This window comes from Dasypus novemcinctus, chromosome 12 (genome assembly GCF_030445035.2).
Source record: "Dasypus novemcinctus isolate mDasNov1 chromosome 12, mDasNov1.1.hap2, whole genome shotgun sequence".
NCBI classification, from domain to species: Eukaryota; Metazoa; Chordata; class Mammalia; order Cingulata; family Dasypodidae; genus Dasypus; species Dasypus novemcinctus.
Genome location: NC_080684.1, coordinates 92,394,956 through 92,538,823, shown reverse-complemented (window position 1 = coordinate 92,538,823; position 143,868 = coordinate 92,394,956). Strand labels below are relative to the sequence as shown.

At 42.9% G+C, this 143,868-nt stretch overlaps 4 protein-coding genes and 1 long non-coding RNA gene across 8 annotated transcripts in view; 3 read left to right on the top strand and 2 right to left on the bottom strand.

The window, feature by feature from the left end:
- Positions 1 to 32,311, top strand: part of SYN3 (synapsin III) — a 540,064-nt gene extending 507,753 nt beyond the window's left edge. For all 3 annotated transcript variants that reach the window (XM_058308679.1, XM_058308680.1, XM_058308681.1), the window contains 7 exons: positions 4,281 to 4,423; positions 8,965 to 9,039; positions 13,993 to 14,095; positions 18,276 to 18,410; positions 19,211 to 19,298; positions 23,963 to 24,254; positions 25,318 to 32,311. In XM_058308679.1, coding sequence (XP_058164662.1) covers positions 4,281 to 4,423; positions 8,965 to 9,039; positions 13,993 to 14,095; positions 18,276 to 18,410; positions 19,211 to 19,298; positions 23,963 to 24,254; positions 25,318 to 25,450 — 969 coding nt within the window. In that variant the 3' untranslated portion in view covers positions 25,451 to 32,311. The remainder of the gene's footprint in view (positions 1 to 4,280; positions 4,424 to 8,964; positions 9,040 to 13,992; positions 14,096 to 18,275; positions 18,411 to 19,210; positions 19,299 to 23,962; positions 24,255 to 25,317) is intronic.
- LOC111761221 (uncharacterized) lies at positions 4,967 to 14,072 on the bottom strand. Its single transcript, XR_009188345.2, has 2 exons — positions 13,970 to 14,072; positions 4,967 to 5,936 (listed from the first exon to the last, which is right to left on the bottom strand). It is a non-coding gene; the product is annotated as an uncharacterized lncRNA (long non-coding RNA).
- On the bottom strand, positions 28,686 to 59,193 carry FBXO7 (F-box protein 7). Of its 2 annotated transcripts, none has more exons than XM_058308682.1 (9): positions 58,750 to 59,193; positions 54,194 to 54,488; positions 47,493 to 47,717; positions 46,023 to 46,164; positions 42,557 to 42,640; positions 41,111 to 41,206; positions 38,299 to 38,475; positions 34,555 to 34,592; positions 28,686 to 33,574 (listed from the first exon to the last, which is right to left on the bottom strand). In XM_058308682.1, the coding sequence occupies exons 1-9, from the start codon at positions 58,869 to 58,871 to the stop codon at positions 33,200 to 33,202; spliced, it is 1,554 nt and encodes a 517-aa protein (XP_058164665.1). In that variant the 5' UTR covers positions 58,872 to 59,193; the 3' UTR covers positions 28,686 to 33,199. The 2 variants fall into 2 exon arrangements, with proteins under 2 accessions (XP_058164665.1, XP_058164666.1); XM_058308683.2 differs by lacking the exon at positions 58,750 to 59,193 and adding an exon at positions 58,341 to 58,680 and having other exon boundaries at positions 54,194 to 54,336.
- An 11,119-nt stretch (positions 59,194 to 70,312) lies between these two features.
- Positions 70,313 to 113,927, top strand: BPIFC (BPI fold containing family C). Its single transcript, XM_004480810.4, has 16 exons — positions 70,313 to 70,487; positions 76,613 to 76,736; positions 79,801 to 79,921; positions 83,968 to 84,096; positions 85,128 to 85,283; positions 85,401 to 85,464; positions 87,584 to 87,644; positions 90,814 to 90,905; positions 91,911 to 92,087; positions 93,168 to 93,221; positions 94,780 to 94,950; positions 95,618 to 95,685; positions 106,985 to 107,027; positions 110,297 to 110,360; positions 111,079 to 111,155; positions 112,064 to 113,927. The coding sequence occupies exons 2-16, from the start codon at positions 76,613 to 76,615 to the stop codon at positions 112,184 to 112,186; spliced, it is 1,524 nt and encodes a 507-aa protein (XP_004480867.1). The 5' UTR covers positions 70,313 to 70,487; the 3' UTR covers positions 112,187 to 113,927.
- A 20-nt stretch (positions 113,928 to 113,947) lies between these two features.
- Positions 113,948 to 137,257, top strand: RTCB (RNA 2',3'-cyclic phosphate and 5'-OH ligase). Its single transcript, XM_058308678.1, has 12 exons — positions 113,948 to 114,156; positions 116,948 to 117,026; positions 118,155 to 118,222; positions 119,736 to 119,835; positions 123,631 to 123,787; positions 126,568 to 126,724; positions 128,364 to 128,523; positions 129,905 to 130,080; positions 131,497 to 131,685; positions 132,285 to 132,395; positions 133,810 to 133,929; positions 134,953 to 137,257. Exons 1-12 carry the CDS (start codon positions 114,064 to 114,066, stop codon positions 135,058 to 135,060), a joined length of 1,518 nt encoding a protein of 505 aa, XP_058164661.1. The 5' UTR covers positions 113,948 to 114,063; the 3' UTR covers positions 135,061 to 137,257.
- Positions 137,258 to 143,868: the final 6,611 nt, after the last annotated feature.

Below are 143,868 nucleotides of genomic sequence, written 5' to 3'. Positions count from 1 at the left end.
GGCAATCTTGAATCACAGCTCCTTTAGGGCTTCCTGTTTTCAGCCTTCTTGGTGAACCCTCTGAGGGGTGTCCAGCCAATAAATAAAGCCGAGTGCCAAGACGCCCGCCCCGCAGCACGTTACCCTCCCCGCGGCCGTCCTCAGCGCCCTCTCACCCCGCCTGCCCTTCCTGGCGGGGACCAGCCCGGCGCACCCTCCCGCCCCCTGCTCTGACTTCATCGTGGTGTCCAGGGCCCGTAGGAGAAGCTGGTCATCTCTGAGAGTGGAGAAAACAGCCCAACTGTTGGGGTTTTTTAAAATCACTTGGTAAAAGAAGGCCCCCGAAGCACATTTTCTTTGCCCTTTTCTGAGATCCCTTCTTTTCTCCTCTATTTTCCTGCCCCCTCCCAGGTTACCAGCTGGCCTTTTGTCCAACCTTCTTAAATGCAATCCAACACATACATTTTGTGCATTTACAAAATGCCAGGCGCAGGTGCTACCGTTGTGAACGAGACTCGTTTTCTGTCCCCAAGAAGCTCGCCTTCTAATGCGGAGACAGACAGGGGCGCATGCAGGCGAGTTTTAGAACAGGGAGGCCCTCGGTAAGAAAAAAAATAGAAAATTCCCAGGAGCGGCTGGCCAGGGCCTCTCCCAGAGCCTCGGAAGGACCATGAAAGAGTTACATGTCCACACCTGGAGAGGACAGGATGCGTGATGCCACCCCACCCCACCCCCAAAAGCACCTGGACTAAGCTAGGAGAGGAGGGTTCACAAGAGAGGGCGGGCTGACCGGAATGCAGTAAGTAACTAAACCACTACATCTGCACTTTCTCTCTCTGCTCCCTTTTGTCCACCCCGTGAATGAATCAAATGAACGCATGCAAGTGTGCAGTCAGCAAGTACTGAGTGATAGGGCCAAGTGTGGCCTCCGTCAGGAGGCGCTAAGGTGACGTCAGCAAGGACTGCCTCTCTCACACACGAGACCATGGGGCGTAAGCAGCCCAGGGCTGGGGTGGGGCCTCCTCAGTTTCAAGGACCAGGTTCCTTCCCTCTTGCTGACCCCCCATGCCTGAGATGTTGCCCTCAGCCGCAGAGAGTGCACTGCCACAGCCGCGCCAGCCAGCAGGAGGAGGAGGGCGGAAGACGGAGGTCCCCCCTCCCTTTAAGGGCACATCCTGCTGCTCACACCCCATTGGCCAAAACGTGGTCACATGGCCACACACGGCTGCGGGGAGATGGAGAAGTGTAACAGGTTTCCCGGGTGGCCAGGTGCCACCAGTGTCTGGTGTTTCATGGCTATAGAAGAGGAGAATGGGCTTTAGTGGACACTAGCCATCTCTGAGGTAGCCTGCTATCTAGGAAACCAAGGCACAGAAGTTCTAGACCTTTCCAGAGCCACCCGGTGAAAACCTGAATTAGACAAGCTGTCTCTGCAGGCTCTCCCCCTTTCAGGACCTCCAGTGCCCTCCACGTCCTCCTGCACACTGGCTGAGGAGGAAACCCCAGGACACGACGGCCATTGAAGGCAGTGTAGCCTGAGAAGAAGTTCCCAGAACACTGGGAGGAGAACCAGAGAAGAGTGGTGTGGAAACCAAGTGTCAGCAAGTTCACCAAAGCTACAGAGCACAGAAGACCTCTGTTGCCAAGTTGGTTTCAGTGGTGTGGTGAGGAGGGAAATTAGGAGAGTGGCTTCAGGACTGAGTCGAAACGAGGATGCAGACACATCCAGCAGAGACAGAGAGAATGCTGAGTAAGTTAGAGATTGGAGAGCAGGAAAACTTTGAGATTGGTGATCGTGTTGATCCAGAGGATAAATCATCAATGAGGAGAAAGGGACAGAAATATAGTTTGACTGCTGTTAACAAAAACCAAAATAATAACAGTGGTTTAAATAAGATTAAAGTGTATTTGACAAGTAGATGTGACTCGAGCGGTTGAGTGCCCGCCTCTCACATGGGAGGTCCCAGGTTAAGCTCCTGGTGCCTCATAAAGAAAAAAAAATGAGCAGAGAACACAAACAACGAGCAAATAGATGAGAGAGTCATCTCAGGGTGGGAGGAGGAATTATTTGTCTCTCTTGTAAAGAGTTTGAGCACACACAACGAAAGGTGGCTATGGGGCTCCGTGATGCTGGGGACCCAGGTTCCTTCCTCTCATTCCTCGGCCACCTTCCAGGTGCAGCTGCCATCCTGGGGTCCAGTGCGGCTGCTCCCGCTCATACCACCACGTCCACATCCCAGCCAGTGGAAAGAAGGGAAAGGGAAAGGAATCTTCCATCTTAAGGGCAACACCCAGAAGTTGCCCTCACCACATTCACTCCAGTTTTCCTCTAGATCTAGAGCAATGGAGAGGCTTAGCCTGGGGCAGCAGGAGGCACACAGAGGCCCACGCAGCTGGGAGGAAGAAGTGGGAAGGCTGATGACTTTGGAAACGGAAGGAAAAGAGGGAACTCTTGCCTGGTCACCTTTATTTTCTCAGCGAAGCGAAATGCAGTCGTTGCTGCAAGGGAGGCTGGGGCGCTCGGAATGGAGGAGAGAGAAAAGCTGCCGCCCCTAAGTCTGTGGGCTTCTCTCCTCGTCGCTGATTACTGCTCCCCGTAGGGTGGAAAGGCGGTGCCCTGAGATGGTTAAAGCGAAAGGCGAGCCACACCCAGGGTTCCATCCCCAGCTCCGTGCCCTACAGGCTTGGACAAGTCAAGGAACCTCAGGTCCCCCATTTGTACAGCGGCTGTAGAATGTCCGCCCGCCTGCCCCTTCGGATTGTTTTGGGTTCCCTGGGAGCTGTGAAAGTGCTTTGTAAACTGTGAAGTGGGTGTAGGCGGGGGTGGGCATCGTCATGGGCTTCCTCTCAGGGAGGGTCAGCGGGTGCCCCTGAGGACGTGAGCGCCAACCCCCCTTCCCACCCCGGACGGGTCCTCCCCCACAAGCTGCCCAGCACCCCAAGGGGATCTGGGCTCTGCTCTCCCTGGCCCATCTCCCCGGGGAGCATGACGGGGCGGGGGAGCCCCTGCTGGAAAAGCTGCCCCCCCCCATGGGACGGCACGGCCGGGCGGCTGTCCACAGCGCTCTGAGTTGCTTCTGTTAGCTCCTGAGATTGCCCTTGTGCAGCGTCGGCCCTGCTTCCCTGCGCTTGGCCTTGAAGCCCTGCGGGGACCTCGCTCCGACCCCCGCACAGCCCCATGTTCCTGGTCTCAGCCTCGTGAACAGCGCGAGTTTCTCCCTCGGGCCTTTGGCCCAGCACGTTCACACACACACACCCCACTTCCCACACCATATACACACATAAACTGCACACACCCCACAAACACATCACACGCATGCAAATACACCACACAGGCACATACGCCACACAACGTATGCACACATGGAAACACCACGCATTACACATGCACACCATGCTGCACACAGCACACACACGTAAACTACATGCACAACACACATACACCACTAACACATCACACACAAACACACCATACATGCACATGGATCACACTCCACACACACCACATGAACACTCAGAAAACATACCACACGTGTGTAAACAGTAGGTGCTATATAACACAGCACACCTGTTACCACAAACTACGCACACCTCACACACACGCACATCTCCCGCATATCCCCTACATACCCCGTCCACATGCACAACACACACACACATCCATCTTTCTAACTGGTCAAGCTATCTCCCATGCCACACCCTTGCATTCCGCCCTCTGCACAACTTCCTGAGTGATTTTCTAAAATGCAGGCCACTTTACTTCAGCTCCTCTTCCCTGCTTCCCCCTGTCCCATGGCTTTCCAGAGCCTTCTGACTAAAAGTCTAGCTCCCTCCCAAGGCATTTGAGGCCCTCTGTGATCTGCTTCCCACTGACACACTTCAGCCACACTCCACCTTCCTGGCCCACCAGCAGATGTGAACCACTTGCCCTTCCCCACTGCACCAGGCGGTGCCTCACGCCTGCACCGCTGTACATTCCTGCTCCTGTCCAGAGAGGCCAAGCGTCCTCTTGGTCCATCTGAAAAACACACACACCAAGCCCTGTTCAGACCTCACCTGTTCCATAAAGATTTCCTTGACCCCACCAAATGGACCAGCTCCCTCCCTCCTCTGCTCCTTGTGCAAGTCCCTATGGGACGATGGGTTGACTGAGTCCATCTCCCCTGCTGGAAGGGTGGTCTCCTCAAGGCGAGAAGCCATGCCCTCTTCGTCCCTAGCTGTGGAGCCCTGGGTCCGGGCATTGGGCAGGTGGTCAGGGAATGCTGGCCGGTGGCACTCAGTGCCCTCGTCCTGTCACACAGATCAAAGTGGAAAACCAGCATGACTATCAGGACATCACCAGCGTGGTCGCCATGGCCAAAACCTACGCCACCACCGAGGCCTTCATCGACTCCAAGTACGATATCCGCATTCAGAAAATCGGATCCAACTACAAAGCTTACATGTGAGTCCCTGGGACAGAGGTTGGGGGGACTGGGAGGGAGCGTGGGAGGAGTGGAATGAGAGATACGTGTCCAGCCAGCTTGGCTCCTCCGTCCAAGGGCTGTGACCTCCCTCAGCACGTCATTATTCTCCCTTTGTGTCTCCTCTACTGCCCTTCTCCAATCGGCGTGGCTGACTCTTCTGTTACAGCTTGTTCCAGGGTAGAAATCTGTCTACCCAAGCCAGCGATGTTTTTCCCAGAGGAAGAAAGATGCTTGGCATGTCTGGAGTAATTGCAAGTATGTAGGGGATGTATATCATAGAAGACAAGACTGAGAGAGAAATTTGGGGCCAAATCAAGGAGATCATCGAATGTCATGCTGATGGGTTAGGATTTCCTCTGTGCTCTTCGGAGAGCCATGATCTGGCCTGTATTTTCAAAATGGTGGCTTTGGGGCTGTGGTCTGCAAAGGGTTTCCCTAGAAGCAGAAAGATCAGTTAGGAGGTTACTTCAGATTCTCTGACTGTAAGCAACAGAAACCAAATCTAATATAAGCTTTGTCTGTTTGGGTTTTTAAAGAAATTTATTAAGACTTTGATCAGAAACTTAAAAGCAAAAAGCAGCAGCAGCCAAGCTATTATAAGAGCAATCTCAGAAAGATTAGGGTCTAGAGAAGTCCCAGGAGTCTGGATGGCCAAAACAGGCAATCTTGTGCTCTTCCACTGGGAAGTGAATCCCCCCAAATCATTTTCAGTGCTTGACTCATTCTGCTCACGATTCTGACTCCATTGAGATGACACTGATTGGTTCAACTTCCATCACGTGATGTATGGAAAGTCCCACCAACGTGGCAGGCAATGTGGGCAGGGTCCATTGCCCAGCGGAATTGAAGGCGCTGTGACTGAAGAAAAGGGAATGGATGTCAGGCAGAAAAGTAAACACATATTCACCCCCAGAGATGGCTGGGGTGACGGTTCAGGCAAAGACTGACTTAAACTTGAACTGTAGTTGTAAGGCTGGGAGGGAGTTCTTGAATAGGTAGGAAGCTTCACTCCTTGGAGAGGTCTTGTCTGCTCTGAGACCTTTCTGTCTCTCGTTTTGAAATGTGGTTGTTGGTTCCACATGAAATGAGAAGACCCTAGAGAGCCAACCATTGGCTGGTTCCCATGTATTTATGGCGTAGCAACTGTCCGTGATTCCACATTGGAGGACTTCGGTGGCTGGCTCAGGGCATTTGGGAAGTCTGTGGTGAGCTTCCATGCAAGATCGCTTGTGCTCTAGGCCAGGGGTCAGCAAGCTCTAGTCCACAGGCCAAATCCAGGCACTGCCTGTGTCTGTCGATAAAGTATTATTGAACACAGCCAGACACGGTTATGTGTTGTCTATGACTGCTTTGGCACTACCTGGATTGCCTAGATCAGGAGGGAGCAAACGTATTCTCTAAGTATTTTAGGCTGCGTGGGCCATACAGTTCAATCACAGCTACTCAATTCTGCCATTGCCTGGGCAACTGGAGGAGATGCAAGCAGTTGACCTACAAGGAAATAATGCAAGAAAAAAGGAGCCAGGTCAAGGAACATGCCTGACTTATCTTGTCGATCATAAGCCAGGGCAGAGCGGTCACTGCGCTCAGGTGCCCCCCCGGGTGATAACATCAGCTGCCTCCCTTCCCTCTGAGTTGCACATTCCAGTACAGCAGTCTCAGCGCACATCCGAAGTCCCCACCGTCCATCATGATATCATTTCCTTCTCCCCTCGTTGTGAGAGTTTCCACTGACATTGACAGCACCTTGCCCCAGTTTCTCTCATGAGGATTACCTCATGCCGCATTCCTTATGCTGAGCCTCTCCCTTCTGACAGCTCCAATTCAGTCATTAGTTACAGCATTTCCTGGACCCTGGGTTGGCCCACACCCAGAGGGGCTCAAGGCAGTCCTCAGAATAGATTGTCCTCTCTGCTCATGCCTGCCCCGTGCGTATGCCTTTCTGCTTGTTGTTGTGGCATGTCGTTGTCTCCAGGGCAGACAGAGCCGCAAGGTATAGCCTAACCCACGTACACACACCCATCTACAAGTGTTCCTATGTACATCCATCTACAAGTATCTTAAGCGAAAAAGAAATTCATATTGATGTCTCCAATTTTCACCCATTCTCATGTGATTCCTTTTAGCTCTTTCCCCTTGCTTATTCATAATCTCCCACTCCCAAAGGGGAAAAACCCAGCTGCCACTTCCCACCATCTGTTTACTTCTTTGTTTGATCCCAGGACACTAAAACTACTTCAGTTCAGTATCACTGAACAGAACGGTTTACCTGTAACCTCTGGGAAACAACTTTACCAACCACAGCACAGTTCTTATGTACAGTTCTTTTTGTCTTTAGTCTTATTTCCAAAGGCACTTAGGCCAGCGCCTTTGCCCCATGTTCTTCAATGAGGTTATGTCATACATTTGTAGTATAGGTCAGTTCTTATGTCACAGTCTACACACCATCCCACATTCCGGCACCTATATCACACTCAGGATGACCCACCTATTTCCCGAAACCTGCAATGGGCTCTGCCATGGTTAAGATCATGGAGTTTTTAAGATATGGTTTGTGTCCTGCTTCTGCCATTTATGAATTGTTGCTTTGAACAAGTGATTAAAATTTTCTGGGCCTTGGTTTTCTTATCTACCAAGTGGAGACAATACTTACAATAATAATGCGCATCTTGTTAGGTTTTGTGCAACTACAAGGAGTCAGTGCTTTTAAAGCCCTTGGACCTATGTCTCAGACATAAAAAGCACTCCTTAAATCTCAGCTCCCACTACAGCTCCCCTCTTGCAAGGAACACAATCTGGCTTGTATTCCTGTCATTTCTGTCCCTTGGATCATCTTTTTTTTCTCAACTTCACTTACTGAAAAAAAAATAATAATAGCACCCATTATCCTAAGATATTTTGGGGAATATTTACTTTAACCCACACAATGTCTTGTCAGGAAGATACTATAGTTATTCTTATTTTACCAATGCGGAAATACTCAGAGGAGAGGATACTTGCCCAAAGTTGTACAGCTAGTAAACACTGGAACCAAGATCTAAACCCACATCTCCTGCCTCAAGGCACTCTCTCACCTTCTCTTACACCATGAGATCTCACCATACCAAATCCCACCTGTCTAAACATCTCAGTGGCCACATTCTTGGTCCCATTAAGTTACTGCAGCTACTCCTTTGCTTCCCCAAAACTATTTGTGTATGTTGCTAACCTGACAATGTCTTTACTCTAGTTGTCGGCTCTTCTGCCCTTCTAAGTAGTGAGCAGCCTGAGGATGCAGTCATCTCTACACACTAAAACTAGCCCTGTGCCCAGGACATAGGGTGGCCCAGGGAACATTGACCAAACTGAGTTGAGTTGAGTTGAGCAGAAGTACCCTGAGCTGACATAGAGTTTATCAATGTCACTGCATCCCTTGGCTACTACTGGTTGCCATGTATTCTCAGCAGCAATTCTCAGATTCATTTTATTTTCTCTTTTCGGAGGGCAAGTTTTCATGGCAGTTCCTCTCCCTTGGTTCACCTTCTAATTTCAACCACATGCCTTCCCTTAGCCATAAATCAAATAGCATTGCCTCTGCCTCATTGGTTAAACTCGTTCGGGCTTTGTTGAGTCCAGGTGTGCCCCTGGGCCATAGTTTGTCCAACTTCTATGCCAGCACACACAGTCCATCACCCAGTAGATAATCGCTGGGCACTTACTACATGCTGGGCTGCACAGGTACAGGTTTGTCAAACACATCCCCTGCCCTCAGGGGCTTCCACTCCATCTTTGAACTTGGGACACTAAAGCAGTTACTACAAGTGAGATGAGTGTTGCTAATCCTTAGTGCAGGATTTAGTATAACGCAGCCTCCTCTTCTGGGGAAGGAAGGCAGTCAGGAAGCCACGTTTCAGAGGAAACCAGAAGAACAGTGGGACTCAGGGAGGCAAAGATGGATACAAAGACTGCACTGGGCCAAGAGAAGATTGCATGCGGAGGCCTCAACACAGAAAAGAGCCCGGGGCAGGAGGGTCACTGTGGCTGGAGAGGAAAGAGCGGGGAGCAGGGAAGGGCGGTGAGGCAGGCACTGTCAGAAGGCCTCGGCTCTTCACTGTGGAAAAGTAATCAGTTTACTTCTCTCGATGGATCATTTTTCCTATATTTTGGGATCCTCAACAAATTCAGAATCATTCTTCTCAACAACAGGAAGCCAATGTTTGGGGAATTTCACCTGATGGTGTAGGTATTGTGTGTGTGTGTGTGTGTGTGTGTGTGTGTGTGTGTGATGGTTTGGTTTTAAATTTTCAAAGGTGGCTTAGAAAAAGATACATAAGATAAAAGTGAATAAATAAACCAATCAGCATGAAGGGAAATAAAAGCAGGAAAATAAAGGTGATGACAAAGTGTGTACCTAGGAACACATGCCATTATACGAGCCAGATAGTTGAATCTGAGCCTCCTAACAGCCAAAACAAAGAAGGAAAGCAGATCAATGGCAGGCATCCCTAATGCCTTGGTTGTATTCTTTGTTCTGATACAGGAGAACCTCCATCTCTGGGAACTGGAAGGCTAACACAGGCTCAGCCATGCTAGAGCAGGTGGCCATGACGGAGAGGTAAGAGACAAAGGAAGTATGCGAAGAGGAATCAGCCAGGGAGATGCTGGGTGAGGAATGCAATAAGGAGCCCTGTAAGGACTCTCTGTCCAATGTCTCACCACCCACTTTCCTAGAAACAATCTCCTTCACTTCCCACAGCTCTGCAGGGTCAATATTATAATAACCCCATTTACAGAAGAAAGTTGGGAGAGGGCAAGTAACTTGCCCAGGGTCACAGAGCTGATCAACGACAGAATTGAGAGTAGAACTCTGATGTCTTGAATACAAGACCAGGAGTCTTTCCAGCCATGCAACCTGCTTCAGCAAGTAGCCAGAGCCCTCATAGTCGCTCCTGTGCTCCGAAAGCTGCAGGAAAGCATCCCTACTGGAGCACCAAGGTACAGGAGAGCCCTCTCCTCTCTCGCTGTGCATATGGAGAGGCCGGTGGCCATGCATGTGGCTGGCTCAGTCCCTGGGACTGAGGCCTGCCTCCCTCAGCTCTTTCCGCCTTTAAACTCTGCGGTGCGCCATCCTCTCCTTAGAAAGGGTAAGTCCTCTGCACTTGGGCCAGAAACACAGTGACTTCTGTTGCAAACAAGGAATGGTGGTGAACAGAGAATGGGCTTCAGGGTCAGAAAACTATTTTCAGGAAACATTTGTTGAGTGCCTGCTGCATGCAGGTCATGAAATGCTGAGCACTAAAGCGGCCAAGGTGGAAGGATCCAATCCTTCCCTCTGAGAACTCTGTATCAGTTGCAACTGTCAGAAACACAAAGCAAGTTGGTTTGAGCACAAAGGGGATCTGGTGGCTCATGTCACTGAAAGCTCAGAGGCACAGCTTCAGGTAAGTCTTTAGGCCTCACCCTCTAGCCACCTCTGGGTTCAGCTTTCTTGTTGCCTCACTCTGGCAGGCTCTCTCACACTGGTGGCCCATAGGGTCAAGTCCAGCAGAAAGCAAGCTTCTCTTCCCCAACCATTTCAACCAAAGCCTAGGTTTGAGTCTCGTTCCCTCTGGTTGTCCTGACCTAGGTTATATGCCCAGCCCTGAGCCAATCACTATGGCCCAGAAAGATGCCATGCTGTGATTGGACAGGCCTATGCCATGTCTCCACCCCTGAAGGTCAGAATGGGACCTTCCCACTAAAATAACAATGACTGAAAGATATAATGGTGAGAAGCATGGAGAAGCCTTAAGTGGAAGGGAGAAGGGATGCCATGCAGACTAAAATAACAGGCATTCACTCCAGACTCTGACCAATGAAGCAGATATAGAGACCACTATGGTGCCTACGGTGCAATGCAGCAAAGTTTGGATGAAAGTGAACCCTGGGCATGTCAATGAGAGCTCAGATAAAGAGCACCCAATGAGGACTAGAGAGGGGCGAAGTCAGGGAAGGTTTCGTGAAGGGAGGCTCCACCAGATGCAAATCATGAAGAACTAGTAGGAGACCCTGGCATTCACCCATTCCCTCATTCATTTGTCAACAATGTGTTGAGCACCAACTGGAAGCCACTTATTGAGGGAGGCCCTGGGGATACAGTGTCAGACAAGATGGAAATAGTCCCGGCCCTCATGGAACTTCCAGTTGAGGGGTTCTAAGCTGAGGAAGGAGCATGAAGCAATGTTGGTGGCTCTGCTACTTCCTAGCTGTGTGACTTTGAGTAAGTTAACTAACTTACCTGAGCTTCTTCAGCTGTAAAATGGAGACAGTAATACCCAAGTCAGAGTGTTATTGTGAGGGTCAATGAGAGAAGGATGTGCAGAGGTTAAGCTAGTTCTGGCTCATGGCAGAGAGGCCATAAATGTTGCCATCTCTCCCCTCCCATTAACCCCAGGTGGCAATTCCATCTGCAACCTGGGAGCTCACCTGTGCCATCTGGTCTCATGAGTGTTTGCTCATTACCTGGCACAACTGAATCATCTGGTGTGACAGTTTGAATTTGGTATATCCAAGAACAAGAGATTATGTTTTGAACTAATCCATTCCTGTGGGTGTGAGAACCTTTGATTTTATTAGATTTGGTTAAGGAGACTTGATTAGATCACTTTTGATTGGATCACATCAGTGAGGGGTGATGTAGGTTGGGTCTCTGCCCTTTTGCTGGGTGTTATATAAACGGAGAACACACAGAGAAAAGGAAGCCACGTTCTGACCCTGCCATGTGAAGAGGACTTAAGGATTGCTAGCAACTGACGCTGAGGCACAAAGCCCCCAAGAGGCTGGGCCCACAGAGCAGCTCAAGGCCTCGTGACGAGCTATATCCCTGCTTGCCCTCAGCTGGGCTTAGGGAGAAAGTGGAGCAGCCAAGGATGAGAAAGGAAGTCTGGAAAGAGACAAGCCATATGCCTGAATACCCACAGCTAAATTCCTGGAGAGGGTGAGCCTTGGGGGGAAGTCAGGAACCTCAGCAGAGATCAGCTGCCATCTTGCCTTACCATGTGGCAAGACCATAGCTGACTTGTGTGAGAGTATCTCTGATGGTACCTTGATCTGGATGTTTCCACAGGCTTGGAACTGTAAGCTTTTACCCTAATACATTTCCCGTTATAAAAGTCAACCCATTTCTGGTATTTTGCAAGGACAGCCGTTAGCCAATTAAGACATCTGGTCTGGAGCAGTCGTGTCCCTGCCCAGAAGGAGTTCACGGGACAGTCATGGCCCTTTCCTCCAGGGCGTTTCCTGAGTGTGAGCCCTACCCTTCCCCAGCACCTCACGAGCCAGTCACGGACGTGCCCACCAGGCCACCATATCTCCCAGACGAGCTCAGTCCCAGACGCCTGAGGTGTCCCTGCGGAGCCTGCCGTGGGAATAGGACTGCCCGTGCCTGAACGTCACCTTCCCGTCGGCAATGTGTCCCCAGGGCCTCCCTCAACAGAGCTTCCAGCTGGTGCTCAACAAATTACTGACAAAACAATGAAGGAGTGGGTGAATGCCAGCACCGCCTACTTGTTCTGTAAGACTTGAATCTGGTGGGCAGCACTCCAGGGCCCGGACAGAGTGTCCCAGTACCATCCCCAGAGGGTCGCAATTCCTGGGGTCTGTAGGCAGGCCCTGAGCCTGACCTTTTCCTCTACCTGGCTCACCTGCTTACCAGGTAGTCCGACCCCAGGGCAAAACCAGTGAAGTGACCTGGTTGGCTCTCTTCCCACCCGGCTGGAGAGGGCGTGACCCCCGTTCTCCAGCCTCCCCACTCTGCTCCAACCTTAAAGTCCCTTCCTTGCCCTGGGTTGTCTGTGCTCCAATGGGTTGCAACCAGAAGGTGCCGCAGAAGCTTGTGGGTTGAAAACAACCCCTGGAAACTAGTTGCCTCTGGACCTAGTTCCAGGCTTCTGTCTTCCATTGAGAAGAAACCCATTTATGAGTGTGTCTCAGGGCACGGTACTCCCTGAGCTGGGGCACCCCACAAGTCAACCATTGGTGACCATGAAAAGCCCAGGGTCCCCTTAGAGCTCCAGGGACCTGGAGACTTCCCCAAATGTGGCTGCATCACAGAATCGCGTGGGAAGCTTTTAAAAATTATGGATTAATCTAACAGAGAGTGGGGGCCCACATCTGGCTGCTTATTCTTGTGTTTGTTGACTTAACTGTCCAGGTGATCCTGGGGCACACCCAGATTCAGATCTAGGTCTCCCCCTTTTACAGATAAGGAAAATGAGGCTGCAAGAGGGAAGGCTCACTCAAAGTTTTTCAGGAAATCAGATTAGAAAGAACCTAGGTCCCTGGTCCCCTGGGCCACGAAGCTTTCAGAATGAGAGGAAGGCGGCTTTCTCGGACTCTGGAATCCAACATGATCTGGGTTTGGAAGTTAGTACAGTCACTTACTAACCGTTCTGAGGCTGTTTCCTCAACAGTAAAATGAGTTAAAACCTTCCCAATAGAGTCGCAGAGATTAGAGGAAATGAGCAGTAAAACCCGGTGCAGAGTGCCTGGCACATAGTAGGAGCACGAGGGGCCTGAGTTTCCTGCCTCTTCACTTCCATTATCTCACGTGCTCCTGGACTTGGACAGCGCTGCTGCGTGATCCTGGCTCTAGTACCGTCTTGCTGCGTGATTCGGGCAAGCCGCTCTCCCTCTCTGGGCCTCCAGTGGACATCAGTGGCTAAGACAATTGGTTCTAAGGCCACTTCCAGCCTTGAACTCTCCTAAGACCTCAGGGCCGGCGTGCCCCACGTGACCCTGGAGAGCGACTAGAGAAGCAGGAACGTTGACACCAAGTCTCGCGACTCCCCAGCCCAGGCAGCCCCAGGGAAGCCCAGTGCCAGCGGGGAAGATTTCTCAGAGACAGCCGCCCCCTTGTCGCAGGGTCGGGGCCCAGCGTCGAGATCGTTCCCCTGCAAAGCAAACTGGCCTTGCAGGCCTCAAGTGGCCAGAAAGCGAACAAAAGCAGCCGGGTCCTGCCAGGCCGCCCTGCCCCGGGCCTGAGGGAGAATGCCCCCTTTGTCCCCCGCTGGCTCTTGTCTGGCCCGGGTTCTGGGGCTGGAGGGGGGCCTGCGAGGGCCTGCTGGAGCCTGCAAGCAGCTTTCCCAAGGGAAAAGGGCTGCAGGGGTCTGGGATGGTCCCCTTGGGGGAGGGCAGGCGCCCTCTCCTGGGAACTGCGCGAGGGGGGGTGGGGGTCGGGGCTTCCCCCACCTCTCCTTCCCTCTCCCCTCCTCCTTCCCTCTCCCCTCCCTCCTGGGCCCCTCGCTGGCTCCCCTTCTGTTCTCTCTCCCCCTCTGTCTCCCCCATGCCGTGTCTCTACCTCCTTTTCGCCCTACTCCACCCCCATCTCTCTCGCCTCTGACTCTCTCTCACCGTATCTCTGTCTCTTGCTGCCTTTTGTCTCTCACCGTCTTGCTGACTCTCCGAGGGGTGTGCGCCACCGTCTCCGCCTCTCTTGTAGTGGGCCTCTGTGTCTGCCTCCCCCTCCCTCTCCTTCCCCTTCCCTGCCTGCCCCACTCCGGGCTCACCGTCCGTCTGTCCGTCCCTCCAGGTACAGGCTGTGGGTGGACAGCTGCTCGGAAATGTTCGGCGGCCTGGACATCTGCGCAGTCAAGGCCGTCCACAGCAAGGACGGCCGAGATTACATCATTGAGGTGAGGAGGGAGCGGCAGGTCCTCCCGGCCCCGCCTTGCAGTGCGCCTTTCCACTCTTTCCTTCTGGGACTTTCACCTCAAACCACAGCCAAGGGACAGTGCTGACAGCAGGCCAAGACAAGTGAGGAGAGCTCTGCGGCTGCCCTCTCCCCCGGGCGTGGGCGGCTAATGGGAAGCACATGGCTGGGGTGACCGCAGAGCCAGCCCGCTCCGGGCCCTCGTGTTTGCCCCGCTCCCTGGGGAACCACGCCGTGGCGGGACCCGGGGACACCACGGGTGGGCGGCCCTGCCCTTCTACCCCAGCCGTGCCAGGAAGGCGCTTGTGCCCGGGGAGGGGCCGCCCCGCAGGAACGGGGCCGGGGTTCCCAGGATGTTCAGTCTCTTGAACGCTCCCCAGAAAGGCCACGGAACTCCCTGGGGATGAGGCGCATCTGTATTTGCAGATCCAGTCCTCCCTCGGGAAACCGCTCTCCCCTCAGGCCCAGGCATCGCCTCCCCTCTGGCTGCCCCCGTATCTGAAAACCCCCATTCCCCCCTGTCTCAGGAGCCACAGGGAAGGGCCGGGAACAGAGCAACTGGCCTCGCACACCTGCTCCGGGGCCAGGTCCAGCTGCTCCCTGGAGGGGCCAGTCCCCGCCCCCCTGAGAGGAACCCCGGGAATTTCAGAGCACGGGTGAGCCCAGGGCCACCCTGCCTGGGTCCCGGGTCTCCTGAGACCCCCGCCTGGCCCGCCCTTCTCTGCACCTCCTCACGGAGACCACCAGGCACGAACCCCACTTCCGTACAGACTCACTCACTCGCTCATTCACTATTGAGCCCCAGCTCTAGGCCCCAGACCTCGAGCTGGGTGGTGAGGGAACAGCAGTGGGCACTACAGCAGGGACCCTGCCTCCTGGAACTTCTACTCCAGAAAGTTGACAGGCCACCAGCAGCTCAAGGGAGGGGCTCTCCCCAGTGCCCGTCTCCTGTGCGTTAGCCTGCTCTCTCCCTGCGAGCTCAGAGGCCTCTGTGTCACCAGGGCCCGGGCCAGGGCCAGGAGGCTGGTATGTGGAGGGTCGGGACATTCGTATAGACATGCATTAGCTCAAGGATCTACTTCTCCTTTTTTATTTTTTATGCAGTGAAACAATACCAAGCACCGTGTTTACCTTCTAGAAAGCTTTAGGCCTTTTGAGGCCATGCAGGGCCTCCAAGACCTAATTCACCTGGCACCAGCGGGCCAGTTAAAGAGTGACCCCAGCAACGAGGTTCGAGGCACTGAGCCTTCACTCTCCGAAGACAAGCGTTGTAGGAGCGTGGACTCCAGAGCGAGAAAAGGCTGGGCCTGAGCCCTAGTGCTGCCATCGGGTGACTTCGGTTTTTTCGTCTCTAAAATGGCCCACGTAGCTCGTAGGACTAAATGAGATCATGCAGCCAAAGTGCCCAGCCGACAGGAAGAGCCCCATAACATCAGGGACCATTGACTTAGTGAGTGCTCACTGGGTGTCAGGCCCAGCACTTGCCCCAACAGAGAATGACTTGGGTTTAGTCACACACGCTAGGATTTGAATCCAGGCCCGTCAGACCCCAAATCTCCTGGATGCTGGGGTAGAGAGCCTCTCTCTAGTCATTCTGACTCTCTGTTCAGTGCTCCCCCTAGCAAAAGAGCTCGCCTCTCTGAGTTTCCTCAACTGCGGCTCTTAGGAAGAAGAAATCCACTCCCGGGGCCCAGGCTCCCTGCCTCCACACACTCAGAAGGTCGGGGATGAATGCCCTCTCACATTCAAGGAAAAAAAAAGAGTAAAGTTAGTGGGTTTGGACTTTGAAAAACAAGAAAACAACTTCTCAGAAATGTTCCAGGAAGAAAATAAAAAGATGGCTTTTCAGATTTTTTTTTTTTTTTTTTTGCCCTCAGGAACATTTCAGGGTTGTTTCTCCCGCTTTGGGGTTTAGGTTGGGACAGGGGGAGATGGGGAGCTTGTTACCAGGAATATAAAAGGTGTTTTCCCGTAGTAAGGAAAAAAAAAAAAAGCAGAGAAGAGCCAAACGCACTGCTTTCTTCAGCCCCGTCTGTGGTGATGGTGGAAAATGTGTGTGAAATGTTTCGTGAAGATCTTTATGGTGAAATGCTCAGGGGAAGGACCCCTGAATTTGTCCCCTCTGACCTGTGAGAGGAATGACATTGCTCACTGGAAAAATGTTTCCCTGGGGAGGCCGGAGCGTCCACTTCCTTTGGCTGTGTCCACCGTGGGGATTCCAGAATTCTCTGACCTCAGTTCCTCGCGGTGGCTGTTTTCCGCTGCAGAAAGTAGGAAACAGAAACCCACACAGAAGGGGGCGGGGCCCGGGCAGAGAGGGCAGGTGGGGTGTAGAAAGCTCTGTCCCTTTGGGACAGACCCTACAGTTACAACCACCCGGCCAACGTTGCCCAAGGGCCTGCGCCAGGCCCTGGGGTCACAGGATGACTTCGACCCGGGCCTGGCTTTGACCCAGGCCCAGCTCACAAGGAGCTCAACTTGAGACAGTTCTCAGGATCTTGCTAGAATCACCATTCGTATCTTTGAGTTAGCCTCCCAGCGTCCCATCCACAGAGGGTCTTATAGACTCACAGACCCCTGCAAACCCCAGCTGGAAACCCTTAGCAGTTGCCCGAACCCCTCAATTTACAGTGGACATTTTTTTTAAAAGCACCCTAAAGGAAAAGTGCCTTGCCCAGATCCCACAAGTCTGTCACAGAACCCAGGCTTCCTGGTCCCAGTTTTTACCACAGAGAGCTGTTTCAGCTGTTGGTGAGAATTAGCCTGATGAAATGGGAAGAAAGCCGTGGCTTGTGAGCAGCGTGTCCTTGCACTGGCCACTTGTATGACCCTCGGTTTCCTCATTGTTACAATGACAGCAATAGCATCTGCCTCAAAGACCTATTCCGAGGCTTGGGTGGGATCAGCCACATCGGGGCTTAGAACGCAGTAAGTGCTGCGTAAAATGTGGCCCTTACCGGCCTCCTCGTGAGCAGGGCTTATTGCAAGCACCGTTCATTCCTCCATTCAGCAGGTGTTTATCGAGGGCTTACCTGTCCAGCAGGACTCAGGGCCCAGCCCTGGCCTCAGAGGGTCACAGCCTGACTGGGGGGACAGAGGAGTAAAGAGGAGGTGACAGCGGTGAGGGGGAGGACCACCAGAGGGACAGCCAAAGGGAGGACCACGGGAACAGAGAGGGAGGCAGCTCGGCTGAGCTTGCACAGTCGGGAGGCTTCAGAGAAAGGGCTCGCTCGGTGTTCCCTGGTGGCTGAGGAGGAACTGGCCACACAAAGAGCAGGCAGAGAGAGCACCACACACAAGGTCCCGCGTGAGAGGGAGGCCTAGGGCTTGGAAAAGAGGAGAGAGTGGGCTTGGGGGGCGGGCCGGGTGAACACGGGCAGCTGGGGCCCCTCGGGGACAGGGAGAGGGTGAGAGAGACGCCCGGCGATTTCCCAGGCCTGCCGAGGCCTCGCTCCCCTCAAGGCCTGCGTGATGTTGGCAAGTCTCCTCCCTCCTCCAGGTCTCAGTTTCCTCGTCTGTTAAAAACAAACAAACCAGGAGAGGCCCCTAGGATGTGCCAGGCCGGCTCCCCAGCCAGGAGCTTGGCTTCCTGTGAGAAACAGCCCAGCTCCCTGTGCAGTGGGTTTTGCCCCGGGCTTGTGTTGTGCCAGGGCCCTAGAGAACAGGCGCTTCCTCTTTCCTCTTCTCTCTGAATCCCGGGTCAACTCCAGGCCGTGTCATTTTTTGGTCATAATTGAGCCCCCACCTTCACTGTTTCCGGCTTTGTGGAAAGCCTTGACCTTGGGCCAAAGGAGAGGAGGTCAGCTCTGACCCTGGGCGCGGGCCAGGCTGGGAAAGGAGGGGGTGGAGACCAGCTCCCCCAAGAAAGTGCAGGAAAGGTCAGCAGAGGCTCCCTGGCCATCGGTTGCGCTGCGGCAGTTCAGCGACTGTAGGCTGAGGCGAGCTTGATCCAATGGAGCTGCTTTCGCCTGAACGAAGGGAGCTGGAGGGCTCTGGGGGGGCCCATCCCTACTGGAGGTGCTGGGCTGGGTGGCTTGCCGTGGAGAACATCGCCATCTAGTGGTCGCCTCAGGCTGAGCCCAGAGCCAGCCCTCCTGGGATGCGCTGCCCCCTGCCAGGCTCCCCTGTGTGTGGGTCCTTCAGCCCTCCTCTCCTCACCGCAGGTGATGGACAGCTCGATGCCCCTGATTGGAGAGCACGTGGAAGAGGACAAACAGCTGATGGCCGACCTGGTGGTCTCCAAAATGAGCCAACTCCTGATGCCAGGGGGCTCAGGGCCCTCACCCCTGAGGCCGTGGGTAAGGTCCCTGGGAGCAAAGGAGACTTTGGAGCCCTGAGAAATGCTGGACCCACGGGAGATACCCCCAGGCAGGAGCCACCTTGGGGAGAAGGGGGCAGGGCGTGGGCGGAGGCTGGGCAGAGGGGAGCAGTCGGCACCCATGCCTGCAGGTCCCCCTGGGGGCCTCGGCAGGGGCCACGCCTCCCTCCACCTAGGGAGGAAAACCTTCTATCCGCTGGACTTTGCTCTGTGGGCAGGTGTTATTAAATAAGAAGTCAGTTGTGCCTTCTGTGCCCTCCGTCCGGGGCCCGAGCTGGAGTGTGCTGTGTGTGTGTGTGTGTGTGTGTGTGTACACATGCCCTTTGTGTGCTCCCAGGGCACCAGTCAATAGACTCTTGCAGCTCCCATTTTCCCATCCCCCAGACTCAACGAGCGCCTGCCTAGCTCCTCCCCTCCGCCATCCAGATAGTTCTCCACGTAATTTGCTGGCGCCCTCAGCCTTTAGGAAAAGCAAGCCTTCAAAAGCCTGCTCCTCACTTCCCACAGAAACGAGTTACCCTTGAGAGGTGGCTGCCACGGAGGGGTCAGGGGCAGCCTCCTGGGGCACTGGGAATGGGCTTTGTCTTGATCTGGGAGGTGGCTGTACAAATGTATATGTATGTAAAAAGTCATTGGCCTGTACACTTGAGTTGTGCACTTTTAATGTAAGTTTTACCCAAATAAAAACACAACAGAAGAGCTTCAATTCCCCCCTAACACCCCAGAGAGTACCTGGCTGTGGTGATCCCAGTGGGTTTCTTTCCTCTTTTCCTGCTCTAGGCACCACCAACTAAGTCAGCAAAATCCTCGGGGCAAGCACAGCTGGGGTCGCAGCTTGGCCAGCCCCAGCCACGCCCACCCCCCCAAGGTACGACCTGCGACTACACGCCACAGTGAGGGCATTGAATGCATGGTGGGAGCCACTGTCATTTCTGGAAGGCAGTCTGGGAAATCCACCTGAAAATACTTTACCCACAGAATATGTGCCCCGTCTCCATGTGCAGAATGGAGGGAGCGATGAGGTTTGTCATCCCCTTAAAGTCGGGAAAGGAGGCAGGGAAGACAGAATGTATTAAGTGCCTAATAGGTGCCAGGGACTGGGCTAGGTATGTCTTCATCTGTTTTCTCATTTTATGCCCCCAACCATTCTGCAACGAAAACATCAGTATTTCCTTTTTACAGAGGTGGAAGTTGAGGCTTGGAAAGTTGTTTGATCAAGGAGACACAAGAAATGGCAAGTTTACAAGTCTGGCCTTTCGGTCCTTCTAGAAAGTGTTTAAGTTTCCTAGCCACTAGTGGTGCCTGATTGTAGATTTGTGAGCCAACCAGCTAGAAAGCAAGGGGAAGGAAAAAAAAAACAAAACAGGCCATTATATACAACCTTTCCAATTGACAACCTTCCTCAAAAAAACATGCCAGCATTACTAGGTAAATGTCACCATTTATTAGAGAAAGAATAAATGATTGATAACAAGATGAAAAGAAATAGTGGCGATCACGTAAGTAACTTTCTTGCTGAAGGTCAGCTGCCTGGGTGTTCTCACAGGCCACCGGAGAAAACCCACCCTGCCTCCTCTCGGGGAATCAAAGCCTTCCGGGCACAGGCACGAGGTTGCAGAGCAGCTTCATCAGAAACCATAGCAGTAGGCTCTTCAGATAATTTTGACTTAATACTTTGATGCTGCGTATGTTTTTATACTCGTGGCCTCAGTATATCCAATCATGTTACATGTTTTAAGTGTATATGGCCTTCATTTCATGAAAGAAAAAAAAAAGGAGAGAGAGAGAGAGAGAGAGAAAGGAAAGAAAGAAAGAAAGAAAGAAAGAAAGAAAGAAAGAAAGAAAGAAAGAAAGAAAGAAAGAAAGAAAGAAAGAAAGAAAGAAAGAAAGAAAGAAAGAAAGAAAGAAAGAAAAGAAAGAAAGAAAGAAAGAAAGAAGAAAGACAGAGGAAAAAAAACCCATAGTGCGTAATTTCACTGCAATCTTGTAGGTATCTACTTTTGGAAAAAATAACAAAGAACCTACCAGAAAGAGGGTATTACTACCTTGCCGTGGCATTTCCAAAGGCTTTTCTTAAAGCAACAGATTTGTTCCCTCCTGGGAAAACTGGCCCTTGACCCTTAATGGCTTTCTCTTCCCTGGGTCTTAGATAAATGCTCTACCCATCTTTCTCCTCTATGCTTCTCACTCTGGAAAAGCAGAAAGTATTTAAGAGAAGGAACTTTGCCTACTTGCCTAAAACTGTAGATAAACGATCATTACTCCTCTTCATGTGTGTGTTTGAATCCAGTCCCGTGTCTCACTGCCTTGGCGCTCTTAGTCAAAGGCCCATTGTTTCTCTGAGCCTCAGTTTCCACAGTGATAAATGAGAAAAAGAGCAGTTGTTACCTTTAGTCATCAGAAGGGGTCCATGCAATAATGCACGGGATGCCTGGGTCAGAGGTAGAACTCCATAGTAATCTTACTATGGAGGCGTGCGTTACTGACACTTAGAATGTGTGTGCTGTTTTTGATAATTATTAAAACCGATGCAGCCCATTGCCTTCCAACCTGGCAATAATTCTATAGTTACTAATTTTTCAAAACCTGTTCATTCATTGCCATTCCTGGCCCCTCCTTGCCCACCCTGCCCCAGGACTTACTTTTTAAAACATATTTGAACAGAGCTCTTCTAAAACAGAGATCTACTGTGTTCTGTTTTCCTCCTCTGGCCCAGAATAGAGGCATGCTTGATCAAGAGATAGTATTTTAAGGGACGTGGGGATAAACATACTTTTAGGGAGTTGAAAAACAATTTAAAACCAATTAAGGAAAAAATAATAATAATAAAACCAATTAAGGTAATTAGAGAAAATGCCTGCTGAATTAACATTCAGATTAAAAATAACAAGGCTGATTAAGGCAATGCTTTCATTGAATTCCCCAAATAACAAGAACACATCACTAACTTGCTTTCGAACTCAGTGTTCATTTTCAACTCAGTAAAAATGACGTTTTCTTTCAATGAACTTCGTCATTTTTTAGCACCAATCCTGTGCCTAAGCAAATATTTTCTATATGTAAGTTGATATTTTTTTTGTATATATTCAACTAAAGACTACTAAATTGCTTGCTTTGCCTAGTAGCTGGAAGAAATAACTAGGGTGTCTCTTGATGAATCCCAGGTGTATAATAGGGACTCAAGAAACAGTTAATAAATGAATGAATGAGTATTCAGATTTTGCAAGATACTATAGGCTAATGATGGGTAAAACTTAAGGTGTAAGTGGAAAACAGATGTTCTCTTTTATCTGTAGTGGGTTTAAAACAAAGAAACAAAAAAAAAAAAAGTAAGTGAACATTTAAAACAAGAGCTTTTGCTTAAACATCTAGATATTCCCTGATTCTCTTGATGAAGTAAAGGTCTAGAATCAATGGGCCTGCATTCCTGCAAGGCAGCTGTCCCTGCGGCGCAGTAACGCTGGCCCTTGGATAGGTGTGGACTCTCCATTTGCCTCAGGCCCTATTTATCCCATTGTACTCCTAGAGCCAATTGCCATTTTCTTCATGTTTAAACCTCTTTAGAGAAATAGGATTCTGATTCATATTTTTATCTCAAGTGAATAAATTTTTAAAAGCCAACTGATTTTTCCTACACACACCTGTTTTGTTTATGTACCTACCTGGCCCAATAGGTGTTTAAGTTGGAGATCAATGGATCCTCCAATTTACTGGGACCTACAATCAGGAAACAGGTAAAGAATGAGGCAAAGCCATGTGCATTCAGTTGCTAAACTGGTGCTGCAATTTAATCCAATTTAGAAAGTGTTCCCCAGGCTCACAGAAAGTTCAAACTGGATAGGATGTTTGACATGTAGCCCAACCCTCCTTATGTTACAAACTAGCCCAGAGAGAAGTGACTTAGCATGTCACTTAGCACGTTGATGGCAATGCTTGAGACAGGACCTAGAGCTTCTGGCGCCAGTGTGATGTCGGAACCACCAGGCCTGCAGGTCATGCTCTCCACCAATGTCGAGGTGACAACAGAGTGGGGAGGTTGAGGCTGAAATCTCATCCTCGCTCCGCTTGCCAAACCAAGCACCTGACTCAGAGCTGCCTGCACTGGAAGAAGGGCATTTTTTCTTAATTCGTTACTTGTTCTTTAAGTTTTTTCACTCACTAGCCTATAGTACCTTGCAAAATCTGAATTCTTGTTCATTCGTTTATTAACTAGTCCCTGTTTTACCCCGGGACTCATCAATAGGAAGGGCACCTTTCCTTACTTTGCACAGAGATCTGGGTTTGAATGTTGGCTCTTTCCCGTATGAGAAGTGACTTCTTGAACAAATCACAGAATATCCAGGACTCACTGTCCTTGTGGAACCCAGGATGCTCCCAACGCTTAACGCTCAAAGCTGTTGTGAGGCTGCCCAGCCCAAGGCTGGAAGGTAGCATTGCTCAAGAGAACCCTGCTGAGCTCAAAGGAGCTAAAGCCATACCTCGAAAGGGTCTCAGAGGTAGGCCCCTGCACATTTCACCTCTCGGTCTCCGGACCTGTGTGCAGGGTCTGCCAGCAGCCAGCTCCCAAAAGAGCAGGGCTAGATAACCACGGAGCATCCCTCTCTCCCAGGGCAGGCGGGAAGAGACCCAGCAGACAGGCAGTCTGCATTGCAGGGTCAGGAGGGTGCACCTTGCTTGCTCAAGGCCTTGGAATTCTATTCAAAGCCATATCTGGGTGCTAAAAGATCCCTAGCCCTGCGGGGGAAAGTATGTGAGCGCTGCGCAGTGACAGTGAGAAGCCAAGATCCTCTTGTTTTCAGAGGCTACACCTCGCGGCCATGAAACCCCGTGGGATGAAAAGAACGGAACCTTCCCCACCCCCCAGCTTCTCCTCGAGAGTTCTGAAAGTTCTTAGAAAAGTTTACACAGCTACCCAAAAGCAAGGGAATTCTTTTCATTGTTTCAAATGAAAGCATCTTCAGGGTGGCAAGCACCAGTGAGCATAAAAAGGGCATTGCAATCACTCATAATCCGTCCCTTTTATACCCATTGTTTAAGGCCTTGCTACCCAAAGTCAAGTGTGTGTGAATCCACAGAACTGGGGGCCCTGCCCAAGAATCAGAATCTTTAAGGCGTTCCCCTGGCCACTCGTGCAAGTTGAAGTCCAAGCCCTGCTGGCCTTAGTGTATCCTTCCAGACTTTCTTTTTCACAGAGCTTTATACTTATATGCCAAAAAGGAATCAAACTGTGCATGTTGTTTTGTAGCTGCCCTTTTCATGTGGCTGTATATATTTAGCATGGCTTAACAACAATATTCCATGCCATTTAATATTATTCTACCACCGCATACATGATGACCACAGCATGTTCCACTGCGTGGAGGTATCGCTAATGTTTTGAATAAGTTCTCAGTTCCCCGAGAGTTAGGCATTTACAGTTTTCAGTTCCACGCTGTGATAAAAAAAGACTGTCGTGAACAGCCTTGAAGTGACACTGTTTGTGTACAGCCGTCGTCATCCCAAGGAAAATGAGTGATATTTTTCTCCCCGTAGGGGGCCCTCGCCAAGCTCAGTCTCCTCAGCCCCCGAGGTCTGGAAGCCCCTCCCAGCAGAGGCTCTCCCCACAAGGCCAGCAGCCCCTGAGCCCCCAGTCCGGATCCCCGCAGCAGCAGAGGTCACCAGGCTCCCCGCAGCTGTCCCGGGCAGCCAGCGGCAGCTCAGCAAACCAGGCCTCCAAACCAGGCGCCAGCCTCGCCTCACAGCCCCGGCCGGCCGTGCAGGGCCGCAGCGCCTCCCAACAGGGCGAGGAGGCCACGAAGCCATCGCCACCCCACCCCCACCTCAAGTAAGTGCCCTGGGAATGCAAGTAAGTGCCCTGGGAATGCAGAGGGATGTAGAGTGGAGAATGTGGGCTGAGCTGGACTCTCAGGACCAGGGATGCAGAGACAAAGGAAGAGCCAGTGAGGCCTCAGCTAGACTCGAAATAGACACAGGCTTGAGGACGGAACTTGGGCTAGGGGGGCCCAGCAAGGTGGGGGTATAGATTAGGCCCCACCGTGACCCTCTCTACGGACATACATCAGTTATCCCTTGCTGCACAACAAAGCACCTGGAAATTTAGTGCCTTAAGAAAACAACCATTTGTTCAGTTTTGTGAGTCAGTAATTTGTTCTGAGCTTGGCTCAGCTGGAAGGTTCTTTTGCTGACCTCTTCTTTAGGATTACCAGGTAAAATACAGGATGCCCAGTTAAGTTTGAATTTCAGGTAAACAGTAGAGGACTTTGAGTGTAAGTATGTCCCAAATATTGTGTGAGATACACTAAAAAAAAAAGCTTGTGGTTTTTTATCTGAAATTCAAATGCACTGGCTGCCCTGTATTTGTATTTGCTAAATCTGTTCCACCCTACTCTCTAGGACCACCCACGTGGCTGTAGTCACCTGACAGCTCAACCCGGGCTAGATGGTCAAAGAGGACCTGAGGGAGAGCTGGGCTTCCCTCGCATGGGGCCTCCTCTCCATCAGGCAGGCTAGGGCCAAGGTTCCTCAAGGGGAAGATTTAGACTGCATTCCAAAAGGTTGAAAGTAGAAGCATCAGGGCCTCTGGAGGCCCAGCCTTGGAAGTCACACAATAGCATCCCATTCCATGCTTTGGGCCAAGTCAGTGGCCCACCGCAGACTCAAGACCTGGGGAAATAGACTACCTTTCAATGGGAGGAGCAGCAAAGGCAACTTGCAAGGTTACTGTGATAGTTTAATGGGCACGTGAGTGTTTGAATGCTTGGCTGCAAGTCCAAATATCGGTATTTTAAGTGGGCTCACCCGTCGGGCTTTCAGGCAAACCTCCAAGACTCACTTCCCTTGGGAGCCTCGGCCCCGTCTTCCCCAACCCCCTTGCCTTTCTGTTTCAGCAAATCCCAGTCCCTGACTAACAGCCTCAGCACCTCCGACGCCTCCCAGCGCGGGACCCCAAGCGAAGACGAGGCCAAGGCCGAAACCATCCGCAACCTGAGGAAGTCCTTCGCCAGCCTGTTCTCTGACTAGCCTGTCCAGGCTGGGAGTGACAATCTCGCCTTCCTGCCTCATCTCCTTGCTCAGCCTGGGTTCCCGATGGGAACAGAATGGAGGGTCTGAGAAGATACTTTCTAAATGCCTTTGATACAGGAACTCTGTATATGTGTTCTCATTTTTCTTTCCCATGACGTTCCAACATCGGCCAGCTGAGTGGTGGGCCTTTACAAGCCTCCAGGTTCCTCAGAAGGAGGGCTTAAAAGTAGGCACCACACCCTCCGTCCACCCAGATGCTTGCTTCCCTGCCACCAGTAACCACGTGAGATGTTGATTTGTGGCTAGTTTTCATGTTTCTTGTTAGTGTTTTGCTTGCCTGTGGGTGGAGGCCCCTTCTAGGTCCTGCCCCCATTCAACAAATGCAGACACCATAGGCAGACCTCAGTAATATAGGAGGCAATAATCTTTTGACAGTGTTTTGTCAAGAAAAGGAGAAAAGCCCAGGAAACTACTACCCACCCTTGCAAGTTCCATCCACCCTCAAGAGACCTCCCCTCAGGCCACGCAGGCAAAGAGGCCTCATCACGCCTGGTCCCCAGTGGGATCCTAGGGACAAGTGAAGAAACCAGAGCCTCTGTGATAAGTGGGGTCTGTCAGAAAACAACAAACAGAAAGGAAACCCGTGTAATAATGTAGCTCACATCCAGAGAGGTCTCCCGCATTGGACAGCCAAGAACCAACCACAGGCTCTTTCAGGAATCTTTACTAGTTCCCAGGGAGGAAAGATGGCCCTGAACTTCCCGAGGAAGGAGATCAGTTAGAGCTCCTCCATGCATGGTTACACCACTGTCTGGTCTTTGTGGCTTCCCACCAGAAACATTTCCTCCTCAAGGATATATGAAGAATCAGGGAGAATCAGTGGATCAATGGCACAGAACCAGAGCTCAATGATAGCAGCTTCTAGTTTGGCATTTCACAAACCGTGTGCAGCAAAGGTTTAGTAGGTTACTCCATTACAAAAGGGTTCCATGGTCAAATGTTTAGGAAATAGTTTGTTGGTTTTTTGGAGATTTGTAGTACACATTATCTATCAAAGGCTCTTGGAACTCCTACAGTAAAGAAACCAGCTTTAACTTAGTTTAACCCAAACTTATCTGACTAAACAAATTAACTACAGAGCTGGAAAGAGTAGTCTTGACTCCCTTTCCAGTGCCCTTTCCTCTATACTAGACTGCCTCCACTAATAAATAGGGTTCAAGGGTGTCCAAATCACCAACCACCCGGTGCTAGAAATATTGTAGGTGCCAGAAATGGCCATCTGGTCCCCAAGAGCCCAGGGTATTAAAACATAGCCATATTACCCCTTTATAACTTACTCTGAGACTTGAGATATGCTTTCCTTTCATTATTCAGAGAAGGAAGGAATGGGGTAAAGGGAGAGAAGGAGGTAAAAATGCAAGTGTCCTTGGCCTGGAGAAGATTCTAGTCATGCCCAAGAAATGCAGATTGCTTAGTAATCAGCAGAGACCTACCCATGTTACTAGGAGCATAAGTGCAGTCACCAACTTCTTGGTCCTCCATGGCCAGACTGGTATGGTGGGGACAAAGCCAGAGACCCTCTCCTTCTGGGTGTGTTGGGTCACCTGGAACTCTTGTTCCTCAGCAGATCCTGCCTTCCAGTTGACTTTCCAACAAACTATTGGCTGAAGGCAGCTAGTACCAAAAGAGATGGCTTTGCACCCAGCTATCAGAGCTCCGCTTGACCTTTCAGGTTGTCCTCTTCTCCTGGCCCTCTTCCCACCCTCGTGATCTGAGTAATATTAAGAAAAAAGGCTAGTTCCAAAGTCCTCTTGGTCTTGGATTCAATAATATCAGTCCAGGCAAAAGAGAAATCAAATTGATCCAGTTGCCAATAATCTTTGGGAGTCATAATTTGGCAGCTGGGAATGTTGGTGGGCTTGGGCCTAATTGGCATTTGCTGGATCAACAGCCAAACAAACTATGCATTGTGTAAGCTGAGGCATTAACCTGTGAGGACCTGGTATTCTTTACCATACATAACAAAAACAAAATAAAAAAACACCACTCTATTCTATCTCCATGCACTCTTGAGCTCAGTGTCTATGGGACAGTCCTTGCTGGCCTGGTTTGGAGCTCACACTACCCAGCCACCCATTCTCTCTCCTTTTCATTCGACCCATGCACTGTGGTAGAACTGGGATGGCCAGGAGCCCCCAACAATGCTTCTCTGACCTGGTGGGCAGACAGATAGAACTGCTGCTGAGCAGATATCACTCTCAACACCTTCTGGTTCCTGGCTACTCCTTCTCTCTCATGACAATGACAGCAGAGTTTGCCTCAGACTAGGGCTTTGGGCTCTATCCTCATTTGTCAATTATAAGAGTAAAACACAGAGAAATATAGGATTGATGTTGGTTTCCTCTGCCTTAAAAAAAAATCTTCCTCACATTACCTAGGGGTAGATCTTTCAAAGAAATAATGCTGTGTGACATTCAGAATAAAAGGGTGAGAGACAACTGGTAGGGCTTGCTGTAACATGATGAAGCCTACGTTTCAGGCAAATTACAAACAGAGGAAACACCTCAGGCAATTGTCACCTTGACATGTGGAAGATTAAGATGGGTAGGGGAAGTTAAGCACTGTCCCCAATGTCAGATAGTAATGACATACAGCACAAAACTCACAACTCAATGACAAACTTTCTAAGTATGGACCATAGGTCATGTGCAGAACTAGCAGCAAAGGCAGGTGAAGTCTCATTTTGGATCAAAGGAATCAGGATTTCTGCTCCCAAGGCCTCAGAACCTTCATCTTTGACAATCTTCTCAGGTGTTTTAAACATGTATTGAAATTAGACCCGCAGCCCTGAGCTGCAAGCTATATGGGAAAGCATCTAAGGGAGAAATAGTATTGGTGTAGATATGTTAGTGTCACCAAAACAGTAGGGACCCAATCCTTTGGTGAGGAAAACTAGTGGCTCCAAAAATAGAAGCCATATGGCCTAAATATCCCAGTTTCCTGTATTCTATCCCTTATTCCTAGAAACATCTCAGCACTCAAACCAGCTATGCCAAGCCAGTGTAGCACAAACCCCTTTAATCAGACGAGGCATCCTGATTTTCGTAACTCTGCATGGATCTATTCAGCTCCATGATGCAACACTATCTTGTAAATAACCAATTTAAATAATTTTTCCCTTTGGTCTGCGTATGTGTGGTTTTGTGGACATTGACTGTTCTCTCACACAGGGTGGCACATGCTGCCTTAAAAATTTTATTTTAATAACTGACATTTTGAAACAGGAGAGGGTAAAAAGAGAGGCAAAGCAAGTCACTATATATAGATTCTGAAAAGCTGTGTTTGGTTTTTGCTTTTATAAAGGGCTAGCATTTTCTCCCAGGCTGACTTGTTGAAAGTGAAACATGACAACAACCCATTTGGTCTGTGCTAACCTGAAGCAGCGAGCCTCAGTGGATACCCCAACCAGTCAGAGAAATCATCTTCCCATTCATCCTCCCATCAGCATGATAAAATTCTAGTGTATCTTCAATATAAAATTAGCTTTCCAGGAAGCCTGGAATACAAGCATCCTTTCTCTTCCATGAATCCTCCAGTTCTCATCACTGCCACATTCTCCCCTAACCTTCTGTCCCTGCTGGCATAGCACTTAGTTCTACCTTTCCAAAGTAAAGCCTTTTTGGGAATGACGGGCTTTCACTCACATGCTAATAAAGACAGCCACAAACCCCATGAGCATAATATCATCTACCTCCCGGAAGTACTCATCTGAATTTCCTGTGAAAGGAAGTCAAGGGGAAAGCAAAGTGGTGCAGGTATTGAGCTGTGCAGGTAAAGCAGGAGCACCTGCTGGGCACCAAATAGGCGTTGAGGGCATGTTTGATGTTGGCCCTCCTAGGAAACTATGAAATTAATAAAACATAAGAAAAATATTAAAATAAGATGGGGAAAAAAGGGGCTCTTTTTCTAGGATTGTCAATATAAGGAAATCATTTGCCCAGGAACAGAATTAAATCAACGGAGAGATTAGTAAAATTCAGAAAAGCTGAAGAAAATCTATGGCATTTTTTTACCTTAAAAATAAAGGAAAACAAATGGAATCTGAAAAGGAACGGGAGAACAAGCAGAATCATGGGAGAATGCGGCCCCCTCCTTGGTGAGCATGCTCCGGCAATCCTCTTACGTGGGCCTTTTGGGGATGTTAACTGCAGGGCTGCCATACCTAGGAGGCAAAGGGGCACGCTGTTATTGTCAGCATCAGTCATACAAGGTGCAGACCAGGACAATAGCAAAGCTTTTAAAGCAAAGGCCCAGAACCAAAAAAAAGAAGTAGCATTCTACTTCAGCCACACTGACTCCCACCCAACAGAATACAGCAGCGCTTTCCAGAGAACAGGGCGCCTCAGCGTGAGCCAGGCCTCAGGCACACATAATGTCCTTTCAGAACCCTTCCCCTCTCGGTACTGGAGAGCAGACTGACCCCTTGTGCTTTATTCAACTTCATAAAACAGGCCGGTGGTTCATTTTGATTTACCCATTTAGAATTGGTAAAAGGATGCAGGTTAGAATCATGGTTTAAGCAAGTTGTCGGTCTTGCAGATGCAAGTGGTTGACAGTTCTACTGGAGGAATACCTCATTGCCTACGGGCACTTTCACCTGCATTACCTACATTTTTCTTTTTCCTATAGGTAAGTTGGCTGGTCACTATCTAAATTGGCCCGTGTCAAAGGCCGTTCACTGATGAAATTAAGGGTTTCAGTCTAATATTTAGACTCTAACAGAAAGTAGCAAGTTTAGTTTGGCTGGAGACAAAATGGAAGGTTGCACAAGTAAGCCAATTCAGTTCACTTACCAAACACATGCATAAAAGGCACAGAGGCGCCCTTGTGTTTCCATAGCACAAAACATGCAGCCGAAATCGAGGAGACATGGACACTCAGACTTTGTACTCAGACATCTCTCCATTGGCAGGTCAATAGGAAAGAAAGAAAACTACTGGGGAATGTTTTTTGGAATTAGTGAGGCATTCTTTAAGGGAAGAATTATCTAAAACTAGACATTACAGAGTGGTTTTTAAAAAATCCTTTACAATCACTAAACACTTTTTTTATTCTGATGGATCCAAGCTTTAATTTCTATATTTTCATATTTTAAGTGTCTGCTCCTAATGCGCTTTCAGAGACTAGAGCAGAAGCAAGTTAACACTTCCTAGACAAGGCAATATTTTACCCATTTTGATGTGGAACAGTATACACTTAAGAGCTATAACCTATTGGGGAATCCTAGGATAAACATTTAAGTGTCTGTGTGATTCAGTACTTCCCAATAATCTATGAAGACTATCCAAAAGACAGAATAACTACGGTTATGGCTCAGCAGAGAACTGGGACCTGCCCAACTTTTTCTGGGTTCTGACTCTAGGGGAGCCAAGAGAGGAGTGGCCAGCTCCTTCAGAGTAAGAACAAACTACAGAGATATTAAGCTAAGTTAAGTGATCTTGGCATAGGAGAGAGCCAAGCAAGAGTGAAAGGAGAGAATGCAGCACTGGTTTTACATAGGGAATCACAAAGCCTTGTTGGAAAGGAAGGAGACCTCCCATGATTTGATTACCAGCCATGTCAAAACCAATAACTTTCACCTATAGACAGGGAAGGGGGGAGAAAAAGTTCCTATTAAGAAAAATGCCTAAAGGGGAAAATAAGAGGCCACAGAAAGGTCTTAAGGCTACAAGCCAATGATATAGAACTTAGGGAAATGTTTGCCATGGTACTCTGAACTATCTTGTTTGCATTAGAATATATCAAGGTGATGACAGAAAATCATGCAGTGAATGGGCTATTGCCAAATCATGATTGCATTCTCATTATACACCAGCAATACATAAAGGTCAGCAGTCTCAGTCTAATGAAAAGAATGTAGGAGCTGATGAGCTTCTAACTACAAATTTAGCTATTCAAGAGGAAAGACTGAGTTTTTATGAATTTACAATAAATTTTGAGAGGACTACAAATTTAGGTTTAGGGCGCACTGTCAGTATCCTAAACTAAGAGAGATTTGAGATGTCTGCCAGTAAGGGTGAGATGAGGTTGGAAAAGTAGCACCTGTATGCAAGGGACACCACCAGCACCATTCATGGACCTCTCAAGGACCACGTGACAATGACTGAATTTGGAAAACTCATTGTTTTACAGTATTTGGTGCTTCTGGTCATCACTATGTCCTCCCACCCCCATCCCACACACACACACACACACACACACACACACAGTACAACTGAACATTACAATGCCACAAAGAAATGTACTAGAGAACTAGAATCTATTTGGACCTAGCAAAGCCTTAGGGTGACTCTTTAAAACCCAGACCCAATTAAAGCCACATGGCATTGTGGACACATTTTTTTTTTAAAGCTGTTCTGTAGCTCAGACAGTATAAAATATCACAGAAAGAAATGTCAAAAGCCCCAATCCTTTACCTATACATTAAGCTACTAAAGTGACAGGGCCTCTGCAAACCATAATAGTTTTCTTCACTGCAATGGGGAAAAAACCACAATATATATATGTGTGTGTGTGTGTAGCAAATAAAATTTTTTTCAGTTATAAATAGGCCTCAAAATATTCCTGCAGCATACAACATCCCAAGCCATTTCCTTATATGCAAAACAGATTTTTTTAAAAAGCAGGAAGACATTGGCAATATTCCTAAATATTTCCTGCAGGTACTAATAGTATTTTATTCCTGTGTTGTGATTCAGATTTTGTCACTACAGCATGTTTCTATACAGACGTCTGTGTGATGAATCATTTGTGTTTGGCTTTCTTGTAGTAGGAAAAATAAATCTTGAATTTTGTGTATTTCAAGTTGTAAAAGCAAAATTTTCTTCACATTTTATCAGGCTAGCTTTGAAAAACAAGTATCTGACTGGCACTCAAAGGCATAAAACGTTGTTCAAAAGGTCATCAAATTAGATTACAAATGAGGCACCGAGTGTTCAAAACACAAGCAAATGCAATCATTCATAACAACCCCACCCCAGAAGGAGCCAGAAATAAGAGTCTGTCTAATCCAGGGGTTTTCACACAGTGCTGCTTCCCAGGGCTCAGGAAGTGTGACTCAAGAGCCTCAGAAATAGCTGCAGTGAGAGGAGGTGGGCTGCACTCGTCAGTGTCAGAACACTAACCCCAAGTCCCAGTTCAACCAGACTAGCTCTACTTTCATTCATTTTGTAAACTGGCCTTCTGCAAATGATTTCATTTGAAGAAAAGGTGCCATTTGGGGGAAAAAAAGGAAATAGCCTGAGTAACCAATATTCTGGGTGACACTGAATAGGTTCTCTGATCATTTTAAAATGTCCTAAGTCATTTTGTGAAACTGTTCTCTTTATTACATATCTTTCTGTAATAAAAGGCAAGACTGGCATGGTATTTATACTTTTTTTTTTTTTAATCTGATGCAAAACATTATCAGTAAGCAACCTTCAATTGAGAGGAATGCAAAAGGGAAATCAGGAGCCACCTACCCAAGGCCAAGCTTACCATGCAGTAATAACCCTTGGGCCTGGGCACACCATCCCTAAAGCGTTAAATACATCTACTGAAGAGCTTCTGTGAGTGTATTTCTTACCACCACAGTCAGAAAATAACACTAGAGATCGGTATCCCAGAGAGATGACAGCTGGTTTTAAAAAACAAAGCAAAGCAAGCTTGAAAAATGAGATTACAAATCAATCATATGAATGATAATCACTTGTCCATTGGTCGACCCCTGCTGGGCCTGAAGGGAAATCTGTCATTGGAGCCACCTTGCCCTGGCAAGATAGGGTTAGGTCCCGGAAGTGGGCCAATGGGATCAAAACGTGGTCTGAGTGGAGGGAACTGACCAGGTATCTCCCCATGCCCAGGGAGGAGTGAAGTGATTGGGTCCCCAACATAAGGAAGTATTGGTCTTACATCATATTCCCCACCAACAATTCCTGGAGGATAGAGGGGGCTGGCAGGAAAAGGCCTGGGACAGGAGGGGTTGGGAAAGTATGGAAGGGGGTAGGGGACAGAAGGCAGGAACATCACGTGCTGCCCTCTCTGAGCATCTTTTCTTTGCTTGTGCCTCTTCTTATACAGCTGTATTAGGAAAAAGAATAAAATACGGCAAATGATTTGGATGTTTTCCCAAAATTCTAATTTGCTTTCATTGTATAAATCTAGCTATGCTTTTCCCACACTATCCAGGCAGACAAACAAAGAGCAACACTGCCTAGAAGAGAACATTTATCAGTTTCTAACTGCATGAATAAGGTACCAGCTCCAAATAATACAGTGCCAGATGAACTCTGTTCTTTAAACTACACTGCAAATGAGCTAACGAGTGCTAATTTGAAGTAACAAATCCAAAGGAGGGATAAGGGAATGACTGTAATTACTTCAAGACTGCAATAAAGAGCACCTAAACTCAGTGATTTTTTTTGGAAAGTGGCAAATTTAAGTATGTGTTAAAAATGTAATGCCACAAAATATAAAGATAAGGTACTAGGGAAGAGGCAGCACTTAAATTTCACTTTTTCACCTAAATTATGTCCCTAATGGATTTCGATCTTTTAAAAATGCCCATTTTAGAGGATGGGACATATTACTAGAGACTAGCACTCTGTATTTTGCTCTTATTTGAGAACTTTTGTTGAATTTTACTCTTCTATTCCTTCATTCTAAAGAGCTTTCTCAGTCCTATCAATGTCTTTTATTGTAGTCATATGCAACTAAAATTTATTCTTTTCATAATGTCCTATTCTAACTCATTGAAAAGCTAAAGACTACTGTAGCACAAAGATGATTAACTTAAGCTTTTTCTGGCAACAAGGATAAGTGAGAATATTTTACATCAATTGAAGGTGAAAAACAATCACTAAGATCTTTTCTCGTGTAATTATAGGAAAATATGGACTAAACTGAAGATAAAATTTGAGAACATTTTCATATAATGAAATTCAGCAATACATTTAATGAAAAAATTCCATAACATCATAATAAAAGTAAAAATATATCCTTAATCTATTCATTTACTATTTCTGATATAAACATTAGCCTTGATATTTAAAAATACCTACTTCTTTCCAATCAGTATTCCGAGCTCTGGTGGTATTATCTATAAAGGAGAAACAAAAAATAAGTATTTAAAAATTCATCATCCAGCATTAACAGTGGATTTGTCTTTTTCCTAAGAAAACTGAAACTTACTCATTAAACACAAAAAGAAACATGAATCATCTGTACAACATACATTTTATCATTTGTATTCTGGTCTTAATTCAGACCCTTTCTTGATGACAAAGGGAGATCACCACTGCTCTGTGCAATACGGTAATTCCACATAGCAATTGGCTTGGGAACTACTGAGGGATATATGGATGCTCTCTCCATGCACTAACCAGTCCCAACCCATGCCTTTGCCCTGAATTTCATCTGAGTGTATGAGCTTCTTCTAACCCCATGTCTCAAACCCCATGTCTCATGGGGGACAACCTCTGAGCATCTGTCTTACAGCCCACATTCATTACTGGAGGTAAAGCTGACTTCAGGCTTTTGTTCATATTTGAGTTAAATTGTACTCTCCCAATCATGTCTGAATGATTCAACTATCAGAAGTATGTCCATAACTAAAATGTTTTTTTAACAAATGTATTTGAAATATGTGAAATGGGGGAAAAGGAACCCTTCAACTTTGTTAAGTCTAATGAAGGGTTTAGATAAAAGTGATGTCTTCACTACAAATTGTGACATCAACATGGAAAGAAGACTTTTTAAACCTCTAGTCCCATCACATTATGTTTATAGGAAAATTCATTATAAAATCTAAAGACTCAACTAAGAAATGAGTTTGTGGACCATGATCTGAAAATGATACAGAAATTGATTATAATTTAAGCCCGGAGTTACATATACAAGTGAAAGGGCATTTGTTCCTTCCTTGAGTATTTATATGATACTGGCTTTTTCACTGCCAGTTCTTTGATATGCACTGGTCATTTTGTCTTTTCATTTTGACTGTAATTTTTGTTTTCAAAATAACATTTAAACTTTAGACTCAGGAGCATAATTAAAGTGGAAAGAGGACCTTAGGAATCAGGAAGGAAAAAAGGAACAAAGCAGGTCATTCATACTTCTTACATTCTAAAGTTTTAAAAGAGAAAAAAAAAATTTTTTTTTAACTATTCAAATAACTCTACAAGATATGCTACTTAAAAAAATAAAAGGGAGGGGGATCTACCCAACAGATTTTTACAGTTGCTAAGGTGGTATTTTAACAATGTATACAGCACTATGAAAGTTTTTGGATGTGAACCATATAACAAATATTTTACATTGCAAAGAATTATAGAGCTATATATAAAACAGAAGTTTACTCCTATTTTATAAAATGTATGTTGATCTTCCTATTTTTTTTTGATAAATGGTTTATTAAATTGATTTCCTGACCTACCCCAGGGTCCAAACAGTTTGAAAACACCAATACATAGTAACATGATGGTGGCAGAAAAGAAGTTCCACAGTGGCATTTTTAGCCCTGTGTCTGGAACTCTTGGAACACATCTTTGACATGCTAGATAAAATCAACCCTTCCGCGAGTCTCACTGTCATGTCTGCTGCAATGATCACCACGTCACTGTAATGTGAGCTACTCTAGCACAGGCCACAGAGGAGGAATCTCTTGTCTACTGGTCACAACTTATTAAACCCACTCCAAAAATGTTTCTCCTCCACTGAGGAAAAAAAAGGGGGGAGCAAAAATCTCTACTCTCTGCTCCTAGAAGAACTAATGGAAGGGTTAGGAGCCAGCGTAGCCCCAGTATATCATCATCCCTATCTGTAAGGAGGATGAGGATACCTCTTGTTTTGTTTTCTCCAACAATTCCCGTAGGAAAAGTTAAACTCAAGTCTATTTGTAAAGTCACATATTAGGCCAACATCCTATGAATACTTAGCAGGTAAACAAAATGTATTATCAGCACATTCCAGTCAGAATTCAAATACTTCAAATTTCATTATCCCTATAAATTTCCCAGATCCTTGGTCTACTTTTGTTCTTCAGAAACCTTCCTGAGAGTCTTTTTAAAAGAAATGACAATTTCTATGAAAAATAAGTATGCAGAGATAAGCTATAAACGATGACCCTAGTGGCAAGCACTCAGTTCTTCCACATCCAGCTGTACAAGGTATGGGTAATGGCTTAGAAGACTTGCATCTTTCTTTTTAGGATCAACCTTGAAACCAACTTTTCAATCTGACCAAACTGGGGAGAATATAAGTTGTCAACAGGTCATTTCTGGGAAATATACAGAGTATACACTGGGAGAGTTACAAGAGCAATGCTAATCCACAGTCATCAGGGCTAAAGAAGTGTCTTTTTTAGATTGTAGTGGGAAAAAAAATTTTTCTCAGTGGACTTTAGGTCCTGACTACAGTCATAATAAAAAAACATAATTTTTTTGTGATGTATGTATCTTCAAAAAAATATAATTTATAAAAATGATGGGGGTGGGTTATATGAGAACCTTTTATGTTTTTTAATGTAACATTCTGTGTTATTAACTTTAATTTTTAAAATATGTAAAAAAACCAAAACATAATGACTAACACATGTAAAAAATGAAAGAATATGAAACAGATATTCAAGCAAAAGAATACCCTTTGACTTACATATTCAAATCTAATTATAATTATAGTCAATTACTATGTTATTTTTGGAGGTAGCCTCCAAGATGATGTGTAATCTAGATTTGCAGATGTGAATCAATCTTCTAATGGAAACAAAAATTTAATTAACATTTAACCCACAATGTGACTTAAAACACAGCACCAGAAGTACACAGTGAAATCAGTCTCAGGCAGGCATTTCAGAGAGCCAGAGGGCCACTGGAAACAGGAAGAAAAAAAGGAAACACTCCTTCCTAGTCACAGAGTCAGCTTTGGGCAAAGTATTTTATTGGAGGAAAACTGTTTGGGGCCTGCGTTTGCCTCCCTGTCTACTCTGCCATCTCTCCTTCCTTCTGTTCTTAGTACCTGTACCACAGCCCTAAACCCCCTACGTTAGCATTTTCACTATACTCTTTGCACCAAAATTATTTTCTCTCTTTCCCAATCACAACTCCCATTCCTTCAGGGCAGTTCAGCTTAGTTAGACAGCAGAATAAAAGCAATCTGATTACACTAATTCATATCAAAATGGGAACTCCCTGACAGCCTCTTAATCCTCTCAAAAGATTCTTGCCCAAAAAAGACACTTGTTTATTCACATGAATAATTAGGAGATTGTCAAGCTTTAAAAAATGTAAGGGAAACACTTCAGAGTGTGTGAGGGAATGAACTTTCCAGTGCAGACACTCCAATAAATTGGTCCTGCCCAAAGATCTGCCTCTGGAGGCAGGGACTCTTTCAGCCCTCTATTTCAGAAGCTGGAGAGATTCTACCAGCATCCACACAGCGGCCATTACAGAGACAGTGGGGTGGGGCAGCGGGAGGGCAGTAGGAATCAAGTACTTTAGAAATGCCCACTCACTTCTAAGTCAGATATTCAGGATGGTCTGTACAGAGAGAATAAACTTTGACTTCCATTCTTCTACCCTGAAATAATCTACTTATTCTAATAAGCCATTTGGGTTGTGGCGAACACAAAGATGAATGGGGAGGTTTCAGGACACAGGGAGAGGTATATATAGGAAGCTTAGAATCTCTCTAGTCTGAGGCTATTAGTTATGATCACTTACCAAAAAAAAGGACTTTCAGCAAGCTGAGAAAATAAGAACTTCCCTAGGAAAGAGCCCTTTTCTTGTTAACAGAATTACAGAAATCACCTCGAAAATCACGCAGATACAAACACCTCCACAGGAGTTGGTCATTTGAAGCAATAAAGAGATCACGACAAACTGCAGACAAAGAGAGGACGGAACGAATATCCAAAAGTCGAAAGATCCGCAGTTTCAGCTCCAATGGGAGCACTACTAACCCAAATACATCTGGTAAGTTTAGTGCTGAAAAATAAAAAGAAATAACAGTTATAACTGAGTACAGAGCATCCAGCTTTCACCACATATTCAACAAAATTGCCAACCTATATCTTTCTGTAAAGAGGTGACAAATTAGATGGTAGTCTCAATTACCTAACTGTACACTATCTACAAATTTTTAACCACCAATTGACTATATTACCACCAACTCACAATTCTAAACCCTTTATCCCCTCCATAATTTTGTAGGATACAAACACTTTTTAACACAGGTCAAACTTCATTACAAATCACTGATAATTTCTAAACACTAGTCAATGGCCTCTTTTATATCAAGCAATATTCAATATGATACAACTTCTCTAATCCACCTACAGAGAATGGATAACTCATTGGTCTTTATGACTGATTCCTGACCCTGTAATTTATTAGCTGAGTGACTCTGGACAGTGATTTAACCTCTAACTCAATTTTCTCACATGTAAAATGGGTTAATAATATTTACTTGGGAAGCGGACTTGACCCAATGGATAGGGCATCTGCCTACCACATGGGAGGTCTGCAGTTCAAACCCCGGGCCTCCTTGACCCGTGTGGTGCTGGCCCATGCGCAGTGCTGATGCGCGCAAGGAGTGCCGTGCCACACAGGGGTGTCCCCCCAACAAGGGAGCCCCAAGCACAAGGAGCGCTCCCCATAAGGAGAGCTGCCCAGCGCAAAAGCAGCCTGTGGTGCTGCACACACAGAGCTGACACAACAAGATGACAACAAAAAGAAACACAGATTCCCGGTGCCACAGATAAGGACAGAAGCGGTCACAGAAGAATACAAAGCGAATGGACACAGAGAGCAGACAACTTGGGAGGGGGAGAGAGAAGGGGAGAGAATAAATAAAATAAATCTTTAAAATAATAATAATATTTACTTCACAGAGTAGTCATGAGAATTAAACATGTTAATACGTATAAAGCATTTAACAATGTACGGCATGTAGTAAGCAATCCAGTATTAGCAATTACTATTATTTGATGTCTAACAGGCTGGGAAAAAAAGGAGAGGTAGGTAAATTAAGAAGCAAAGCCAAAGAAGGAAAGGAAAAGAAGAAAAAAATGGATTAAAAGCAAATGTAAATGATTTTTTGCTTATTAGCAAAGATAATAAAAAATCCAACAAAAAGAGCGGCAGACTTGGCCCAGTGGTTAGGGTGTCAGTCTACCACATGGGAGGTCCATGGTTCAAACCCTGGGCCTCCCTGACCCGTGTGGAGCTGGCCCATGTGCAGCGCTGATGCACGCAAGCAGTGCCCTGCCACGCAGGGGTGTCCCCACGTAGGTGAGCCCCACACACAAGGAGTGCACCCCATAAGGAGAGCCACCCAGCGCCAAAGAAAGTGCTGCCTGCCTAAGAATGGCGCCGCACACACAGAGAGACGACACAACAAGATGACACAGCAAAAAGAAACACGGATTCCCGTGCCACTGACAATAACAGAAGCGGACAAAGAAAACGCAGCAAATAGACACAGAGAACAGACAACCGGGTGGAGGGGAAGGGGAGAGAAATAAAGAAAGAAAGAAATCTTAAAAAAAAAAAAAAAAATCCAACGAAAGTATTTAAATTCACATTATTCCTCTTCTCCCAACAAAGGAAGAAAATTATGGGAATAAAAATCACCATGCAACCTGAGACCTAAAATACCATTCATTTCTCTGCACAGATGGAAATAAAAGCCACATACATATTTGTATATTTATATAAGTCTGAAACTAGTTAGTAGCTAAAGAACTGTAATATATTATATTATAACCCACAATTAATCATTTCCAAGTGTATAATTCTACTTCCTCATCCCACTACTATCACCATTTTTTACTCTTTTAATCCAATGAAACATGAGAAGAAGTAACATATATCACTTCTGAGCAGAAGCTTTCAGAATCAACACGTGGTTGGCCTCTACCCTCTGCCCACTCTGTCCCAGCAACAGCATGCCCTTCAGCCAAAACTAACCCACATACAACATGTGTGTGAATGGGAATTAAATGCTCGCTCTAAGGTCCTGAAATTTTTTCAGTGTTTCTAAAACAGCACAAATTAGAGAGAGCTTATACATTGATCTCTAGTGAATTCTAAACCTTACTGAATTCCAGTTTCATCTATAAAATGAATATTTAAAAATCTACTTCAAAGTTATTAGCATTACATGAGAATGCATGTGAAACATCCAACAAAGTACCTGGCATTAACAAAGTACCACATGATCAAAAAAAAAGTGGATTAAAAAATAAAGGACCCAATTTACAGAGTATGCATTATTTATGTATTTACTTAACACCTTTTATAGGCCAGACCCTGTACTAGAACATGAGACTATAAGACTCATGGCTTGCTTTCAAAGCACTTCACAACCTTAGGTGGAAAGAAATCCTAACAATTATTCTACCTTGGGAAAGGGGCTACTATAAAGGTATATACAAAAGCTATGGAAATACAAAAGAGGAAGCAAGTAGTATTTAAGGAATTAACATTTAAGCTTAGTCTTAAAAAAGAGTAGAACTTCACTAGGAGAAGAGGGAACTTAGATGTCATGGAGTCACCAGGCACACTAAATAAACTTATTATTCCTTCTAGCCATTCACCCTGTGATAATTTATCATCTCACCTTGTCGGGTAAAAGCCAGAAGAGGATACACCAGATAGTCTTTGAAGAGACGGGACAGCTTCTGAAGATCTCTGTACATCTCGGCTACATTTTCCACTAGAAAATATATTTTTAAATGAAAAAACCAGAACACAAAATCAAGTGGAAAAACTTGAAATGGTATCCTCTACTAATTGATTTTTACCAAATCAAATTGGTAAATCAATATTCACCAATAGGAATTCCTATATAAACATAAACCAAAGTCCCTAGGAGAAGGGAAGATCAAGTTACAACTCTGATAAATGGAATCTTAGACAAAGTTAAAATCCCACAATATCAAATAAACAGAGTTGTAGCTAACCTATAGAGCTCAGAGGCTGCAAGTATAGTAGAAAAAATTGTCTAAAAAGGCTACTTAGAGGGCCAATAAAGATTTAAATAAAAAATTGACAAACACTGGTCTAGTCTGGCATTCATAATGTTCATTTCAGCTAAAGCCCAAGTTTTTATTTTTATGTCCAACCAGAGATCATTACAAACATGTATTCTGATGTCTCCTTTTCCTACCAGTTTCAGTTAGTATGCATCAAAGTCTCTCAGGGCTTAATCTCCCCTAGGAACTAGTAAAATTAAGTCTCTTGGCCTTCAAAGCCAAGGTCTAGATCCAGCCAGTGTTCGATTAAAAGACACTGTTGTAAATGCCATCTCCCTACCACATAGCACCACTCTCCATTTGGACTTTAAAACCTTCCTCCTAAGTTTACTCTGAGGAATAAGTGAAATAACATATGTAAAGGCACATGCTCAACACATAATAAGACTCTTAAAGATGTTACTTCCCTCTCCACCCACCTCTTCTTCTTTGACCACCTACCTGCCTCTCACAGCTTCGGTTTCATTGAAAAACAGTAGATAGGAAAACCTGTTTTCTTTGCATCTATTAATACTTTTATAAAATATAAGCAAAATCATGCCAAGAGTATAAAACTTCTGGTAATGTTGTAAACTGCATCAAATAGCAAGAACTTTCTATGTACTTAAACATTCTGAATACAGTTTTACCTCCAATAATTGCAACTAAAGAAGTTGCATTGTACTATTACCACAATACACAGAATATCCCCATACTGGTTAAATTCAAAGCTAGAAAGAACCTCAAAGATTAATTCAAAAGCTATGGAGCATCATCCAGAGAGAGATGAATTATATACCTGTGTCATTTAATAAGGACAGTATAAATATAAAATAAATCAGCACTCTAAGACCCAAAGAAAAACAGGAAGGAAACAGAAACTCCCCAAATTATAATCAAAACCTTTGCACTCTTAAAGGGAAAAAGACAACATTGCCTTAATCTCATTTAGAAATTTTCTGTCCTTTGAACATTATCTCTTGGTGTTTTTTTAAAGGGAAAAACTCTCAAAGCCTCAACCCAAGAGTGAAAGCAAACATGGATTATATTACCTGGTTCCTCTTTGCAAATAAAAGATTCTGGCAGCAGCTGCAATTTTCTCACACTTCTGATCTCATTGTTGATTTTTAGTGTAACTGTAAATAAGTGAAAGAAAGATGAAAAAAATGTCACATCAACTGCCTTCATATTTTAGCATAGACTTGCATTTCTTTGGCCCCAATTTACTAAAGAGACTTTACACAAAACAAACTGCTCTTTGCCTGTTTCCTTCCCTCACAGCAAGGTCAAAAGTGTAAACCTGCCATCACTTGAAGTAAAATCCCTCTAAAACACCTCCTTTCAAAACTACAGTAAGCATCTTTATATCAAATCCACTAAGTGTTACCAATGGCAGCTTATTAGTAATTGAAGGACATGCAACAAGGTTACCAGGAGTCAGCTAAACACAATAAAATCATTATTTCTAACAAGGTCACTAAAAACTCCATTTGTTTTTTATTTAACCCTTGGCAATGAATCTTGCCTTATTCATTAAAAGAATCCTGCTAGTTTTCACAGCCTCATCTCTCTCCCTAGACCCAAATGACTGATATTCTTGACATCACCGGAGGGTTCAATTTTAATCATATACACAAAGGCGCACTTCATCTCATTCCATGAAAGAGCCAGTGATGTGCCTATGCACATGTGCACTGAGCAGGATGCCTTGGGTGAAGGAAAAAGACTCAACAACACACTGCTTCTTTTCAAAGAATCAAGTCTGGAATGGCTGTCTGCCACGCAAGTCTGAAAGCAGCTGATTTACCAAGAATAGTAAAGGAACAAAATATCAGAAGCTAAGAAACCAAGACATTTAGCAGCTATTCTCCTTATATTAATTTTCCTGAAACTAATAGAGATTATTATACAAGTGTGTGGTTAAAGTGTTTTTATAATAAGAAATTGAAAAAAATAATAAGAAATTGATGTAAAAATGACAACTTCATGTTTACTATTTGCAAGTTATGGCATGATACAGAATGGTTAGATGAAGGCAGGAAGTGCTGATGCTCTGTGTACAACACTACTACTAATTGCGTAAGAATACTGCTAATTGTGACAAACTGCTGAGGAGACATTGTCATCAGACAGTCATGTCCTGACAAATGTGGAGTACCACCAAAGCTGTTAAAGTTCAAACTTTGAGACTTTTAAATAAGATTTCTAAGAATTTAGTAATTTTTTAAAAATAGCAGAAATTACATGACCGGAGACATAGGATGATCTTTCATTTCAAAAATCAAGACAGCTCAAATTAGTAGCTTCCAAAATTAACTGCAACACAAAAAAATCATTTGTTTAAACAAAATCTTACATGGGGCCTCAAAAACTGAAAGGGAAATATGCTGCTGTTCAAAGTGTAAGTAGTAATAGCGATCCCAGTTCAGCAGAAACTGACTGACTGCAGAACATGTTGAAAGTTGCTAACCCAAGGTATATCAGACTGCTTTTGCTATTTAAAAAAAAAAAAGGTGAGCTATATAGAAAACAAAGCAAAACAAAAATACAGTCATTCTACTCTTACCATACTATCTTGTCTAGCTAAGACGATGAATCTCAAAAAGCAAACAAAACTGAAAGGCACTGGTCAAACGCTCAAATGGATATTCAGAATGGGTGATTACCAGACTACTCCATAGACCACTGGTAGGTGGTTCAGGCCTCTTAGGTAAAACAAAAAACAAAAAACAAAAAAAACCTAGAGTTGGAATATACTGCTATCCAGGTGAAATTTCTTAATATGTAAAAAGGAGAGAAAAAGGACCTCTTCTGTGCAGGGTTCTGGACAAAGAAACAAAGCATACACTAAGGTCTCAGAATCCTTAGCAGTGTTTATTGATTTCTGTTTACAGAGATGCCAAAGCTGGATAAAAAAGTGAGCCCCAGGTTCCTCAAAAAGTTAACTAAACATAAAATTACCATATGACCCAGCAATTCCACTCCTAGGTTTATTACTCAAGAAAAGTGAAAACATATGTCCACACAAAAACTTGTACATGAATGTTTACAGCATTATTCATCATAGCCAAAATGTAGAAACAACCCAAATGTCCATCAAGAGATGAAAGGATAAACAAATTGGGTATATACAGTATATTCAGATATAAAATAGAATGAAGTACTGACACATGCTACATCTTGGATGAACCTCAAAAACATTATGCTAAGTGAAAGAAGCCAGAAACAAAAGTTCATGTATTATATGATTCCTTTCATATGAAATATCCAGAATATGCAAATCCATAGAGACAGAAAGAGGTGAGTGGTTGCCATACGATGGATGGGGGAAGTGGGGAGTGATTACATAACAGGTACAGTGTTCTTCGGGGATGAGGGAAAATTTTGAACCTAGAGAGGTAGTGGTTGCACACATTGGAAATGTACTTAATGCCACCGAATCATATACTTTAAAATGGGTAACTGTATATCATATGAACTAAAAAAAAAGCAATCCCCAACTCAATCTCACCATTTCTCAGCTCAAAAATCTAGATTTAAAAACCAAAAAAAAAGCCACCTACAAGCATAAACACATATTCTTCAAAGAGTTCATGACTTGTCTCCCATCTATTATCACAACTTTATTCCCAATTGAGAGCTTCTATCTATGGTTTGTATCCATAACAACTTTCCCCTGGGCAGAAAAAAATTACAAGGTTAAAATATCCAAAAAATATGGCTGCCCCACGAATGAATGCAACTGGTGCAAACATCAATCTTTCAGATACTGTGTTACCAGTGGTCTACAGATTAAGTAAATAAAGTTGAGAAAGACTCACAACTACATAATGATAGCCAATCACTGAAGTGGCAATAAAACATTAGGAAAGGGAAGTGGATGTAGCTCAAGCAGCTAGGTGCCCTCCTCCACATACCACATGGGAGGTCCTGGGTTCAGGTCCCACTGCCTCCTAAAGCTAAACAAGACAGCAAGTTGACATGAAAGGCTTGCATGGCAAGCTGACGCAACAAGGTGATGCAGCAAGATGACCCAACAAAGAGACAAGTGAGGAAACACAATGAGACACAGAACAAGCAGGGAGCAGAGAAGGCTCAAGTGATTGGGTGTCTCCCTCCCACATGGGAGGTCAGAGCTTCAGTTCCCAGAGCCTCCTAAAAAAGATGAACAGGGAGCAGGCAGCAAGCACAAACAACAAGGGGGTGGGGGGAAAAGAGGAGAAATAATTTTTTTTTTTAATTAGGAGAGAGGAACAGGTGTGGCTGAAGCAGTTGAGCACCCCCTACCACACGGGAGATCCCCAGTTTGGTTCCTGGTGCCTCCTAAAGAAGACAAACAACAAGCAGACACCAAACAAACAAAATCAATGAGCAGACAAGTAAAAACAATGAGCAAAAAAAGAACAAGCAGACAACAAGCAAAAAAAAAAAACAGACGAGAGAGCTATGGTCAGGTGGGGTGTGAACATTAGGAGAGAAACATTTAAAACTAAGGACCATGACTCTGCGTTCCAATACCATTTATGACCATCAGGGTTCCCAAAGGCACACAGGTGAGAGCAGCAAAGCTGCCGTCACAGAGAGGATGCATGTACTGCAGCTTGTACACACCACCCGCTTTCCACTTCTCTGGCATGGACACTGCTTTGGCTTCAGTCCCCTGGGGAATGAAATGAAAGGGAAACAAATAATGAAGAAAGTGTTACTCTTAAAAAGATTAAAAACTCCAGAGGTCCCTAACTTATTTAGAAATAGCATTCCGTACAGTTCCCGTTAAAAAATCATTAATATTGCTATCAATGGAGGATAAGATATTAATTATATATAAATATATTAACTAACATTTTTCTATCAAAATTTTTATTCAAATAGGTAAAAGAAAATCACAGAAATAGGGATTAATTTCTCTCTTCAATGACTCACTTCCCTACCTAGCAAAGCCACATTCATTATTCAAGACCCCAGCTCAAGTATCACTTCCTCTGTGGAGGCTTTTTCAAACCTCCAGTTTATGACTGCCTCTCTTTTATCTCCTAACATTCTGTTCTTATTTCTGTTGTTACACACTTCTATCATGTTATATAACACATTATAATCTTTTTCTTATCTGTCTCCCACTATCGACTCCTTGAGGCCAAGGATTGTCCTAATATCTTTACACCCTGATTCTGAACTCAGTGTGTGCCAAGCTGCAGGTGTTGGATGGTCACTGAATGAATTACTCTCTTTGCTACTCATAGTATGACCCACAGAGTATGATCCAAGCTAAGGAGTTTGGATATCACGTGGAAGCATGGAGAATTGCAGACTCCACCCCAGACTTATACTACTATATCAGAATCTGCATTTTAATAAGATCCCTAGGTATGCAAAGTTTCAGAAATTCTACTCTAGATGCTCTCCTCTGTGTAGCACTACCATCTATCTATCCTAGAACTTAACCAATATAGTAATGGTTTGTAAAATTATCTCTCCCAACCCCAGTCTATGAACAAATTGAGGGCAGATCTCTCCTCGTTCCCCAATCTATGAGCAACCTGAGGGCAGAGACAAAGCACTGTACCTGATGTTGGCAGATCCTACCAGATGGATATTCAATGAATAAAAGAATAAGTGAATGACTGAAGGTAAACAACTACAGCGAAGAACAAGGTCCCTCTCCCTAACTGAATTTTATTAAGTTACTAGTATTTCATAAAGCCATTAACAGATGCAAAAAAAAAAAAAAATCCTAGAAGGCCAGCTATCTAGTCATGCCCAATCTATACCCATTAACCACTTGACCTACACATAATCTTTTGTCTTTCTTACCATAGTTGTCATCACCATACCATACTAACTAAAAAGTGGCAAGGGAAATGAAGGAGAAATACCTCATTTACTCAAGAAACCTAGAACACAAGACCTAATGATATTCACTGATACACCCCCTTTCACAATGGGAGACTTACACCCTACCAAGACATATGTTTCCTCTTGAGTACTTACCTGAGGTATATAACCTGACTCCAACATGAGAAGATGGACCAACACTATCAAGGCATCGTTGGCGTTAGCACAGTCAGCTGAATGATACAGGATCTCTAACGAATGGGGCACTTGCCCTTCCACCGCTTCACTGCAAAGCATTGGTTCCGAAGGACAGAAACCTGTGCCCTCTTCCAAATCCACATCTTGAAATGACTCGGCTTCAAAATCTTGGCTAGGCCCTGACTGAAAAAGATATGAAAAACAATGAATTCATTAAGACTTTAATTTTTATACAATATATTTAGTATCCTAAAATCAATATCATAGGGTTCAGAAACAGAAGACATTTTAAATGAGACAACATAAATAAATGAATTTGCAACCTGCTCCTCCATCCTGAATTCCTTATCTCCTAATTCTACCTAACCAATTTTGACAAAAACCTGGAAATCATCCTACTCTCTACCTTAGTAAACCCCTCCCCAATTTGATCAATTTTCAATTACACTGTATCTATCTTCTAAATATCTCTAAAATCTGTCCCTTCCTTTCCATTGGCACTGACTTGCTTCAGACTCATCATTTATCTCCTGACTTATAGCAATAGCCTCCCTACAAGTTTTCCTGCCTCCACTTTTTTGTCTTACAATAACTCCACCCCACTGCAGTTTTTTGACAATTAGGAATTCAGGGAAACGGACTTTGGCCCAGTGGTTAGGGCGTCCGTCTACCACATGGGAGGTCCGCGGTTCAAGCCCCGGGCCTCCTTGACCTGTGTGGAGCTGGCCCATGCACAGTGCTGATGCGCGCAAGGAGTGCCGTGCTACACAGGGGTGTCCCCCGCGTAGGGGAGCCCCACGCGCAAGGAGTGCACCCATAAGGAGAGCCGCCCAGCGCGAAGGAGGGAGCAGCCTGCCAAGGAATGGCACCGCCCACACTTCCCGTGCCGCTGACGACAACAGAAGCAGACAAAGAAACAAGATGCAGCAAAAAGACACAGAGAACAGACAACCGGGGGAGGGGAGGGGAATTAAATAAATAAAAATAAATCTTTAAAAAAAAAAAAAAAGAATTCAATCTCGGGAAATGGACTTGGCCCAGTGGTTAGGGCGTTCGTTTACCACATGGGAGGCCCGCGGTTCAAACCCCGGGCCTCCTTGACCCGTGTGGAGCTGGCCCATGTGCAGTGCTGATGCGCGCAAGGAGTGCCCTGCCACGCAGGGATGTCCCCCGCGTAGGGGAGCCCCACGCGCAAGGAGTGCGCCCGTAAGGAGAGCCGCCCAGAGCGAAAGAAAGTGCAGCCTGCCCAGGAATGGCGCCACACACACTTCTGTGGGGCTGAAGACAACAGAAGCAGACAAAGAAACAAGACGCAGCAAACAGACACAGAGAACAGACAACCGGGGGAGGGGAGGGAAATTAAAAAAAAAAAAAAGAATTCAATCTCATCCTGTGTCCTTAACACCCACCCATATTTCCCCAATGCAGACTTCAGTATTTTCCTAAATTTTGCCTTGCAATGTGGCCCTAGGTGTTCTTAAGAAAGGAGGAATCCACAGTCAAACGAGTTTGGAAAATGCTACATACAATAGCCATCTGACCTTACTTTCTATATTCACAAAATCTGTTAGCATTATAAAAGACTGTGAAAAGTCCAATAATTTTTTTAAGTGTGCATAACACTTTACCAAGAACTATTTCCTTCCTTCTCAACACTTGGCATTTCTTTAAGATGTTACCTCTTGAAACAAAATTTGCGTAGAAGATACTTTGAGAAATGCAGGCCCACAAAATAAAGCTCAAGCTCCTAAACTTGTTTGCCTCAAGGCCCATCATCATCTGATTCCTGTATCAAGTTCACTTTCTGCCAGTCCCTTCTTCCCCTCTCTAGTATCCAGTATCCCCACCTCTTCAGTAAAGGTAATAGAGACTACCACTTTGCCTTGCAAAAGCCTTTCTTAACTGCACTTTACCACACTATCTTGCAATTTTCTGATTACACATCTACGTTCCACCCTGACTGCAGGATTAGAAAGGACAGCACTACGCCTTATTCATTTTTGTAAACTGAGTACGTGGCACGTAGTAGGTACTCAGTAAATGCTTATTCAACAAGTATTATCTTATAATTTTGTAATGTTTTCCTTTTCAAAGTGTTTTCTTATTTGATCCTTACAAAAATCCTAAAATCAGCCAGGTAGGTAATATTGCCTTTTTAAGAATGATATAATTGTGATTCTGGAAAATTAAATAACTCATTCAAGCTTACCAGCTAATAATAAATATTTTAAATGAACCCAGGTCTCCATCTCCAGACTTGCAGTTCAGGGCTCTTTTAGACACAATATATTGCTTCAGTAAGACTAAATTACCTATATTGATTTTGCTCAGAAAGTTTGTTTCCTAGGCATGTGCTCAATTCTTAATGCAAAGCATGGGCTACTTCTTTTAAAGTTCATATTTTCCATTAAAGAAGGGGCAGAGGAAATGAAAAATCATAATATAAATAAAGGATTGGAGGAATGGAAAGGACCCAGAAGTGACAGCCATTCTTCCAAAATTCCTGAGGATCTAAATTCTGATGGCTAACGGGAAGATCCAAATTCACTTTTATTTAAAATCTACAGGCCCATGACAATACACAGTACCTAAAAAGGAGGTATGGCACAAAATCTGAGAAAATAAAAACCAATACATTAAAAACCAATTACCAGTTAGCTAAATTATGACTATATAGGCTCTTTGCTTCTTTGCCTATTATGCCAAACTTTAGGTCATTTACTACTTATCAACAGTTGTTTGGAAAAGAATATATATGGACAAAATTAAAAAGGATTAACCTAAACTGATACTGATATGGGAGGGAAACATCAGAATCCCCTGGTGAGCTTGTCAAATCTCATTCCTATTCCATGAGAGCCTCTGACATTCTCTGATATGGTCACATTCCTTACATGTGTGGGAATGGAAAAAAAAAACAAGGCTGAGCAGCACCTCTCTAAACAGATCATTTTGCCATATGTCATTTGCAAAAGACTGAAACAAGTGACTAAAATGCAGTTAGAGCAAGCATTAGGGCCTGGTAAGAAGTTATTCTTATTTCTCATTAAAGACTCAACAAGTACTGGATGAATTCCCAAATACATTGAACTAAGATTAATTTACAATTACAAGAATAAAATTTTTCTCCTAATGTTTTAAGTTTTACCCTATTTTCCTTTTCTAATGTTCTGATTATTAACAAATCATATTGTCTCAAGTGTTAAAGCATTATTTATGAGATTTCACAACAAAAGAGAGATTATTTATGAGATTTCACAACAAAAAAAGAGAGACGAAGGGGAGAGTAAAGGTGAAATGCAACAGAGACCAGGAACTGAGGTGGTGCAAATGACAGGGAACTCTCTTCACATCAAAGGTCCCCAGGATGAATCCCAGTGAATCCTAGAGGAGAAAGATGAGAAGACAAAGAGAAATAGAAAACAGAAGACCACAGTGAATGGACAGTTACCAAAAACAGCAGGGTTGGGCAAGGGAAGGAAAAACAAACAAAAACAGATAAAGGTGCTTATAAAGCAGTAAAGTCATCAATATAAGAAATTAAAGAAAATTACTGGGCTGGAGTTGACAAGAACCTTGGAAGATAGGTAGAAATACAGATAGGAAGAGGAGGAAAGGTAGTGAGTTGCAGGCTGGTGAAGACAAAAGCAAAGGCATGGAGCAGTCACTAAGCTGTGTGTGTGCGCAGTACACGCGAGCCTGTGCATGTGTTTGCTGGTGGATGGAAAATGACAAGGAGTCTGGTCTGACAGCAGAAGATAGTTTATAGGAAAAAGAAACAGAAAATAGCCATGGAGAGGTTGAGTAGGGCAAATTTTTACAAAGCCTGGAAAACCAGATAGAAGGTGATGGGGAACATTTTCCTCCTCTGAAAGGGTTGAACTAGAGATATTTGGTTTTTTTCAGTTTCCTCCTCTGAAAGGGTTGAACTAGAGATATTTGGTCTTTTTCAGTTCAAAAGTTACGAGTACAGGTATGTCTGTAGATATACCTGTTACTAAAGAGCAAGGAAACAACAATCAAAAACATATGCAAGAAAGCTAAACCTAGAAGGTAGAATGTAAAACAGACACTGGAAGCCTGGAATGGAAAGAAAAACTTGACAGGGCTTCTTAATATGCTGGATATAACAAAAGAGTTAAAAGTCACTCCAAAGTTTTGGGTTCAGGAAAACAGGAGTGCCACTGACAGAAAAGGTAACTAGTTTAGGAAATTGGTCATATTTCCAAATATACATTGGGCACATAGAGACTGAGGCACATAGAAAAAAAAATCCAGCGTAAACATCCCATAATCATTTGGACACAGAGGGAATACAGAGAGGCATCAACAGAAGCCAAAGGATAACTTATATGAAGGAGTGTGAGAACAAAACAAATGGGTAAAATCTGTGTATTTAGGAATGCCACTCTGATATTGGTCCAAACTTAGCAGGGGGAAAGAATGTTCTGTAAGAATATATTATCTGTAATCTATGAAGACAATTATCCTGACTGATACAGAATTCAACTGAGGTGTGCAATATGATTTATCAACTACTCTATTTTGTACCGTCTTTTTTTTTTTTTTTCCCACTTCCGGAAATTTTATTAGAACTACTGAAAAGATGAACTCTCTGTCTACTGGTCCATGTCTGCCAGCAGCAATTTGCCACCATGAGAAAAGACTCTGCCAGTGAATTAAGTTGATTCAGACAGAAGCAGAGATGGAAATAGGCAGATTCCCAATACTGTAATTTGAGCCCCTGTATCCAGATGTGCCTGAGGCTAACTCTATTTATCGATCAGTCACACAAGCCAATATATATTTTTTGCAATTGAAATCAGTTTAAATTAGGTTTCTTTCATCTATAACCCAAAGAGCTCCAATTAACATATAAAAGAGAAAGAAAAAAAAGAAAAAGAGGAGACTGGGTTCCTTTGAAATCTGCTGATAGGTCCCCTACTCCAGGGTCTAACACAAAAATAGAACTGGTGGGTAACCTCTCCTGCTAGGTAGGAAAGGCCATGCATGCCAGGGAAAACACGTGGGGAAATATTTTGGAGAAAGCCCTCCTTAGACCTCTGAAAATCACTCTATCCACCTCTACACTTAGAAACGACATAACTTTGGGTAAATCTCTTTCCTTCTCTGAGACTCAGCAATAATTTTGACCATAAAATGAGGACTTTGTCTAAATTTTTAAGGCCTTCTATCTCTGACACCCATAGATGCCTCAATTGATTCACCTGCAGCTCCTGCCCAGTCTTAGTCCAAACACTCTGAAGCCCACTGTTTTCACATCTTCAATAACCAATCATCTTGATTTCTCTGGGGCTGAGATTCCTAGGACAATGGACTTTTCAATACCAAGATGGGGAAAGTCCTGGGCAAACTGGAACAAGTTTTTCACCCTAGAATGAAATCTTCTCCTTGGCTGTATCAACTCAAGGGTAAGGCGCCCTATGGCAGGTCATATATTAAAAAGCCTGAAATGACCATGATCTGTCTCCAAACATCCCACAGCTTGGCAACAGTGAATGCCTTTTTACTTTTAAAAATATCATAATGAAAAATGGCAAATATATTCTTTGTATAAAACTAGATCAATCGATAGATACTGAGATAGACACACAGATACAGAAATTCATAGATAGCAGGGGTCAAATATCTCAGCATCTCTTGACAGTCCAACAAGGATTCTTAGGATGAATACCATTTCTCATTGAGCAGAGGATAAGGGGCTTAGCCTATGAGAACCCAAAAAATGATTTGATGTAGTCCATTTGTAGTCTCAGAAACTTGCCCTTTTCTGCATTTACAGAGAAAGTGTATTCAGGGTAAACCTACTCAGAAAGATATAGAATATGATGTGCCAGACAAGACTTAGGGAGAATAAACTGGGATTTTCCTCTCCCCAAAAAATTTTAACACTCTATGACCTTATCATAAATAATAATCATGACTATTTATTGACCACTCATGTATGCTAAGAAGTTTGGATGTTTTGACAGTCACCTCAGTGTCTCCCAATGTGAGGTTCCCCTTTTTTGCTCATTGCAAAGGAACCCTGAGTTGTAGCTGCATTTGTAGCCTCCCATAAAAAAGTCTTCATGTTCCAGTCTTATCTACATCTGGAAGGAAGACTGGAGTATTAGAATTTATTATTAACTTCCAACCAATAGACTATGAGGAGAAGTGTCACATGTAACTTAAGAATTGTGTCCTTAAAGTTGTGTCCTCTTAGGTTGCCTTCACCCATTCTGCTTCTGGGATTTTGGATGTGCTACCAAGTCATCTTGGCCAATGCAGAAGGAACAGCAGCCTAGGGAGAGCAAAGCAAGAAGGAAGAAGGATGCTGGATCCTTGAATGACCTCATGGAGCAAAGATGCCATCTGCATCCTGGATCACTTGTCTTGGGTCTTATATTCTTTGTTTTTTATTTTGTCTTTTTTTTTAAGATACATAGATCACAAAAAAATGTTACATTAAAAAACATAAGAGGTTCCCATATATCCATACCCCACACCCCCATTCCTCCCACATCAACAACCTCTTTCATCATTGTGGCACATTCATTGCATTTGGTGAATACATTTTGGAGCACTGCTGCACTGCATGGATTATAGTTTACATTGTAGTTTACACTCTCCCCCATGCCTCCATCTTTAATACCCACCATACTATCATCATTCCAGACATCAGATTGGGCTGCCTGTCCCTGGAATGAATCATTCCGTTGTTCACCTTGAATGCTGGACTGGTTGGAGCTGGCAGCCAAAGAAGATGGGTCACTACTCTGAAGTGAGGGATGCTCTGAATCTGTGGATGAAGGTAAGTTAGGTGCTGGAATGGCATCTTCAAGAATCAAACATATCAAGTCCCCAGAAACAATCCCATATGAAGCCAAAGTCTCTTCATCGCCAGTGAGGGCATCCTTCTTGTTCAACGTAATTGCAAACCGGGTATCAGAACTGCCAAGAAAGATGGATAAGGACAGTAAGAGCTACCTATTCTCATTACCCTCGATAATAAATACATTTAAACACATATAAGGTAAATAGTATGACCCTAGAAGAACTAAGTAACAAAAACAATATTTTAAAAAACTGTGAAAAACTGTGAGAAAACTGTGAGAAAACTTTCAAAATTATTTGTTCTTATCACCAAATACTTAGGTTACAGATTTCTAATGGCTAAGATCTAGCCTAGGAAATAGGATACAATAATTTTCTACCATTAATCCATATTTTCATCGATTCTAAGATGCATGTTTTTTTACTTTTTAACATCCTTGAAATCCAGCACTTCTTAATAGCATATCAGGTTAACTGGCAGCATTTTTTCCTTAACAACAACATGCACCTTACAATTAATGGCAACTCTGATTCATGAAATATGGTCTTTTAAAAATGCAAACCATATTGCATCATTCGTCTCCTCAAAATACTCCAAAGGCTTCTAACTTTACTTGGAATAAAATCCTTAGCATGGCCTCCAAAGCCCAATGTGATTGAATCCCTGTGCACTTCTCCCCCTCATGTCACGCCATCCATCTGTCCTCTACTCAGTGCCCTCTATTCATTTGAGCTTTCTATCTGTTCCTCAAAACAGAAAAAAAAAAAAAAAACTCATTGTAGCCTGTGGACCTTTGCATTTGTTTTTCCAGATCTTCAATTGACTGGCTCCTTCTTATCATTCAGGTCTCATTCAAATGTCACATCTTCAAGGATGCCTTCCACCCAGCATCTCTCACTAGTCCATTCTTGTGTTTCAGTTTTATTGTAATACCAGTCTAAGAAAGCATATTTATGTGTTTGTTGTCTGTTTTCTCTACCCTACCACTAGAAAATATTCCATAAGATCAGGATCTGGTCTAATTGAACACTTCACCTCCAGCACTTGGCAAGTAGTACATTCTCTTTAAGTATCTGTGGAAGAAATGTAACCACAAAAAGTTAATTGGGAAGATCTCGATGAGACTGAAATCAGGGTTGCCTTATTCAATGACCTTGCAGGACAGTTAGCATATTTGGTGTAGCGCTTTGATACAGTTATGAATTCCAAAAATACATAATGGATTATGTTTGTAATCTGGTCTGTACCTGGACATGACTGAGTTATGATTAGGGCTTTGATTGGGCCACGTCACTAGGGCGTGGCAAAGGACAGAGTTGGAGGTTCTTAATGTTGGAGTTTTGATTTTGGTGTTCGATGCTGAAGTCTTAAGCTGGAGCCCTGGGGAAAGAGATAGAGCCATTCGCCTGGTAGTCTACAGCTGACCTTATAGAGAAAACAGGAGCTGAGCCCAGAGGAACCCAGGAAGCCTGAACCCTCGGACATGTCAGCAGCCATCTTGCTCCAACACGTAAAAATAGACTTTGGTGAGTGAAGTAACTTATGCTTTATGGCCTGGTATCTGCAAGCTCCTACCCCAAATAAATACCCTTTATAAAAACCAATCAATTTCTGGTATTTTCCATCAGCACCCGTTTGGCAAATACACTTGGGTTCCAAAACACTAGACCCATGTTCTAAGTGGACATCCATAATCAAAACAGTTAAGTATATATAAATGACTGAATATAAAATCATCCCTCCTAATGAGGATAAGTATAAGTCCACTTTTCCACTGATGATGAGTTATGATGTCTTTTATATGGAAGATAGAACAAATCAAAAAAACCCACTGCTAAACATCCTAAAACTCAATTAAGCCTGAAGCAATGAACTCCCATTTTTTTTCTGCATCACAGATTATCAGACCATGGGAGAACAACCAGTCTCATCAGACAGTGGTGAGAAATAATTAACAAAAGTGTGTAATATTTTATAAGACATTTATATCCAATAATGCTGCTCTTGTTAACTTTTTCAGAGATTAAAAAAGGCTGAAGTCCTTTGAAAATTCTGTTCAAGTTTATTTTTTCCTATAATGCAGCATTTTCTTCAAGTGCTCAAAATAATTCATTTATGCTTTTCTTTCACACATACATTTTTTCTTACCAATGAAAGTGTCGTTAGTAGAGGTATTACTAGATATTTACTAGTTACTAATAAGTTACTTAACTTACTAAGCTTATTAATTACTACCAGTTTTGACAGAAATTACCCCTGCTTCTCAGAAAACAACCGTCGCTGCTGCTGTTTTTCAAAATGTTTTGATAAGCAAAGTGATGAAAATCTGCCAGCTGTCCATAAAAACACCATCCCAACTATGGCAGAAAAAAAATAAAAACATCTCAAATGAACTATTGTGTTCATGGATCATCTGTCACAGCAAAAGTTTTCTAACAGCACAATGCATGTTCAAACATCTATGTTCAAAAGGTAAAAAACTGTCCTTTAATAAAAATGCCAACCTTCCCTCTCCCTTTAAAAAAGAAAAAAGCTATTGCTAAAATACTATGTAGTTTTCCAGAAGGAGGGTTAAAAATAGTTCTGTTTTCTGAAATGGTGAAGAGACACTGTGAAGAGAAAAACAAGTTTTTGCTTAAAAATTTTTTTAAGTTAATCAGGAAATGAAATCCTAGAAACTCAAGGATTTCTCAAAATATTGAACGACAATTCCAGATCCATTTGCTCAGTAAAGACACTTTAAAAATAACAATGTCATATATACATGTTAAACATGTTTAACACTGCCCATTTATTACAAAGTGAACATATACTTTCCAAAGAATGAATTTACTTTCACAAGCTGCAGCTCGAATTCCTTCCTGTCAACCAGTCCCAACTGAGAAAACAAACCTGAAAGTGAAACTCAGGCTCTTGGGCAAAGAGTCATATTGATTTCGCATTCTTTCAAGACTGTCCTACCTACCTAATTAAAAGATAAAATACCTATGCATATTTAGAAAAGAGAAGTTAAAAAAAAAAGAGAAGTTCATTGTGAAAATGTATGGTGGGGTAATGACAGCGTCAAGCAAAATACTTAGGTTCAATACCAAGAAAAAACAATGGGCCCGTCACTTAATATGTTAAAAAGAAGTTATTTCAATACTTCATTTTTTTTTAATTTGGAGGCAAACAGGCTTAGTTTTCATCTAATAATGCCTTAACCTGAAGAATTAAAGTGTGAAGTTCATAAGGCCTCGTTTTTCTAAACTCTCTAAAAATAAAGTAGAAGCTTATAAAAGTCTCATAAGAGGAACCGCTTCAGTTAAATTAAAGTTTTCTTTTGAAGGATTCACCTAAAAAGCCCCCCGGGAATATCTTTTTAATTTTTTTAGCATTCATAAATTTCAAATTCACTAGATCAATGTTCGAAAAGAAGCCGCCTTACTTTGTCGCTCTACTCCCAGAATCACTGCCAAAAAAAACCCGCAGAAAAACAAAAACACCTCTGCGAAAACAAAATAGCAGCCCCATAAAATTTCATCTCAACTTCGCTGTCTCAACGCTGAAAGCTCCGCAGGTTAATCCTAAAGCCAAAGTTTACCTCCTTTGGAGCAAACGAGCAACATCTCCTCCAGGAAAATTAGATGATTTGAAATAGGCCTACGTGGTGTACTTTACAAAACTCTGCAGCGGGTAAGTGAGGGCGCTCACCGAGGTAACTGCCACACAGATGCTCAACCTCTTTAACAAAAATTTATTACAGTTTCACAGCAACGGTACAAGAGGTGACTCACGCTGGAGGGCAGATTTTTAACTTCTACTAGCACTTTCCAAACGTTTTCATTGAAATACCCCAACAGCTGAAGAAAGTGAGCGGTTAACCGGATCTGAGCTCAGAATTTCCAACTTAAAAGTAAAACTCGTGTGCATTTTGCCTTCCTCCTGGCCATGTTTCGTTGACTGTACACACGGGATCGATTCCTTACCCTGCAGGGGATCCGAGTCCCCGGGAGGCTGCGCCATGAATTCCTGGAGCTGGGACCCTCAGCGCCCCAGCAGGACCCCGCAGCAGCCCCAGCGCCCGGCTCACACCCCAGCGCGCGAGTCCCCGCCCGAGCCCGGCCTCGGCGCCCTCGCCCTGGGCCTGCGCGCGTCACAGTGGCAGGTGCTCCCGGGCATGGCCGCGCCCCCGGAGAGCCGAGCCTTGACCGGACCGCACGGCTCGCCCCCGCACCTCCCAGGGCAGTCAGCAACGCCTGGCGACAACCCAAAGGGCTCAGCGCCACGCACGCACACCCTCCCGCACGCTAAGACCGAACTGGCACTATCACTCTCCTCACAGCACACACACCCCCGTCGTGACCGGGACTCCACCCCCGACCCGCCCCCGCGTACCTGTACCCCAAAGTGGGCAGAAGGGCCTGGCCCAGGTGCGCGCGCAGCTGCCCCAGCGTCGGCTCCGCTTCCGGGATCTCTAGCGGCCAGGTCCGCTTCTGAAGCCGCACCCGCAGCTTCATGGCGGCGGAGGGAGCCGCGAAGAGGCTACACCTGGACGCGGCGACGGTGTCGTCAGCGGGGCCGAGCAGTTCCCGCCTCAAACAGCCGCCCCGGAGCGGTGACTACCGGAGCTGGCGGGGCGGGGCTGGGGGCTGAGGTGTAACACGAGCAGAGCGCCGCCACCGCGGACGCGCTGCCGACCTGTTTGAAACGTGGACGCTCCGCCCCTTTCATACGGGCGCCCCCTGGAGCCGACCCGGAAAGTCGGCCGCTGGCGGCCTGCGCCCAGCCAGCCGGCTCCGGGATTTCGGATCGATGACTCGGCGCGCCATGGCGCGTCCTGAGAGGAGCTCACTGCGCAGGCGCCCAGGCGGCGGGGAGACGCTGGGATCCGGGCTCGGTAACGCGGGTGATGGTTCTCCTTCCGGAAGTGCCTCACAAAACGTTAGCGCGAAAGAGGAAGCTGTAGGCAGTATAACTTGCCACTCCCGAAGGCCATGAATACCCGGTTCTTAACTCGTTTCCTGCATGGCAAACTGCTGTCAGTTCTTCAACGCCCATTTCCAGTGGCAACTGCTGAAAATATTTAGGGTGAAACCATGTACCCTCCTCGGTTTGTGTGCTCGCAGCGCATTGTTCCTAAAGAATTAAATGGAATAATGTATGTCAAGCCCTCAGTATTATCATTAGTCTCCCCAGTTAACTACTATTTCCGTAGAATTTACCTTCTGAAATTTTCTTCCAATTTGCTAATTTCTGCCTCCCACACAAGAACATGAGGTCTGTAGATGGAGTGGCAAGTTTATTTTGTTCACCGCCTAGCCCTGCTCCTGGCATATATAATACCATAAATAAATATTTTAAAAATAAATAGTATAAATTTAGGCCCTGTTATATAATCACCTTCCAGCGCTGTGGAATGCAAAAGACATCAAGGCAGATCCCCTGCCCTCTAAGGTTGCTTAATAGCCAAATAGAAAACAAATGTTAAGTGCATGTGATAAGTGCAATACCAGACCTATGTACAAAATACAGAGGTGATTAACTGGAACGTCAGGGATTAGCAAGTGAATTTGAACTGTATTTTAAAGTATAAAGAGAAAATTTCCAAAATTACAGAAGTAGGGACAGGCAATATATATAGAGAGAACACTGTATACAGAGATGAGAAAAGGTCGAATGGCATGCATATTCAGGGTAGCTGAAGTGATGTGGGCTGTGGGTGGGAGGCTCTTTGTCTCTTCTGAGATAACCTTAACCTAGGCTGTCTGTCCTGACTTGTGGGTGTGGGATGATGGGGGGCTGCAGTCCTGCCCTTGGTGACCATGGCAACGACTCCAGTCCCAGGAAACAGTTTATCAATGCAAACTCTATAGACTTTGAATATTCAGGGGAAATGCAAACCAAATGGGCTAAAAGCTTATCTAGAATGTATGAAGTCCATGCTAAAAGCTTACCTAGGATGTGGAAGATATATGCTAATTCAAGCCTATTGAGAACTGAAACAAAAGAACCATTTGGCCTTTCCTCTCTGTATAAAAGGGACTCAAAAATCTTGTTCGGGGCTGGGGATTGAAACAGAAAGCTCCGGAGTCAGGCTGGCCTGTCAATAAACCATTTTTTCGTTCTCAAAATCATTCCTGAGTCCTGGCCTCTCTATACGCAAATAACTGAACCTCTCTCAAATTCTACAACAGAAGAAATCCAGTATTACAGAGCTTAAGATTCATGGGACAAGGTGGACACTGTATTGTAATCGTTGGATTATTTGTTCTGGTTAGATCGTAGGCGTCTGAGGTTGGGGGCTTTGAATCTCAGCCCTAACACGGCATCTGGGCTTGGAAGATGCTCAATAAATGCATGTTGAATGAGATAAAGAATTACTGAATCCAAACAAATGATTTTTCAAACTCTTCATGCCTAGGAAGTTAATTAAACTAAAGCTTGTATGAATGTACAGTATATACGACAGATAAACTACGTAACAGATGATGGGGTAAGATACACCACCTTACTTTCCAAGCTCTCTGCCCCAGCACAGTTTGAAATCTGGGAATTTGACTCCCTCAATTTGGACATGTAAGGCCCACCTTAAGAGGCTCACAGTGTAATGGAGAAAACAGCAGTACCAATCACACAGTACAGTGGGATAAAAATCTCAAATTGTTTTTGATCTATAGAATTTTTCAGTCTGTAGATTGTTCCTGTTCTCAGTTGCTACAACAAAAAACAGCAGCAAAACAGCCAGCAGCATTAGTAGGCAGTTTTTCATGGACCACTAATAAAGGGTTTCTTGAAAGTTTACTGTGTGCCAAGTTCTATGTCAGATGCTTTCACACACATAATTTCATTTAGTCTTCATGGTTCTGAGAGATGGCTGTTCTTGACTCAGTTTTTCAGTTGGAGAAATTGAGGTTTGGATAGCTTAAGGACACTCTGGTAGCAGTATTGCCAGGGTCTGACTCAAAATAGAACTGATGCTTCTACCCACTATGCATTTAGCATAGTGGGTAGATATTAAATGGTAAATATTAAATGGTAAAGGTTATTCCTTTAAACAAAAGTTCATCTTCAGAAAATTGGTTTAATCTGTACAATCTATGAAGCTAATAAAACAATGAAGTAGGTCAATATGTACTGATAGATATGTAAGATACAATATACAATGGTTCTGCAATTTTCTTCACATACAAAAATTGCAGAACCAGTATAATATATATGTATGCATATAAAATTTCTAGAAGGATTTTTTTTAACCTGAGTGCCTGAGAGGGAAAATGACTTGCAATGGGGTTCTTTGATTTCCAGTGCAGTGGAAACTCAACTTTCCAGGTTCTTGGAAGGTTCATTAGCAAAGGGATGGTGGTAATAGTATGAGCCTGAAATATCTTAGGATATGGGCACTCATCCACTACATAGGGGCATAACTGTATGCCAATAGTCCCCCACAAATAGACTTGACAATGCTGTCAAATAAATTATTAGAGCTCTTTCCTTTGATTTCATACAGGCTTTTACAGTTTCCAAAGAAAATTCACATACAGTTTCTCTTTTGATCTTACTATTCCTATGAATTAGGTAAAATGTTTTGTCTGCATTTCAACAGATGTAAAGAAACTAGGGCTCAGAGACACTAAGGGAGTGGTACAAAGGATGCACATCTAATTAGATTTAGATCTAAGATGCTTACCTAGAAGTCGAACTCTTCTAAGGAAAACATGTATAAATAGCTCAGGAAGAAGACCTAAAATTTGTACAAACTTGATCAAGTGACTCTGAAACATAAGCCAATAAATTCCTTTTTTTAAAAAAACTTGATCAAGTAGTAAATAATTAAAGACTTAGAGAAGACAGATTATAACAGCAAAATATCAAAGAGTTTGTAATCCATAATCTATGCTAGAAGATATATTAGTAATCTATTGCTGTGTAATCACCCCAAAGCTTAACAATTTAAAACAGCAAACATTACCTCACAGTTGCCATGTACAGGAATTGGGGGATGGCTTAGCTAGATGTTTCTGGCTCAGGGTCTCTCATGAGATTGCAGCCAACCTGCAGGCCAGAGCTGCAGTCATCTTAAGTCTCACCTAAGGCTAGAGGATCCAATTCCAAGATGTCTCACTTAATGTGGCTGTTGGCAGGAGGCCTCAGTTTCTCCATACATGAACCTCTCTACCAGGCTGTTTGAGTTTCCCCATGATATGGCAACTGACCTCCCTCAGACCAAGTGCTCCAAGACACCAGGGCAAAGCCAAACTGTCTTTCATGACCTAGCCTTAGAAATCACATACCATCATTCCATCACATTGTATTGGTCACAAAGACCCAGCCTTCAGTGTGGGAAGGATAACCCAAAGGCATGAATCCAATAGACAGGGATCATTGTGGGCCATCTTGGAGACTGGCCACCACAAAGTTCTGACAGTGATGATAGTGGTGATGATGATGATGGTGATAATTTAGATGAGGGAGAGAGTATCATCAAGTTTCACCTGTTCATGAAAGCCATTGTCCAAAACATTATAAAAGAGTCAAATTAAGTTCCTCCCTATAGGTGGCAGCACTTGTCCACATCTTGCCATTCACTCACTAAATTTGTACAGATCACCTACTTTGTGCCAGATTATCATCCCAGGTGCAGACTCAAAGACAAAAAGACATGTTCCTGACCTCACGGAGCTTACATCTGAGTTAATCAACTCTTAAAGGAGAGCCTAAAAAGTGTTTTGTTTATGATAGGGATAAGCACAGTCTGAAAATTGAGGTACTTAGAGGAAGGTTGCTCTGCCAGTAGGGGTCTTTGATGGTGAGCAGTAGAAATGACTAGTGTGAGCAAAAGGGAATTCTCTGGAAGTGAGAGAACTCACAGGCATGAAGGGAGGCTGGAGCACTAGGCTTTGGCAGTCTAGAAACATGTAACCCTCTCAGGAGCTGCTCCCTGTACAGCTTAGAGGCTGCCACCAGAACAAATGGATCTTGGTTTCTGTGACTCAGGATAAGTAAGGCATTACCTATATGGAGAAGGTAACCATGGAAGGAGACTGTTCTAGGTGAATTTTTATAGGAAGAAATATGGAATTGAAACATGTCAGGATCAGGGTGGTTCTGTGTGACAAGAGTAAAAGACAGAAGTGGTTGCAACCCAATAAAGAAGAGCTTTAGACTAAAGAAAGAATGTGGGACACATCCCAGAATGTATGGGCAGCCATTGGAGAGTATTAAGCAAGGGAGTCTTTATCCATGAGAAGCTAACTCTATCTGATTAAGCAGAAAAAGTAAATTAAAAGGATACTGGATAGCTTAGGGGACTCTAGGGAGGACTGGAGAAGTGACGCCAGGCTCAGCTTCCAAGAATGAAGCTCAGAACCACACTGAAGAACCACCCTGATGAGGAAACTGTCATAGCTGGTATTGCTCTGTCATATTGCCACTGCTACCATCAAGTGCAAAGTGCCTTTGCATTCTCCTACACCAACAAAGCACCAAACTCCCAAAAGAGCCTTATTCCTCATGCTGCTCATTTTCAAATCAAAGTCTCTCACATGTGCATCTGATTGAGGTAGCTCAGGTCCTTTGCTTGAGTCCAGGTTACTAAAGCTACTGGGGGTTGGTGTCCTAGCTCATTCTTTGGAGAGGTGGGACTAATACTGGAATTTCCCCAAATATAGAAAGGCTATTCAAAAGATGATAGGATGGGAAACGGACTTTGGCCCAGTGGTTAGGGCGTCCGTCTACCATATGGGAGGTCCGCCGTTCAAACCCCGGGCCTCCTTGACCCGTGTAGAGCTGGCCATGCGCAGTGCTGATGCGCGCAAGGAGTGCCGTGCCACGCAAGGGTGTCCCCCGCGTGGGGGAGCCCCACGCGCAAGGAGTGTGCCCGTGAGGAGAGCCGCCCAGCGTGAAAAGAAAGAGCAGCCTGCCCAGGAATGGCGCCGCCCACACTTCCCGTGCCGCTGACGACAACAGAAGCGGACAAAGAAACAAAACGCAGCAAATAGACACCAAGAACAGACAACCAGGGGAGGGGGGGAAATTAAATAAATAAATAAATCTTTAAAAAAAAAAAAAAAAAGATGATAGGAAATTTAACCAAGGAGGTGAAAGCTTTGTACACTGAAATCTACAAAACTTTGCTGAGAGAAAATTAAGCCCTAAATAAATGGAAAGACATTCTATGTTCATGGGTTGGAAGACTTATTATTTTAAGACAGCAACACCACCCAAAGCAATCTACAGATTCAGGGCAATCCTGATCAAAATCTCAATGACCTTTCTTTGCAGAAATGAAAAGGCCAATCCTCAGATCCATATGGAATTGCAAGAGACCCTGAATAGCCAAAACAATCTTGAAAAGGTAGAGCAAAGTTGGAGGACTCCCACTTCCTAATTTTGTAACTTACTACAAAGCTATTGTAATTAAAACGGCATGGTATGAGGACAGCTATATAGACTAATGGAATAGAATTGAGAATCCAGATATAAACCCTTACATCTATGGCCAGATGATTTTTTTTAAGGGTAGGCCAGGAAGTAAAGAGTTTATTAAGAAACAAGGAGGGAAACTGACTTGGCCCAGTGGTTAGGGCGTCCGTCTACCACATGGGAGATCCGCCATTCAAACCCCGGACCTCCTTGACCCGTGTGGAGCTGGCCATGCGCAGTGCTGATCCACGCCAAGAGTGCCCTGCCACGCAAGGGTGTCCCCCGCGTAGGGGAGCCCCACGCACAAGGAGTGCCTCCCACAAGAAGAGCCGCCCAGTGTGAAAGAAAGTGCAGCCTGCCCAGGAATGGCGCCGCCCACATTTTCCGTGAGGCTGATGACAACAGAAGAGGACAAAGAAACAAGACGCAGCAAATAGACACAGAGAACGGACAACCGGGGGAGGGGGGGTGAATTAAATAAATAAATCTTTTTAAAAAAAAAGAAAGAAGGAAACAAGGAAATTACACGGTCCAAGGCATGGACCATGGGCATTCTGCAGGGTGAGTTGCACCCAGTGGATTTTTGATAATGATGCCAAGTCCATTCAGGGGGACAAAGAATAGTCTCTTCAATAAACGGTGCTGGGACAATTGGATTTCCACATGCAAAGAATTAGATTGGACCCCTACCTCACACCATGTACAAAAAGTACCTCAAAATGGGTCAAAGACCTAAATACAAGAGCTAAAACCATAAAACTCTTAGAATAAAACCTAGGAGAAAATTTTAAGGATCTTGTATTTGGCATTGTATTCTTGGACATGACACTAAAAATATGAGCAACAAAAGAAAAACTGAAATAAGTTAGACTTCAGCAAAATTTAAAACTTTGTACATCAAAGGACATTATCAAGAAAGTAAAAAAAGGCCTACAGAATGGGGAAAACATTTGAAAACTATATATCTGATAAAAGTTTGTTATCCAGAATATATAAAGAACTCCTAGAACTCAACAACAAAAAAGGCAAAATAACCCAGTTTAAAAAAAAAATGGGCCAAGGACTTGAAAAGATATTTCTCCAAAGAAGACATAAAAAATGGCCATTAAGTACATGAAAAGATGCTCAGCATCATTAGTCATTAGGAAATGTAAATCAAAACCTCAATGGGATACCACCTCATACCCAGTAGGATTATTAAAAAATAATAACAATGAAAAGGCAGCAAGAATATGGAGAAATATGGAACTTTGTGCATTGTAGGCAGGAATGTAAAATGGTACAGCTGCTGTAGAAAATAGTTTGGCAGTTCCTCAAAATGTTACACACAGAATGATCATATGATCTGGCAATTCCACTTGTAGGCATATATACAAAAACATTGAAAGCAGGGACTCAAACAGACACTGATACTCCATTGTTCATGACAGCATTGTTCACAGTATCCAAAAGGTGGAAACCACCCAAGTGTCCATCGAAAGATGAATGGATAAACAAAATGTGGTATATATTTACGCCATAAAAAGGAATGAAGTCCTGATTTTTCTGACAACATGGATGAACATTGAACACATTATGCTGAGGTAACTAAGCCAGATTAAAAAATGACGAATAGTGTATGATTCCACTTAATGAAATATCTAGAATAGGCAAATTCAAAGAGATGGAAGGTAGATTAGAAGGGCTAGATGTTGGGGGTGAGGAATGGGAAGTTATAGCTTAATAGGTACAGGGTTTCTGCTTTGGATAATGAAAATTTTGTGGTAATGGATGGTGCTGATGGCAGCATATGTGAATGTAATTAATGCCACTGAATTGTACATTTGAAAATGGTTAAAATGACAAATTTTATGTTACCACAATTTTTTAAAATTTAAGACCAATCCATATCATTTTGTAGCTTTATAGCTCATTTCTTTTTATCACTGAATAACATTCCACTGTATGGATGTACCACAATTTGTTTATCTGTTTATCTATTGAAAGATATCTTGGCTGCTTCCAGTTTGGGTCAATTATGAATAAAGCTGTTATAAACATTTATGTACAGGATTTTATGTGAACGTAAGTATTCAGACAAGTTGGATAAACAGCTAGGAGCATAATTGCTGGATCATATGGTAAGAATGTGTTCAGTTTTGACAGAAAGTGTCAAAGTGTCTTCCAAAGTGACTGTACCATTTTTCATTCCCACCAAGAAGTAAGAATTCCTGTTGCTCCACATCCTCACCAGCGGTTGGCATTGTCGGATTTTTAAATTTTAGCCATTCTAGTATGTAGTGCTATCTCATTTTCAATTTGGCAATATCCTAATGACAAATAATGTTGAACATATTTTCACATGCTTATTTATTATCCATATATCTTCTTTGGTGAGTTGTCTGTTCAGACTTTTTGCTCATTTTTTAGTTGAGTGGTTTGTTTTCTTATCATTAAATTTCCTTTTGTTTTCTGGATAAAATTCAAATATTGCCACAGAATTTGGGGAAAGTTCTCTGAGAAGATAAACTGGATGAGGGTGAAGAGAGGGTGAGAAATATCATGCAAATGCATGATAAAAAAGCAACTTTTCATAATCCAGCTGGAAACCAATTTTTTTTCAATCTCCTCAATAACCCCTATAGACTGCTCACACTACATTCCTCCAAAATTCCATTTCCTCTACCCACGTCCATCCACCCCCACCAAATTGGTTCTGCATGCTTCTGCCTGAAATATCTTCTCTTCCCTTCTTCTATGCAGAGCTAGTTGCTCCTTCCTCTGTGCTCCAAGAGGACGATGGATTTGGCCAGGATGGTTCCTTGAACAAAAGGGAAGGTTAATTGGCTGATTTCTAAGACCTCTTCTGAATGAAATTTAAAAATCTAACTACACTCTCTTCTCTGGATCTTTGTTTCCTAAACTCTAATTACTTGAGCTCCTTTTTCAGAAGTGTTCCTGTGTCCTAATGAGCTCTGCTGTTATTTACTTTTTTGCCCATAAATCAACCCACTTCTTAAAATTTATATACACTTATTTAAAAGGGAAAATCATATGGAGGAAAAGTTTTCATTGCTTTCCAAATAGAGTATAACTGTAAAAAATAAATACCATGAAAACTAAACATTGTATCCATCTTAAAAAATAAAAACATTTTAAATTATCTTTAAATTGTACATTTAAAATAAAAATAGGGAAAATACAGTAACACAGGTAATTATTGAAGAATAATTACAAAGAAATTGCATAAAAAAATGAATATTTGGGAGTAAATATATTTGCACTCTTACAGATGATGGCTACCAGACCCAGAGGAGTGAAGTAAATTACCCAAGTTCCCAAAGTCAGGCAGCAGGGCATGTCCTAGTGAGGCGTGAGCCCATAGACAGTAGGACAGAGTTCTTCACATTTCTCACCCTCTCTTCACCCTCATCCAGTTTATCTTCTCAGAGAACTTTCCCCAAATTCTGTGGCAAAGACCCAGGATACATAATAACTCTGGGGTTTTAGCCAAGATGTAGTTAGATTTCCAAGGCATTTGTGAGAGGGAAAAAAATTCCAATTATTCACGGCAAGGAAAGATACTATTTTATTTACCATTTTAGGCTTCCTTCTAAGGCAAACAGATCCTAACAGCTAGTTGTCAGGTGTGAGCTGTAAATTAGAGTCTGAGCAAGATCCAAATCTTTCAGAGAAAAGGATTGGAGGAGCAGGGAATGTAAAGATGAGGTAGGGGGTCAGGGGAGGAAACCAGAGCCAAGAAGCTGTTCTGGGAGAGAGAGAGGAGGCTGGTGCTGAGACTTAGGGAAGAGTTTAGAGAAAGGACTGAAATATTTAAAGGTACTTCATATTTTTTCCATGTGGTGTGCAATATCATTCATTTTCTTCCATATCTGGTTCTGTGTGGTTTTTTTTTCTAATCCACTAAAAAAAAAATCACAATACCACTTAAAATGTTTCCCTGTGTAGCACCTGAGAGGACCTTGCATATCTCCAGTAGCATATGCATCGTGGGGGAATGCTTCAGATGAGTTCAGCCACTTCTGTGGCTTCAATTCCACCTCTAAGATGAGGACTTGAAATTTCACCTTTCTGGCTGACCTCTCTTTCTCACTCTGACCGCCCACTCGGCATTTGGATGTCTAATACTATGATTGCTACCTCAGTACATTCCAGACACTCTGACCTTTGCTATTTCCTCCAGCTCTCCCTTCAGCACTGGCTTCCAATCATCAGATCTCAGTTCAATGTCACCTCCTCTGAGAAGGCTTCCTGGAGCATACTAACCAAGAAAGCACCCTGCCCCAAACGACATCACCATACCAATAGCAAGTCCACCCTGCCCATCGTATCCCCTTATTTCCTCCATAGTACACGTCATAATCAATACATTTGTATTTATTTCATTGCTTCCTTGTTTATCATCTCTCTCCACCCCTAGAACATACACTCCAGGAAGACAGGGGCTCTGTCTTTTTTTGCTAAAGAAGACTTGGCACATTAGTAGATGCTTAAGAAATACTGGTTCATTGAATGAACGGATTAATCTATGATGCTTGACTGACTAAATGATCCTCTGAGGAGCATATAGACTCATATCACCACTGACATGGTCACACGATATTGAATAAAATTTTTCAGCACTTTACAAAGTTTTCAAGGCATATTCTCAGACATTATCAATATTTTTCTTCACCAGCACCTAGTGAGGCAGATATTACTTTTATCCCCACTTTAGCCCTATGGAAACTCAGGTAAAATAGGTAAATATAACTTAAGGCACAACACAGGGTGGGGGAAAAAAGCTGTCAAAAGTGTGGACAATGAAAAGTGAACAAGCCTGTTGCCCTTCCTGGGAGGACCAATCCTGGTCTGCCGGGACCGTCCTGGTTTTAGGACTGAACTCCTGCATCCCAAGGACCCCCAGTCCAGGGCAAACCAGGAGAGCTGGTCATCCTGTCTTACCCAGAAAATTGTAACTAAGATTCCAGATTCCTCATGAGATCAGATCGCTGCCAATCAAAACGCAATGACTAAAACGTGGGAGTGGGGTGGGGGCGGGGCTTAGAACCAGAGCTAATTCTGAGTTAGGCAATATTGGATGAACCCACCCAACCTACTGAAAAGGAGCAAACGTTTAGAGATGCCATCTCCAGCCCTACCCTGAGAAACGAAGAAGGAATCTACATTGACCTGGTTCTCCAGATTCATGCTGTCAGACAGTCTGGTGTTCCAGCAGAAGTCCAAAAGGCATTCTGGGCAGTATTGGAGTGACCTGCTGCAGACACTGGGACCAGAGGAAGCTGGTTTATTGTCCCAGAGAGAAAAATTCTTCCTCTTCCAGTTCAAATAATTTAGTGACACTCTCTCGGTGCAGTGGAAGCCTTGACTTAAATTGATTTAAGGAGCCATGCCAATTTCACAAGTGTGTGTGACTGTGTGTGTGCATGCATGTGTATGTGTTGCAGGGGTAATTATTACATAAGCAGCTTTGTCTGCCCATCTAGGTAGAGGCTGTATTGTTCATTCATGCCATTGGGTAACTGTGGTGAAGCACTTATGTATCACATTTTGAAAGAGGCTTTTAAAAAAATCTACCACTGAGATGATTCAGACTTAATTACCGTGGCTTTGCAGCAGCTGAGTTCAAGGCACAAGGTGAAGAACACAAGGCTTCAAAGGCAGAGGGAATCGAAGGCACTCACCAGCTTCGGACACTTCCCCTGCTTGAGGTAAGAACCATGAGCCGGCTTGGGGACTCTGCCAGCACACCATCTCAAAGAGGGATTTCCCCCTCGCTGGAGATGGCCCTGATCCGGTAGGACACCTTCAACCATCAGCTGTCATGTCTCCTGAATTATTATATTATTATTGTTATTATCTGCCTAGATTTTTCTGTAGTTTATTTGTTTGCTCACTGTTTATATGACTCCTGCCCACTCCTGGAGGCTTCTTCAGCAAAAGGTTTCATGAAGATTTTGAACAGATCTGAGAAAGAAAGATTGGATTTGGACAGGACATTTAGTTTTTGCATCATTAAAGTGATGTTAAGAGGGTCACTCAGTGGCCTGGACTTATTTTTGCCCCCATTCTCATGGGGAAAACCAGCACAGAGGCCGAAAAGTCTCCTGACTCTCAGTCAGCATGGTTAGAATTAAGGAGGTGCTGTGATCTCGGTGCTTCGAGCCAGGTCTTAAATCACACCCGTGACCTAGATCCTTGCAGAGCAAAACTACCTTCCCACTGCCTTGAATTGTTTAACTTGTTGGTGTTAAGTGCGGAGTTCAAGGAGGAAAGATTTGGAGTGAATTTTCAAGGTCCTTGTCATCAGATACATTTTAATCAAAAGTGTGGGCCGAATTTCAATTTTGCCCATATCCCATACGTGTTGATTTAGACTTCTTATATACATTCCCTCATCACAGATATGTTGGAATATCCTTATAGTTGAGGCTTCTTTAAACCTATTGAATTTGCTTTTTAACCTGTGCTGCTGTTGTAAAGGCTACATTTCACTCACTTATCATTCCCTTAATCAGTTTTTCCAGGGTCTGTCACAGCTTTCCTCTGTGAGCAGAAGGATCATCTGTGAGTCTCAGGAATTTTCTAATTCATAATGGAATTTTCTTATCCCTAGTCCTTGGGGTGGCTCAGGCAAGGACCATTTAATTTAGCTTTATTCTGTCCATCTATTGAATGTATGGAAACATAATGACAGCTGAGGCCTTAGATCTTGGAAAGAAGCAATTCCTCAGAAGCAACAAAACAGGTAACCTGCTGACAGGATTTGTAAATGGTCTTGGAGTCTTTCTTTGAACAGGCAGCTCGCCCTGCCTTTACTTGTCAGCGCAATTACCTAACATATGAGGAATCATCCCCTTGCTTGACAAGGTTCCTTTCCGTCCCTGCCCGTGAATTCTCATCCTAATAATTCAACTGAAAGATATATACAAGCCATTACTTTATACCTGAGTCGTTTCATTCACTCACAAACTTTGGGGAGGAAAGGTATTTTCTACCTGTAATTTTTGATTCCTGGCTCTCCACCAGAGTATAGTCAAGAAGGGAAAACAGGTTTTTTGTGCCAGAAGAGAATTTAAAACTTCATTTATGCCCAAGAAAATACAAAGGGATTTGCATTTTGATACTTGAAAATGTCCAGATGCTTAAGGAGTTTTTTCCACATAGAAGATGCATTTAAAAACTCCCTTTTGAAATTCTAAGATGAATATGAAAAACCTATAGCTTACCAAGTGTGTAAATGAAAAAAAGTATTTTATAAACACTAGAATTAGGAGCCAGAAGAACCAGGTTTGTTTTCCAGGTGCTTGACTTACTATGTAATCATGGACAAACCCTTCAGACCCTCTAAAGCTCAATGTCTACTCTCTAAGGCTCAATATCCACTTGTCTACACTGGCAGTACAATAATAATAATGCCTGTCTTAAAGAATCATTGTGAGCTATGGTAAGGCCTCCCAAACTTATTGTTTTAGTTGTTATTCCATTAGTGAATACTATCTCTAGTTTGGTTTATTGGGCTTTTTCACTGGGGAAATGGAAAGCTGGATATGCAATTGGGTGTTTTTCGTTATTTCCCAAACTTTTCTAGAGCCTTACTTAGTTAACCAGAACCTTGTAAGCCAATCAGTTGGTCAGTCAACAAATATTTATTATTGGGGTCCTACTATGTGCCAGGCAGAGATAAAGATATGATTTCTGCCTTCAATTTGCAGACAGTCTAATGGGTATAGACTGTTTGGTCTGGTATTGACTCCCAGTGCTTTCCATTGCTATGGAAATGTTTTCCTCTTTTAAAAAGTCCCTTTGATGCCTTCCTTGGCGTGACGAATCCATTTACAATTCTTTGCCTACAGTGGTATCACATGACTACATATCAGTGTGGCCTCACCATTTGTTAAAATACGGAAACACTTCTATGTCAATTGGTAAATAGCCCCTACCCTGAATGCTGGGAGCCTTGCTCACTTCCACAGTCCCAACCGGGCACAGCAGGGAGCCAGCTGGGCCTCCCTCTCCAGGAGGAAACTGCATCCATTCTAATTGGGTGGTAGATAGTATCAGGTAGATCTCATCCTGCCTACCAGGATGTAGAGGACTTCACACTTCCCCCACCCTTCCCGTCACTCATTGCTCATTGATACCACCTCAAGAGACGGAAATGAGAATAGCTCTGCTTAGGAAAGTCAGGATGGGCTTCAGGAAGAAGGCTGTGGTCTAAAATGGAGCTTGAGGATGGGATGGACAGGGAACAGAATAAGCAAAGGCGTTAGGTGGGAAACATGGTGTTTGTTTAGGGACCAGGAGTTCCTTCAGCAGGATGGTGGAGTACACAAGATGGATACACTGGTGTGGGATTTTTCCATAAGTGCTTTCCACAGCCCTGCTTTGTGCCAGCAAAGTTGGGTCTCTCTAGAGGGTACCTCTTCCCATTTTGCACAAAAGACCAAGAAAGCCCAACAACAACCCCGCTTAGACAGTCCCTTCCCTGATCAGACTGCTCTGTTCCTTTCAAGCAAATTCCCTTTGTCAGTCTTATCCCATTCCCACCTCTGCAGCCCTCTCTGAAAGCTCATGCAACCAAGCATCCCCCACTTCTTACCACATCCTCTTTTGTACCATTCAGACAGCCCCTGAACTCCAGCCCCTCTCCCAATCCTTACCTGGCCTACCTGACCTGACCCCTCCCTCTGTCTGAACTCACAGCTCCCACAGCTTCCTCTTCCCTGACCACCCCCACAAATGCTTCCCTAATTTGTTGTTTCAGTGAGTACCTGTTAGCTCAAGGGGTGCTTCTCACCTGCAGGACTTTGGCATGTGTGAATACAGCAGGGATTGCTCTCCCAGACCTTAAGCTCCAAAATCTAGAAACAAAGCCTGCAAATGTATTGCTCCCTTGGCCGTAATTCAAAAACACCCATAGTAATGGAAGTAAATGTAGCACTGAGATGGAGAAAGTGGCCATGGTAGCTGCTGAGGGTGGAGAGTGGGAAGAAGAGATGTGATGTGGGATTTTCCGGACTCGGAGTTGTCCTGGGTGGTACTGCAGGGACAGTTACTGGACATTGTATGTCCTCCCATGGCCCACTGGGTGGACTGGGGGATTGTAAACTATAATGTGGATTATTGACTATGTGGTGCAGCAGTACTCAGAAATGTATTCACCAAGTGCAATGAATGTCCCATGATGATGGAGGAGGTTGTTGTTATGGGAGGAGTGGGGTGAGGGGGATGGGGGAGATATATGGGGACCTCATATTTTTTTAATGTAACATTAAAAAATAAATAAAGACAAAGGAATTTTTAAAAATAAACTAATACACAGAGGATTAGGCCTTCTTCCAAATGATAACAAAAAAATAAATAATAAATAAATAAATAATAAATAAATAGATAGATAAATAAATAAATAAAAATGCCCATATCGTTGTTGTCAGGAGCTGTGCTTCGTCCATCAAGAAAATGGGGCGGCATTAGCTCACTGAGTCCATTAACTTAGCAATCAATCATTTCATCAGTAACTACAAGCCACACACTGCAATATCACAGTGACTAAGATGTGGTCCCTCCATATGTTTAATTACAATTCTTTTTAGTCTAACTCCTATGTGCCAGGCATGGTATTTGACTCTGGTGTTATAAATGTCAGCTACTACAGGAACCTCTATATTTTTTAGTGTAACTTTTTTTGTGTGATGTATATATCTTTAAAAAAATACAATTTACAAAAATGATGAGGTGGGGGTGGGGAGTGGGTTATATGGGAACCTCTTATGTTTTTTGTTTTTTTATGGTTTTTTGGGTTTTGTTTTTTGTGGTTTTTGTTTTTGTTTTTTTTTGTTTTTTTATGTTTTTTAATGTAACATTCCTTATGATCTACTAACTTTAAAATTTTTTTTTAAATAATAAAAGGCATAACTTTCACACAAAAAAGAGAATAGTCAGAAATAGCAGCTATGTATAGTGGGGGAAACAGATCAAAAGGTGAAGAATTTTCTTGTTTACTTGTTTGCTTTTTGTTTTTTTAAATTATTATTATTGAAATAATGAAAATGCTCTAATAATGACTGAAGTGATGAATGCACAACTATGTGATTACCAGATACCTTTGACTTTACACTTTGGATGAATTGTATGTTTTATTAATAAGTACAAATAAAATTTATTTGTTTAAAAAAAATGTCAGACACAATCCTATGGCAAAAGGGACAGAGAAGCAAAAAGAGCATCACAGGGCAGAGTGATATGCTGAGACAGAGACCTGCCCTGAGTGCCGTGGGAGCCCAGACGGCCCCCTGGCCCACTGCACTGCCCCGTGGAAGGGACATCATCAATTCACTCATCCCATCCATCATCCAGTATTTACCCACCGCCTGCTGTGGGCCGGTTGCTATTCTACCAGGTGCTAGAGAGATGAAGCCTTACCCCATGAAGCCTAAGAATTCCAGTGGGGGGGCGGGACAAACAATTTTAAAAAGTAGCCCTATGCTATGCTAGATGATGACAGTTGTTTTAGAAAAAAACAAAGCGAAGGGAAGGCGTGGGCAATGTGAGGCGGTACTTGTTTTGTATGGAGTGGTCAGGAAAGGCTTCACTTGGGTGGCTCTTTGGTTACCTGGAGGAAGACTGTCCCAGGCAGAGGGAGGAGCAAGTGCAAAGACCCTGGGGTACAGGCTGCTTGGAGTGTTCAAGAAAGATGAAGTCAGCCAGTGAGACAGCGGCCGTGTGAGCCAGGAGGACGTGTTAAGAATGAGGTCAGTAAGGGAGCAGAGTGTGGGACAGGGAGGGCCTTGTCGCCGTGGAGCGGCCCTGGCTTCCACGCTGAGATGGAGAGCCCCTGGAGGCCTTTTAGCAAGGGGTGACCTGACCTGATTTTCATTTTAAAAGGCCTACCTTGGCCATGGCCTGGAGAATGGGAGAAGGAGCAAAGGTGGAAGCAGAGATCAGTCAGGAAGCAACTGCAAAAATCCCCGTGAGAGGTGGCGTTGGCTTGGACCGGGTGTCATGGTGGAAACCATGAGACATGCGTGAACGCAGACCAGGTCATGTACCAAATGTTCAACTGGATGCACGTGCGTTTTACAAAGTGGAGAGGAGACATAGAGGAGAGGGGCCAACCCGTTGTGAAATGAAATGGTGGGGGGAGTTGTCACAGAAGGGAGATTGGCGCTAGCCCTGAAGGATGCAGTCACCAGATGGATGTGGAGTGTGAACCGGGGGCAAAGAAAGGGACAGAAAGAGCAGGAGAACATGCGTGTGTGTTTATATTGGAAAGGTCGAACAAAAAGCCCCCAAGCCTGAGAGAACTGGGGAATCGAGGAAGAGCATATAGCTCACTGCGGCCAGTCCCGAGCGCCACCAATTGGACAGGAGAGAAGGACGGCAGCTGGGGAAAAGTTTGAAGCCAGTTGCGAAAGGCTTTGTTTCTGTGAAGAGCAGAAACCCCATCCTGTGGGCAAAGAGGAGTCATTCCCCGTCTTTAAGCGGAGGGATGATGACCTCAGAGCCACTAAGACCACCCTACTAAACTCCCGGGGGAAGAAATTGCCCCCAGGATCCTTCCTGGCCCATATCCCAATCATTGTGTTGCTGCACGGTTTTTGAATTGATTTTACCGAATTGTATTGTATTGTGTTCTGTTATTTTGCGTTATCCTCAGCACCTAGAACAGTTCTATTGTGTTCAATAAATGATTGCTGAATGAGTGAATGGGTAAATGAATGAATCAAGTCTGGAAGTGAGCAATGAAAATGAGAAACCCTTGAAATGCTGGATGGAATTGACCAATGAGAAAGTCAACACTAATAAAGGAACCATAAATGTTGGTTAATTGCAGATGCCTACAAAGCCGGTCCAAGTGCTCTGGGGCTGTTTCCTCCTGTGGAATCTCTACATCTTATCTTCTCAGACCACATACCCAGGAATCAAGGCGAGGGCTACTCAGAGGTTGCTGGACTATGGTGAGTTGGATGCCTTCAGAAACCAGGTTGCAGCTCACCTAGGTGGGTCTACGACCTAGACCCAGCAGCTCACAGCCCAAGCTGTCACATCACTAAGACAGTTCTACTGTGGGCGATCCAGTCCATTGTGCAGAAGTTGCTAAGATGGCTGTGAAGAAAGTGTTGCCTGGAAAATAGTCACTTAGATGGGAGACAAACATGTCTACAGATTGTCTCTGTCTCCTTCCTACACACATACTCAAGGAACATCTCAAGGTTTTACAGAAAAATGTATTAGAGGATAGAGGAAAGGAGATTTGAGAGTAAAAGTAACAACTCAGAGGTTCAAAAAGGACTTTATTTTGAAAGGGACTTAGAATCCCCTAAAACTGTGCTCAAAATTGAATGTGGATGATGCTTGTGAATTTTTCTTGGGAGAGTTTCTGTAACATTTCATTAGATTAATAAAGGAGTCTGAGTCACTGAAATACCAAGAACCACTCCTTTAGAGGGCATTCATAAACACAAGGAAGGGGAAAATATTTGAATGTGATTCTCTTTGGGCTAAGTTGGAAGGGGGCAGCTTGTTGAAAGAAAATGAACTGCAACATCAAAGAATCTGGCCTATTTTTCTCCTGTACATTTTCATCTAAGGTTAGCTGAATGTAGATTGACAGATTTTTCCCAAACCTCCTTAACTAAAGCAGTCAACCCAAGCACTACTAGGGTAATCAAGAAATAGTTAATCAAGTCTGACCAAGAAACGCCTCTCCTGCTGGAAAGAAAAGGACTAGAGAAAGAAAGGGAGGGAAGAAGTTAATTAGTTTGGTCATTGGACAACACCTTATCTTTTCCCAGTTCCTCATCTGGCACAAGGAATATATAATTGATCCATCTTACACATTTGTTATGTAACCTCTGATGTGTTTTCCTACATTTACCACACCTATATCAGGAACTTATGTATGTGTGTATATATGTGTGAGTATATATAAATATATATATGTATGTTTATCTTGTTACTCTATTGATGTGCATATAAATACTATCAGAAATAGATACCATGTAATATTAAAGTTATGGAAACAATTTATGCCACCTTCTATAGCAGAGCTTTAAATAACAGGTCAGAAGCCAGTCTATGTGGATGAGGGTGTGAATCTCAATTCTGCCCCTTTTTCTAGTTCTATGACCATAGGCAAGTCAGTTTACTCGTCTGGGAAAGGAGGATGAGGATAATAACAATAATGCTGTCTCCGTCTAGCGTTGAGGGGAGGGGCAAATGAGATAGTCTTTGTAAAAACAGCCTGGGGAGATGAAGGGCAGGCTTTGAAGTCAGAGTCCTAGCTCCATTGTCTACCAGGCTCTGTGGGATGTGTTTTATGGGCCTTAGGTTGAGTTAGTTCCAACAACAACCCTGCAAAATGCTGTAGTTTTATAGAGGAGGAATCTGAATCTCGGAGAGCCTGGGCTACAGTGTCCCAGTCACACACCAGTAGGGGGCCGAGACGAGACATAGCCTTAGTTCTGCTCCGCCTGATCCCAAAATCTCTGCTCTGGCGTCTACTCCCCAGCCCTCTAAGCCCCGGGTAACAGTGTTCACCAGCTACGGGCTCTTGGGCAAGGTAGTGAACCTCCCCGAGCCTCAGACTCTCCTAAATGAAATAGGGATAATAATACCTCTGCCACTGGAATGCCATGAGGATCAGAAGAGAGAACACGTGTAGGCAGCCCTGGCACACACAAATGTGCAATACAAATTAGCTTTGATTATGTTTATTCCATCCATTGTTGATGCCCCCATACTTTTCCAGGGGGAAAAAAAGATTTGATGTGGCTATTATCAATCATATCTACAAGATAGTTAGTAAAATGGTAGTACCTACCCATGGGAATGAGTGGATTAACACAAATGCGGCACTTAGAGCAGGGTCTAGCTTTACTGCTCTTTCCCCATGTGTGAGCAGACCCCTCCACAGATATTACCATCTCCATATTACAGGCGAGGAAAGGGAGGAAGAGGGAGGGTCTGTAACTTGCAGGCCCACTCAGGCTGGTAAGTGGTAGTGCTGAGAATAGCATCCAAGCTGTCTGACAGTGCCCGGGCTCTGCTCCACGTCCTCGACAGTCGACCTTTACACCCCCTGGTTCATATTGCTTATGGCACAGAGAGGCTGGAACCTGCTCTTCTTTACCCACAACAAGGATAGAACATATGGAAATGAGCTTAAGCTGCCAAGCAAGGGACTGAAGGCAATAATTCCCCCTGAAGAAGGGTCAGTCTTTGTTACTTTTCTCCAGCCCTTCAATGTGGGAGAGGGCTCTTTTCCCCCACAAGCTCAGAGAAATGTGTTCTGCGTTGCTACAATATAGAGAAGCTGATGTCCTATCCCAAGATCAAACAAAATCAGTGGTTCTTAAACTTTGTGACGTCCTGGGATTCTTTGAGAGTCGTGATGAAAATGTGGGTCCTCTGCCCATGAAAAATGAGACCCACGTGCCTAGGCCCCCTCCTCACAAAACCCACTGATGGTCTTTATCGAGAATTTCAGGGGGCTCCAGAGATCCCGAGCACTTGTGGACACCAGGTTAGATATTCCTGAGCTAAAGGAATCTGGAAGAAAAGGAGATATTGGAATCTGTGAATTTTGGAACTGGCCAGAATTCACAGATTCTGGAGCTAAATTGCCCAGATTTGACCACCAGCTTCCCTGTACTTAGCCGTGTGACTGGTGAGAATTACCCTCCCTGAGGCTCATTTTTCTCACGTGTAAAATGTGGGTGATGAAAATAATTGCATCCTTTGAAGAATATTTTGTACTTTTCTTTTCCCAGTCTCTTGGATAAAGCTTTTCAGCCTTGGCCACATGAAGAAATCTTCTCAACATGGTCTTGGGCAGGTTCCTTTGCCTCCCAGATGATGAGGTTTTTCCTCTGTAAAGCAGGGGCAACTGAGACCCTTCTGTAGAATTGGTGTTTTCTAAGTGTCTGAGCACATGCCTGACTCAATAAATTGCTCTCGTGTGGCTAATGACACCATCATCTTTGTTATTATGAATAAACTCTGTCTTTGTTTCCTTCATAGGCGTGCAAGTTGGAATGGAGACAATTGAGCAAATGTTAAAGGAAAGGAAGATGCCAGATTTAAATGGTTCTGAGTCTCTTGAATTTCTGAAGGTGGATTATGTGGACTACAATTTTTCAAAGTAAGTAAAAGAGAAGTTCATTTTTAGCAATAACATCTCTCTTTGAGGTATCAGGTCATGGATGGCACCCTGTGGTCTGGTATAAGGCCTGGACCTGCCAGGTGGAAATTAACCTCTGGTGCAAAACTTGTCAGCTAACTGACATGATAAAGAACCCAGGAGAGGGGGGATATGGTTGACAAAGAGTGTGGTATTTGGGTCCAAACACCTGGGCCAAACATTTGGGTCCAAGTCACGTCTCTGCCATTTGCTCCCGGCAAATCTGCACTGAGCCTCGATGTCCTCGCCTGGAAAATGAGAATTCCAGTTCCACACTGATGTCAGCTGGGGCCACACTGCCCCTTGAATACTAAATGAAATCTCTGTTCATTCCAACCCCCTTCCACCCCATCCCCATCTGCCATAAACCTGGATTCAGAATTCAATCACGGTCTCAAAAAGACGTCAACTCTCATCAATCTTGTCTTATTTCAGTAAAGCTTGGTCAAAATGTCAGAGGTCGTAGGGAATGGATCCCAGGGCACGTGGCTCTCTGCCCCCGTGCTGGCTAGGCTTCCTCACTTTCGTGCCTCATATTTGAAGTGTCCCTCTCTGCAGCAACAAAAATTTCTCCCTGGCTTTCATACAAAGCTGTTCCGCTCACTCTTGGGCAACATGAGTTTCTCCCCTCCTACCCTAGCTGCTTTTCAAGGTATTTTCCCAACCAATAATGTTCTTTTCCTAAGAAGAATTCTGGTGATGGTTATAATCTTTGCTACCATGCTACAGTAATAAAACCAAATATAAAAATCAGTAAATAGCAAAACAGTAAAAGTCAAATGAAGTAACAAAGGTGAAGACACTTTATAAAATTGAAATTGCTGTGCAAGACAGAGTTGATATCCATAGTGATAACGTAAGGACATCATTGGAAGAACAATGGAACTACCACATTGATTCAGATCCTTGCTTCACCCAGTCCAAAACTATGATATTGTATCGATTAGGAATTTTATCATGGTGGTTTTGATTTAATAGGGGTTCATTTTTCTCATGCATATAAGAAACTCAAAGTAAGCAGAGATCCTATGGGAGCCTCACAATTGCATCAGAATCCAGCCTCCTTATCTTTTTCTGTTCAGCCATCCTTAGTGCTGGCTTCCTTTCTCAAGATTGCCTCATGGCCCAATATGGCCACTGTAACTCCAGACATCAAATCTATGTTTCAGACAGTAGGAAGGAGGAAGAGGCAAGGATAATAGCTCTTATAAGTGGAGTCAGTCTCCTCTTTAATAAGAGGTGTTTTGTTTTTTCCCCTGAAGCTCAAACCTAACAATACTCTACCTACATTAAAAAAAAAAAAAAAATGGATAGAACTTAGTCATATGAAATACTTATTTGCAAGGGCGACTGGGGAATTCTTTTTCCCGCCTGACAAATTTGTCAATCCTGAGAAATTCACAGGTGGTTTGGAAAAGGAGAAATGGATGTTCAAACAGCAACTCACCACTTCTGTAGTAGTTACCAACAAGAGCCCCAAAGACAGTGCAGGGAGAGGAATCCTCATCCATCTTGAACATAACTTTAAAGCCAAGCTTATAAGAACTTCTCTGTGGCCATGATTCACAATCTGCCCCAACGCTTTAGCAATCCAGTGATAACTCCCTGCCATTCCAACTGGAAGTAACGATTTTCCTGATGTCAAGGTTAACATTCTGTACAACAAACAAGGGTTTTTCGGTGGGTGACCCTAGGAAAGCCCCGGGAGGATGCTCCAGTCCCTATAAAGTCAGCCACTCAGCAAGTGCTTATTGATTACATTCTGTTGTACCAGGCTTTGTTCTAGGGGTGGGGGATATTGGAGGGAACAACACAGACATAGCTCTTGCCTTTAGTGTACAGTGTAGAGATAGATAGTAAATATGTATCTATAAAATTATTTCATTTCCATGAGAATAATGCCACAGCAAAAAAAAAACAGGATAAACTGAACAATGTTAACTGCAGGTAAAGATGAGGAGAACAGGCAATCTCATGCCTTGCTGGTGGGGATAGATATAATAATTGTAGCTGGCACTGTCTCAACAGTAGCCATTAGCTACATGTGGCTAGTGAGCCCCTGAAAAGTGACTAGCATGATGGAAGAACTGAATTTTTTGTTAATTCAGTTTTAATTAATTGTAATTTATTAATAGAAACCAACACTCAGTTCTGTCATTGGAAAATGTGTAAGTATGTTTGGAACAATTTGGGAGTGTGGATTTATTTTTTTCAACTGTAAACTTTGTAAAATCTAAATATAGATCAAGTATTTCCAATGAAAACTCAATGTCCAAATTGAGATTGTAACACAAGTGTAAAATACATACCAGATTTTGAAGACTTATTTTGGAAAAAAAAATCTCAATAGTAATTTTACTGATTATATGTTGAAATAATAATATATTTTATATATTGGGCTAAATACAAATATTAATGGAATTAACTTTGCCATTAATGTGACTACTAGAAAATTTTGAATTACATGTGTGGCTCTCATAATATTTTCATTCATTTGTGCTATATTAGAAAGTGATTTACAGGTATCTTTTTTTTTTAATATGCATGCCTTTTGACTCAACAGTTCTACGTCTCAGCATCTTCCTTTAGAAATCATGCACATAAGCAGCATATATGGGGATGTTCAGTGTAGCATTGTTTATAAAACAAAAATATTGGAAACAACCTAGATGACCATTAACAAGGGGATGATTTTTTAAATGGCAACAGTTAAAAAGACTACTCTGCAGCAGTTACAAAGAATGACTTAGATCTATATGTGTCAAAGTAAAATATTTCCAAGAGACAGTAAATAAATCTCTTTCCATAGTGGGACTTGCAATGTGGGCAAGAACAGGTAGGAAAGGATGCATGAGAGGGGAAATTGCAAATAATCGTTCCTTATCAGCAATCACATTTATGTTTAAAATTTTTCCTCATCTTAGTTCATAGCGATAACTTTCTCCTGCACAGCATTTGTACACAGATGATTCATCGTATCTTCTCAGTGTACCCATGAGTAAGCCTTCTTTGGGGTGATTAATTGAAAGAGGTCAAGGGCCTTGCCCAAGTTGCATAGCTGGTACAAAGCTTGGCTCCAAGTCCAGGGCTCTTTGCCCAATACATGAACTGGCACAGCCTCAAGGTTAAGAGCGTGTCTGGAGACAGACTAAGGAGGTTCCAGGTCTGGTTCTACCACTTTAATGTGACCTCAGCGAAGGTTTTCATCTCCCCATCTCTGAACTGAAGATTGCAAAAACTACCTCATAGGGTTGTTATGCAGATTACCATGAGCTAATGCATATAGAGTGCTTACCACATCGCCTGGTAGGTAGCAATCGCCCAATAGATGTTAATAATTTATCATCATGCATGTGGTCATCTATCTAGGTAGATTACATGCAACCCTTTGTCTCCTAGTTAACCTGTTTTGACAGCCCAGAGAATCCTAAAGGAAGCTAACTCCTTAAAATGAGTTTCTCAACTAGGGGAAATACTATCTATCTAGCTGGTATCTGGAGACAGGAGGGGGCATGTTTTCAGTTGTGTCAATGACTGGGATGAGGGGCATAGCTGGCATTTCGTTGGCGAATCTGCCAAATGCCCTGCAATGTATATGACAGTCCTCTACAAATTAGTTTATAGCACCACAAATACTAATATCACACCCCCCGCCTCCAACCCTGTGAGAAACACTGGAATAACTAAAGGAAAAAATAATAATGGCACTGCTGTGCACCTCCTTTTGTCTTTAAAGAAACTAAAGAAGTAGATTATTTGACCATTTGCGGATTTGTTTCTAAACTTGTTCATTTCCCCCTTCGACTAGCCAAGCCTGGCCTCCTGCCAGGGGTTGGAGGGAAGTGAGAAGCAGTGCACAGAAGCAGCCCTGCAGGCAAGCCTTGAGTTTCCTTCCGCCACAGGAGTCCACCCTGCCTGTCTGGAGTTTACCACCACGTACCCGAATTTGCTTTACTTATAGATGTGCTAGGAGATTTGCACTAACTCCTCTGTTTCTTGTTTTACAGCATAAAAATCAATGCCTTTTCATTTCCAAATTCTTCATTAGCCTTTGTACCCGGAGTGGGAATCAAAGTGCTGACCAACCACGGCACTGCCAACATCAGCACCGACTGGGCGGTCAGCTCTCCACTTTTGTGAGTAGTCTGAAAAGTCTGCTTATCTCCTGGGGAAAATGGAGCAAAAATGGAAAAGGCATAAACTCACCAATGTTTTCAGTGTAGGGCTCCTTTCTCACAGTCATTAGCCACCTTTTTCAAGGGCATTTTTCCCAGGAGAGATTTTATTCAGGATATCTCTGTTGGGCGGCGGGGGGGTGAATAAATCCTTCCCCTGAAGGCAGAGCAACTGATCAAAATGTCACTTACGATTCCCTAAGAACTAGCAGTCCCCTGGCTGAGAAGGAGAGGGTTAAAAGGGATCAAATTCAAGGAACACTGACAAACCACCTAGTATGTGTAGGTCCTTGTCTTAGGTATGTTGTTTAGATCTGTCCTGCTTGGCTCTCCAGATTAACACATTCATTCATCCACACGGTCGTTCAGCAACCATTTATTGAGTGAATATTGTGTACCATTTATTCCCATCCCAAGAACTCCAGTTTTGTACATTGTAGAGAAATGCCATTTTGCCCCATAAACAACATGTATTTATGTATTTATTCATTTATCAAGTCACCGACCATTAATCAAGTACATACTCTATGTGCTAAGTCCTGGGGACACAGAGATGAATAGCATACAGTCCGTTCCTTCAAAGAGTTCACAGAACTCATCTAAATGTCACTTGCCCCATCTAGTTTTGCCCTTCCTGATTAAGGTGCTGCCAAATTTGCTACCAACGTTCTGTCCACACAAGTGTTGTAAATGAGTGATGCTCAGGTCATGCTCAACTGCTACCCAGGCCAGGGGACTCAAGATGAAATAACCATTCCAGGTCCCTAAAGCTGTCACCATTCACATATTCATTACTCCATTTACTCAGTAAATATTCATTCATTGCCTACTCAGAGCCAGACCCTGTTGTAGGTACCAGGAATCCAAAGGTAAACATGACAAAGTTGCTGCCTTCAAGGAGCTTAGATTCTGGGGCTATTCAAAGAAATGAGACCCATCCCCACCCCCTGTCCAGACCTGTCCAGCAAACATCCCCCCTTTTCTCTGCACAGCCAAGATGCAGGAGCGGCTGATCTGTTCCTCTCTGGGGGCTTCTTCACCGGTATCGTTATTCTGTCCCGAAATAACTTCGGTAAACCAACCCTGAAGCTCCAAGACTGCTACGCTCAAGTGAGCCATGCCCACGTCTCCTTTTCCGGAGATCTCAGGTGTGTGAGAGCGCCCTGGTGGGCAATGGCTGGGCTGGGGCTGGGAGCTCCGGCAGGCCCTAGGCAGAGGCTTATAACCGACAGATGATGGTCCCTTTTTCTTTCTTTTCCCCCTAGTGTTCTGTATAACTCCTTTGCTGGGGTCATGGAGAAACCCATTTTAAGGCATTTAAATGAAATGGTAAGTCTTTAGAGGTTAGATGACCACAGTAAAATGCCATCAGTGCAGTTCTGCCACCCTTAATCAATTCTTAGTCAGTTATCCTTTATTGAGCACCTACTGCATTCTAGGCACCATCCTAAGTGTTTTCATGTATGTACTATCCTCTGCATCTTCATAACAGTTCCTCAAGTGCCTACTGTGTGCTAAGGAGGGGGTGGGTGCTGGGGATGCAAAGATAAAGCGCATCCTTTCCCTCAAGTTGTTCATCATACGGTGGGAAGGAATTAATAAAAATTCATTTATTGTGAACCTATTGTGTAACCAGCATTGATATAGGGTCTGTTGGGCCTATGAAGGAGGACTAAACCTATCGTCTATTTAGGAAACACGACCTCCAGCTTGTGAAACAATAACTGAAGGAATACTTGAAGTTAGTACATGATGACATAATCATTGATTTATCAGAGGAATTGAAGATTAAAGAAATAGGGCCTGGAGGTCTATTTTTTAGAGGACTTGAACTGAGCCTCCATGTGTCGATAGGGTTGGGATAGTTAAGGAGTGGGAAAGAGGGCAGGATATTTCCAGAAAATAGAAACGATGTAAGTTAAGATGTCTTTCAAAGCCATACTATCCTAGAAGTCAGTGGTTGAGGAAGGGGAAAAATGGAATTGGACATCCGCCCTCTTTTTGGTCCTGACAATACCTGCCCTGAACCCTCTCGCCATATTTTAGAGGAGACAGAACAGTGATGAGAACTGGAAAAGGGCAAGGATGGCGTCTATTTCCATTTCCCTAGGGCTCAGCTTGGTGCTTGACAGACAGTGGGTGCTCAGCGAAAGTCATGAGGAAATCAACACTTAAAATTACTAAGCAGCTTGTCCAAGGAGTTGGCACCACTAGGAAGGGTGCTCTAAAGCATCCTGGCCTTCCTCTGTCCTTGCTTGACAGGTGCTGAGGGTTACGAAACGTGCCTGGTAAAGACTGCCTGGGAAACTGTGGCTGCTACCTTTTGAGGACCCCCCACTCACTCATTCCTCTGAAATGTGTGTGGCTCTTTGGCCTCTGACACGAAGCCAGTGCAGAATAAATTATGTCACAGAGTTAAGTTTGCCTGGAATTTATACATGGCATAGAGATAATAGATGCTTGGCTTCTACGATTTGCCCTATGGCACTGGAAAGCAAAAAAGAATGCTCAGACCCCATTGTTCAACTGTGTCAGACCAGATTCAAATCCTAGTTATGTACTTGGCAATTCACTTACCTTCTCTAAGCTTCCTTTCTCTCTTCTGCAAATAGGAGAAGGTAGTACCTAATTCTCAAGGCTTTAATGAGGATGAAATGCGCTTAAAACAAGAGCTAACATTTAGTGAATGATTCCTATGAGCGGGACACTTTTACATGGATTACCTAAATTTCTACTCACAGCAACCATATGGTTCATGAGGAAAGTGAGGGCAGAGAGTACAAATAACTTATCAAGGGATTTAAGCCCAGGCAGCCAGGGTCCTGAGTCCCTGCTCCCTGCTCACAGCTGGGTACATGGGCCAAGCCCAGCACACGGCAGGTGCATCAAGGTGGGTGGTCTTTTCCTTTTCTTAAAGGAATGCTGGCATCTGGCCAAGACTAATTTTCTCATTCCAAAGAGGGAAAGCTGCAAAAAGGTTATCTTTTTTTTAGCTCTTGTCCAGGAGGCTCTCAAACTAGCTCAGGGGGAGTGAAGGTTCCAGCTCTAAGCACTCCAGGCGGGTGTGGAGCTGTAGACAGAAGAGCTGGGAGGTGGGAGGCACCCCCACCAAGCAGGTAAGGAACAGTCATTCCAGCAGCAGGTTCCTCAGGTACAGCGGCAGTAGACTGACTGGAGCACATGTCCTATCATGCCACAGAGGAAAAAGCAAAGGGCTAGCAATTTTTTGAGGCTAGCTGGGTGTGGTCCCAGTTGCTGTGAAGTTTAATTAGCATTTAATGACGTGGAGCCCACACATCAGTAACTGAGGGTTCATTGTCATCAAATAATTGAAGGGAAGGTCTTAGTGACCTAACCAGATGACCCTTGTTTTTGGGGTCTAGGCCCATATATAGGGGTTTTCAGTACAATAAAATGACCTGCGTTTTTAAATTCCTTTTGTGGCCAGCTCTGTCCCATTATTGTGCATGAAGTTGAAGCACTAAATGCCAATCTCAGCATGCTGGAGGGTAAGTCTGAACACTGTTCCTTCTGGACGGTTCTTCATTGTTCTCCAGGTTTGCTTTTCACTGCGGTACAGCCCCATCTCTTCATTCTGCTTTACCCTCTGCAAAGTGGAGCCCCTGGACATGCTTGTGTGGGGGGGGATGCTCTCATCAGCCACTAACCAACTTGAATGCGGCAGAAGGGGTGGCTCCAGGGCACTACTTGCAGGTCACAGAATTAAACTCTCCCAAGCTTTAATCTCACCTCTGGGAGGAAATCAAGCTCTTTGGTATGATTCAAGCTAATCTGACTGGGTTATTCCCCTGCTCTGTCCCAGGCAGCAACTCCTCACTCCTTCGGGTTCAAGTCCCAAATATGGATTAGGAAATGCAGCATGCTCTGGCTCCTGCTTGCCTCTCTGCTTCATCTTGCGCCTTTCTCTGCTCCATCAATCAAACACCCCTTGCCTTGGCTTCCTCTCTGGCTGGAAGAACCTTTTGCTCCAGTCGTTTATTCATTTAGTGGATACTTATTTAGTGCCTACTTCTGGGTCAGCTCTGTGCTCAGCTCTGTAGGATACAATCCCTTCTGCTCTCCATCCCTCAAGTCTTCCCTTCTCCCATTCACTCCTTTTTATCTTCAAGGAATCAGCTCAGGCATAGTCTCTAACAAGAAATCTTACCTGACAACCCACACCCCACAGTGACGCCTCATCCATGCTTCTGTGTTACTTTGCTCGCACCTCTCTTTGCACTACAGCTGTCCATCCCCAGTGGTGCACTGAGCACCTCTAATGGGCTGAGCACTGCTCTTGGCGCTGGGGACGCCGCAGTAAACCCAGGAGACAAAAATCCCTGCCCCCATGGGACTAGTGGGAAGAGACAGATGACAGGCAAGATGAGTAAGTAAACTCTGCAGTGTGGTAGTGATAAATGCTAAGAAGAAAATTAAAGCCAGGAAGGAGCTGGGGAGAAATTTCCATGCTAGATTGTGTGGCCAGGAAAGGCCCCAGTGAGCAGGTGACATTCGAGTGAGAGCCTAAAGGAGGTAGGGAGTGAGACGCTACCAGATCTTGATGGAGAACATTCCAGATGGAGGAAATCACAAGCACGGAGGCCCTGAAGCCAGAGCCTGCCAAGTGTGTTGAGAACTGTGAGGAAGCAGGTAGTGGGAGCAGAGGGAGTAAGGGGGAGAGTAGCTGGGGGTGAGGTCAGAGAGGGATGGGAAAAGGCGATGATCTTCAGGGCTCTCAGAGTAAGATCAGAAGCCTTTGGAGAGTTCTGAGCAAGGCTTGGAATGATCTGACTTACATTTTAGCAAGATCACTCTGGCTTCTGTTAACAAAAGATAGGAGGGGGAAGGGTGCAGAGGTGGAAGCAGAGCGCCCACTGAAGGTATTACTGCAGCAATCCATTTGAGCGGTGAAGGGGCTGGCCTGGGGTAGAGTGGTGAGGATGGTAAGGAAAGTTCCGATTCTGGATAAACTGTGAAGACAGTCCTAGTGATAGTTGCTGACAGATTCAAGTGGTTGTGAAGGGAGTTGAGGAGTGAGGTTTTACTCTGAGCAACCAGAAGATTGGGAGGCTGTAATTACCATCTCCAAGCTGTGGAAGGCAGGAGAAACAGGTTTGCAGGGGACTGTCGGAAGCTCCCTTTAGATCTGCTCTTCCTACACTGCTCCGCAGGTGCATCTTCGTATGTCTGACTCCCCCACCAGACCATAAGTCCCCAAAGGGCAGGGACTTTGTGTGCCATATCTCAGTGTCCCCAGACTAGGCTCAGTGACCAGCCCATGCTAGTTTCATAAATATTGGCTTGATGGATGGAGGGAAGAGGGATGGCTGGATAAATGGATTGATGAACAGACGAAAGAAAATGAATGGATTGGGGAGGGAGGGAGACAGAAAGAAGATGTAGGGAGGAAAGAAGTCAACAAGGATTCCCATATCCTAACTTGTCTTGGGCAAGGTTCTTTACCTCTGGGAGCCTCACTCTCCTCACCTGTAAAGTGGATACTGCCTTGCTTCCCTCACAGAAGCGCTGATGAGGGTTTGCTGAGATTGTGAATTTGGAAACACTTTAAAAAGTACAGCATGGGGAGCAGGTGTAGCTCAATGATTGAGCACCTGCTTCCCATGCACAAGGTCGCGGGTTCAATCCCTGGTACCTCCTAAAAAAAACCAAACAAACAACAACAACAACAAAAACACAAGGTAACAGCAACATAAGGTAACATCCCTTATCTTGGCAAGTCGCTTCATCTCTTCTTGCTTCTCATTGCCATCATATCGAATAAACCAAACATGACATGCAAGAAGAGAAGGTGTGATACTCGGGTTCCTAGTATCATGGGTGCCTTAGTAGCTCCGTCTAGAACAGGAAGAAAGTCTTCAGCTCACAGCAGACCTAGTGGTGATCAGGAAAGCAGCTCTCCCCTGGCTGTCAGCGACCTGAGTGTCACACTGCTCGCGTGTTCTCTCTCTCAGACCCTGCAGTCACGCGCCCATGCTTCCTGAGAACACCGTTCACTGTCTCCTGGTCCCCTGGCCATCTGCTTCACTTTGAAACTGATAATACAAGAAATTTCTTGAATTAGTATCACTGCTCATGAGAATTTCCTTTGCTTGTCCAACTTAGTAGATTTTATATTCTCTCCCTCCCTCCCTCTCTCTTATTTCCCTCCCTCCATCTCCTTCTTCCCTCCCTCCCTTCCTCTCACATGTCTTTCTTAACATTATTTCTAATTACAGCAATAATACATAGCCACAGTAACTTAAAAAGCTCTAATTACATACAAATCTATAACATAGAACTTGAAAGTCCCTCATTATACCAGCCCAATATATATGACTTAATATTGGTAAAGGACTTTTGTTTCTTTGTGTTAATTTGCTTTGAAAAAGAGCCATTTATGCATTGGGTGTGTGCCTGTGTTTGTGCTGCTAAAGGTATAACAAAGAAATTTACTGATGTTTCTTTCAGGGTAAAGTGATTGAGAAGGATTTTTACTTTCTTCTTTTGGCTTGTCTATTTCTCCTGGGTTTTCAAAAGTGAACATGTATTACTGATGAAATAGGAGTATTGAGACTTCAAACAGAGAATTCAAAATCATATTGCTCTGGAAAGACATTCATATATTATACTACACTTTTAATTCATGTAGATTTTCTTTTTTCTCTGTTGGCTGCTTAGTTTTAACCAAGATTGACAACTATACTCTGCTGGATTTTTCCCTAATCGATTCTCCAGCTGTTCATGAGAACTCCATTGACCTGAATTTGAAGGTAACTTTATCACCATCAGAATCCCCATCCTGTCTATCAACAACCAGTGTTTGGAAAACAAATATTATGTGCAGAAAGAAATATACATGAATGCTCTTCAAATAATTTAATTGCCTCTCAAGCCATTCCCTCATGTATATGCTCTTTCAAAAGGCTCTTAAAAAGTCTCTTGAATGGTAAGTGATTGTTCTGAATGCACAACCAATGCCTGCCTTCTCAGAAGTGTCGTGATGTCTTTCCTTCCAGGAGTAGGTCTGAGGCCAGGTGGCAGCAAGTAGAGCAATCAGCATGTACTATAAGTTAACACCTTATGTTGATACATCTTTCATTAACTCTTATATTAGATGATTTAACTGAGCACTGCTGACCGCCATCAAGGTTCTTAGCACCTGAAAATGGTGTTGGCTGATTCCGGCAAAGTGATAGATTATGCTTAGTCTTGCTCCCAAAGCTAATGTTGTTGTTGTTTTTGTTGTTATTGTTGTTTGAAAAAAAGCATATTGGCTTCTAGTTCACTCATTCAGAGTCATTCAAATCCATTAACTGTTACACAAGACAACCTTTTATGATAACACTTTTTAACTCACGAGGACAGCACTCGGAACATCACAGAAATGGAGCCCGGGGTACTTCTCAGTCTTGGACCCTCCAGCTCAGCCATCACAGTTTTAAAGGTGAAGGGTTTGACACCGCTGCAGCAACTCAAGAGCAATTCAGAACCGGTCCCCTCCAGCTAAATGCACCTGCCTTCCTTTCTCTGAGAAAGCTCCAGCAAGGAGTGTCTCTGGGTTACCCCCCAGGGTGGATAGACTTGTCCAAATATGCTCAAGAAGCCATCAGAGGGTTTAAACTAGTCGCTGGGCAAGGAGTCAGAAGGCCATGGCATTTTTTCATGCTTACTGAGTTTCTGGAATTTTCTTTATTCTGACTTGAGCATAAAGTCTTTAGTCACTCATATTCGGGTTTTCCCCGGACACACTAGTCTTTCTCTCTGTTTTCCCACAGGGCACAGTCTACCCACTGGACAATGTCACCGACCCCCCCTTCTCACCAGTTCCTTTCATGCTCCCAGAAATCACTGACTCAATGCTCTACATCGGAATCTCTGAATATTTCTTTCGATCTGCATCCCTTGCTTATTTCACAGCCGGGGCTTTCAATGTCACGCTCTCCACAAAAGAGGTGAGTAGGGTAAATGGATGATTGTTACATGTAAACTTTTCATAAGGATCCCATTATGAAATTTTTGTTACAATTTCTATTCCTAGTAGGACAATAAATGAAGGAATGTTGGAATGAACATTGTTATTAGTTGGGAAGTTACCAGGTTTCGAATTCTGCTCATTTCAGTTTTTGTAGTGGTAGCCAGGCTACAGTTCTAGATTGACCTTACATAATAACAAGATTACCCCTCCACTGCTTTTTACCTGTGACCCTGGGCAATTGCAATTTATTTGACTTCTCTGTGCCACAGTTTCCTCATTTGCAAAATGGGGATAATAATAGTTTCATTCTCATAGATTTGATGTCAGCAATAAATAGATTTAAATATATGTAAAGCATTCAGACCAGTGCCTAGCAAATAGAAAATGTGATCTAAGTGTTGCTTACCATTATCATCATCATTCCTTGTGTTAGAACAACATAAAGATGTCTCCTGTTGGCATTTGCAACTGACTGATCTACAATGACCACTAATGGAAGATTCAGTGATTCACTTTGCCATGTGCCTCCCTTTTATAAAGAACACTCTCCAGCCAACACCACTTATTAATGATTCTTTTCATTCTATAGCTCTTAATTAGGCACGTAGTTATAAATTTTATATTCAAAGAGCTGAGTGTGGCAGTACCAGCTACCTTACAGTGCTGAAAATTAAACACTTCATCTAGCTGTAGACTTGAAAACCAGTCATCTTTGAAAGTAAACTACTTAAGTATCCTTTCTCAGTAATCCCTGAAAATGAGTACAATAATATAAGAATTATCATTAATGACTGTAGAATGTTTACACATGGAACATACATATATGACATGTACGGTGTTCCTAAGGTTAAAAGGCATGTAACTCCCTGTGTGTTTGGGCAAGTCATTTTCCTTTTCTGAGTCTCAGATTTCCTGTGGTAGGTCACCTTCAACTACTAAACATTTTAAGGAATAACAATTTCATAATTCATAAAATTACAGGGAACATGATATTTTTTTCTAAAGAGACTACCCAGGTAAAAAATCTTATACTGACAAGATGGTCTTTATTTTCCAGATTTCCAGTCATTTGTTTCAAAACTCTCCAGGCCTAGGCATTGTGATTTCCCAGGTGAGTGTCCAGAGTTTGACTCCTTGATAGCGTATTTAGTTTCTTCACTGATACTTCTGGAAAAGACTTGTGAGCTCATTTTTACATTCTTTTTTTTTTTTTTAAGATTTATTTATTTAATTAATTCCCCCCCTCCCCCGGTTGTCTGTTTTCTGTGTCTTTTTGCTGCGTCTTGTTTCTTTGTCCGCTTCTGTTGTTGTCAGCAGCACGGCAAGTGTGGGCAGCACCATTCCTGGGCAGGCTGCACTTTCTTTCGCGCTGGGCAGCTCTCCTTATGGGGCGCACTCCTTGCGTGTGGGGCTCCCCTACGCGGGGGACACCCCTGCGTGGCACAGCACTCCTTGCGCGCATCAGCACTGCGCATGGGCCAGCTCCACACAGGTCAAGGAGGCCCGGGGCTTGAACCGCAGACCTCCCATGTGGTAGACGGATGCCCTAACCACTGGGCCAAGTCCGTTTCCCTCATTTTTACATTCTTAAGAGGTTTTTTTTTCCTTTTAAAAAAATACCTACAAATCTTTCCAGAACCATCTAAGGTACCATTAAAGGAGCTGTAAGTTCACAAAATAAACAACTGGTCTTCCATAAGATTCCACTACACTTGACATAATTATGTTAAAGGAGAAATGAGGGAACAGTACCCACAGTTATGACTTTATTAAAGAAACTCTTAATATTCTGCCATCCTAGCCTGCCAACTCTTGGATGTAATGTACGAAGGGGACACAGGTTTTGCCTTGGAGGACAGGGAGATGCTCATGGCACATCCTCGTTTTAGAGTGAGGGTCTTGAGCTGGATAGACCTGAATTTGAATCCCACTTCTACAACTTGCTCACTTGGAACCTTCAGAAAAAAGTGTCTTAATCTCTCTCAGACTCACTCCCTTCCCTTGTAAAATGGGCGTTCTGCTAGAACGTACCTCACAGGAGTGTTGTGACAGTTAAATGAAGATAACACACCAAGTGCCCAGCACACAGTGTGTGTTTAATAAATGCCAGCTGTTATTATTGTGGCTTTTGAGGGTATTTTTGTTATTGTTATTAAAGGATGCCTTTCTTTTTTTTTTTTAAAGATTTATTTTTATTTATTTAATTCCCCTCCCCTCCCCCGGTTGTCTGTTCTCTGTGTCTGTTTGCTGCGTCTTGTTTCTTTGTCCGCTTCTGTTGTCGTCAGCGGCACGGGAAGTGTGGGCGGCCCCATTCCTGGGCAGGCTGCTCCCTCCTTCGCGCTGGGCGGCTCTCCTTATGGGTGCACTCCTTGCGTGTGGGACTCCCCTACGCGGGGGACACCCCTGTGTGGCACGGCATTCCTTGCGCGCATCTGTGCTGCGCATGGCCAGCTCCACAAGGGTCAAGGAGGCCCGGGGTTTGAACCGCGGGCCTCCCATGTGGTAGACGGACGCCCTAACCACTGGGCCAAAGTCCGTTTCCCTAAAGGATGCCTTTCTATTCTAACTCCAAATAATAGTTGTTCTTCTCCTTGATGGAAGATTTGTGATTTCTCCTCCTCATCCATTTTTAACTCCCGCTCTCCATTTCCTTTCCCTGATGTGGGCAGATTGCTGAGCTCTACATCTTTTCCAAGACCTTCAAGGTACAACTCATGGCAACGGAGCCTCCTGTGATCAATTTACTGAAGGATAACTTCACCCTGGACATCCCTGCCTCCATCGTGATATTCACCCAATCCGAGAACTCAACAGCGAACGCCATTGTTTCCATGGACTTTGTAAGTATGCAGAGCCAGGAGGCAGCCTGTGGGTGCCAGTGCCATTCCTACTGTGGCCGCTGACCAGCAGCTTCTCAATGTGTGCATAGTTGGGGGTGATTTATCTATTAAGAGTGAGAAGGGCAGAGCAGGTGCAGTTCAGTGGTTGAGCGCCTGCTTCACGTATATGAGGTCCTGGTTCAATCCCCAGTAACTCCTAAGGGAAAAAAAAGTGAGAATGACGGGGCTGAGACTAGGGGAATGGGGAGCTCATGCTCCTATACATTGTAAAATGTTTCTCTCATCCTTCTCCCTTTCCTATGTGCTCTTCCCACTGCTTCAATGACATTAGTAGCTGAATTACTTTGTTTCTCAAAATGAGTCAATCCAGGTGGAACTCAAATGTATTGGAATAGATGAAGGCCAAATGCAATCTGATGGAACAATGAACCTAAGCAAAATATATCTCACACATACAAACATGTACACATGCATACACATCTACACACGTGGTTCATAGAGAAGAGAGCAAGGAAAAAGAAAAAAAAATGTTTAAAGGAGATTATCAAGCAAAAACAAAATCCTTACAGTCAGTTTCCTTAGGATGTTCCCACTACAGGAAATAATAGTTGCAGCCAAAATGGGTAGATTAAGCCATCTTAGTAATGAATGCTTCTGTTGTCTGTAGGTTGCTAGTACCAGTGTTGGTCTGGTTATACTGGGACAAAGACTGATCTGCTCCTTGTCTCTGAACAGGTAAGAGCAATTGATTCTGACTGGAAAATCTTGGTAATAAGTGAATGAACTGGCCGTGGAGACAATGTGACTACTAAGAGAACATGTGAAGTTACTGTTTATAGAACATGAGTCACTTAATCACTTCTACTGTAATGGATTAGATCATTTCAAAGTGTGGGCTTATCAGAGAATTACATTGTGAGGCTCTTATTTTTTCTTTCCATTAGGGTACTATTGAGGTAAATGATAAATGAGATAATTGTAAATATAATTCTGCAATATAAATTCAAATTCTAATGGCCCAGCAATGTAAACTAAACTTCCTCTTCAACAAATTCAGAGAACATGCTGAGCATCAAACTTTAGGATTAAAGGACAAAGTTTCTTGAAATCACTGCTTGCTGCCTCTATAACCATGATCAACTCTATTAACCTCTTTGAGTCTCAATTTCCTTTTCAGTAAAATAAGGAGGGTGGACGGGGTCATCCTCATGTCATGTCTTCAGGCTCTGACATTCTCATCCTAGAGAATACTAGAACACAGAGTTTAACAAAACCCTGCCTCATAGCCTCGGAGGCTCTCAAATGCAAACCATCAGTGCCCAGGATTGAACAGGTCACATGAATAGATCAGTGAACACCAATTGCCATTTGGAAAAATTATCTTTCAAGTCCATTCTCCTCAGCCCTATAAGCTGATCATTGAAGCCATGAATTGGGCTATCTGGGAGGAGAATATAGAGGAAGATCAGATGGCCCAGACTAAATCCACAGAAGAAGAAAAGGCAATAAAACAAAGAAAGCAGAGTCAGAAAAGAATGCGAAACCAAAAGGGAAAAGTAAGTGAATCACCATAAACCAACTTGATGGCTATAAAAGCTATTGTAGAAACGCAGAAAATGTTTTCAATAAAATAATGTTAAACAGAAAAAGTATAATACAAAATTGCATAAACATGGAGTTAGTCAGTTGTGTGAAATAGCTTTATATCTGAACAAGGAAGTGAACCACACAAATGAAGAGAGTTGTGTTAGGATATGGATTTATGGGGAAGCGATTTATTTTTGTTAAAATTTTCTTGGTATTTTTCCTCATAAAAGAAATAAACTCAAAAAAGGTGGGGGGGGGGGGAAGGGAGGGAGACATTATGGTTTCCTAGGGCAAAGATTTCAAGGGCACATGCCTCAGTATTACCCAGCCCTCAAAAGCCAAGCCAACTTCTCCATTAGACTCAGAAGGCACAGTGCCTGGGGCCCAGCTACTTTAGGAGACCAAGGAAATGCTTCAACAGCTTTTAAAATAATAAGAAAACAGTGAATGCAATCCAGACTGGATTATATTTATATTAATGCAATCATAGTATATAAATTTTAATATTTTTTATGGAGGAAGGGCCCCCACAGGCAAAAGTGCCTTTGGATCCACAGAAGTCCTGATGTGGCCCCATTTATAGACGATGAAAGCTGATGAAACACGATCTGTTGACAGGTAGCCCTCGGGGTGTTAGTTCAAATACGCTTGAGAGCATGGAAGCCAGAGAGCAGAAGGATGGGAAATGAAAGGAGGGGAAGTGAGGAACTGGGAGAATCAGATAGGCATGGGGGGAGGGGGGAGGATGGGATTTGGGTTGCCATGCTGCAGTTTGTGGGAGCCGCAGGCCTGGGAGCCCAGGTGAGAGCTCAGCCAGATTGAAGGCAGAGAGGAAAGAGCCAGTGGGAGAGGGGAGGCTGGAAATCTTGAATGGCTCGGGGAGAGTAGAATGGGGCTGATAACTGGGCAGCCAGCAACTAGAGAAGGTCAAAGCAATATTTGCATTTGGGCAAGGGTCAGGTTTCCTGGTGGGATTTCCTGGGAAGGGTTTTGTAGGGACAGAATTTCAGGCTTGTGTCGGCCAACGGGGCAGCCCTGAAGGGGCAGGAAAATCAGGTTCATGTCTCCGCTCAAATGGAGCCTTAGCCCTCACTTAGCCCACAAGAATACTTGAACTTCACGGGCAGCTCCTCTGAAGGAGGACTTTGCCTGCCCACTCCCTGGAGGTCTCCTTTAGAATCACAGACTTTCTGTGGCCCAGCACCTCAGCAGAGTCTGAGCAGGACCAGCTACATAATTTTCGGGACCCACTGCAAAATGAAATTGTGGGGTCCCTTGTTCCATAATTATTAAGAGTTTCAAGAAGATCCTGTGGGGCATTATCAGGCCCGGGGTCCTTTGGAGCATGGAGCCCTGTCTGAGGTCACACAGGCACTGAGGGAGGGTGGCCCCAGCAGTGGATGTTCCGGCAAATCCCAGGCACTGGGGGGACTGTGCATCAAAGCTAGAGGCAAGGCCTGCCACAGCTGCTGACAGCCGCAGGGGCCGCAGCCCTCCCTCCCGTGCAGGCCCCCCAGCCCACTCCTCTGTGCCTTGGCTCCACGGGCTGCATTTCAGGATGAGCTGACTTGGTCTTAGGTGTTGTCAGAAAGCCACAGCAGGAAAGGGGTAAACTGGGCGGGATCAGTGAGACATCCCTGAGAAGAACCAGGGGACACAGGGGCTCTGGGGCTTCAGAACAGGCTCCCCACAACTCCACGGCCTTGCTAGCCGCCACCTGCCTGAACGTGTCCCTTCCGGGAGCCACTAGGTAGAAACGAGATGCAGAAATCAGAGGCAAGTCCACTATGGTGGATTGAGAGTGGTAGTGAGCGCACGAGCTTTGGAGGCAAACTGGCTGGGCTCAGGGCCCAGCTCTGCCAATGATTAGCTGTGGAGCCTCAGGCAAGTTACTTAACCTCTCTGGGCCTCCTTTTCTTCGTCGATAAAATAATGATACAATAAGATCTATTTTATGTGGTTGTTGTGAGGAATACGTGAGTAGTATAGGCATAGTGCAGGTCAAGTGCTCAATAAATGTTGGCTATTACTATTATTTGAAATTCGGGCCTGACCTCAGCCAAGGGAAATAGATGGTCAGTTAGACAAGATCATCTCAAGAGTCCTATTATTCATAATACACATCACATCCCTGCCTCTCGCCCCATGATACCTATGAGAGAAATAGCCCTTTGTCCCTTGATTTATTACTGCTCTGTTATGGAGACTTATTGTCCACTAAGTCCTGTGCCAAGCACTTTACACATAATATTTCATTTAAACCTTACAATACTGTATCACCAGGACCCGTAAAAATGCTCAGTAAATGTCTGTAGAGTGTGCAAGCAACCCTGGAGGTAGGTATTACTACCCCCATTTTACGGTTCATAAAGATTAAATATTGTACTCAAGGTCACAGAGCTATTGAAGTTGGGACAGAACTTGAACCTGGGTGAGTCTGTTCCCAAAGCCATGAGTGTTCGCTTACTGCCTTTGATCTAGGAAAGAGCCAAGACTTAGGAAATAAGACTTAGACCAAAGACTTCCAAAAAAAGTACCCTTACCTGGAATTGGAAACTTATGAGCATGGAGTCATGCTAAGTTGAGACTGACTATAGCAACATGTCTTTTCCCAGCTTTCAGTCTTTTTCTTTAAATTAGAAAAGTTGTGGGTTTACAGAAAAAATCATGCATAAAATAGAGTTCCCGGATACCACCCTATTATTAACACCTTGCTTTAGTGTGGTACATTTGTTACGATTCATGAAAGAACATTTTTATAAATAGTATTAGGTCTTGATAAAAGAGAGAGAAAACTGGCACTGTGTATCCTGAAATGGGAAAAGCCCCCAGCCCTTCTCTCATGGCATTCAAGAATTCAGAGGGAATAAAGAATAAAGAAGGCAAAAGCTGGAAGTTCTATAATCAACTTGACCTCTTTGGGCACAGCTAGTTACAAGGACAGGCTGCAGAACCAGGCACATCAGGGTCTGCATTTTACCTCGGCCACTGGCTGGCTGTGTGACTTTGGGCAGGTTACCTCCCTAAAATCAGCTGACTCATCAGCAAACCAGAGGACCTCTCCATAGGGCTGTTGTGTGGGTAGATGAGATAAAATATGTGAAGCACTTAGCACAATATCCAATGTAGAGTCAGTGCTCAAGAAATATGTGTTACTACTACCAGTAGTTCATTCTCTTTCCTCATCCTAGGATCAAAATTTGACCAAGTAAAAGGAAGAAATTGGTCCCAAGAGATGTGACCAGTTAGGATGGTCCTAAACACTGTGAACTGCACTTGGTCCTCAAAGTCATAAAATAGATTTCTATGGCTCTATCTAAAATTGTTTCTTTTCCCAAACACAGTCCTACTTGGAGTCAACCCTCAATACCGGTTGGCCCACGTTATAGAAATTTTCGAGATTAAAGCACAGGCAAGTTAAGTGACACTCTCCCTTCCTGGTTCATAAACACATGACTTCATTCAAATTCTTTTTCACCACATGCAAAGCTTAAGGCAATAAACTTTAATTACTGTTGAACTGGTTAAAACTGTGGGATCTTAAAAATTTATTGAGAAGTTGTAGGTTTATACAAAAAATCATGTAGAAAATACAGAGTTCCCACATACCGCCCCCCCCCATTATTAACACCCTGCATTAGTGTTATACCTTTGTTTCAAATCATGAAAGAATATTATTATAATTGTACTAACTATAATCCATAGTTTGTATTAGGGTTCATAGTTTGGTTGTACAGTCCTGTTTTCTTTTAAATTTTTATTCTAGCAACATATATACAACCTAAAATTTTCCCTTTTTAAGCACATTCAAATGTGTAATTCAGTACTTTTAATTACATTTACAATGTTGTGCTACCATCACTGTCATTCATTACCAAAACTTTTCCATCACTCCAAACAGAAACTCTTAGAATTAAGTATTAACTCTCCATTCTCTACCTGCTCTCTGGCCCATAGTAATCTCTGTTGTAGTTTCTGATTCTATGAATTTGCCCATTCAAATTATTTCACATCAGTGAGATTATACAATGTTTCCTTTTGTGTTTGGCTTATTGCATTCAACATGATGTCTTCAAGGTACATTCATGTTGCTGCATGCATCAATTCTTTGCTCCTCTTCATGGTTGAATAATATTCTATTGTATGGATAGACCACATTTTGTTTACCCATTCATCTTGTAATGGACTTTTGGGTTATCTTCCATCTTTTGGCTATTGTGATTAATGATGCTATGGATTCTGATGTGCAAATATCTGTTCGAGTCCCTGCTTTCAATTCTTTTGGATATATACCTAGAAGTGGGATTGGCAGGTCATATGGATAATTCTATACTTAATTTTCTGAGGAACTGCCAAACTGCTTACCACAACAGCCTTCCCATTTTACATTTCCACCACCAATGAACAAGTGTTAGCAATTTTCCACTCTCCAACCCTTGTATTTTTCATTTTTTTAAATAGTAATCATTCTGGTGGTTGTGAAATGGCATCTCATTGTAGTTTTTGACTTGCATTTCGCTACTGGCTAATGACGTCGATGGGTTTTCTTTTTTCTTTTTTTTTTTGTTCATTTGCATATCTTCTTTGGAGAAATGTCTATCAAGTCTTTTGACCATTTTGAACTGGGTTATTTGTCTTTTTGTTGTTGAATTGTAGGACTCCTTTATTTATTCTGGGTATTAAACACTTATCAGATATTTGGTTTCCAAATACTTTCTCCCATTCTGTAGGTTGTCTTTTTTCTTTTATGATGAAGTCCTTTGATAAATGTCCTTTGCTGATCCTTCTTTGGGTGTAAAGTCCAAGACACTATTGCCTAACAGAAAGCCCTGATGACGTTTCTCTAAATTTCCCTCTAGGTGTTTTATAGACCTGGTTCTTACAGTTCAGGTTAATTTTTGTGTAGGGGTCCTTCTTCATTCCTCTCATATGGATATCCAGTTTTCCCAGCACCATTTGTTGAAGTGAATCTTCATTCCCAATTGAGTGGACTTGGCTCCTTGCCAAAGAACAATTAGCCATACATGTGAAGGTCTATTTCTGAACTCTCAATTCTGTTTTATTGGTCTATATCTGGCCTTATGCCAGTACCATGCTGTTTTGAACAGTGTAGCCTTGTAGTAAGTTTTAAAATTGTTCTTCCTTCTAAAGATGGTTTGGCTATTCAGAGCCCTTACCTTTCCATACAAATCTGATAATGGGCTTTTCCATTCCTGCAAACAAGACTGTTGGAATTTTGATTGGGAAGTGTAAATCACTTTTGGTAGAATTAACATCTTAACAATACTTAGTCTTCCAATGTGTGAACATGAAGGTCCTTCCACTTATTTAGGTGTTCTTTGATTTCTTTTAGCAATGTTGTATAGTTGTCCATATATGTCTTTTAAATCCTTGGCTAAATGTATTGCTAGATATTTGATTCTTTTAGTTGTTATTTAAATGGAATTTTTTCTTAATTTCCTCTTCAGTTTATTCATTACTAGTGTATAGAAACCATACTGATTTTTATAGTTGATCTAGTACCCTGCCATTTTGATGAATTTGTTTTTAGCTCTAGTAACTTTTCTGTGGCGTTTTCAGGATTTTCTGACATGAAGCAATTTTTTTTTACCTTGCCATGATTGAAGCTTTGGATGCTCCCCAACTGTACCCCACCCTACTACCATCACACCTAACACACAGTCACACTCACACACACACACCCTATAACCCCTCCCAAGCAACAGAAAATGCAAATATAGTTGACACTAAGCAGATGAAATCACTACCTAATACTACTTCTCATAGCTTAGGCAGATAAAAATTTCTCAATGTGAGCCATCTGGAAAGAAACCAGGAAAGGAAAATCCCAGTTTCTATTGGAACCATACTTTGGACAGATGGGCAGAGTTCAAGGTGGCCCGTGGCCTGGTTCCCTCTCCCTCCTTCCTCTGAGCTATTGCTGAAGCCAGGGCAGAGGAATGTTCCCACTGGAAAAGGATACCCCAAGTGGATTCTTCTCCCTGACTCGTTAGGGGAATTTCCAGCTTCATGAGGCATTGAGGTTAAAACATTGGGAAGCATTTCTTCATAAAGAGGGCTCTTTAATAATGACATGGATTCAACAAATTCCTCCCCTCAAAATCTTTCCTTATTGGATTAAATCCTCAACCTAGGATTTTTAAGCTCTTCAACTACTTTTCCCCCAAAACTTTTGTCCCCTAGTTCCCCAGATGAATGTTTTGCTTTAGATGAACTCACCCTAAAAGTAATCCCAATTCCAACAAACACTCCCCACCTGTCTCCTTTATCTATTCATTTATTCAGGCATCCATTTGGTGAGAATTTATTTAACTGCACATTGTTCTTGACTCAGACAGAAAAGAGGAGAAAAATGGTTCCTATCTTCCACGTCCAGAGTCTGGTGAGAGAAACAGTGATATCAACAGGCAATTACACACACACACACACACACGCACACTACTCCAGCCCACGCTGGTTTCTTCACCTTTTCAGAATTCCCACCACAAGTCTGTATGGTGTATAAACTCACAAAGGAGCACCAGAATGCACACTGCTTTGGGTTGTTCTCTAATTGCTTCCTGTACATGCAGCTTTTCTCCATCCCTCATAAATACAGATATAAACTAGAGTCTTCACATCACCCAGAATATTACTGAGCAGAGAATGAGCATCTGAGAAGTCTCTTGGCTGCCAATCTCTTCTCCAGGCACATCCAGAGGGCGCTCTACAGACGTCATCTCCTTCTTAAAAAACCCGCAATAGATTCCTTGCTTTCAGCACAGAGCTCAAAATCCTAGAGTGGCCTGAGAAGTCCTGCCCTGTCAGCCCCCACCTGCCTCTCCAGCATCTGTCCACAGGGTCTTTGCAACCCCTGCCTGGACCCTTCCCCTTTCCTTCCTCATTTCGTCCTTTTAATCCTATTCATTCCTCTTATGTCAGCTCAAGAATCCCTTTCTTGGGAAAGCTTCTTGCACCCATCAAGTTAGATCAGCTCTCTTTGACATCGCCTCAATCCTTTTGCTTTTCTTCAGAGCATGTATCTCCATTTGTAATTTAACCTTCAATAGCAGGATTCTTTGATTAATGTCTGCCTCTCTACTAGGCCACAGGCTAACAAGACCAGTGACTGTGCCTGGTTTGGTTCACAATTGTATCTCCAGCACTTGGCCGGGTGCTCACACGTATTAGGGGTTCACTAAATATTTGCTGGATGAATCAATGAATAAATGATTAAACACTAAGTGCCTAGAATGTGCTTTAGTCTGTGCTCAATTCTGGTAATTAGGAGGTGATTAGGCCTGAATCTGTGCCCTCAAGTGGTTCACAGTCAGGGGGCCGATGGATAAACAATTATGACATGCTATTGAGTGCTGGGATTGATTTGCAGTGTCTGCCACAGTCATAGGGTTAGCAGAATGGCCACGTTAGTGACTATGCTCTGGTCTGCTTACCCTCCATTATATCATATTTGCTATCTTAACCTAGATCATGATGTGCTTTTTGCCATGTTTAAGAGTTTGTACTTTAGCTCTAATTTTTAATCAGAGCAATAAACCTCTGAAACTTTAAAAATAGGCCTATTTTATATGTCTGCAAGATAAGACTATTTTAGCTCCTTTCTTTCCCCCCTACACCCCCCAACTATTCATGCTACTATTCCTTAAACTACTTCCTAGAAGCAGGGCTTGAATTAACAGGTCAGGGATTTGGTAGAGGATGAAGGGTCAAAAGACTGGATTCAGACGCCACCTGGTGATCTGAGCTGAGTTTGTATGTTTTTCAAAACCAGGAAGGGAGAGTTTGGTCATTTTTTAAAAATTGTGGTAACACATATACAACATAAATATTCTTATTTTAACTCCTTTCTAGTATACAATTCAGTGGAGTTAATTATATTCACAAATTCTGTGCTACCATCACCACCATTCATTACCAAAATTTTTCTATCACCCCAAACAGAAACTCTGTCTTCATTAAGCCATAACTCCCCAGTCTCTTCTCACCCCACCCCCAAACTTTGGTACTTTCTACTCCCTGCCTCTACATATTTCCATATTATACTTATTTTGTATAAGTAAAATCATACAATATCTGTCTTTTTGAGTCTGGCTTATTTCATTCAACATGATGTCTTCCATGTCCATCCATGCTGTAGCACGTACCAGAGCTTCATTCCTTCTTATGGCTGAATAAAATTCCATTGTATGGCTATACCACAATTTGCTTATCCATTCATCTGTTGATGGACACTTGGGTTGCTTTAACCTTTTGGCATTGTGAGTAATACCACTATGAATATCTGTGTGCAAATATCTGATCTTTAAATGTGATAACAGAAAGATTTTGGAAGAGGTAACACTTGAGTTGAATCTTAAGAAATGAGTTAACCAATCCAAGAAGAAGAAGGGCAATTCCAGACAGAGGGAATAGCATCTCCAAAATTTTGGAAGCCAGGACCATTATATGTTCAAGGAAATATCACGTGATTTTTTTTAGGATCTTTATGACTCTAGATACTCTAATTTTTGGAGTCTCCATCCCAAAACATATGCATATATTCAAGTGCATTCCATATTAAATATAACATATGAAAAACTATGCATAAGGTGGAGTTGCAGTGACTAGTTCCCATAATGTTACTTTCAGTAGACATTTATTTAAACAATTATTAATTTCAATTTCTCAGAATTCAGGAGTATATGTTTTAAAGCCAAAATATTTTCCACTAATGAATAAAATACAGCACTCAACCGTTCAAGGTTACTACATATTAAATTAGAGATAGAGAATGAAAAGAGATGAAAGAAGAAAGGTAGCTAGGAGCCAGAGAACAGAAAAGTATGTAAGTGACTTGGACTTTATCCCAAGCCATTAAAGAATTTTGAGCAGGAGGGTGACCTCAGCAGACGTTTCTGTAATATAGCTCACTCTGGGAATGGTGTGGAAGATGGATTGGAAGAGTCAAAACTAGAGGTAGGGAGATCCGTCAGAAGGTTGATACAGAAGGAAGACTCTAGACCAGAGCAAAAATTAGTCCCAGAAAGAAAAAGGAGAAAGCAAGACAAGGAAAGCTCTTTAGTGGAAGGGTGCTCTGGACTAGGCATCAAGTGATCTGAGTTCCAGTACCAGTTCTGCCATTACTGTTTCCCCTCTTTGGACCGTAGATTCCTTATATATAAAATGAAAGGGTCCCCCTGTTCATTTCTAGTGTTTCATATTCCTATTACTATTGCATAGAAAATCAGGTGTGTGTACTGGGAGGTGTGTAATTGGATCACCCCTTGCTAACACTGGGAAAGAAACAATGTTGACCATTAGCTTTCTTATGGAATTCTCCATAAAATATCAAATATCTACTACCCTAACCAAGCATGTGGGGGGCTTCCTGTTACTTGGACCTACAACAAGTGCTTTTTACGGTATTTGACAAAGAATATCAAAGGCCTAGCTGTCAGCATTTCTGCTTCATAATGGAAATGGCTAACATTTATAAAGTGCTAAGGATATGCCACGGACAGTTCTAAGCATTTGACATACATTATCTCATTTAATTTTCACTACAGCCCTATGAGGGAGGTACTACTCTTACTTGTATTTTGTAAATGATAAAAACTAGAGAAATTAAGGAAGTTCACATAGTCAAGAAGAGGCAGAAATGAGATGCAAACCTGGGCATTCTGCTAAGAGTTTCTACTCTTCAATAATTATACTGCACTGCCTTTCATGTCAGATGGCTGTCATAGCTCATGTTTCCCTTATGTGCTATGACTGAGCAATTAAAAGCATTGTATGAGTAATATGGCCTTCTGTAGAAGCACAGACTCTAAGAGTCAAGGTGATTGGGCTTTGCCATCTGGATCCGTCATCTGCTGGCTCTGTGACGTTGAATAAATTACTTACCATCTTTGAACATCAGTTTCCTCATTTTGCGAAAGGATATGTAATAATTGCATATCTCATATAGGGCTTTTGTGAAGATTAAATTAGAAAATGTTTATAAAACTCCTAGAACAGTGCCCGCTGCCCAGTATCATCATTGCCATGGTCGCCGTTATCATCATTTTCATTTATTAATAAGGGGCCAGACTGGTTCAAAGAAGTTATACAGTCACGTTCAGAGTAGGAAGACCTGAAAACTGTTTCTTAATATAGTTCTGCCTTCCAAGCGGCCCACAGTAATTCCCATTTAGCAAATGCGCCTGGGACCGCCACCCTGGTTACAAATCGAAACCTTCCTCTGTTCCTCCTCTGCTTCTCCAGCAGCAAAAGGTAGGGGTAGACGATGTAATGGAACACCATGTCCTTGCAAGTTTGTTTGCATGCATGTTTTTAATAGCCATATTGAACTAAAGAAAATTCCCTTTCTTTTTGCTCCTTTCTACTAAGGTCATTGTTCTCTTTCTAAAAATCTACCCTCCTGTAACCTTTTCCTGTTTCCCTTCAGATTCCGCCTCTCTTTGCCAGAGTCCAATCACAGCAACATTGAGGTAAGAATCAGAGCTCTTATTTTCCCAGGTAAGAGAAGGTTCAGAATTCTATCTGCCTGGTGTTTGTCTTCTGTGAACTCTGAGTGTTTGATTTCTCCATGCACGTAGCTTTTGACTTTAAAATTCTTTATGTAGCTACTCCTCTAAAGAGACCATTAGTTATTAAACAAGACAGTAACTCTCCAGCCACTTATATCTATGCAGAGAGACTAAAGAAAGGATTGTAAAAAATGATTAAGACATTGGGCAATGCCAGAAAAGCAGAAACTGTCAGAGGTAATTCATTTATTTGACATAAAATAAGCCCCAAGAGTTAAATTTGAGGTCAGAATCCCAAAGAAGACGTTATATGTAAATTATTAGGCTATAATTCATTTTGCTCTTTGAAGACTTTCCACCTTTCTCCTAAAATTGGGTCAAAGCTGGTGGTGTGGATACCTTTTGGGTAGGAGAGGGATCAGACTAGAGAATTTCTGACTGGAAGAGGACCCTCCAACACCCCACCTGGAAACCTCCTTCACAGCTTGGAAACTTCCCCGGCTTCAGGAAGATCAGCCAAATCACTCATTGGCATTTGGGTCCAGGCACAGGACAACTTCATTCATTCATAGATGGCACTATCTTCCAGGAGTTAACTGCCTGGATTTTGGAATCAGAATGCCTGGGAAGAACAGTACCTGGGTCATGGTCACTCCTACATAAATGTTAGTTATTAATATTATCATTATTCATTCATTTTACAAGGACTTGGGAACCAGGCATTGTTCTAAATAATTAACAAAAGTGATAAAGTCCCTAGCCACATGGCATTTACATTCTAGACCACTTGTTCTCCACTAGAGGTCATTTTCCCCCCAGGGCACACCTGACAATGTCTGAAGACATTTTTGATTGTCACGATGATGGGGGTACTATTGGCATCTTATATGTAGTTGCTGCTAAATCTCTGACAATGCACATGTCAGGGCCCACAACAAAAAAAATACCAGCCCCAAATGTCAATAATGCCGCTGATGGGAAACCCTGTATGTGTGTGTGTGCATGTGCGTGTATGTGCATGACAGAGAGAGAGGCAGACAGACAGACAGAAAGAGAGGTGAGAGAGAGAGAACAGGTTGAAGGTGATAGACAATAAACAAATATATATTGTAGGTGCTGGAAATGCTGTAAAGAAAAATAAAGGAAGACGAAAGGATAGGTGGTGCGGGTAGGAATGGAGCTGGAAGATGACAACCTAAGGGTTGTTAAGAGGATCGGCTGAGATTACGTGTAAAATTCACTTAGCACATTGCCCAGTACTCCACGGGAAGTGTTAAATAAATGGTCGTTGTTGTTATATTTACCATAATAAATATTTCAGTTACTATGACATGTATGTTTAGATACAGTATAGGATAATGGTTACATACACAAACTCTAATGTCAAACTGTGTAGAGTCCAGATCTTACTTACAAGGTGGGTGGCCTTGGACAAGTCACTTAATCTCTCACAGGGCAGAGTCATGGGACAGCTATAAGATGGGAATAGATCTGGGGAAAATTAGTCAGAGAATTTAGCCAGGATGCTAAACAAGGGGTTGTTGAATTTTAATTTTGCAGAAGTTTCCAATTTTCAGACAGGGAAAATTAGGAGCCAGTGGCAATAGTATCAGTAAGGTGGGAAATAGGTCCTACCATTCATGCCAGACACTGAGGTCTAAAATATCTGTCTTTTCTCCTGCACTGTTGGTTAACAGTCCCTGGCATAGCCATTTGGTAGATTACAGACTATAGTCAATAAGACTGCACAGCTGACTTCCACCTAAATAGTATCTTGTGAGCCCAGAGAAGGGCAAAATGAATCAATGTCTCCTAGGAACACCCAGGTAAACTGCTTAGGATGGAGCACAGTGTGCTAACTGTGGCATATCTGGAAAAATAATAAGCATTTTATATGATATTAACTTTTAAAATCCTGACAACAACTCTGTGAGATTAGTACTATTATTTTCCACTTTACAGTTGAGGAAATTGAGGCAGACAACATAAGTAACTTTTATACCACCACATAGTCTGTAGGTGGTAAAACCAAGAGGTAAGCCTAGTGTGCTCTGGCATCAGAGCCAGGATTGCTAAGCTACAAAGAGGTTCTTATCATGGCTAAGCAAAGAGGATGCTTAAAAAAGCATTTGCTGAATGAAATGGTATTCATCATACTCCATTTATTCCCCTCTCCCAGGTGGCTCCCTTGTCTGTTTGCTTGTTGTTTTTTGCAAATTGTTTGTGCTTGTTGTCTGCTCGTTGTTTGTTGCGGGTTTTTTAGGAGGCATCAGAAACCAAACCTGGGACCTCCTGTGTGGGAGGTGGGCTCTCAACTGCTTAAGCCACATCTAATCCCTCCATTTATTATTTTTTAAAGATTTATTTATTTATTTATTCCCCTCCCCTTTGTAGTTTTATGCTTGTTGCCTGCCCTCTGTGTGCTCTTCTGTGTCTGCTTGTCTTCTCTTTAGGTGGCACCGGGAACCAATCCTGGGACTTTCCCAATTGGGAGGGAGGCGCTCAATCTCTTGCATGACCTCAGCTCCCTATTCAGCTGCATCTCTCTCCTCTGTGTCTCTTTTTGTTGCATCATCTTGCTGTGCCAGCTCTCTGAGTGGGCCAGCACTCCTGCGCAGGCCTGCACTCCGCTGGGGCCAGCTCTCCGCTCGGGCCAGCTCGCCACATGAGCCAGCTTGCCTTTCACCAGGAGGCCCTGGAAATCAAACCCTGGACCTACTATATGGTAGATGGGAGCCCAATCACCCAAGCCACATTCATTTCCCCCTCCATTTATTTTTAATCCCAGAATCGTCTCAGGAACCAACAGTTTGCTTAGATTATACAAGCACAATAGTTTATTAAAGTTAAGTTGAGAGTTTTGGTGATGCCCTAAACTCAGAGCATAATATAATGCAAGTGAACTCCTGGGGCAGGGATTCCCAATGAATAAAGGGAAAAGTAGTTGGGAAATATACTAGCTGTTCTTGCTGGTCTTATTGGGCAGATATCCAAGCTGCTTGCTGCCACCTTACAGAAGTGCCCATTAAGAAGGGAAAAGGTTGGGAAACTCTGTAATTTGGTTTCCCTTAAAATGTCTCTGAGTGTATGGAAAGCTCCTATATCTTCATGGAGAGGCTGCAGTTACTGCTTTCTATCCTGAAAAGGTCTGGACACATGCATGTCAAAACCTGGCACGGTAATTCAAAGAACCCCGATTTGGTGCTGATGCAGTTTCCCTTTCATTTTAGGTGTTGAGATTTGAGAATATTCTGTCCACCATTCTTCACTTTGGCGTCCTCCCACTGGCCAATGGTAAGTTTTTAGGAAACAATATGACTCTGACATCAGCTAAACATTGGGGATTTGGAGGAATTTTCACCCCCAAAGCTTGTGCTTCTAGAGCGTTATTGCGAATCCAGGCCATAGCCAGAATTACAAAGTTTGTGCCATCAAAGATATTGCTGCAAAATTAGTTACTCCAGATCTAAGCCCTCTTAGGAAGTCTATTTGCAGACAGAGCAAGGGCTTAGGAGGTTGGAATCACTCTCCTTAAGCAGTAAGGAGACTCAGTCAGGTCAGTGGGTAATGAGATTATTCTCCCTAAATGGTGTAATTGTGATTCTAATGCAAGAACCACTGCCTGGATAGACACAGTTTTAATGAATGACAATCCTGGACTTTATCCCTGCACCACAATTGTTCACAGACTGCAACATCTTGAGTTCAGCTTAGTAAAATATTTTTTATATTAGAGCCTGAATTGTTCTCAAATTGCACAAATTATGGTATTTTCAAAACATAAATTGGGCAGGTTGCCAGCATTTTTCTTCTGTCCAAATACACATAATTACATGTGCATTTTTATTAAGCACTGGTTAATAAATAATTCTTCCAGGAAAATGCTAAGCACATGTCACTCAGAGAGAATGAAAAGGTAAATGGTTTCAAAAATGCTTAAAAGTCTTTTACAAGTTTGCCAAAACTTCTGTGCCCCATGAACAACTATTTCACATAATGTTCTGTATTTTAGCAAAGCTGCAGCAAGGATTTCCTCTGCCCAACCCACACAAAATCTCATTCGTCAATTCAAATATTGAAGTTCTTGAGGTAAGAAAGCAAGTCTCCTCTTAACTGACCATTTCTTACTAGAAGTCTCTTCCTGCTTTGTGTATTCTTGTTTTATTTTCTTATGCTTTGTTTTTTTCCAGCCCAAGGAATTTTGTAAACAAGACATTTCGCTTTTGAAATGTGTAATTAAATTGAAGCACATTTAAAATTCAGTTTTAAAAATCAGACCAAGTCCATTTCACTTATCAGCAAAATTTATGTGCTCCACAGTGCAAGACATGCTTTAGTGTGCTTTATTTGAAATACTCCATAAGACCACATGTAAGGCTGTGCATATTATTGACATTTTATAAATGAAGAAACTAAGATTCAAGAGAGGTGACGTGGCTTTTGCAGGTGGAAAAGGGTGTGACTGGGACTGACTGGCTCTTCCGATCCCCCAGACAGTGAACTTTCTTCTGAACCAAAGCGCCTGCTCTGGGTTCAGGAATGTGTTGAGAGCTATTTTCTGCTTTATCATTATTAACTAACTTCAGACGCCTTTTTTCCCTACCTTTTTGCTACTTCTTTGTTTGGAGAGGCAGAAATAAGGTTCTGGTAAAATTCTCCAGTTCCACACACTATCCTGTCTCCCCTTCTTACCTCACTACTTCCCTTCCCCCCACGCATATCTCTCTCTCTCACACACACACACATACACACACATGTGCACATGCACACCCACAAAATTCTACAAATGCTTTAATGCGTCAGATGACAATAATCCCAAATGACCCATTCCTCTGTCTGAGACATTACAATAGGGCACAGGAGTGAGGATAGGGCATGGGACAATAGAACCTTTTTAAAAATCCATCTCTCTCCTTCACCCCTCAGGCAAACCCAGGCATTCTTTGGCTGTGAGTGCCCAAAATCTGACATTATCTTCATGATTGCATCCTTTTCAGGGTTTCCTTTTGATTTCTACCGACCTGAAGTATGAAGAAACCTTAAAGCAGCAGCCCAGTTTCCGTGGTTGGGAAAGACTGAACCTGTTCAATGGACAGTGGAGGAGAAATGCAGCCCCTTGATTGCTTGTTTGCAATCCACCACAGAGAGTGAATGTCCCTTAATTCTGCAGTAAACCCAAAGCGGGGAGATGGTGCACACCAGATGATATAAGTCCTTGTGAACTGCTTAGGCAGAAAGCTTTCTTTCTCAAGTGCTCAGGGATCTAAAGTGAGGCAAACTGGGCAGAATAGGGGTTTGTGTACCTCCGTGTGCTTGAATATGTACGTGTGCTTGATGTTTGTGGCTGTGTTTATAAGATTCTGGGGCCAAGAGCTAGGCACACATTTGACAAGATGAATATGAAACTCTAAATACCTCTTTGCACTGGTTGTTATCAGTGGAGGTTCTTTCATCTCGCTAGGGTTTTCCCCCTCCCTCAATATTGGATTTTCTGTTTTATATTTACTGTTACTATTTCCTTTATTTAATTAAAATTGTTTTCTAATCATTGTCAACCTTGTCTTTTTACTTGAGAAATTTCCTGCTCACAATTTATTTTTTAAAAATAAGACAAGGGGCAGGGAAAAGGAATTAGTGTCTTTAATGTTGATGAAAACTGAGATTATACAGATTTCAAGGCTTGATTTAAAAGGGAATTCCTTGTCTCTTGAATCTTTCCAGAAATAGGGTGACTTGCAAGAAGCTGTGAATGTTGTATCATTTCCAGAGTGATCTTTTTAAGTTTTGGATATGTTTTCCTCCACAGATGAAATGAATTGGTAGTTCAGAGCACTCAACCTAGATAATTCAGTCAGTGGTGATATTTATGTTGCTAGAGCACCTATCAGTGGGAGTGAAACTGAGGTGACGCAGAGAGAAGGAACCAGAACAGGTAGTGAAAAAAATGAATTTAAACCACAAACTTTGCTTCTGCAGAGCTGACAGTCTAGCGGAGGAGTGGAAGAGAGATGTTTCCAGAGTACTTACTGTATGCCGAGCCCTGTCTGAGTTACTCCATGAGTGTTAGGAAGTTTAATCCTCAGCCACTCTGGGAAGAATTATGATCCCATTTTATAGATGAGGAATCAGAGGCCCAGAGGGATTAATAATGCAGCTCTAGTAAAAGGCAGAGGTAGATATTGAATCCAAGCCTTTCTGACTCCAAAATTGTTATTTTTTACACAAGATGGGGCTAGAAACTGAAATCATTTTAAGATCACTTATCGATTCTGAACAAGAGGCACTGAGTATAAAACCATGATCAGAAAGGTCTTACTCATCAAAGGAGGCTAGACTGGGAAGTCCTGGGATCCAAAGGGACTGTGGTTTATTCATCTTTGTAGCGCAGGCCTGGCCATAACTGATGCACCCCTGCCCACCCCACCACCCCCGCCTGGTTTTGTTGAAATAAATGAAAGGATAAACAGTCATATTTCATTCTTTGGGAACCTTTTTTTCTGACAAAATTTATTAAATACACATACAAATTCATTCGGAAGCATTACCATTCTTCAGTTGTGGCATTTATTTAAGCATATTTGTCTTTCTCCCTGCAAGCATATCCTTTCCCAGTCACTGCTATGAGCATCTGCTAAACATGATATATCCACTAGAGCAGCTGGACGTGATCCAAATTCAGTGTGCTTTCCTGAGCTGCCGAATAGCACTTCCAAAACGAAGAACAACTAGAGAATACTAACTGCTGGATTTAGTTTACCTTTACAGTCCAGAACAACTAGTAGAGCTTCAAAAAGGTAAACACTAGAGGGCAGTTTAACTTAACAAGAGTAACGCGATCCGTGCGGAGCCTTTCGAGCCGCTGCGCTTGCCGTCGCCGCGTCTCTCCGCGGAGCCGCGCCTGCGCGCTGAGTTCCCGAAAGCGGCGCCGGGGTAAGTGGGATTGCGCGGCATCAGCTCTTCAAAGCGGTGTTGAGTCTCCGCCGCCTTCGTCGCCACCATGAGTCGCAACTACAATGATGAACTGCAGTTCTTGGAAAAGATCAACAAAAACTGTTGGAGGATCAAGAAGGGCTTCGTGCCCAACATGCAGGTGAGGCGGGGCAGCGGGACCCGGCGGCGAGGCCTTCCCAGCTCCGAGGCCACGGCGCCTTCCACCCACGCGGGGACCCGAGCCCTCCCAGGAACTGGTTTGACCCCTGCCCCCCGCGGTCCCCTTCCGGTCCGCTGGGCAGTCCGCTCTTCTTCCCGCAGAACATATCCCCCAAGAACGAGGACAAGCAAAGCGGAATATGTCTTGGGAATCTAAGTAGATACGAAATTGGAATTTGCAGAGTATTTTTCGCACAGATCAGTTCAGTCTCATAAACTCACCGTGAAATGTGTGATGTTCCTGAGTCTCAGAGCCGCTGAACTTTTTCAAGGTGTCACAGCCAACCCTGCTTAGAGCTGCTGGGACTGGAACTCAGTCCTCTGAGTCATACTGGTCATTTATATGACACTTAAATACCTGTGTTTACGGAACAAGTTTTTAGCATTCACTACTCCATGTTGGTTTTTAACAAAAGAAGTTTGTTCCTGGAAACAACCCAGAGGATTACCAGGGCAAGGGTTGATTTTTCTTTCTTTTTTAAGTATTAACTTTGCAGAAGGACTCTGAGTTGTCAGGTCAGTGACAGAGCCTCCTCTCCCCACCTAGTAAGAAGCTCAGCCAGCACCCCATTCCCAGTTCAACTCTTTTCCCCTGATGTGATGACATATCCCAGATGGAGACTTAGGAACACAAGACCAAAGAGTTTAAAAGCCTGGACTCACAGTATCACTTGGGCTTCATAGCTCTTTTTGTTCAGTATGTTTATTCTATTAAAGCATTTTTGAGGTTTTAGTGCATAGGTTGTTAAATGACCTTTAAAGTTCTTTAAGGTGTCATGTTATGTGCACTGAAAGTTTGCAGTTCTGTGTCTTGGTTTTAAAAAAAAGACAAAACAGTACCTAATAGCCAACTCCATCCTTCCGTACAATTTCAAACCTTATGAAATATCCCCTGTGAGCAAAGCACTGAGCTAGACATGGAGAGAAGAAAGAAGCAATAATAACACTCCTTTCTCCTAGGTTTTCCATTTGGCCAAACAGTTCTTTGTATGGAAACTGGGTCCATGAGGGAAAGAATAGAGAATAAGAAACACAATGAAATGGTCATCTTGAGCACCTTGTCATTGTCCAGCAGCAGTTCTGGCTTAACTTGAAGCACATACACTACTAATTCTGTTTGACAGCAAGTATAATTTTATTAGACAATTCTGGTTTAAGTATGTGTACAGCACCAACCCTTACCACCATTTCCTTGGAGATAGAGAATGAAATATTGACGTATTGCTCTTAAAAAGTTACTGATGGGGAGAAGCTGTAGTTCAAGTGGTTGAGCGCCTGCTTCCCATGTACAGGGACCTGGGTTCAATCCCTGTCCTCTCAAAAACAACAAATAAAAAAAGCCAACTTATTGGGGAGCACATGCAGCTCAGTGGTTGACTGCCTGCTTCCTATGTATAAGGACTGGAGTTCAATCCCTGGTACTTCCTTTTGGGGGGAAAAAAAAAAAAGTTACTGGTTTTTATCCTAACCCTGAATTCTGTTCCCATCTTCATGATAATGGTGAATTTATATACTCAAAATTATTTTTCTAACTTATTCTTAAGATCCACACACATTAAATTTCTCCTTGTGCCTAAAAACACTGTGTTCCATCTTCATTTAAATTTTTGCTCAGTTCCTGCATGTTCTGTTTTTCTAGTGATGTCTCTTGTCTTAAAAGAGCCAATAGAACTAGGACTTCAAGGAAGACTTCCCCACTCCCTAGACTGTTTAGCCACTACCTAATTGTATTCTTTCATACCATTGTGTACTTTCAGAGGACTTGCTTTGTTGCACTTTAGTTTTCTTGTCTAGGCTGCCTACTAGACTGGAAGCTCAAAAGCAGGATCTTGTCATATTCTTTGTATCTTCCCTTAGTGCGCAATACGATGTCTGGGACCCACAGTAGCTCCTCAGTAAATGTTTGGTGAATTAATAAATGTGACCCTTAGAAAATTGTACTGGAGATACTTTCCATCACCTGGGATTGTTTTTCTTGCAGTGGTGATGAAGTGATCCTTCTCTTAAGAGAAATGAGTTTACTTTCCAGATGATTACGTGTTAAGTCTTTGGTTCTCCATTTCTGGGCAGTTCTCTCATAAAAATGTTCTGGCCTTTGGTGTTACATAATTAGTCTTTCATTGCCTTCTGTGTACCTCCTTTATCCTCTTAACTGGGAGTAGATTATAGAACAGAGCACACAGCTGCATGTTAAATTCTTTTTTACTTATTTATGGAGGTACAGATTTGTAAATCAGCATAGGCCACACTAAAGTGTAATTTCTTCTAAACACAGAAAGGAAAAAAAACCCACTAAAGACAGATGACTACATTTGAGTGTTTAGAATTTGAGTTGTATGATTCTTCTGTTTTTCAAAATGCATTGATGTTTTAGAACAGCAAGAGCGCTGAGACCTTTGGCCTTTATTAGAACGTAATTGGAAGACTTCTTTATCATAGAGAAAAAGAGCTTATCTTTTTCTTTGTGATAAATTCTTAAATGTGGCTTTGATAAGAGTAAACACGGAACAATTTGTGAATCTCGTAAAATACATTTTTAAGGCATATTGTAAGGCATACCGGATATAAGTATCCAGTAGTCTTTGAAAGTAAGTTTTCTGCTTAAGGTAATGAGAAAGTGTTTTCTGAAGAGCAAAGTAAAATAAATATTGCATACAGTGTTTTATTATATCTAGTGTGTCTATATCACATACGTATGCTCAAATACAGCTTTTCCTTTTGTTTGGTACCAGGTTGAAGGAGTTTTCTATGTGAATGATGCTCTGGAAAAGTTAATGTTTGAGGAGTTAAGGAACGCCTGTCGAGGTGGTGGTAAGTACATTAGGGTTTCACTGGGTATGGTTGGTGTCTTCTTGTGGCCTGAGAAAATAGTAATGCAAATAATTGTAATTCAGAAATATAAAAATGTTGTCAGTGAATGATCAAGATTTGAAATGAGATGAAAGAAACTTTACTTATTCACAATCATATTCAGTTAGTCATGTGGCCTTGTGGAAAGGATTTAGAGCTGAGTAGAACTATCTCAGCTGATTTTGGATATGGAACATTGCCATTTTTTGAGCATTTACTATGTTCCAGGCCCTTACTAAGTGCTTTACATACATTACCTAATATAATACTTAGAGTAAATAAGAGGAAAGTGTTATTTCCATTTTACAGATGCAGAAGTCAAGACTCAGTGAGATTAAATTGCCCAAGGTCAGACAACTTCTTGGCAAAAAAGCCAGAATTCAGATCCAGAGTGTCCAATTCCAGAGCCAGTTTTCTTAGCCAGTGCATTAACCTCACTGAGCTTCAGTGATCTCATCTGTCAATTGGGTTTACTACACCTACCTTGTAGAGCTGCAGTGAGGCTTAGAGATAAGTGAATAAAGCTCTAATATAATGCTCTAATGTTAGTGGTACAATAGAACTCTCCCGGGTTTAACCTTTTTATTTTTCAGGTCAGCAAACGGAATCTCTTGTCCCCCTCAAGGGTGTGCTCACTTGTCTAAAATGACATAGCTACCAAGTTGACAGCTGGGACTGGAGCACATATCCCCTGATACTCAAGTCAGTGTTTCCTCAGTTTTGCCACATCGCCTTTGTCATTTACAATAAAACCACCACTGACTTTGTAAAAAAATAATTTGAACTATTGAAAGAATACATTTTTTTGTATTGACAACATGAAGTTTAATAGCTATGTTTTGCATCTCCAGTATAACATTTGCAAACTACCTCTTCATTGTTTGCACAGAACACTGACATGTTTGTAATTAGTCTGGTTGCCCTTACTACCTTTCCAGTGCATTCCATCTCAAATGTCCTTTTATATTTTGTTGTTTTAGTAGTTCTAACCACTAGCTCTTCACTTAATGCAATTTAGAAATGTATGAATATACTTCATGCTAAAAATCAAATGTTTCATATTTTCTTACCCTGAATTTTTATCTTCAGGTGTTGGTGGCTTCCTGCCAGCCATGAAACAGATTGGCAATGTGGCCGCCCTGCCTGGGATTGTTCATGTGAGTCATATTCAGTGCTTGAATCATTTATGTTTTCTCTTATCTAAAAGTGTGTGGAATGGATGATTAACCATACTTATCTGATCTTGTTGTCATTTAGATAGTGACCTTTGAGTGTCTAGAAATAACCTGGGACTTAAAGAAAATACTTTAGTCTGGATAACAGCTCAGTTTCTCAATTCCTTTGGCTATAATCTATAAGCTTTCAAGAACCTTTGAGGTAGTTTTTATGTTTCCTTGTTCCTTTGTTTTAGTACGTGATTACTGGATTGGTACACTACCATCATAGGTTTCCCTGTAGCCGTGTTCAAGATGAGCATTAGAGAAGGAATGGAAAGAAGTTTAAGGGTTAGAATTGAGAAAAGCGAGAGGACAGTAGAGGTCTTCTGGACATGATTGAAAAAGGAGTGGTGGTGATAAAACAGAGATGCAGCTAGGTGGTGTGACTGGCACCCACCATAGTCTAACATTCAGATTCTGCCACTGGAGGTATATGTTGAAAACAAATCCATTCAACAAACAGTTTTTTTGTTTTGTTTTAAAGATTTATTTCTCACCCCTTCCCCGCCCCCCCAAGTTGTCTGTTCTCTGTGTCCATATGCTGCGTGTTCTTGTTTTTGTCTGCTTCTGTTGTTGTCAGCGGCACGGGAATCTGTGTTTCTTTTTGTTGCGTCATCTTGCTGCGTCAACTCACCGTGTGTGCGGCACCATTCCTGGGCAGGCTACACTTCCTTTCGTGCTGGGCGGCTCTCCTTACGGGGTGCACTCCTTACATATGGGGCTCCCCTACACGGGGGACACCCCTGTGTGGCAGGGCACTACCTGCGCGCATCAGCACTGCGCGTGGGCCAGCCCCACACGGGTCAAGGAGGCCCGGGGTTTGAACCGCGGACCTCCCATGTGGTAGACGGACGCCCTAACTACTGGGCCAAGTACGTTTCCCCCAAAAATCAATTTTTGAATTCTTTATGTCAGAATGGCTTATGCCTTTAAGAAACTCATCATTGTCTGGGTGTGTCCATATGTCCTCATGGTGTTTGAACTGCATTCTTGCCAGTCAGAATCCTTTTCCAGGTTGCAGATATAGAAAGAATATGGTATTCATACCATCCAGTGGCTTGCAGTTATCTGCAATTGCTTGAACAGATATAAATCTGGTATTTCCCTCTTCTTAAACCACTATGACCACAATTTGTTAATGTCACAAGGTCATCTTTAAATTGTAACTGTACATTAAAGTTAATATGTGGTCCTCTTATATTCTGAGGTTTTCCTGTTTTGGGTTTCCTTAGTTAATGATCAGACTTATTAAAAGGTTTCCCCCTCTATATTTAGCTTTGTAATTAGGAGTTTTGACACGTAATTTCCACCTATAAAGAAGATGTCATGAAAACAGAATCTTGTTTGGCTGGAGGCTATAGCCTGCAGCCTGTTTAAGAATCTATCACCTCTTATCATGCAACAGAGTGCCAGATTAAGAAAGCTGTATTTTATTTTCTGATTCTTCTTTCAGCGATCTATTGGACTTCCTGATGTCCATTCCGGTTATGGGTTTGCTATTGGGAATATGGCAGCTTTTGATATGAGTGACCCTGAAGCAGTGGTATCCCCAGGTAAGTCACTGTGTACATCTGTCTGTGTGGTTTCTCTCTATGAATCATAACCTTTCTAAGATAGAGTATGGCTTCTCTTTTTTTGTGCCTCTCTCAGTGTGATCATACTATATCATTTCCTTTTTTCTCATTTACTGAGAGATATAATTATATGCACTAAGAGACTTAAAATAAGCAAAACATATTTAGTGAAAATTTACTAGTTTCCTCTTAAATGCCAAATACTCTTCAGACATTGGATACAGAACAAACTGAACTATTTCCCTGTCAAATTATTATCTTCTTTATGTCTTGGTTATCTCAATGGACAAGCTGGAACTAATAATGATACATACCATATAACATTACTGTGAGGAGTCAATGGGTTAGATCATATAAAATACTTAGATGGTGCTAGGCACACAGTACTCAGTAATTATTTGCTCTCATCATCATTTTTATATGTCTCTAATCATATACATTTTTTCTGCTCTGGGATGCTTTTGCTGAAAACAGTCCACATCAGAATTGGTATCTTCACCTTCAAAAAGAATAACTAGAAAGACTGGATAAAATATAAAAACATCTGTTTGAAAACACTGGAAAGCTACCAGGGCAATGAGAATTTGTGAGGCCAAGATTCAGAGGGAGAAGCAGATGTGGCTCAACTGATAGAGCATCTGCCTATCATATAGGAGGAGGTCCAGGGTTTGAACCCAGGGCCTCCTGGCCGGTGTGGTGAGCTGGCCCACCCGCAGTGCTGCCACGCGCAAGGAGTGCCATGCCACGCAGGGGTGTCTCCTGCATAGGGGAGCCCCACACACAAAGAATGCGCCCCACAAGGAGAGCCGCCCCTGCGTGAAGAAAGCACAGCCCGCCCAGGAGTGGCGCTGCACACACGGAGAGCTGACACAAGAAGTTGATGCCACAAAAAGAGACACAGATTCCCAGTGCCACCAAGAATGCAATTGGACACAGAAGAACACACAGTGAATGGACATGAGAGCAGACAATGGGGGTGGGGGGGGGGAATAAATAAATCTTAAAAAAAAAAAAAAAAGATCCAGAGGAAGAGAAAAGCCCAAATATGTGAACCTAGTGTAGCATTTAACACAGTTTTATCTTGAGGTAATGGCAAGTTTCAATCAGTAAGGACACATAGAAGATTTAAACAATACAGTTAATAAACCTGACACCTTGACCTATGTGTGTAGTGTATGTGCACACATTACATTGCATCTCAAAACTGCAGAATAGACATTGTTTTCAAGGGCACTTAGATCAGTTACCCAGAGGTTTGTGTTGAGCTGTGAAGTAGACCTCAAATTGCAAATCATTGAAATCCTACAGAGTAGGGGTTCTCACGCTTTTTGGACTTAGAAATCCCTTTACCCTCTTAAAAATTATTGAGGATTGGGAGTGGATGTGGCTTAAGCAGTTGGGCACCTCCTTCCCACGTGGGAGGTCCTAGGTTCAGTTCCTGGTGCCTCCTAAAAAGAAGACGAGCATACAATGAATGGACACAAAGAGCAGACAGCAAGCACAAACAATGAGGGGCAAGAGGAGAAATAAATCTTTTTAAAAAATTATTGAGGATTTATGTGAGTTATAGCTATCAGTGTTTACCATACCAGAAACTAAAACTGAGGTATTTTTAAAACACAGGAATTTGAAAGTACAAGTTTCATTATCCATTAGAGCAAAGTTGTCACATCATGCAGCCTTTGGAAAATCTTACTGTATCCTCATGTGCAAATGAAGGTAAAAAAGGCAAATAACATCTTAGCATTATTATAAAATTAGTGCTAGAGACCTGAACAGGTCTTGCTCCCTCTCCCCCCAGGGAGCTCTGGACCTCTTTAAGAACCACTAATACAGTGGAATTAAGTTAGGAATCATTAAACAAAAGAAAAAAGATAAAAGCCTAGAAAATCCCCATGTATTTAGAAATTAAACAGTATGTGTTAAAAAATTACACATCAAAGAAGAAATCATAACAAATTAAAAAGTTTTTAAGATTTATTTTTCTTTATCCCCCCATTCCCTCCCATTGTCTGCTCTCTGTGTCCATTTGCTGTGTGTTCTTCTGTGTCTGCTTGTATTCTCATTGGGCAGCTCTGGGAACTGATCCTGGGACCTTCGGAGTGGGAGAGCGGCGATTACTCTCTTGCACCACCTCAACTCCCTGTTCTGCTGTCTTCTTATTTTCTCTCCTCTGTATCTCTCGTTGTGTCATCTTGCTGCACCAGTGCTCCACAATGGCTGGCACACCTGCATGGGGCAGCTTTCCTGCACTGAGCAGCATTCCCATGTGGGTCAGCATTCCCCTGTGGGCTGGCACTCTGTGTGGGCCAGCTCATTGCATGGGCCAGTTTGCCCTCACCAGGAGGCCCTGGGCATCAAACCCTGGACCTCCTATATGGTAGACGGGAGCCCAATTGGTTGAGTCACATCCATTTCCCTAGAAAGTATTTTTAACATTAAAAGTGCCTATATATAAAACTTGTTTATTACTACTATCTGCTAATTTATAGCAGTGAAGGTACAAATTAGGAAATGGAAAGGCTACCAGGGGAAGCGGCTGTGGCTCAATTAGTTGGTCTTCTGTCTACCATATGGGAGGCCCTGGTTCATGTCCCCGGGCCTCCTTGTGAAGGCAGACTCGCCTGCACGCTGCAGAGAGCCACCCGGCCTGCAAGCGCTGTGGAGAGCCAACTTGGCAAGGTGACGCAACAAAAAGGGAGACCAGCAAAAACACAGAAGAGCATGTAGCAAATGGGCACAGAGAACAGACAGCAAACAAGCTGCAAGGGGGAAGGGAAAATAAAAAAGCTATCAGATTATGTAAGCATCCATCTCAAAAGAACAACAAACTAGATCCTAAGAAAATAGAAAAATTGGAATAATTAAAAGCAAAATTAGGGAATCGGATGTGGCTCAAGTGATAAGGCTTCTGCCTACCATATGGTAGGACTCAGGTTCATTCTCTGGGGCCTCCTGGTGAAAAAGAAGAGAAAATGTGCCTGTGCAGTGAGCTGAGTGTCTATGCAGTGACCCGAGTGTCCACGCAAGTGCCTGTGTGGTGAGCCAAGTGCCCCTGTGGCGAGCCGAGTGCCCACGTGCCAAGCCAGGTGCCCATGTGAATGCCCACGCAGTGAGCCAGTGCCCGCACAAGTGAGTCACATAGCAAGATGATGATACAAGAATAGAGAGACAAAGGGGACAGTCAAGGTGAAGCACAGCAGTGACCAGAAACTGAGGTGGAACAATTGACAGGGAACCTCTCTCTATGTTAGAGGTCCCCAGGATCAAATCCTGGTGAAAACTAGAAGAGAAGACAAAAAGAGAAATAGATACAGAAGATCACACAGTGAATGGACATAGACAGCAAATACAGCAGTGCAGGGGAGGGGTGGGGGAATAAAAGCAAAATTAGTGAAATGAAGATACACAATAGGAGTAGCAACATAGCATAAAGTTGGGTATTTGAAAAGACTAATATAATTCATAAGCTCATCAAGAGTGATTGAGACAAAAAGAGCACATAATTCACATTTAGATCTCTATTCTAGATGTTACTTGTTCATCACTGTCTTCTTGGCCCATATATTATCTTGAGTATATATGTTACTTTAGATGTTTTGGTGTCATCAGACTCTATCCAGCAGAAAACCACTTTGATGCTTACTTGAAAACATAGTATCTTTAAGAGAATGGCTCTCTTTTTAACTCTGTATTAGTGGTGAGAAACCACAGGTAACAATGCCCAACCACCTGGTTTTGCTAATATTTAAATAACTTTTCTATATGTTGTAGGGGGTGTCGGATTTGACATAAACTGTGGTGTCCGCTTGCTAAGAACCAATTTAGATGAAAGTGATGTCCAGCCTGTGAAGGAGCAACTTGCCCAAGCTATGTTTGACCACATTCCTGTTGGAGTAGGATCAAAAGGTGTCATCCCAATGAATGCCAAGTAAGAGCATAAGTTCCCAATAAATAGGTTGAAAGACATCAAGATTGGATAACCCTCACATTGACTTACAATGTGGGATGCTTGGGAGATGGTGGATTGTCCAGTCACTTTTTAGAATGTAGTAAAGAATTGTTTATTTAAGTACCAGGTCTGGCTCATTTACTAGAGACATTCATCACCTGCTGTTTGTTGTAATGGCTTTGATGTATAGTAGGAGTAGTTGTAATAGAGCACTTTCAATATGTAAGGCACTCTGCTATAGTATACATGCATCACATCACTTCATCAACACAAAACCTCAATATTTAAAAAGTAAATAACTCTTAATTCACAATTAAAGAAGCTTTGCTTTAGAGAGATAAGAAATTAGTCTAGAATTGAAATGATAAGTAAATTAGTAGCTAAAGTCAGGAATTAAGCCATGGATCCTTTGATTTGAGAAGCTGTATTCTGAACCCCACTGTCTTGTCTTTCAACCTAATATTTCACCAGGACTTTGCTTTCTGAATTGTGGCGCTGAATGTTCATCAGCTCAGATGTTATGTATTTGTAAAGTAGAGAATTATATATAAGGCTATGACGTCACTACCTTTCAGATGACCATTGACTGTACAGAGTCATATGTAAAGCAGTGCATCTTAAATTTTTAATTAATCAGGAATTTTAAAAAATTAGAGCAGCTGCTAATTTGCTAAAAAGCTACTGGTATACCACAAATGTGCTGACTTTTATTATTAGGCTAAAAGCTTACAGTTCTGAGACTGTGAAAGTGTCCAAATCAAGGCCGCCAGCCATCCTGGAGTTCTTTCCTCTCTTACATGGCAAAGCACATGGAAGCATCTGCTTCTCTTCTGGGTCTCATTGCTTCAGCATCTGGCTGCTCTGTCCATGGCTTCTCTTCTCCCTGGTTCCTCTTTGAGCTCCTAGGTTCCTTCTCTCCATCTCTGTGGCCTTTTTCTCTGTGTGTCTGCAACTTTTTAGTCCTCATTTATAAAGAACTCCAGTAAGAGGATTAGGGCACACCCTGGGTCCCACAATCTAATCAAGGGTCCTTATCTGAATCTAACCAGAAGGTTTTACCTAACAGATATACACACACAGAAATAGGTTAGCTTAAGAATATAATTTTCTGGGGTCCACAAAAGATTTAAACCAGCACAAGAAGTTTTAGGTTTTTAGAAAAATCATGCAGAAAGTACAGGGTTCCCATATACACACGTACCCACACATGCAGTTTTCCCTATTAACATTTTACTTTCATGTGGTACCTTTCTTACAGTTGTTGAAATAATAATTATAGTCCATGGGGTTGACTCAGTGTTATACAGTTCTATGGGTTGGTTTTGGGGTTTTGGTTTTTTTTCTTTTAAGTTCTGGTAACATACAGCCTAAAATTAATCATTTTAACCACTTTTACACCTTAAACTTTGCAGAGTCAGTAACAGAAGAGTTTGCCTAACAAGTATATTTCTTTGACATTTTCTGTTTTATCTTTAAAATTCATGAGGATTTTATATTCTATTCATTTCATTTATGTATATATATAAAAAAAGTTTATAACTATTAACTCAATATTACACAACCTCCTCCAAAATACACTTTAAGGAAAATTTAAACTCTCTGAGGATGCCTATTCTGTGGCTTTATGTGATCTCTGACCTGCAGCCCCCCTTTGAGAAGCATACATGGAACACAAGTAAATTCCAAGCATCTTTACAGATGATTTGGATAGGAATTTTGTCCTAATTAAGTGTTTGAAATAGAGTGTCATCTGGGGTGGTGGGAAGAGAACATTGAAAATTGTCATCTTTCCTCTTAGAGAATTGGAATAGGACTAGATTTTGGATGAAGGAATATTGGCATTTTTCCCATTTAAGAGTTCAGTAATGTACATGCACTTAAGCTTCAAAATGAAGGCGCAGTAGGCATATAGTACTTCTCTCAAGGTGGAAGTACCCATTAAAATTTTAACTTGGGGGAAAATGGATATGGCCCAAGCGATGGAGCTCCCTCCTACTACATGGGCGGGTCATGGTTCGGTTCCTGGTGCCTCCTGAAAAAGACAGCAAGCTGGTGCAACAGGCAGGTGCGGCAAGCTGACACAAGACACAAACAAAGCGGCAAGCAGAGGTTCCAGGTAAGACGAGCAAGGTGGCAAGCTGACGCTAACGGGCAGGCACAGTAAGCTAATGCAAAAACAAGATGATGCAACAGGAGATAGTAGAAGAAAAGCATAATGAGAGATACAACAAAAGCAGGGAACGGAGATGGCACAAGCGATGAGATGCCTCCCTCCCCCATCACAGGTCCCCGGTTCAGTTCCCAGTGCCTCCTAAAGAAACAGGGAAGACAAACAGACGCAGCAAGTGCAAACAAGGGGATAGGGAAAAATTAACTAACTTGTGTGCCATGAGGAATTGTAGCTACCTTTATTTATTATTTGATTTAATTTTTCATAAATTTTCTTGGCCTGCTTAATAACCACCTTACAGACTTAAGGATCAGAGAAGCAAATCTAATGTCAAAATGCTTTGAAAGGTGCAAGGGGCTAAAATCCTCTCTGAGAGGGCATTTACCATTTTATATTGCAATAATTTATGAGACTGCTTCCCTCAAAAAGCTAATGCTTCTGAAAGCCTGAACTGTGTCTACCCCTTAGCACAGTGCCTTGTACATGAGAGAGAATAAATTTAGTATTCTCCTCTGCCCTTTCGTGATGTGGTCATTCTTAGGTTTTGATCTTCCTTTGCTATTAAATAACTCCTTACTACTCATTTCAGAGACTTGGAGGAGGCCTTGGAGATGGGTGTGGACTGGTCCTTGAGAGAAGGGTATGCCTGGGCTGAAGACAAGGAGCACTGTGAGGAGTATGGAAGGATGCTGCAAGCTGACCCCAATAAAGTTTCTGCAAGGGCCAAAAAAAGAGGCCTTCCTCAGGTAACTTCCTTTGGAGGGGCAACATATATTATTTTCTTATATTCTGTTTTTCATGGGAAAAAATGTTCTGTCTTCCATTTATGTCATATCCCCAGGTTTTTTCACAGTATATCAGAAAATGCACACTTATTTGTTTATGCTTCATTCTTAATCTTAAAAGATATCAGGAGCTATAAATGTTCATAAAACAAGATATCATGAGTCAGAAGTAGGTGAGAGTGAAACAGGATAGGATAAAAGGCTTACAATATGTGCCAGAATACTTACGTACAGACTTTGACAATCTACACATTTAGTTAGCCCATAGCTTTCTGGCAGCTGAGATGAAAAGAGATACCAGAGAGGGAAGCGGATGTGGCTCAACTGATAGAGCATCTGCCTACCATATGGAGGGTCCAGGGTTCAAACCCAGGGCCTCCTGGCCCATGTGGTGAGCTGGCCCACGTGCAGTGCTGCCACGCAAGAGGAGTGCCATGCCACATAGGGGAGCTCAACACACAAGAATTGTGCCCCACAAGGAGAGCTACCCCGCATGAAAAAAGCACAGCCCACCCAGGAGTGGTGCCTCACACATGGAGAGCTGATGTAGCAAGATGACACAACAAAAAAGATGCAGTTTCCTAGTGCTTCTCTGACAATGCAAGAGGACACAGAAAAATGCACAGTGAATGAACACAGAGAGCAGACGAGAGGAAGGGAAGAGAAATAAATCTTAAAAAAAAAAAAAAAAAAAGATACCAGAGTATCCCTTGTCAGTTCATGGTGTCTGTGAGGTAATATGCAGCTAATTGCGATGGCTTTGCCTCTAATTCACTCTGATCTTGGACAAGTCTCTTTGCCCTCTCTGGGTCTAATTCTCTTAATCTGAAAATTTGGTTAGTTAAAACTGGGCATCCTCTGAAGACTTGCAGCATTGCTTTTCTTTGGTTCTCTGAATCATCTATTAGCCCCACTTGCAGGATATATTCTTATTCAGTGATCGATAATGTTAGAGGTCAGTGAACTTTTAGATATTTTGGAAATCTTATTTTTGGATCTTTGGACCTTGTCTGAGAATCAGCATTTATCATTTCATCACAGTTCATCCCAAAATTTAACCCTTCTCTTCATGTGCCATTTTAATGACCTGAGTTTGTTTGTTTTTGTGTATGTGAAACATTTTATATGTGTACCTCTGGTAGCTTATGACATAATAATTCATTTGTGGAGCTGGTCCACATTTTATTGTGTGGAATATTGCTTTAAATCAGAGGTTTTTAACCAGGGGTCCCTGGGCCCACAAAGGGTCTGTGGAAAGATTTCAGGGGTTCCTTGAGCTTGAACTGAAGAAAATCAACTTATCTTTACTTTCCCTTACCTCTAACGAAAATTTAGTATTTTTTTTACTTATGAATGTATGCAATAAATAAATTATAGTAGTATTCATTTCACCTGACTGGCAAAGGGGTCCTTGGAACAAAAAAGGTAAAGAACCCCGCTCTAAATGAATGGAGCATCTCTGAGTCTTAGAAAATTTTTTGTTACATAAAACATTTGTGGTTGGTTTTGTTGTCATTGGTTTGTTTTCACGTACTTGCTTTTAATTGGATTTTTACTACTTGAATAGAAGCCCTTTTATCAGACATTCTTATATTTGCAGCTGGGGACCTTAGGAGCAGGCAACCATTATGCAGAAATCCAGGTTGTGGATGAGATTTTCAATGAGTATGCTGCTAAGAAAATGGGCATCGACCACAAGGGACAGGTGTGTGTGATGATCCACAGTGGCAGCAGAGGCTTGGGCCACCAAGTAGCCACAGGTATATGCTAAACCTAATTCTTGGCTTGCTGCTAAAATTTACATATTACAGGGAACGAGAGTAAAGTTTGAGACAGAAGCCTCTGCAGCTGTACTGTGTGGGTTTATATCCTGGTTCTCCCAGCAGTGAGAGAACAAGTTAAACTACTTCACTGGGTTTTAGCCTCCTCATCTGGGAAAAAATGGGAATAATTATTCCATATGGTATTGTAAGAGAATAAATGAAATCATCCGTATATAGCACTTAAGTCAGTGCCTGACACTTAGTAAATACTCAGTAAATGTTGTCTCCAGGTGTTGTTATGGTTACTATTAACTACCTTGCCAAAAAAAAAGAGAAAGAAAATGCTGAAATCAGATAATTTATGCAGTAGACATTCAGTAAACATGTATTAAATGCCTACTATACAAGACACTGAATTATATGTTACCATGAACTTGGGATGAAGTAGACAGGGATTGTGCCCTCAAATTGTCTTTGAAAGGAGATGTACTGTTCAGTAAAAAGAAAAAGTAATTGTTGAAGATAGTAGTGGACAAAAGAGAGTCCAAATAAATAATGTGTTTAGGAAAAAAATTTCTGGAATGACATCATGGACATGTAACATTTGAGCTGGGCCTAGACATGTATGTGCAGTTTGAATAATCTTGTGCAAAGGACAGCTGGAATGAACGAGCATGAACAAAAGCAGGAGATAGGGAAGTAGTGGCTAGGTCCTTTGAATGACTCAAAGGGGGTGGTGAAAGGATTTATGAATATGTGAATAGTTAAAGATATACGTAGAAGTTACCACAAAAAACTTATATGAATCTCATAGTTCTGTCTTGTATGTGTACCTCACTCTATGAGGATATAATAATTTGTCCAGCCTGGCCCTGTATTTAATGTAACAAATATATGAAGCATTGACTAGTGTTTCTGAACATTCTGTTGAGTAACTGCACTTTCTCATGGTTTTAATTTTCTCACAGAAGAGTTAGTAGTTTCTCTCCAGCTCTTAAATTATCATAAGATACTAAAAATTATTTTTAGACACTATTATGACAAAATGTATTTTAAGACTTGTATGTTCATTCATTCACATGTGGGAGATTAGTGAGTAAGAGCATGATATTACTAATAATGTACCTGTCTCGTTCCCCTTACAAGGCCGCAGGGTCCTGGAGGTCAGTGTTATCTTTGTTGCAGTACTTGGACAGAGAAGATTCTCTATAAATATAGCAGCTAAGCAATTAGATGAACTCAAAAACACTTCAAAAGAAAGTTGCAATTTTTTTTATTTTGTCGTAGTGTGGGTTTAAATATAGTCTACCTTTCTGCAATAAATCTGAACTATAAAGAGAAAAGTGGTTGATTTGGGTATGTTGCTCTCCTGTTCCAGATGCACTGGTAGCTATGGAAAAAGCCATGAAGAGAGACAAAATCATAGTCAATGACCGCCAGCTGGCTTGTGCCCGAATCGCTTCTGCTGAGGGTCAGGACTACCTGAAGGGAATGGCCGCTGCTGGGAACTATGCCTGGGTCAACCGCTCTTCGATGACCTTCCTAACCCGTCAGGTACCGTTGAAGTTGCTCTTTTGTTCCGAATTAGTCATGATGAAGTCAACTGCTTTAAAACATAATAGAGAGGAAGCAGATGTGACTCAAGTAATTGAGCTCTCACTTACCATATGGGAGGTTCCAGGTTCAGTTACCAGGACCTTCTGAAGAAGGCAAGCTGGCACAACGGGCAGGCACAGCAAGGTGATGCAACAAGATGACACAACAAAGAGAAAAGACAGAGACACAGCAAACCAGGGAACTCAAGTGGCTCAAGAGACTGAGTGCCCTTCTCCCACATGGGAGGTCCCAGGTTCAGTTCCCGGTGCCTGCTAAAGAGAAGACAAGCAGACCGCAAGCACAAACAGCGAGGAGGTGCAATAAATAAATAAAAATAAATCTTAAAAAGAAATAGTGGGATCAAATCAGAGTCTATGGGATTTAGTTTTGGAATTTTGCATAACAAGTATTTAGAATATTGGAAAAGAATCCAAGCTTTTGGTGTCTTTTTAAACTAAATCAGTAGAGGGAAGCAGATGTGGCTCAAGCAACTGAGCTTCTACCTACCACAAAGGAGGTCCTAGGTTCAGTTCCCTGCGCCTTCTGGAGAAGTTGAGCAAGAAGGAAGCTGGCAACGGGCAGGCATGGTGAGCTGACTCAACAAGATGACACAAAGAGGAAAGACAGTGAGAGACACAAAGCAAGGAGCTGAGGTGACTCAAGTGATTAAATGCCTCTCTCTCACGTAGGAGGTCTCAGGATCAGTTCCTGGTGCCTCCTAAAGAGAAGACAAGCAGACACAAAGCAGGCAGTGAGCACAAAACAACTCAGGGGGCAGAGGGGGAAATAAGCAAAAATCTTTTTAAAAAATAAATCAGTAGAATATCTGGCTTGCAGCATGAGGGAAGAAGAGAAGTCAAGAATTATTATTAGAATTTGCCTTGTATGTGAAGTGGATAAATGTGACATACACTGAGAATGAGAAGGCTGGGAAAGGAGCATTCTGGAGGGGTAGGATCAAGAGTAGCCTGGAGGGAGTGGGTGTGGCTTGTGTGGTTGAGCTCCTACCTCCCACAAGGGAGGTCCTGGTGCCTCCTGAAAAAAAAAAAACACATGAAAAAACTAACTCAGGGAAGATGATGTGGCTCAGTGATTGAGCACCAGCTTCTGACATACAGCGGCCCAGGTTCAATCCCTGGCCCCCAGTACCTAAAAAAAAAAAAAAATGTAGTTAGGCAACTTTTCAACCAGAGTTGGAATTTATAGAGCCAAGAATTTGCTGTGTGGTCTAAAAGGCATTTATGTAAAGATTAATACTACTACTGTTTTTGCATTCTTATATCTGTCACTCCTTTCAGGAACCAGACTACCTGAAATAAGAGAAGTTTGAAAGAGCTGGTTCTGACTCCTCTTAACCTAAGCTTTTTCTCTTAGGCTTTTGCCAAAGTCTTCAACACAACCCCTGATGACTTGGATCTACACGTGATCTACGACGTTTCTCACAATATTGCCAAAGTAGAGCAGCATGTGGTGGATGGAAAGGAACGGACGCTGCTGGTGCACAGGAAGGGGTCCACCCGTGCATTCCCTCCTCATCACCCCCTCATTGCTGTTGATTACCAGGTAGGGAGCCTTGCAGCTGTGCTCTTAATCAGTGGGCACATGGTCTAGATGGTTCTAACTGTGGGCAAATCGGAATAAGAAAGAAGCGAATGTGAAAAGCAACTATCTGTCACCCTTGAGAGCAGTGATTCCCAGTTTTTGAAGCAGTGGCCCCTTCCCTAATCATCTGTGCTTGGTATTGTGCTCTTTAAAAAAAGTGTTATATGGAGTACCGTTTACCATGGTAAAATGAATTAAGATTATCCTTTTGAAGACTTTGAATTATTAGAGGACATTCTACATTGTTGCAAAGACAGGATTAAGATGAAATTTGAATTGTCACATTTCTCTTACCCTTTGGTATCTAACTTTGGTAGAGTCAGAAAAACCCTTATTTTGCTTTGCTTTTACTTTCCTTGTGTCTGATGCATCTTTCCTGGTCCTCACATTATCACTTCCCCTTACCTTTCCTCCCAGTTGTCAAAGGAACTTCTTAATACAGTTGTAAGGGGCCCAGGTTTTGCCTACAGTCCTGCAGTGCAAGTGAAAATGTAAGTCTCAGGCATCGTAAGCTTTTGCTTTACTACATTTTGACCTGTTTGGTTGATGTGCATCCTCAGCTCACGGGACAGCCTGTACTCATTGGTGGCACCATGGGAACCTGTAGTTACGTTCTTACTGGCACGGAACAGGGCATGACAGAAACCTTTGGAACAACCTGTCATGGAGCGGTAAGGAAAATGGAAACCTACTTAAAAATGCTCCCTTCAGCTGAGCATAGCTCAATTTTGCACTTTGACATGAATATGCATACCTTGGTATCAGCATTAACAAAGCTGAGGTTTGGGTCTGTCTTGTGTTCTACCTGAACTTATTCCCCAGATTGGGTGCTATTTAGTGAAATGACTGAGGTCATCAAGTTTCTCTTCCTTAGTGGGGTCATGGTCGGGCCAGGGTCGCTGCTCCTCATCTGCAAGTCCAGAAAAACCAGTGGAAAATTGTCACACAAGCTGAAATTACTATAACTGTTTATAACTGACATAACCATAAATACTGCAAATTTATATCACAGCCTATCTCAGTGATTAACTGGAGCTGGTCGTTTGCATAATTTATTTGCTCCTTCCCACCAGCTGGATCAGCTCAAGATTGGTGGGGATAGGCCCTATTTGCAAACCAGAGCCCACAATCTGTGGACTGCACACCCATTTCAGTACATTGCCTTTCATCTTCAAAGCTAGGGGTTGGCAAACTTTTTCTGTAAATGAATAGAAAAGAAATATATTTTAAGCTTTGTGGGTCATACCGTCTTTGTTGTAGCAGTGTAAAAGTAGCCATAGGCAAAATACATCAGTGAATGGGGCTGTATTCCAGTAAAACTATTTACAGAAACAGGTGGTGGGCCAGATTTGGCCCATGAGCTAGTTTGTCAGGCCCTCTTCTAAAGTGCTTAACTAGTTCTGGAGTGGGAAATAGAACCTGCCTGTAATAGCCTTCTCTCAGGATACACCCATTTTTTCATTTCCAGCTGCTTCCCAACTCCTAACAGTATTCCAGGGCTTCTCAACTGGGGATGATTTGGGACCTCCCCACTCAACGATGTTTGATACTCTTTAGACAATTTTGTCACACAAAAGGGGAGTGCCACTGACATCTAGGGGATACAGAGTCAGGGATGCCTCTGAATGTCTACAATGCACTGGATGCCCCCACAACAAAGAATTACCTGGCTCAAAACAGTTGTAGTACCAAGGTTGAGAAACCCCATTTAAACTCCACCAAGAGCACAAAGTTTTTGTGGTGATAGACATGCTACAGTATTTATAATTAATAATTTACAATTCTATTTCTGTTAAAATTAATTCAGTAACTAGAAACACACAAAGATAAAACATTAAATACAAAATGTTTTGTATAGGTAGAAGTTTATTTTCTGAAAGGGTAGATATATTGAGGTTTATAACAGAAGACACATAATAAGATTGATAAAATGGGAAAACAGAATTTTTTCCATTATTTTTTTCTTTAAAAAGATCAAGAAAAAGGCATATATATTAATCCTAAGGGTTCCATTAGTAGCTGGAGTCACACATAAAATTTAACTCTGCATTGATAAAGTGAAGGTCATTCCTTTTCCCATTGTAGGGCCGTGCATTGTCCCGAGCTAAATCACGACGTAATTTAGATTTCCAGGATGTCTTGGACAAATTGGCAGATATGGGGATTGCAATCCGTGTTGCCTCACCCAAACTGGTTATGGAAGAGGTAAGAGAAATTTTGATAATATTGCTTAGCAGAGAACTAGCTATAGTTTATGCCAGTAGACAGATAATTTTTAATATTAATTAGCTTCAAAAATGTTGCTACTGTAAAGCTTTAATAAATATATTTACAACATGAAGCTTTTTTCCAAATGTTCAGTAATAAAAATAAAGTCCCAAAAGTAGATTAACTGAATCAAAGGGGATAAACTTTTACTAAGTTCATTCTTAATAAAATAAAGAAGGTATGGATGCCTGCAGTTAACTGGTGGGGTTAGTAATAGTCTCAGGAGGGATCGTGCAGTTAGAACAAGAAAGTGAAGGGAATGTTCAGAGAAGAGGATGACAGTAAAGAGGGGGTTTTATACTTGACCAGCAGGAAAGAGTTCCCAAGGCCACAGTGGAAACGTTTCTGAAATTGTAAGGAATGGGATAGAAAAGGGTATGCACATAGCCCTGTGGGAATGAGTCTGGGGGGCCTGAGCTCCTTGTGCTGTCACAAAGGGTGCATGTGATAAGATTAGTTCTAGTGGTGGTAAGACTGCAGTGAGTGTCGGGTAGGAAGGAGGGGTGCTGGTACTGCTAGATAAGCAAAGACATCTGTGTGTGTACACATTTATAGGTGTTGTTATATATTTGAATGTAATAACTTTCCCTTATTATAAAGGTAATACATGTTAATTGCAGAAATTTTGATAACTGCATAAATAAGTAAAGAAAAGGTAAAATTGTCAGTAACTCCATCATCCAGAGATAATTACCACTAATGATAATGGTGTGTATGTTTTATTGAGTAACATTTTCTCTGAAGAAAATTCGGAAAATACAGAGAAAAGAAAGAAAATGAGAGTGTCTGTCTCTTATCAGCATTGAACGTAATCATTTTTTAAAAATCTTTGCTAATTTGATAGACCAAAAAGAAATCAGTATTGTTTTAATTTGCATTCCTTTAATTACAAGTGAAGTCTAATGTTTTTCAAGATTCCATTTTAGGTAGACTTTTACCATGCTTAATCCTTCCCTGCAGGCTCCTGAATCCTACAAGAACGTGACCGACGTGGTCAACACCTGCCATGACGCTGGAATCAGCAAGAAGGCCATTAAACTGCGACCGATTGCTGTTATCAAAGGCTAGGGCCTTGAGCAGGCCATCAGACCCCACTTACCCTCACCAGCCCTGACGTGGACATGGACAGGGATACTCTTCAGGCATCACATGCAAGAGACCTGACAGTTTCCAAAGTGGGCAGCTCTAACTGTCCGTTCCAAAATGCCTGGCAGGAGGCTCCTGCTTTCAGGAGCTAAAATAACCTTCCTGGAGGAGTCTCGTTGCCCCATATTGAAAGAGATGCTTCCTCCTTTCTTGTTCCACAGATTTTTTGGAAAAACTCTTAGGGGGTTAGGGTGGGTCAAGAAACTGCCTTATTTGGTCATACAAGTCTTCAGTCATCAGAATTAATTTGTTTACACCAAACTCTCTTTACATCCTGAGAGGTGTCATGGAAAACATTCTATTAAATAAAAATTTAGAATGTTTCCTTTCTTCCCTCTCTTTGTCCATTCAGCCACCCATGTACCCACCTAACTCACTCCCCCCACTGAGCAAAATCCTAAATACCTATCTTACTTGGGGATGCATTGAGGAAGGGAGTATGTGTGGAGGTGTAGGAATAGGGGCCCAAAGGGGAAAATAATATTTTATAAAACTTGCTACCCTTTTCATTCTAGATACAAGGGAGAGTTTTGATCTAATTTGCAAAATGGTATCTGCTGGTATATGTCATTACATAAGCCTGACCTCGCAAACTTCTAAATAATGCCTTACATAGAACAGGAGAAACCTTTATGTTATGCTGAATATCTTTCCATTTTTTGATTGAGTTATTATATATAAAAGCACTAAATGATCACCATTGGATGTTAACGATTGCTCTGTGTTGGCAGGTAGTCTTGTGCCACCTGATCAGATTTCATGTGATATCTATAAGTTGTTAAAGGACTATAGCTATAGGCTATTCGGGCCTTAGTTGAGTCTGAACGGCCAATAAAATAGAAAAATCTAGTAAAGTTACAATATTTTGTTTATATTTTGTGCTTAATATTTTATAGCTTTAAAAACTTAGTATGTATACTTAATTCAGCATTATGGGTATTGTCTGATTTTCCCCCCAAGTTACCTTCAGAGGCTCAGCCAAAAAAATAATCTTTCCAGAAACTTACCTTTCAATTTCTAACCAAAACCCTCATTGGAGTATCTTCCAAATGCCTCTGTTGGAAGGCTCGGGAAGAGTAGATTTCTCCGGGGAAATGTATGAGATATAAGATAGCAGTAACATTTCTTTATTCTGAGCATTCAGTAACTTAAATGTTTTTTTGATGATAGAATTTGAATGTTACAAAAAACTAGGTTGAGAATCTAAATATGATCAGTCATGCCTTCAGACTGGACCAGCCACCATGTTGTCCACAGGTGACTAATGGATGTAAACCTGCCAGTGAACAGCAGGGGGCACTTGAAGATGAGAAACAGGCTTTCAGCAGGGCCCTGGGCTCTGGAGATGAGGCAAGACTGGCGTGTCTGTGTAGACTCAAGTAACTGGGGCCCTCATGACAGATCACTCAGAGCCGCTCCCAAAGCTACCTGATGTCAGCACAGGAAATGCCATAGATCATCTGGGAGACCTAAAATTGAGTTTGATTCAGTTCTTTGAAAGTTACTCTTTAGGGTGTTGAAAAGGAAACATGAGGAGAAATACAATTATTTATGCCATGGAGTTTTTTGCTTTAGTAAACTTTTCATTCTTCAGTGAACCTGGCCCTATTGGTAACCATAGAAAGTAATGGTTAATATTTCACTTCCAAAATGGAAGGTGCAAACATTGTTTTCCTTGTTCTAAAGATGTTATTTTCCGTGGGGGGAGGGGAAGCCACTTGAAAATAAATACTCAGTTGAAGCTGCAGCAACCAGCTCTTTTTATTGCCCTAAGGAAATATGCTCCATGCCTGTGCATCTACACAGTCTGGGAAAGCCTTAGAGAGTGTATTGTCTGGGTCCTTCATTCTTAAAGCGTAAGTCTTACTACTATGAGCATCTTGGTCTTTTAAAGACCTCAGAAGGTCCTTGATTTATAATTACTGTTTTTAAAAGGCACTGGCATTAACTGCAATAGGCTGTATCATTCCTGTTGTCAGCATATGGTTTGAAAGAACAATTTATGAAGCATAAGCAAAACCATGGACAGACACTAATTTTCTAATTTTGTGTAATTATTTCCTGGAGCAGTGAGGAAATGAAGATTTAGACATTGAATAAAATCTCTTGCAGACCTTAAGATGCTTCCATTTTGACCTTCAGAGTTTATTTTTAGTAAAAACTTTATTGAATTATAATTAACATAAATAAGTATGCACAAATCATAAAGGTTTTAGTTCAATGAGTTTATTAAAATGTAAATTCACTCAGGTAATTAGCACCCAAAAAAAGGAATAGCACCTTAGCAACAACTAAAAAACTCCTTTATGCTCCTCTCTAATCTACCTCCATAGATCTAACTTTGAATTTTGTGTAAGTGTAATCATTCTGTATATGTTCTTGGGTAAAATATACTTTCTTTAACCATTTGAAAACTGCAGCATGGGATAACATTTTTCTAGATTTTCTTATTTTCTGTTTAAAAAGTGCATGTTTCTATGCTCAGATAAAGTTTTTCTCCTGTTTTTGAGAATTCCTTGCAAACATCCCTTTTGCGGAAATATTTTCAGCCCTTTGTGCCTGGTATTCCAGTGTATAACTCACATGACACATTCTGTCCTCCTTACTTAGGCCCTGTTCTTGCATATGCTCCAGTGCTTGAGTGTATGGGGTTTTTGTGTTATCCAGAGAGCATGAAGAATTAGTCCCTCTGAATCTGATGAGTATGAAGATGCTGTTAAGTATCAGGCACCTTCGAGGATGCCAAATTGCTTCAATAGATTCAGTCTTTAAAAGGTCTTGCTTTACACCTGTGTCTCCATTTGCCAGGCTGCCTACAGAGTGGGTTTGACTTAACAGGAATTTATTGGCTCTTGATTTGGAAGGCTAGATGTCCAAAACCAAGGTGTTGGCAAGGCAGTGCTTTCTGCCCAAAACCTGTAGCATTCTGGTGCTGGTGTGTCACAGTCCTTGAATTCTTGTACTTGTCTGCTCTCCGGTTTCAGCTGACTTCTGCTCTTCTCACTGTATCCAAATTGCTCCTTATAAAGGACCTCAGTAATATGAGTTAAGGCCCTTCCTGATTCATTCGGGCCACACCTTAACTAATAATGTATGTTTAAAAGGGTCCTTTCTTCAAAAGTGCTCACACCTTCAGGAATGTAGATTTAACAGTAAGGTCATGACTTTGTTGGGGTACATAATTTAATCTACCACAAACTACTAAAATACCAGTGATCTAAGGAGATGTTGGGGTGAGGTGTGCATGTTAAAGAGAAGTGAAGGGTGATTTAAGCTGAACCTTGCAGATATGTAGTAAATAAAGTTCTGGACACATTGTAGGTGCTTAACACATTGAAAGTTGCCATTTATGCACTGCTGCTTATCAGACTTTTTTTCAATCAGACATTTTAAGCATACTTTTTTCATCCTTAATGATTGAGGGAGGACAGGACATTATGTGAGCCATTCACAGGAATTTAATGAGGTCTGGAAGGTAGGTATTATCCCTCATTACAGATTAGAACACAGCTTCAGAAAGGTCTAGCAACCTGCCCAGGGGAACTCAACTAATGGCAAAGCTATATACAGAGAGCCTCCTCTTTTGACTCCAACTTCAGTGCTGTTTTCCTGATGTCACACTGCTGCATTTAGCCATTTTGGCTGCTTTTTCTATTCTATAGAAGAACCAGAAAAATCCTATTTGAAATGCTTTTAAATAATTCGGTGTCTCTCTTAGATTTTTCCTTTTTTTAATTGGGAGCAGTCCTGTTGTTTGGTCTTGTTGAGGCAGGTTGGAGCTCCTGACCATCACAGAGGACTCTGGTGCACCTTAAAGATTTCGTCCTGCTCAGTGAATGTGTGCAAAATAGGCCTCCCTTTTTTCCTTGTTTTAAGGTCCATAGATCAGTAAATTCCAGGTAGCCCTCGAGCACGAGGACCCCAGGACCCTGTAAACATTTGCCCCTCTTGGAGAGTTTATAAACGCATTGAGTTTGACAAGGTCTTCCTGGAGTTTGCTCACCTCAGTTGCTGTAAGCTGCTTTCCCAGACAGGAAAGCTGTATAGCCAGTCACAAAACACTGAGACCCTTTGTTCCAGCCTACAAGTCTATGTTGTATCAATTGATAACTTGTTCTTACCATGGACAAAGCACTGGGCTCAGTCCTTTTGGGCTTCACAAAAATTAAGTCACACTCTTCTTTCAGGAACATATAGTCTAATTGGAGATGTGAAATGGATGTATATACTTTCAAGACAAAAGCAATTCATGTAGATTAATAAGTACAAGAAAAATTCTGTAGGGAAAAGCCACTCTGAAGTAGGCACTCTTCCCTAGGCAGCCAGGCTACTTCAGAGGGGTATCATCACTCAAAACCTCAGTGTGTCCTCAGCTCCCATCCCCACCCTTGATTCCCCTGAACCCTGACTTGTGCTCTTAAGATTTCAGTGAAACTGCACTCACTAAGTTCTCTGGTTATTTTGTAGTAGCTCAAGTAGAAGAACCTATTTTCATTTCTGCATTTTTTAAAATAACCACTCTTGGAATATGCTCTTAAACACGTGCACTGGCCTAGGCTCTTGGCCCTCTCATTTTGCACATCTTCATGGTTTATTTTCACCCATTTCTATAACTTCAACTCTCACCTGTGACTGATAACCCAAGTTCATCAGTCCAGCCCACATCCACTGGACACCTCCACTTAAAGATCTCAAACATCTCAGAATCAACACATGAAATCAACTTATCTTTCCCCCTTTAAAAACTGTTCCCAGTCTCCCGAGGCATCAAACATCCACCGATTATATAAGGCAAAAATGTGTGTCATCTTTGATTCCTGTCTCTCCCTCGCTCTCCTCCAGAGTCTTGTTGATTCTGATTCCTAAGTATGTCTAAAACCTTCCCCTTCTCCATTTGAAAGTGCCTATACCACTTATCTGTTAGATCCTTGTCAGTCATCTCTCAGGAAGACAATGACTAGGTCTCCAGAGCTGGTGTCCTACCCAGCATAAATCCTCTCGAATTCTGAAAACCCAACACTGTGCTTCTTGGGGAACCTCCGCCCCCCAGTCTCAGTTCCTGTGGGCTGACTCTACTCCTGTACTCAGGCCTAGATACCCAGAGCATCCCTTCTCCCACCCTAAATCCCCACCCCTGGGAACTAACGGGGGGATTGGCACATGAGCTAGTCAAAGGGCAAGTTAATCCTGGAAGTTTTCTTATGTCACCCAAGAGCAAGGCACTCGCTTTCCCCTGGTGTTGCCAGGCAGCTCTGATATAGCCTGGACCTGCTGGCAGCCATTTTGCCACATGAGCAGACAAACTTGCCTGCGAATCGAGTCTACATAAAGGAAAGCAGAGCTGTGGGGTCCCTAAGACATAATTTGTTCTGCTGGACTCATATGTGCCTGATACCAGGATACCCTTGGACTTTCCAGTTTTATGAGAGGAAAAAAATACTCTGCTTAAGTCAGTTTTTCCTGTAACCCAAAGATTCTTAGCTGATACAGTGATGAGTTGAGAAAAGTCTGGAAGGAGAGAGTCAAGGCTGAATCTGCAGGAAGTAGCTATAGCTCAGTAGTTGATGCCAGCTTCCTAGGTTCAATCCCTGGTACCTCCAAAAAATTTTTTTGCAAAAATGAAAGGCATACATAATTTTTAAAAAAATGAATCTGTGATTTTGAACCTGGTTATTGAAAGAAGAAGGGTTCCCCTCCCAGAAACAGGGAAGTGCTGATGGAAATTGATTTTGAAGAAATTGAGAGTTCAGAGTTAGACATGTTGACTTTAGGGTGCCACTGGCCATTCAGGTAGCAGCAGAAGATACATTATGGGAGTTGAGAAGAGAGGCTCTGAAATGGAGCATCAGATTTCAGGGCAAATGAGATTTGCAAGAGAATCAGTATAAAGAGAGAAGAGTGGAAGGTTGAGAATGAACCTTAGGATTTAGCTGTTACAAGGAGGGAGTAGAAAGAGAAACCAAGGCAAGGACACAGTGGCGGGCAGAACCATTTTTGCAACAATGGCTCCTTCTGTCACTAATTCAGCAACACGTGAGCACTACAAAGAGCCAGACCCTGTCCTAAATGCTGGGGCCAGTGACATGGTCTTTGTCCTCAAGGAGCTCAGTCTGGTGTGGCTAAGGGGGACCAGATATATAAACTATTATAAAAGAATATGGGCAAAGGAATGGGAGCAAGTTTCTGAAAAAACCTTGTTCACTGCTGTGGAGAAGAGGAGGAGAACTAAGACAGGGTCATTGGATTTACTGGTCATTGAATCACTGTTGTAGTTTAGTTGCATAATTGGGCAAATGGCTATTTTTTAATAACAACAACTGCTAATAATTACTTAGCATTTATTATATACCAGGCACTGGTCTGTGGCTTTTATACATTGTAACTTAGATCCTCAGAATAGTCCTGTGAAGTGGATACTATTATTTCCATTTTGCAAATTATTCTTATTTTATATCTGCTTGCCCTAAGAGAGCAAGTATTTTCCTACCAAATTTTTAGAAGAGTGTGAGTTGAAAAGTTCCTCAACATAATGCTCATGTAATACTCAAATGATGTGTGCCCTTAACAAAGATTTCATATTACCACTAACCCAGTGAAAAATTCCCAGGAAGCTCAACTTGCTACATACAAGTTCAACTAAAGAAACTTTCCTTGAATGTTTATATTTCCTTATTAATTCCTTAAATGACAAGATTTAGCAAAGAACTTGAAAAGAAATCACCTTGGGCATGCCAGTTTCACCCACCTGGTGGTAGTAGCCTTTGTTGGAAAGGGAAACCACCCATAGTGTGTTGCTCTATTTGGAATCTGTCCACATACCCAGAGAATTTTATCCAGCCACATTGTGCCCACAGCTCTTCAGAGCCCACCTCAGCCAATCTGAGGAAAACAGCCACTCCTCCATCCAGACCCATCCCCTGGCCTTCTCAGTGACTCTGGCTGGCGTGAAACACAGATGGGTCACTGTGAATCCTTCCACTTATTAGGTAGACCCCTTGTGAGCAGGTCTTGCTACTTTTCTTCTGGTTCTGAACCCAGGCCTCCAGCAACCTGGGTCACAAGGTGATTTTATGCAGTTATGTTAGAGGCTCATTTCCTGACTCATGTGATGGCTCCCCGTTTGACAGATGTGTAAACAGGCTTACGAAGGACAAACTACCAATTGGCGAAGCCACCAGATTTAGAACTGCTGGTGCCACCAGTCACTACCATTCCTGAATCCGCCATTTCCGTTACCTTAAATTAGCAGTAACAACTACATTACCACCTAACACTTCTTGATCACCATTTAAGGGCCAGACACTTTACAAACCTTATCTCATTAAACCATTATAGCAGCTCTATGGGGTAGAGAGTATTCCTAGTCCAGAGATGAGGAAGCTGGCTTAGAGAGGTTAAGTAATTTGCTCAAAGTCAGTGAGAGAGTCAAGATTTGACCTTGGGAATGTTTAAAAGCTCTCGATTTATACTGTACACTTGCCATTTCCTTCACAAGCCCACATTCGACATTCATTTCAGTTTTCCCCTTTCGGCTTTGAACCATTTACTCAGCACAGTCCACCTTAACAGAGAGAGAGAGCAGACAAGCATACAATGAGAGAGTAAGATAAAATCATTTTCCTATAGTGATTTGGATCAAGCCATTTCACAAAGTTTTTGAGAAGAGAAGGAAAGCCGGATCTTTATAACATCTATTATAAAACATTTCAAAGCCTTTTCCTCACCCAAGCCTGGGCACACTCTCTGCAAGGGACAGTATTTTTCTCTTGGGAGCATCTCAAAATCATACTCAGATTAGCTCTGCAAACTGTGAGGATCAAGTTGAGCCCTCATCTAGATCATTTGGGTTGAGTGAAAAAATGATCCAGATAACTCAGCTGAACTCCAAAACTCCTGAGATTGATCATTACATCACACAAACAACAGACGTGGTAGATTCTATTATTCACAAATCCTGAGTGCCTCTCTCCACAGGAGACCCTATCCCCACCCTGTTGTACTCAATAGGGTACAGTGATTGACTTTGGTCAATGAAATGTGAGAGAAATTGGCATTTGCCACCTCCTGGCAGAAGCTTCACAAACCAGCACATGTTCTCTTTTTCTGTCTCTGGAATCACTAAAGCCCATGCTGAGGTGGAACCTTCAGCAGCTGGGGTCCCCGAGAGGCCATGATGAGCAAAACCCAGCAACAAACAGTCCACAATGGATCTGCATCATAAATGGAATGAAAACCCCATTTTATTTTAAGCCACTGAGATTTGGGGGTTATTTGTTATTGCAGCATTGCTTAACCTATTCTGACAAATAGACTGCTTCCTAGGAGACCTTGCCTCCAAAGTGATTGCCCTAAGGAGAGATAGTCATAAGGGGTATGTTGTTAAAGTATATGTTTAAAACTTGTTACTGGGCAGCATGTGCTGAGGGTGGGGATCAGAAGAGAGGTTTAGAGGATGGATTTAGAGGGTTCTATTTTATTGACCGGAGTCCTTCTAAGGGAGAGCAAGTCCAGTATGCCCAGTTGCAATAATCACCCTATGTGAGTATGGTATTTTATTCACCTCTCTGTGCCTGTGCTTCTTTTTCTAGCAATAGGGAAAACCCTGCTTTCTATCCCACTCCACCAAACCTATGGAGCATTGTAAAAGTAAGATGAGATTAAATTATAAAGGGCTCTCATTCATTTAGTCAGTCAGTCTAGGCATCAAGGCTACAGTGATGAGTGAAAAAA

Excerpts from the sequence above, each read along its gene's own strand:
- FBXO7 (XM_058308682.1), bottom strand. The coding sequence starts at position 58,871 with ATGAAGCTGCGGGTGCGGCTTCAGAAGCGGACCTGGCCGCTAGAGATC. Across the intron at positions 38,476-41,110 it reads TCTGGCTTTTACCCGACAAG|CACTAAACTTACCAGATGTA; the intron begins GTGAGATGATAA and ends TTTATTTTTCAG. Across the intron at positions 33,575-34,554 it reads GGAATACTGATTGGAAAGAA|CTGTATAAGAAGAGGCACAA; the intron begins GTAGGTATTTTT and ends TTCCTAATACAG.
- BPIFC (XM_004480810.4), top strand. The coding sequence starts at position 76,613 with ATGCCTACAAAGCCGGTCCAAGTGCTCTGGGGCTGTTTCCTCCTGTGG. Across the intron at positions 84,097-85,127 it reads GCGGTCAGCTCTCCACTTTT|CCAAGATGCAGGAGCGGCTG; the intron begins GTGAGTAGTCTG and ends TTCTCTGCACAG. Across the intron at positions 94,951-95,617 it reads CCATTGTTTCCATGGACTTT|GTTGCTAGTACCAGTGTTGG; the intron begins GTAAGTATGCAG and ends TGTTGTCTGTAG.
- RTCB (XM_058308678.1), top strand. The coding sequence starts at position 114,064 with ATGAGTCGCAACTACAATGATGAACTGCAGTTCTTGGAAAAGATCAAC. Across the intron at positions 114,157-116,947 it reads GCTTCGTGCCCAACATGCAG|GTTGAAGGAGTTTTCTATGT; the intron begins GTGAGGCGGGGC and ends GTTTGGTACCAG. Across the intron at positions 119,836-123,630 it reads TGAAGCAGTGGTATCCCCAG|GGGGTGTCGGATTTGACATA; the intron begins GTAAGTCACTGT and ends TATATGTTGTAG.